The 105,442-nt window shown below is 39.4% G+C and overlaps 3 protein-coding genes and 1 long non-coding RNA gene across 8 annotated transcripts; 1 reads left to right on the top strand and 3 right to left on the bottom strand.

Annotated features, from left to right (window-relative positions):
- Nucleotides 1-4,548: 4,548 nt before the first annotated feature.
- On the bottom strand, nt 4,549-9,776 carry HHEX (hematopoietically expressed homeobox). The gene is made up of 4 exons (XM_059851648.1): nt 9,383-9,776; nt 7,610-7,788; nt 7,349-7,399; nt 4,549-5,770 (listed from the first exon to the last, which is right to left on the bottom strand). The coding sequence occupies exons 1-4, from the start codon at nt 9,759-9,761 to the stop codon at nt 5,540-5,542; spliced, it is 840 nt and encodes a 279-aa protein (XP_059707631.1). The 5' UTR covers nt 9,762-9,776; the 3' UTR covers nt 4,549-5,539.
- A 15,506-nt stretch (nt 9,777-25,282) lies between these two features.
- KIF11 (kinesin family member 11) lies at nt 25,283-44,961 on the bottom strand. Its single transcript, XM_059851649.1, has 22 exons — nt 44,774-44,961; nt 41,881-42,013; nt 41,682-41,779; nt 41,522-41,600; nt 41,006-41,191; nt 40,800-40,924; nt 39,360-39,450; nt 38,860-39,102; nt 38,651-38,746; nt 37,942-38,030; nt 37,354-37,441; nt 36,384-36,572; nt 35,022-35,229; nt 34,603-34,775; nt 34,204-34,326; nt 33,046-33,204; nt 32,506-32,645; nt 31,568-31,847; nt 30,208-30,430; nt 29,833-29,987; nt 29,395-29,511; nt 25,283-28,715 (listed from the first exon to the last, which is right to left on the bottom strand). Exons 1-22 carry the CDS (start codon nt 44,851-44,853, stop codon nt 28,593-28,595), a joined length of 3,198 nt encoding a protein of 1,065 aa, XP_059707632.1. The 5' UTR covers nt 44,854-44,961; the 3' UTR covers nt 25,283-28,592.
- A 2,058-nt stretch (nt 44,962-47,019) lies between these two features.
- On the bottom strand, nt 47,020-51,643 carry LOC132329955 (uncharacterized). The gene is made up of 4 exons (XR_009487209.1): nt 51,493-51,643; nt 50,708-50,873; nt 50,096-50,241; nt 47,020-49,175 (listed from the first exon to the last, which is right to left on the bottom strand). It is a non-coding gene; the product is annotated as an uncharacterized LOC132329955 (long non-coding RNA).
- Nucleotides 51,644-51,657: 14 nt separating this feature from the next.
- On the top strand, nt 51,658-104,450 carry IDE (insulin degrading enzyme). 5 transcript variants are annotated; one of them, XM_059851652.1, is made up of 26 exons: nt 51,698-51,788; nt 58,244-58,399; nt 60,149-60,333; nt 61,727-61,934; nt 62,762-62,931; nt 65,112-65,234; nt 66,099-66,211; nt 66,624-66,786; nt 67,405-67,497; nt 68,044-68,135; nt 69,783-69,863; nt 71,849-71,952; nt 77,220-77,322; nt 78,159-78,281; nt 78,889-78,971; nt 83,037-83,181; nt 85,805-85,915; nt 87,212-87,332; nt 88,820-88,911; nt 91,142-91,253; nt 92,303-92,470; nt 95,171-95,443; nt 97,357-97,418; nt 98,798-98,870; nt 100,564-100,631; nt 101,790-104,450. In XM_059851652.1, the coding sequence occupies exons 3-26, from the start codon at nt 60,174-60,176 to the stop codon at nt 101,883-101,885; spliced, it is 2,937 nt and encodes a 978-aa protein (XP_059707635.1). In that variant the 5' UTR covers nt 51,698-51,788; nt 58,244-58,399; nt 60,149-60,173; the 3' UTR covers nt 101,886-104,450. The 5 variants fall into 5 exon arrangements, with proteins under 5 accessions (XP_059707637.1, XP_059707635.1, XP_059707634.1 ...); XM_059851654.1 differs by lacking the exon at nt 58,244-58,399 and having other exon boundaries at nt 51,658-51,788; XM_059851651.1 differs by lacking the exons at nt 51,698-51,788; nt 58,244-58,399; nt 83,037-83,181 and adding exons at nt 51,873-52,069; nt 83,702-83,846.
- Nucleotides 104,451-105,442: the final 992 nt, after the last annotated feature.

The raw sequence follows: 105,442 nt of genomic DNA on the forward strand, positions 1-105,442 counted from the left end.
AGCAGTGGCACAGATTGAAGTGCAGGGAAACCCAGAAGGGTCTGTCTAGACAACAAGGGAAAAAGGATCCTTTTTTTTCAGTAGATTTAGCTCAGTCAGGAATTCTTTTTTTCAAAGGCAGGATCTACTAAGAGTCTACTGATATAATCTGCCAAGTTTTAGCAGGTCATATTCTGGGCTCCTTGCTGACTGCAACTCAGCCTGCTAAAATCATGTTAAAAGTTTTGAGGTCTATGTGTCTGTCAGATGGGATTTTTAGTCCTTAAATAAGCTTGATTGAATTAGGCCTCCTGGAAATGGCTCCTTCCCTAAGGCTGATGAGATGGCAGCTCATTTCTCATGCCCATTCAATCTTTTTACTCAAATCATTTGCCTACACTGTATAACAAATGCAAAGTTCAGTTTGTCTTTAGTGTCAGTATTTCCAGCTCACTGTGAGCACCAATTAATTTCCTACAGGCAGCCACAGCAATTCGTTTTGACTTTGATTTTGTTTTCACCAAAATGTACTCAGACAAAACCCTTGAAAAATCTGCTGCTTTGAGCAGCTACTTGAAAATGTCTAGCCCACATGCTCGCACACATACCCACTCTAACAACTGTCTTGTAAAAAGTCAGCAGATAGATTCTTAGTCATTTACACATATCCTTACACTGGTTTGCTCCTACCAGTGAAAAAATCAGAACATCTCTTTCCCAGATTTGTGCTAGTGTCCTTGACATCTTGAACAATACTTTCAGGAAAGAAAAAAAAAAAAAAAAGAAAAATGAAAAAGTCACTATGACAATTCTAAAACAAGCATAAGCACAGCCTCTCAGACTGTTTAATATCAGACCCTGTTTTGCTGTGTAAGAAAAACTCCACAATGACAACAAATCAAAACAAACAGAAACAAAACCAAATAAACAAAACAAAAAACCCACCAACAAACCCAAGCAAACCTATTGTTTATATTTATTATTAAGGCTTAATGACATAGGTAGGTATCAATTTGATACGACGAAAGATCTACCTCTCATTTAGTCCCATTAGAGATTATGTCTTTAAAACATGGGTGGGTATCTAACATTCAGGAGAAATTCACTAGTCACCAACTCAATTGAAAGACTCCATCAAACAATAATTTGCTGTTATAACTCGAAGTGACCAAAGTAACACAGTCTGGATGTGCTTGAGACTCCCGGGGTTTAGTAGTCATTTGTCAATAGCTCTCAGACAATGGAGTTGTGAAACGGAGCCACTTAAGTTAACATGATAAGGCTTTTACACGATCGTGTAAAGTTTTTTTGGCCTTGACATGCACCATCTGAAATATTTTAGAAATACACATTGATTTCCTGTTTTGGATAAACAGGAATAAGCAAACCTCCTGTGCTCAGGAGGCCTGGAGCCAGTCCATGATTCAAAATAAGACAGAGACTCAACTGTCAGCAAAGGCTTTTTGGTAAGCTGTTGTCACCTGGACAAAGTCCTTACTAAGCCCAAACTACTGCTAAACGTTAATGAGAAGTTGATCTGAATCAAATCAGCATGCTCTGGCCTGCTGTTCATGCTTCTTTCAGCTCTGTCTTGGTATCTGCTCATGTGCTAAAATAATGTCTTCAAAACCAACATTTTGTATAAACATATATATATATATATATATATATATATATACATGGCTAAAAGACAATAATATCCATGCACAGATTTTATTGTCTCTCTTTTTTTTTTTTTTTTTTGTCCTCTGAGGAGACGTTTAATAGCAGATGTCGTCCAGGCTTAATACCATTTCTTGTCATCCACTAAACTGAGTGGATGGATCAAACTCCTTTTATCCGATATGACCAGAGGAAGGTCCTTTTCAGCGAAAGCAAACAATTAGCAGCCTGAGCTATTATTTCCTATTATTGTGCAATAGAAGAGGCTCTGGACATTTCAGTGTGAAGGATTAAAGTGACCTGCTTTGCAAACATCGCTTATCCGCCTTTCTCCTCTCCCCGCCCCCGCGGCAGCACTGGCGGCGGGCGCGAACGCGCAGCCCCACGCGTGTCCCGGCCGCGGGACGGGCTCGGCCGCCCCGCCCGTGGGCCAACTGCGGGGCCGGGGCGGCTCCGGCCGTGCCACGGCTGCCCCGGCCGGGCCTGCGGGACGCGCCCCGCCGGCCGGCGCTGCCCGCCCCGCGCATCCCGCGCTGCGCCCGCCGCGGGCCCGGGGACCGCGCTGCGCACGGAGTCAAAGTACACAGCGGCCCGGTCGATAGCCTATTAGGCTAGAAACAGTTCTGCATATCAAAGGCCGACGAACCTAATGACTAAAAATATAAGTACCTGACCCGGAGGATTAATCACACACTGTCAGGCTGAAATTGGTGCAATTCTTCCAATCATTAACGTTTTGCTTACAAAAATGTGCTTTTCTGTTTGTTTTTCTGCTAAATGATAACCATTTTCAAGTTGAATCGGCTGATAAAAAAGTCGAAAACAAGACGGGAGTTGTGCTGGAAAGGTCATACGTGCCAGTTCGGCATGGAATAGCCAACGGGCAAACAAACAGGACAGAGCAGGGTGGCACGGAAGGGGCTCGAAGGTTTTCCCGAACGGTGTAAAGTGCTTTGGCTGTTTTTCTCCTGCCAAAGAGAAGAGACTGCCCGTGGAGAGACACTCGTCCGCCTCACCGTGGTCATCCCCACGTCGGCCTCCCCGACGTGGAAACGAGGTGGAGAAATTAGGGACAGCTGCTGGGGGATTACTTCTGAGCGGCAGCTCGGCCGGCCCCGCCGGTGTGTTTCACCACCCTAAGCCCCCTGCCGGGTGGGCGGGTGAGCAAGGACATGTCGACTGCCCAGCCTGGGTTACAGCGCTGTTTGTCACTTGTCGCGACACCCTGGAAATCCACATCCCTGGCCAGGCGGCCGCAGACGGCGCATCTGCGCTCCTCACCTGCAGAGAGCCGCCAAATCCCCGCCACGGTGGGGAAAGTGCCTGCGTTGGCGAGCCCTGCTTCCCTGGACCCCATTACATCTCCCGGGACGCGACCCCGCGCACTTTCTCGGGCAGAGCCTCCGCCCCTCCCATCGCACCGGGCCCGGTTGGCTCCCGGCTTGTCCCGGCCGGGGAACGCCGGCATCAGCCCTGGTGGAAATGGGGCTTGCCCGGCGTCCACTCCCACGGGCCGCCGCCGGCTGCCCACCCGTCACGGCCGCCCTGTTCCACGCGTGTTCCCATCCCCACGCGAAAGCACAGCCATAGCGCTAAGTCGCGTTGAAGAGGCGATGCCAGTTTCGTGTACCTTGATATCGGTCGGGACACATAAACAGATAAAGAAAAACAGACGCGGAAGGCGTCTTCCCGAGCACTCCCTGCTCTGCTCCGGCCCTCAAAACCTCACCACCCTCCCCCGCAGCTCCCGGGACTCACGGTGGGCTTTTCCCGTCCCCGTCGGGACCCGCGTTGAGGCCCGGGACGGCAACCCGAGAAAGCCGAGGGATGGAGAAGGGATCATCTCCTCAGCGCAGCCCCGCTGGGAGCTGTCTGCGCCCTCAGCGATTCCTTGCGTGGCGCTCACCGCGCTGGGGCTCGGTCCCGGCGCAAAGGCGGAGAGGAGCCCCAGGGACGCTCCGAAGCGCCCCGGAGCTCCTTCTGTCACGGGCGGTGTTAAAGCAGGGGCCGGTGCCCGAGGTCCCGGGGCCGGAGCAGCTCGGGGCCAGAGCCTGTGCACGGGGTGCACGGGCAGGGGGCACAGAACCTCCCGATCACCTCGTCTTTTCGGGCCCCGCTCATGAGCGCGGTTTTTGGACAAACCAAAGTTAAAGCCACTTATTCAGAAAACTCAGCTGATGTTTCTGAAAGAATTAACTCACGTAGAAGTAACAGCTTGTCTGGTCTAAGGGCCATCCTCCCTCGCCAGTCACAACAGTCACTTGTTGCTATCTAAAAGCATTTCTTGGCACTAAAAGCCTCTCTGACACTTGGCCGGGTGCAAATCCCCGTCCCCTGGGTGCTCACTGTGGCACCTGGAGGGGCTGAATATCCACGCGGGTTCCCACCCAGAATCGCTCCCGGGAGCAATTCTCGCAGCCCGGATTCCGTGCTCCTTCCCCGAGCCGACGTAGTCATTTCGGAGAAAGGCCGATGAATAACCACTGTTGACTCAGGTGGGTCAGCGTCTGCCCCGACTGGGGTCGATGCCCGGCCCCGAGCAAACCCTGCCGGCCCCGCTCCTCCTCCAGCCCGCACCCCCCTCCGGCCCCCCAAGGTCAGGGGGACTCGGGGGTAAACACCCATGCTTCCAGCCCAGGCTTGCCAGCCAGGTTTTCCTCCTCCCGCCACAGAGCCCATTCCCGTGTGGGCACAGCCAAGGGCAAAACTGAAACGCGGGGTGGGAGGCTGAAACACAGCAAACAAATACATCAGAGAGCCCACACGAGACTCCTGCAACCGAGGGTACCCAGAAAGCTGCGGGGTGGCCAATGGCTGGCACAGTACTGAGGGAAAAGCCGCTTACAACACACCTGGCAGAGGAGAAGTTTGGGTTTTCTCCTGCCAGTAACTGGACAGCCAAAGTAGTGAGTGTTGCAGAGTTTAGGTTTATTTCACAGATCTGTCCATCAAAAATTAAATACCAGCTTTTGCCTTTTTTTAAAACATGGAACAAATATGTACAAAATATGAACAATGTGAGGTATAAAACCACAAGACTTTTAAAGAAAACTAGTATGTACAGAAGTAGATACGTATACGATAGGCATCATCTTCCCATGGCCATGTGCTTCACTTATGTCCTGCAGCTGATGCCAGTTTCTGTCCTGCAGCAGGGCCCTATCACTCCCTGCATTTTCTTCTCAAATATGAAACCCATAAAAAACAGTGCTAGAGATTTTAAAGGAGAAAAAAATTTTTTTCCTGCAAATGGAACCATCCAAACTGTGAGGCAAAATTCTCAAAAATCTGAGAAGGCACATTTCATCTCACACAAGAAGGGAAAGGAATCTGTCTGATCACTCTACCTGACAAACAGAAAGATGTCTCTGTAGAGAGCATATAAAAGGGTGTGATTTAAGGCACTTCTCGGAATGGTCAAATCCTTCCCTATTTCACAGAACATGTTTCTCTGCTTACAAAGGGCGTTTAAATTAATCTATTTAAAGTACGTTTGTTTACACACATAAAGGGCTTAGTCCTGCAATCCATACTCACTTCCACACTAGTTAGAGTTCTGCCTGATCACCGACAGCAGCTGATTCAGACCCTCTCCACCACCATGAGTAAGGACAGGGAGCAGGATAATATTCCAGTTAAAACATTGATTATTGTACAAATATATCTTACAAACAATTAAATACAAACCATGGTCCTTTAACCAAATTAAAGATGCCAAAACTGAACTGTTTGCAGAAAATACATCTTTCTTTCTCTGCTTGTTATAAAATTAGTCTATTTGGTGATGCTTTTTTCTTTCAACGTAACGGTGAAAGTTTTCTCCTGTAGCACAATATTCTTTCAAACCAGCCCCTGGTAAAGTGCAAGCCGAGTTAGGTCCGCTCTCTGCAGGGGACTGTTAGTGGGCAGCAGTGTAATAGCCTTTATCGCCTTCAATGTCCACTTCTTGATCAGAGTCATCAGAGACATCTGACTCCAGGTCCTCCTGTGAGGCTGGTGAGGGGGTGTACTGTGAGCCATCCAGAGAGACCTCCTTACCCTTCTGCTCGGGGCTCTGGCAGCTCTCCGGCCTTTGGTCACTGTGACTGTCAGCACCTTCTACTTCTTTTTTGGTGGCCTGCGGGTTCTCCTGCAATGAAACAATCCTGCTTGGTACAGAACTAGAGGCCACAGAGACAGGAGGCCAGGGAATTCCAGCTGTGCCGTGTGGGAAAACCACTTTGCAGAAAAAGGCAGGTGTCCTGCTGCCTCCCTGGGCCTCCTGCCTATAAACCTGCTCGAGTGGGACAGGGCCGGGCAAGGGCTCTGATCCCACTCCCTCACAGCCACAGGGGCTGCTGCCGTGAATAGGGCTCCTTGGCGATGGTTATCGCAGCCACTTCAAAAGAGTCAGGAGCTGCTGGAGCCCAGGAACCTCTGAACTTTTGTCTTTAGCAAAGCAAATGTTTATTATGAGTCTACAAACACCGACACACAGCTTCCTCCTGCCCTGATCTTTCTTTAATTATACCCGACAGCAAGAGGAGGGAGGTTGAATCCATCAGTGGTCCAAAAGCAAATGGAAAAAAATTACTAATTAAGCTAAAACTCAACATTAAAACACTCACCACTAAAACCAAACCAAACCCCTTTTTGTGAAGGCAAGAGTAGCCCTATGTTGGCACCTGTCTGGAGAGCCCAGTCCCCTAAGGGGGCATGAAATGCTACATGAAAGAAAAGGCAGGCAGAGACACGTACCCATGATATAACCGTGCGGGCTTGGAGAAATGGATGTGACTGAATGAAAAGGAGGAAATGACTTAAAATGGCCGAGATCCCAAGTGAGCTCTCTGGACACTGTGGCATGGGTTGGGCCCTAGGCGGCCTCTTGCCAGAATAATAGGACTTTATTAAAAAATCAACTGACTATTGAGTTAAACTCAGGTGAAGGTCACAGAAGAGATTCATCTAGAGCATCGTACCATGATTAGTTTACTTTTCTTTTTACTTTTATATTAAAGGCAAATTTGCCAGTAAAATGTGTGCATCCATGTCACACTTGCTGAAGCAAGACTCAGGCCAAAATGTTGGAAGTTTTCAAAAATGTTTCAGCCAAGGGACCTCAGTTTTGCTGAGTCCCCATGTGCCATAAAAACCCCTAAATAATTATCTGCTTGAGCATGATTTGTAAGGGAAGGGAAACTATTTTAACTTCTTAGGCTCATGCATTGTAACTGCTTGTGAAAGGAAGGTAAAAACTACTCAATTTTCCACGTGGCTCCTCAAAACAAACAAGGTGTTTGTACCTGCTTTCTCCTGATGTTAGCAAAATACATCAAATTGTATTTATTAAGAGAGGGCATTTTAAAACACCAGTTAATATTCTCCAAAAAAACTGCCTAAGTAATTTACTGACAATTACTTATCTTCTCCACGTTAATTGGCTAAACAACATATGGGTTTACAAAACAATTACCGTGGAGTTTTAATAGGTGGTGTGTGAAACACGGGCATAATTGATATAGGAACTGCATTAGAAGCTTTTAACGTTAGTGCTGCCTGAACGAGCCCTCATGGATTCCAGCATGACTATTTGTCTTTTTAATCAAGGTGAAGAGGTTAAACAGCCTTTCAGATGACTTCTGCATACAACCTGGAATAGGCGAGCACGGTGTAAGATAAGACAATTAAAATACTTATTTCTATAGAAACAGAAACATCTACGTACCTGCTTTAGCCGCCTCCATTTGGCTCTGCGATTCTGAAACCAGGTTTTGACCTGAGCAACGACAATGAGAAAAGGCACGGGGTAGCCAGTTAGCGCCCAGAGCTTTACCCAAGCCACAAGCAAAAAGCAAGAACCTGCCAAAACCCCTTCCCTGCCGACCCTGAGCCAGCCCGGGAGCGATGCACCGACAGCAGCTGCACGGAGGGGCCTGGATCGAACGGGAAGGGGGTGCGGTTCCCCGGGGCGGGGGCACGGCCTCACCTGCCTCTCGCTGAGCTGCAGCATCTTGGCCAGACGCTTCCTCTCCGGCGGGGAGAGGTATTTCTGCGTCTCGAACTTCTTCTCCAACTCGATGGTCTGGTCGTTGGAGAAGCGGACCTGCCCCCCCTTCCTCTTGTGCAGAGGCCGCTGGATGAAGGGGCTCCACAGCAGCGGCTTCCCTACAAACAGAGGCACAGCGCCGAGGGTCACTGGCCGGTCGCAGACACGCGTGACTGGGGAGCCCCTGCCCAGGCCTGGTAGCGCGCCGGGTCCAGGGCTCGCTAATTTCCTTTGCCTGATTTTATTTCTCTCAGTTCCTACTCTGACTCTGATCTTTCCCCTCTCTGATTTTTTCCTCTCCGCCAAACGGAGAGACCAGTTAAAGTCACTTTACGGGCTTTGGCAACATTTCCGTCAATGTGTTTCCTGTTGGTCTATCTCGCAAAGAAAGACACAAAAAAAAAAAAAAAAAAAAAAGACCTTTGCTTCCTTCTGCTCTTTCACTGCGATGCCCTGAAGAAACCGTCTCCCCTTCCCTGAGCCAGTGCCCGAGTCTCTGAGGAGAGCGAGGACATCGCGGGGCTGGGCAGGGGTGATGCACCAACAGGAGGGAACTGGGCTTCTAGGAAGAAGAGCCCGCATTTCCCCCACCCTCGGCTGGGGGTTTGCCCGCCAGAGGCCGCGGGGTGCCCGACAGGCTCACCCGGGGCCAGGTGAGGGGCGAGGCGGGGCAGGCAGCGACACGCCGGGGAACCGGCCCCGCTGCGGAGCGGGGCAGGACGCTCCGGCCAGTGCTACTGAGTCACGCTGTTTGTCTTTCTGCCTGCACCCTTTGCAATTTGCTGCATTGTTTTTCGAGATTTTGCTTGCGTCAGGCTTTAGTAATTCTGGTGCAAAACAGACTCAAAAAATAGGAAGCAACTGGTTATTTTAGCTGTCATAAAGTCACATCCCACACAGAGGAAATGAACAATATCAGAAAAACGGATCCCGGCTATCAGAAGTCGAGTGTTTCCTGAATTTGTCTGTATTGAGGATGTCGATAAAGTAATCAGCAATGTGCACGACTCCCGGGGAAGAGCCTGCTTCAGGCGGCCAGGAAAACACTTAACAGCTTCTGAAACCAGATTTACTCCTATCGAGAGCTCAAGGTTTCCTGTATGAACGGAAAGGGTCAGCCTCTTTCACTGCACAAATGTGGTGAGTCAGGTCCAGTTTTGCAATCACTAAGAACAAGTGCTGCAGCCCGGGCACGGGGCTCAGCCCCCGCAGAGGGGTCGCTTCCCGGCCAAAGGCGCCAAGTAGCCACCAGGGCCCCCGACCCGGCCCGGCCCGGCCCGAGCCGACCCGTAGAAGAACCTTGGGGGCCCCAGCTAGTGGAGCCGGCCTCCCGACTGTTTTTCAAGTCATCCGCAGGAAAGACTGAGATCTGCCATGCGATCTCCAAGCATAATTAAAACTCCCCACCAAAACCACACGCGACATTACTAAGGACACTCTCAGAGTCACTTGGTTTGAAGGAAAACAAATCTGAGTCACGGCGGCCGCGCACTGTGGTCTCGCTGACAGACCCGGAGCACGGCACGTCCCTAATTTACTGTAAATCAGACAGGGGCCGGAGGGAGCCGGGGGAACACAGAGAAGCGGCGGGGCGGGCGGGAGAGGGGACCGCTTTCGGGCACTTCCCATTTACCCCTGCCCCGACGGCGGGATGGGGACGGGACGAGAAGTGCGCCGGAGCCGGGGAGGGCGGAGCGGGGGCGCATGGCTTACCCAGGGGGTCCTGCCGGATCAGGGCGTGCGCGTAGTCGCCGACGGCGCGAGGAAAGGAGTAGAGGGGCCCGGCATAGGCGCCGGTGCCATAGGTGGCGGCGAGGTGGTGGGAGAAGGCCGGGTGGACGGGGGTCGGCTCGTAGATGGGGGTCCGGTAGGGGGACACCAGGCTGGTGAAGGAGGAGTTGGGCGACGGCAGCGTCGGCGGCGGCGGGGCGGGCAGGGAGTGGGGGGCCGGGGCGGCGGCGGGGCCGCGGCCCAGGATGTCCTCGATGTAGAAGGGCGTGGGGTGCGCGGGCTGGAGCAGCGGCGTGGGCGCGTACAGCGGGACGCCGACGCCCAGGGCCGCCGGCGCCGCGCCCGGCGGCTGGTACTGCATGGCGCGGTCGCCGCCCGCGCACCCCCGCGCCCCCGGCCGCCCCTGCGGAAAGCCGGCCCCGACCGCGGCGGCTGGGTGCTGGCACCGCCGCCGCGGGTTTCTCTGGGCTCGGGTTACCCTTCGATAGGTTTCTATTGGCGCGGGGCGGAGCCCGCGTGGTCTCTGTCCCCTTCCTGCCACGGCGCCGTCTGGCCAATGAGCCCGGCCAGAGAAGGGGGAAACCACCCCCCGCCGGCAAACACTCCCCCGCCTCCTGGAGCGAGCTCCCCGCGGCGCTAATCAACCACCGCCGCAGCCCGGGGGAACCCGCGCCAGCGGGGCGCGATCCGTCGCCCGCCGGGCCCCGACGGCGCAGAGGCCCCGGCGCCTCCCGCAGAGGTTGTCCCTCCTCTGCTGGCGCACGGCGCAGCGTCAGCCAGTGCTCGGGCTTCCCCGTGGGGTGCGCGCTGACCACTGCAGCGTGGCCCTGGCGCGGACCGAGGCAGGAGGCATGTAGCGGACGGGCAGCCCCCATGCGGCCCGGGGACCTCTCTCTTGGAAAAGTCCGTGCTGGCGCTTCGCCTGACTGCCTGCACCCGGAACGAGTTGTGGGGAGTCCGTGGGCGGCGGGGCAGCACAGGCTCCTGCCCCGTGCCCGGGACAGGGCCGAGAGCCCGGCGTGGCGAAGCAGGAAGTGGCGCTGCGCTGCTCGCGTCCCGCCTGGCTCCGGCGGCCGGCACCGGGGGGCAAACTGCACTGGGGGGCGACGGGGCGGCCGGGGGCCGCGCGGGGCTGGGGACCAGTGCCCGGCAGCCCGGGCTGGGAAAGCGGCATGACGGCCCGAGCAGCGCCACCTGGGCTCCGTCGATTAGCTTTTTATGATCCCGCCGGGTGATTCCCCCTGCCCCGCAGCTCCCAGCGGGAGACACGCGCTCCGTCCGAGCGTCGCGACTCCCCTCCCAGGGCCGCCCCTCGCCAGCACCGCTATCGGCCAGATGTGGGCTAGGGATGGTGGGAGGTGTGAGGAAGGGGCAGTGACCCTCGCTCTTCCCGCGCCCCTCAAGCACCCGGGCCTGGCCTGACGGCGGCCGCTTCTCCCGTTCCGTGCGAGCGGAGGCGACAGGTGCGCCCTGCGTGTCCGCGGACCCCGCCGTGTCCCGTCTCCCTCACACGCTCCCGTGCTGACAGCGAGCACGGAAAGCTGTTCAGGAATAGCAGGTGCTGGTATACCTCTGGGTTGTTTTTTTTTCCTTAAAAAAAAAAAAAAAAGGAAAACAAAAAAAAAGAAAAAAAAAAGGTCTGCAGTTCAAACCCACGAAGATCTTAATAACAGGCTCAGAGCAAGACGAAAGGGTGTTGGTGAAATGAAAAACAAAAAAAAGTATATTTTTTAATAATACAGAGAGGTTAGGTTTTCTTTTTCTTTACATTGTTAACAAATGCCAAAACTCGCCTTTAAAGCGTGGTCTTGTGTCTTGTAAATATCAGGTACACGTAAAGCGAGCTGACAGTTTTGATTATTTTTTCTCTGTGTTCATTCTCACGGGCATTGCTCTTTCCAAGGGGCTTAGTTAATGTTTTCATCTGGAAGTGTTGGATTTGCAGCTTGATTTGCTTAATAAATGTACAGTAAACCGATGACCCGTTGCCCTCTGGAATAACGACATGCATGATATGAGGCAGCAGAATGGAGGGCCCCCACAATATTTTACAAGCTGTCGATTCAAAATCTTGAGAACAAGTTTATGCGAAAAGAAAAAAAAATGTTTTGCTGTATTATTGGAAAACAAATAAATAGAGGAAAAGATTATTCTTTTCTGACTTTTATACAAGCAATAGGCCTTGTTAAAAGGAAGTTTTAATGACACAGTTATTACATTCCACTACCACTGCATAATCCCTAACAAGAAAAATGAAGCACTTAATTTTGCAGTTCTACAGAACCGCCCCTTTAAAATTCAATTGTTAGACCTCAGCCTTCCTCTTTCCACGGGTTGGAGACTATTAAATCCGCATTCATGAAATGTCACATTTATTGAACTACATAATTTTTTAATATCACTAGTGCAGGTTTTATAGTTGATTTTATTGTTTTTATGGCCATTCGGGGCTCTAAAACCCGGATTTTTTCAATGTTGTCCTTATAATTTTTTTCACACAGTCAGAACTAATAAAATAGAACAGTTGTGACTTTTTAATGCAAGGGGTCTCGGAGTTTCAATATTTTCACTCTGCTGGATACTAAAACCAATAAAAATACATGAGATTTTAATTATTTTCTGGATTAAATAAAACCTTTTCCTTTTCGCTTAGAACATACATTTTGTTTGTAGTTTCTGTCGTGAGGGAGACAATGCAACATCAGACAAAATACTTTATTACCAATATTGTTGCAATGAATACAGTTTTGTCCGGATTTTACAGTCTAACGGGCATTTAAAGAAAGGTGCTGTAGATCGCGGCAACCAAGACAGTGCTTGAGTATTTCTTCTCCAGGTTCCCTCTGGAAAGCTCTCCAATTTATCTGGAAAACCCTGAGCGGGGGGGCGTGTAAGTAGGGGGGGGGATGGAGAGAGAAGCCTTGGGAGAGAGAGAAAATATACACGTTTCTCGATTGAAAGAGGAATGCTTTCACATTAATTTTCTTGGTATGCACTTGAAACACCACCAAGTTTTCCTGCTAATCTGGGGATTTCTGGAGGGCGGCGGGGCGGGATGCGTGCATCCCCGCACTGGCACGGTCTCAGCCCGGAGGAGTCGGCTGGAGAACTCATTATTTTGTGTAATAACTTCGGGGCCCTGTCTTCCCCTTCACTTTCCGTGAAATCACCCGCCTTCGAGGAGTCCTGAGCTCAAGGAAAAAACAATAATAAAAATCAAGGCCCCCACTTGCTGCAGGCGGCGCCGCTGCCAGCCCCGACGGTGGAGCCGGGCGGGACCCGGGCTGCGCTGCTGCCGCCCGGGCGCGCTCCTCGGGGGCGGACGGAAAGAGCGGCTCCGGCCGGAGGAAGCCGGCCAGAATGCGCCGCTCCGCGTGTCCCCTCAGGTCGGGAAGGGTCGGACGGGCTGCCCGGGGGAAGCAGCGGCGTGCCGGCCGTCCCACGAGTGATGCTGCCGCGCTGGTCTCGCAGGACGGTGCGCCCGGGGCTCCGCTGCAAGCCCGGCCCAGACTCGCCCATCGGCTGCTTTGAGTCGGTTTCCCTCCCCTTCCCGCCCTTGTCCTGCGTGGAGCCCCGGGCAGATTTCCCCGAGGCCGGCGTTCCACAGGTGCCTCGATGGGGGAAGCCTTTGCCGGAGGAAGCGGCACCCGCGGGCTCCGGTGGGGCTCTGGAGCCTCCCGCCGGCCGCCACCGCCCCCGTCCCGGTTCTGCGGGGAGCCGGCAGCTCCGCGGCGGGGGAGCCCGGTCCCGCTCGGCGGCCCGGCTGCGGGTGGTCGGATCTCCCTCTGCCCCAGCCCCGGGGCAAGGCCGCAGCACCGCTTTAATTTAGCGTTTATGTGTCACCGTGTTCGTGAGCGGCTTTTACGGGGCGGCGGTAACGCGAAACACCTGGACGGCGGCACCGCGGGCGCGCACGGCGGGGGCGGGCGCGGGCGGCTGCGGCGGAGGGCGCTGGGCTGCGCTGCGCTGGCCTGTCCTCAGACCGCTGCGTTAAAATAAAATAAGAATCATTTTTAAAATCAAAACCACGATCCTCCGTGTTAGAAAATCAGGAAATGAAAGCTTCCAAAACCAGCGACACACGCCAGGCGGTATTTCCACCGCACCCATGATTATCTGTGATAAACGCCTCAATAAACAGAATATTCCTGATTCCTGGGGTGATTATATCGGGCAATACATAAACCGGTCAGCAATTTATAGGTAAGTGTGCCTGGAATCACAGAACACTTTCCTTTGCCTCACGGATTGTTGTCACTAACACATGTACCTCGCCGGTTTCTGCTTTCCAAACTGGGATTTTCACCCACAATCACACCCTCTGTGACGCTACAGGCTTCGGCAGAGTTACATCAGAGATGGATCATTCCTAGCTGCAATGGCTGCGTTTGGCTCTACAGAATTAGTGAGCAAATCACCAAAACTCCATCTTTTTAACAGCTAGAGCAGGCTACCGGCAGGGTCATTCCCTAATGCTACAGGGTACTTTCCAAGAGAATCCAGCCCATAGCCATTCCACCCCTTCCCATTATTGAAAATATTTCAAGACTTTTCCAAGAGAGGTGAGGCCACAGCCTTGAACACCTTCCAGGGAGGAAATAGGAGGGAGTTCACCTCTCTGGTTTTCCTAGCATCATGGAAGCCAGACTGCTCCAGACAGAGGCACTGCACGTTGCAGGGTGATGTCAGTAGGTGCTGCCTCCTTCCAGATAACTCATCTGTTAGATATTCGCTTCTTACAACTTCCTCCTCACCATCGTGATTTGATTTAATAAATGAGTTACAACTGTAATAAACATTAAGGCAAGTTAGTCTTAAAGGCATTCATTAGATATAGCAGAACAAGACAAATCTTGGTCTAAAAAGGAGTGGATGACATATAAACTATTTTTCTAGGCAGAGCTAGCAGGAGCTTATTGGGTTTTGTTCTACATCGCTATGATTTCGCCAAATTTAAATTATCCAAGTGAAAAAAAATTCTGTTGTGAGGGAATCTCCATCATGCTGAGTACATTTAAGGTTTCAGCAAAATGGGTTCAGCTGTTTCTGAGCATCGAGTTAGAGGAAAGCAGATTTTTTTTTTTTCCCCCTGGCATTTAGACATCTTTGCTTTGCCCTGACAACTTGCAGAGCCCCGTCACAGGGAAAACTTCCAGAGATGAAAGCAACTGGCAAAATGTTGGCCAGGGGTTGTCTCTTCAGTTCCTCCTTTGCTCTTTTACTTGGGATTGTGGTTTAGAGTCAGGCAAAATAAAGATCCCAAATCTCTGCAGAGAGACATAGGCACCTCAGGAATGTTTAAGCAATTCATTAACGTTAAATGAATATTTGTGGCTATGAGATGTGCTGCCACCAGCAAGGGCGTTTTTCACCTATGCTGTCACAAGCTCTGATGGAAAAAAAAAAAGAAAAGCAAGCTACAGAAAAGCTTTAATGATGCTTTTGAGTCTTGTCAAGGATTTCCAAGGCAGCACATGCCAGACCCTCAGGGGAACATATTGTTAAGGTGCTTCCATTTCCTGTAGCCCCCAATATCATTAATATCTCTTCTGGGATACCTTGAGTTGGAAAGTGGAATATGCAACATTTATAGCTCTGTGGTAAAAGGAAGGAACACATGGCCCCACATTATAAACATAGTTAATACCACTTTCTTTCTGGACTGGGCTGTCTTAGTGATTATCATGACACAGTATCTCTAAACCAGTTTAATTCAGCTGAAATGTGATACAATTCACCAGGGTTTTTCTCTGAATTGCAAAGAGGCATCCTATTAAACTACATAAATTGTAATATTTTTTGAAATGCACTTTTCTAACCCTTCCTTGGTTTGAAAAGTTTCTTATCTGATCATTATGAGAATGTGGTGAACGATGCTATGAAAAACAAAGCAATATATTGTTCCTTATAGGCTCATATTTCCTATATATCTGCCACCAAAAACATGAGCTATTCTGGATCCTACCTATAAGTGCAACTGAAAGCTGCTTGTTTAATTATATTTATTTGGGGTGATAGCAACAGTAACATGTTAAAACTTCTCTATATTTTTATGTGTTGGCTACACACATAAAGATTACGCCCAAAACCATATATAATTCCCAGGGGCTAGATTGCCTCTCACATCTTGCACAATCATTTACGTAAGTGCAAACTGAATCTAAAATGCTGCTAACACAGACTGCTGGCTACTGTACACCCACTCTGTGTTGTTATAAATGACTATAACAAGACACCAGACAATGGAGAATCTGCCTAAACTACAGTGATGACAAAACTTTTTTTTTTTTTTTTTTTAACAGAGCAATCAGAACACAAATATTATATATTTCAAAGAGGACTTGTGCAGCAAGATTTTTCACGGTAACAGCTCCAATGAGTCCAAAGTACACACAGCTAAATTTGATGTCAGTAGGAATTAGGTATGAATAGGGAGTGTTACTTAGTTATTTTTGTTAATGTTTTCCAGAGCTTACACATTCACTCTACATTTTTTAGCAAACTTTATCATTCTGGCATCATAAAATCAATCCCTAGATAGGTTTGTTCTATATGGAGCAGACACACACATGCAGTTGCTCTTAATAGTCAAATACAGAAGCTTATAATAAGCATGTAGCTAACTATTAATTGTTGTTTAACAGTGGGGTTAGAAGGATGGATCTGAAATCTGTCCTCATCTGAAAAATGGATTGTTAGACTTTCAGGGGAACAAACTCTTCAAAAGGCTTCATTTTCACAGGTAGAAGCCAAAATACTTGGGTAGAATTGGCTCTAGAAAGCTGGAGGAATTGCCAAGAGACAAATTCAGAACCTGTGCAGTGGATTTGGAGCCCATTGGAGCTGATGATTTTCGTAGGCAAATCATTTATTTTTCATAACAGACTGAGAGAATCTGCCTCAATGGTTGCACATGGAAATATCTCATAAAGTACAATATTAAATAGCAGAAAGGAAAAATAATTTTTCCCTAAGGCAGATATTTCCCCTTCTTGCTCCTGCCCCTGAGCTGAGGTCTCCCTGTGAGGGAAACTGCTTAGCCCAGAATCAACTGACAAAACACAGCAGCATCAGTCACAGACAGTACCCAGCCTTGAGTCTCTGAGTCCAGAGACCTCATCCTTTCAACTACACTGTTAGTTCATGCCAGAGGTGTCAGGAGAGTTAGACGACACAGCTTCCACTTATTATACTACTTCTCATAAAAGCAAAGAAAAAATAAGTTATGCTTGACATGAAAATAGATCTGCCAATATAAAATCTGTATGTATCTATAATCTGTATTCAAAACATTACAGTACCTTCCAAATACTTTAAGCATTGGACTTGACTAAGTTTTTGGAAGAGCTGCTCTTTCTTAATCCTTGCTTAGTTTGTCCATCTCATAAATTTATCTCATCTCATTACTAGGGTTGGAAATTGTAAGTGTAGACATAGAAGGTTTTAGTGTTGAGTAGAATCTAAACCATAGCCCAGATGTTCTCTTGGAGTTAAACCATGACACCAGAGTCAAACCTGATACAGATGCTAATTGAAATCTTGGTCTCTAACCATACTCTGTTTATTTACTTTAAAACCTTACAGCAAAACTAATATGAAAAGATGTAAATAGGTGTCTGAAGAGTATCCTCAGCAGACACCCAGGTGACGCACAGCTGCTGGGAAGAGGCAGCTGGATTTCAACCCAGGGCTTAGTGCTACATCCTCAAAGAGGGACAGCTTGTACCTGTGAAGCTCAGCTGCTGCACAGTAATTCAGAGGCAGATCTACAGTCCACACTTCTGCACCTGGCTGCTGGAGCAGACACATGCAGGAAATGCCTGGAGAAGGATCCTGCACTGCACTGGGGATCCCCTTCTCCAGCACTGTCAGTGAATCCCCACCATTCCAAAGCATGTCTGCTTCCAAGGTCTCCAAGGCAGCCGCAGACAGTGCAGGTTGTGGGGGTCATTCACTCAAAGAGCAATGAGAAATGTTGTGCATATAGGTCACATGCCAATCCACACAGTTCTTCACATGTGAAGGTACAGCCAAAGATACAATCTGTACAAAAATGGGCTTTAAAAAATCTGTTCAGACTCACAGAACATTTGGAGAGGAGATGCAGAAAGCAGGCTGCTCACCAGGACAGACTTCAGAGATCCTGTAGATGGTGGGAGAGACCCACCAATTACAGCATCATAATTGACCAAGATGATTCCTTGTATAATATTACCATCATGTACTAGAAATTAACTGGAGGAATATCTTCATTTAGAAGAACAGATTCCACACTGCTCTCTGTGTAGCTGTGTGTTTTGATAATCTTTAGGAAACCTGTACATTTTTCAGTAATTTTCTTAAGGAGGTAGTGTAAATTAAAGTTTTAGGATTAATTTACATGATATAACCAATTAAAACTGAAGGCAGAGGTAGCTTACATTGGTCTTTGGAAGAACATCCTCCCACCAGTCTGGGAGGAACAGTGTGAACCCTTTCTGACTTTTGCCATTACATTACCTTCTAAGATTTGTTCTTGAAGAAAAGAGATCATCAGTCTCAGATGTATTGGCCATAAATAAAGGCAGGTTTAGTTGGAGTGTGATTACAGAATTGAGTCAGAGTACTCTACTTTTGAAGATAATTAAGAAATTTAATATTAAAATGTGTCTAAACTAAGTCCTCTGTATAATTTAATTTCTGTGGCTTGCCAAGCTGTTTTTCTATTGTTTTTGTCTCTTCCACATTATGCTACATTTCCCCTCAGGACTGAATCTGTTGGTAGACATGACATTGCTCTTATATAGCCTTCATAGCACCCATCTGACACCTGTAAAATATTAAACTGTAAGAATGTGTGTTGAAGTCAGTTAGCCAGGGTAAGTGTGTTCTGCAGATAAATGGGTTTGTTTGGGAGAGAGCAGTACAGCCTCTGTCTGTATCACTGAAGGGTAAATTCCTAAAGAGTCAGGATGCTGTAGATAACCATTAAATCTCAGAAAGCAGCAGAAGGAAGTCATGTCACCCACTGTGCACACTGCTCAAACCCTGCTGCAGTTGAAACTGTTGCAATACAACGCACTTTCAATATTTCCTGTTGCATTTTCTACAGTTTTCTTCCTATTTAGTTCACATATGGGCTTTGAATACTTGAGTCTCTCTGTCTGGGTGTTTCATGATGTGAATGGTTTCTTAGGGAGTATCAATAAAGCCCAAACAGGATCAGTCTTTCCATGTCTGCCCATACCCTAACTTAGACCCAGGGATCTGCTTTCTCCAGAGAGCACCTGAACAAAAGTTCTGCCAGCATTGCCAGGGACAGTAATGTGAAGGGGACATGAACTGTTCTTCTGTTGCTTTTGGGACATGCAAGCAACACTTGAGCCCCTCTTCACAGTGTGGGCAATGGCATTGCTGGGTTTGTGGCCACAGTTCTCTGTGCTGGGCAAGAGCATCCCAATGTGTGTGCTCCTGGCAAACATTGCATGCTGAGACCAGAACACCCAGGTCAAACCCACGCATGGGGCAAGGCCAGGGATCATAAAGCCTTGTTATTACATTTTCTTTCTGTTATGTTTGTCACTGTTTATGCTAGTCTCTTGTCCCACACTAACCTAGTTCCTCTCATTCCTGCAGATTTACACTTAAAACATTACTTGACAGTTATTATGTCATCTTACTCCCTAAGTGTTGGTTAGCAGCTATGCTGTCAGCTCTTTGTACTTTTTCTCATCAGGCAGCTCTTCCAAGCATATAGCTACAGTTGGCTCTTCTTCTCTGAACTTCCTGCAGCTTGGCTTCCCAGTAACGAGGTGCAGAGAACTGCTCTCACCTTTTCCAGATGCTATCGCACGTCAGTTCCAAGAAGAGAGACTCACTTGCTCTTTCCCTGTGGTGTGTCTCCACAGAGCCCCAAATCATGTTGACATTTTTAACTGTCGCATCACCTAGAAAGTTCAAATGCAAATTCAGAGGTCCCCAGCACAGCAGTCACCATATCTTGTCTTCTCTAGGAGAAAAGGAAGACCTTGGACCTCATCTTCCTAACAACATTTACTATTTCTGTAGAAACCTCAGACTGTTTTCTAACTTTTCGCACTAATCACGTGAATTGGCTTATTTATGACAGGGAGAGGAACAATAGGAAGTATTAACTAACCCTGTACTGGTGGTCAGAGTAAAGCAAAAACAAAGCTGGTTTCCAGTTCTCTGCGCTGAGACTGATTTTCCATTGTCGTTCCACATTATCTTCCCATTTAAGTCGGCTCATGCAATTCTGTTGTGCATCCTGTAATTCTCTTTTAGTAGGTTTAAAACAAACAAAAGGAAGTACTTTTTCACACAACACATAATTAAATTATGAAACTTGTTGCCATGGGAAGTGCTGGATGCCAAAAGTCTAAATGGGTTCAGAAAAAGAGAAGAGAAATTAATGGAGGATAGGTACATTGATGAGTATTAAACATAGTAGCTTGCTCACTGTTTGGCTCAGGAAGCCCTTTCAGAGCTGTTTGATGAAAGCAGGAAAGGATTTTTCTGCTGGTGCCTGTTTCTCCCACAGCTCTCCTCAGTAGCCTCTTCTGGTCACTGGCAGGAAGAAGACATTGGAGTTAATGGACTTAGTAAAGCAGCTCTGGTGCTCCTCTCCTAACGAGACACACAGATGTCAGCAGATGCCTGTAAGTTTAAAAATTACAATCTTTAAGCCAAAAATGTACTTCTCTTTGGATATTTTCATAGATCTGATTGAGCTGACTTTAATACATGCTGTTTACAGCAAAGTGTATGACTGAAATGGGGAATTTTAAGGTTTCAGAATGGCTAGATTTATTGGTCAAAAGTTTGATTTTGCAGATATTTCAGGTTGGATCAACTTCACTGGGGACTGATGTCAAATGGCAACCTGTTATCTGTGCTGTGAAAGTTGTACCTGCTCCTGGAGCTCTCTCTCCTCACTGAACAAATGCTCCCACTGCCCATTGTGGTGCCATCTCTCCTTGTTGACTTTGCTCTGTAATTGCTGCTTTATCAGTCCCTCCTGAGACTTCTCCCTTTGTCCTGACTGACAAGCAAAACGAGCAGCGTCCTATGTGCACACACAGGAGGGACAGGAAGGCAGGCTGCTGAGGAGGGAGAGCAGGGCAGGCTGCTGAGGTGGGGAGTGAGCCCTGGTCCTTTGGCTGCCACCCTGTCTGGGCAGAGCCTCACCCCACAGGCTGCACCTGTTGCACCAGTCCGCAGGGAGGGAGGGAAAACTGGCCCCTAATTTTGATAGCATCATGAGCCGCTTTAATTTCTTGTTCTGTGTTTGGCTGCAAAACATGTTGTCTGATTTAATCTGTATTGTTTTGTCATGGAGGTGTCTTTCTTTCATCATTTAGAATGATTATGTCTTATTTTGGTCGCAGCCTTGTTTCCAAATGTCTCCTGCATTAGCTCAGATGATGTGTAACTGCCTCAGTTACTGCAGAAAAATTCACTTAGGCACAGTAATGAATAGACTGAAGTGATTTATTTCTATTGTTGAGAAAACTGTAGATGTTTATCTACATCGTGTTGTCAAAATGCACATGGCTAAAAACCAGAAAACATTCTGTTGGCTGACGGCCTTCCTCACTTGGAAAATAATCACAATGCAAGAGAATGAAATTAAGAGGCTTAATTTTCTCTTTGTCACCAGAAGCCCCAAGGTACAAAACATTACCTTTGATTTTGAAAAATATTTCAGATCCTTTGTTTGCAGGAAGGAGGTCAGACTGCACAATCTGACTGAATTAGCCACCTGCTGCTCTAGCTCCATCCCATAGTACTTCAGCATCTCAAAGTTATTGACTCAAATTTCCTAAACTTTGCTATAGTTCATCATCTTGTATGGCTCCTGGAAATATGAACTTGTAGACTCTATGGACAGAAAGCTTACATTCAAGCAAAGTCTTAGGAGCAGCACTGATTCTCTTTTTTTGTCTGAGTGGTACTGGGACGGAGAGCATGAGTTCCCTGGAGGGATGCAGCAGTGACTCCAGCAGCACTGTGCTGCCAAATGCAAGGGACAGGACTGTGGTTCAGCAACTCTGGACTGGAAACTGGGGGCCTGGACACCTACCTTTGTCACATTATGATGCTGTTGGAGTTCATGTCACCACATCCACGCCTGTTTGTACATGTTCACCTGCTCCCCAGCTTTTAAACTAAATTCTTCTACAAGTATGATCACCATCCAGTGTATCTTGATGGGAAGCTCTTGGAATGTCCATAATTTAAGCATTAATTAAAACACAAAAGCAGTGATCCAAATGTTCAAGCCAAAGTCTTGAAAAAAGCTATTAAAGTATTTATCAACCCATCTTCTCTAACAAGCTAAGATGCCCCCATGAAAAATTATGACCAACCTTTATTTCTGTCAATCAGTTATTAAAATACCAATCCTTAGTTTTTCCAGTGTCAATTATTCTGGTATCTGAAGGCTGGGGTGCAGTGGTCATGCTGCAGAATATTCCTTAGGAATAATAAGTTAAAATTAACAGCCAACCCAAGCCCAAAGGCAAAGAGCTAGTCCTGGACAACAGGCAAGATAATCAGGGAATAACTAACACGGATAATCAGCAAATCATTCAAATGAATTGATTTGGCTCTGGCTGGCGTCCCTGTTTCTGCCTGAAAGCTTCAGTGAAATCTAAATAAGTGGCAGTTATCTTACTGTCTCTTCCTGTTATCTGACTCTAATGACAGCAGAGGAGAGAGGGGAAATCATGTCTTTGAATAGGAGCATGGCCTTTCATTTAAAGTAAATACTGCATCAAAATGGAAACTGCCTGAAGAGTAAGTCTGTCTTGGCTTAGTCCTGAGCAGATTAAGTAATGTATTAAAACCAGACAATATCAGTTCCTTTCCATGGCTTCAGCACCTTCACTGCAAATGTGCACACAGAGAATCAGAAAGTGCTATTTATAACAACCTGAAGGTGGCTAACAGGACAGTGTGAGGTAGCTGTGAAGAGTTAAAACTCAGCCAAGGCATCTGTATTTTATGTCTCAATAAATGCCTTTACCATTAAAAAAATCACAATAGGAAAATTTAAGGGGAGTGATGTTTATCCCAGGTTCAGCAATGCACTTGTAGCATCCAAGTTAAAATCACTGCCTCCTTAGGTTCCCATACAGCTGATGAGGAGAAGCACACAGGGCACCTTGCAATGAATCATCCCATGAGGTTCCTGTCTGCCTCCCCTGGTGCTGGAGAGATCAGGGTATTGAAGGTTCTGACTTGGGTACCTCCATACCAGTGCCTAAATGAACATAGGCTGAATTCAGGCCATACCTTGCTTTGGGAGGAGAACTGGGGACCAAGAGGTGGCTTGACCACAAGAGGACAATGTCCAACAAAGCTTCACCTGGACTGCTGAGCTCCATCAAAATGAACCACAGCTGTTGAAGGGGTGGTGAGGATTGAACTCCATCCTCTGTCACACCAAACTCCATATGGGTTTAAGATTGGGCGCCTCAGCACACCTAACACAAGTGGAAATGCTTGCAGCTCCACGAACACAAGACCAAGCTGTGCTGGCATGGGAAGAGGAACATGGGCTGTGCTTTGACAGCAGCTTTTGCTGGCAGGCCAGGGAGGCAGCTCTCAAAGCACGGCAGCATGAATTGCCAGCACTCCTGTGTCTCACCCTTCTCACTTTCACCAGGAGTGGGTACTCACTTGTCAGGGGCTGTTCACACAGCAGGAATGCCACAGAGGAGGAATTTCTCTGTAATACTTGGATCCTGGCTGTGCAAGATTTGTATTTTGTCTTAGAGCAATAAGCAAAGGTCCAAATTAACTTCCTTAGTAATACTCTTTTTAATTCTTAAAAGCCCCTAGGTGTATAATTTTATTGTAGATCCAACATCTTTTTCAACAGTCTGAATAATTTCATGACAAATATGAGAAATGACAGGATGACATCATACATTTCTACTTAAAGCTTTAATTTGTTTTATTTTACTTCTGTAAGTTTAAAAATGTTTTGACCCCATTTTATTGGAAAGAAAATAAACTAAAAGTGAGGCTTCAACCTAAACAGTGTTTCGCAGCAGTAGGCGTAAACCCCGGGAAATAAAATGAAGGCTAAAAATGTTCAGGGACTATTAAATGTAATGGAAAAAAAACACCTATCACTTCACTGAATTTTTGCTGCTAAGGCAGTTTAATGTTTGCTATTCTCAGGTACTAACATTTATTATAGTAACCTTTATAAAGTAAATTTAATTATCTTTATCTTTTTACAAATAATAAATTTAGTTGTCCTACAATGAAAATCAATTGTCAACATAAGCTATGGTTAACATCTAATAAAACAGCCCTCTGTAAATCCATGATTAATAAGATTGGCTTCTGTATTAACTAACAGACATCATAAAATTTTCTTCCTTGCAATAATTTGTATATTCAAGGTTCATCCTGCTGGACTGAGTTTCCTAAAATAAACTGTTAGAGTGAATGAACAAAATTTTGGCACCTATCATTATGGTATTATAACCGCTTAAATATATATCTGTAGCTGAATGGTTTCCAAATTAATGTCATATTTTAATTAAGTCAGAGAAGATGGTGGCTGTAGCAAATGATAAGTGATTCACTTACTTGTTTCCTTTACCTTCTGAACATAATGACAATGCTGCTTAGGTTTTACCTTGAGCGTTAGAGGAAGGTAATTGAAATGTGAAGAGACAATTTCACAAAACAATCTTTACGTATGACAGGGATTACTTAAGCTCTTCTATGTCACCAAAAATACCCCCAAACCAACAACAAAACAACCCATGTCCCCAAAACCAACAAAAAAAACCACCAAAGAAACCCCAGCCACCAAACTCAAAAACTTCCCAAACCCCCCCCATTTGGAATTTACTCCCTTAGAAACATGTTCACAAATGTCTGTTTCCAAAGTGGGAGCAGTGGTGCTCAGATTCAGCATGAAGTTATGTGCCATAAGCCAGAGCATATCTCTGCCCTCCCTGTGATACACACTCTGCCTAAGGACTGGTGGGATACAGTGGCCACTGCAGGCAGCGCTAAGCTTCAGTTGAATTTGAGTCTAGTTTTTAAGAGCAGAACAATAACTTCACACCAAATCCTGAAAGATCCCAAAGTCATTTTACAAAGGAGGAGAAGTAGGTATGCTTGAAGCACCTGTAAAAGAGCATACAGAACTAGGCATGAAAACTACTTCCCCCCCTTGCCCAGACAAACCCTTCCAAATACCATGGAATCTTTTGGCCATGGAGACCTAACTGGGCCTTTGATTGTTTTGTGGAATTTTAGGCATCATTTTCACTCTCAGTGTGTACTTTGGAAAATGGAGATTCTGATCCTTCATCTTACTACTTTACTGTAAGTCAAGTGATTGCAGCAGAATTAGCAAGACTGGACTTGTACAGTGGGAAATCAACCCCTGGAGAAGCACCAGTCATTATTATTACTTGAATGGAGGAAGAGAAGTATCTTACCATGTACTTAATCTGTTTTAAAAATGCTAAAAAAGCATATATTAGTTCCTGCTTATTGTTATATTTTGCTTCACAAAGCTTCCATGTTAATTATGGAAAAAAAAATCTTTAACCTCTGGCAATAAAAATACCTTATCACATAAAAAAAGTAGCTTTAGTACTCTGGAAATTCTCAGAATAAAATGTTATGTATATATATGTTGACAAGAACTGAGAAGCTCTGAAAAAATTGAGTGCACTTTTATGTGATATTTCTGTTTATTTAATTCCTTTATTTGATAATTTTTAATGAAGGAAATGCACTTATCAAGTTCAAAGTTTTGGTCACTGTGCTTCATTCTCTGAAGTACAATGATTAGATTATAAACAGGCCAAGACTAACAAAAGCATTTCAAGTATAACTAAGGAATTCAAGGGAATATTTATAAAGGTTTATTATTTTGGAAAAAAAAGAAAGCAATCCAGTTAACTTCCAGTATTTTACAAAATTTAACTTTGTGCCACCTGGAACCTGACAATCATCTCATAAAGCTGTAGAAAGCTGGCAAAACTGTACAATTTTCAGACCAAATATAAATGAAGCAGCTTATTTCTAACCTCTTCCCTGATGAGAGACTGCTAGACCAAGCATTTGCTCCTTTTTATCTGTCTGAATAGCACTTGTGCAGCTCTCTAACCATGCCCTCCTATTGGCAGCTAGACCCTTTTTCTAGGGAGCCAAAGAGTATAGTGGAAGCACAGAAATAGAACAGAAACACAGAAAGGTAAACATTCACTTCAGTGCATTCGCTGTGCTCCTACTTTTAATGATTTCAAGACTAAGCACAGCAATGCTGCTTGGATGGAGCTCATGCTCACCCTCCAAGGACAGCCTGCTTTGCTAGGTGGTCTGCACCTCACCTATAGAACCCTGTCACTGAAAGCCTGTGAATGCAAAGCACAGCATGATTTACTGGTGTTTCAATTTATACAGTAACTGCATGGGTGGGCGTGCAGTTTATAGAGCATTGCCCTCTACTATAAAAAGTAGTTTGTAACAGGGAATGAAAAAAAATAGTAGTCAAATGGTTGTAAACACTTGTTTAAAATGCATAAATTTTAAAATACATAGTTAGCGAATATACTTATTTTCCTGTTTTTAATGCTCTCAAACGTTAGAATTTTCTTTTTCCCCCTTAAATCTGTTTTTGATGAAAAAGGAATGTTAACTTTATTTTTCCAGTTCTTCCTCGTTTAATTTTTTTTCTTTTATCACTCTTAAGAGTTAAAGGCTTCCTCATGTTTCCTCTACCCTTTTAACAGCTAATTGCAATGCTGACTGACACCTAACAGAAAAAAGAAAAGCAGTCTAGCAACTCTGCACCTTCTCCTCACTCCCCTCTAGCCCCATGCAATTGTTTGATCCCCAAAATAAAGGCAGTCATTAATAGCAGCCAGTCAGCTCAGTCTTTTCTCTCTTCAAATAAACATTGCATCGCCCAACAAGTCTGATGCAGCAAGTGCTGCAGCTCCCTGATTTCCAGGAGGAAGCAGGAAATTTCCTTTCCCTTTCCTCCTGGCCGCTCATTTTTCACTTGAAAAGGAAGCTGGTGACTCTTAATTGTCTGCGCTTCTTGTGGCTCTCTTACTGTTGTCTGTATTTCATCCTTCACATGCATTTAAACTTATTTTTCCTTATTTCACTTCCCCACATTGTATCTAAGTTTGTTGTTAAATCAAGAGCTGTCTCATTTGAGCATTAATCTAGAATCCAAACAGTACTAATTAGATTAATTAGAACATGGCCATATACTGGAGCCCCAGTCACTACAGCTCTTCCTCATGCTCAGCTGGCTTGAGCCAGTGTGGGTGACCTGGCTAATAGTTCCATGGAAATGGCTTTGTACCATTCTTGTAAAGGATGCCTTACACAGAATAAAATCAAACCAGCAGTAAATTCATCTGGAAAGTGCCATTTCTTCCCTTTGGGTAAGATCTGTGATTACAATCAGTGCACACAAGAAACAACTATTGCTTTGTTTTTCTTACCCGTCTTTTCTCCTTGTCATACACCATACAATACACCAAAGCAAATTATTGCTGCTTTCTGCTTTGGGCAATGCCCATGTGGTGGGGAACAGAGAGCAGGTCAGGACAAGAATTTGGTCACCAGGACAGTCTAGTGGCCCTGCACTAATGCAGACATGCACTAGATCATCTTTTACAGAAATGTAGCTCCTCATAAAGCAAGCCCCTACTGAAGCTTGAGTGTAGAATTCTCCATATGGAAGCATAAATTCAATATTAGATTTTGAAACTTTTTTTAGATGCTTGAGGAAAAGCTTGGCAAAAGCCTTATTTCCAAGTTCTGCCTAGCAGCCAGCACCTGAGCTCAGACCAACCTTTAGTGTTGGGGCCATCTAGTGGGAGAGGAGGCACAGTCAGGGAGACCAGGACATGCTCTGCATCCAGATTTTTTCATCCTATTCAGCTTCGGTGTGGCCTCCAGCTACCTGGGCCAATGGAACAATGATCAGTAGCTCACTGCCAGTATTGCAAACAAAGGACAACACGACTTTGAGGGTTACTTTAGAAAAAGGTAAAGTGTGAAGCAGCCCCTGAAATTCATACAGCTGCTAAGGAAAGCAGGCTGTCCCCATGCAGCAGGAAACAAACAGGCAAGGCAGAGATTTTCAAAGAGGATAAAGACAGGGAACACAAAATATGCCATGATTTTGTGGATGTAAGCCTGATGTTACTGGCTATTCCAGTTGGTTTGTTCATATTAACCCTGTCAACTCCACAGGGAAAACGTAGTAGGGTGAAAGGCTTGTGCAAGCCTCTCCCACTTAGCTTAGGCTATTCAATACAGCTATGGGATCAACCTTTGGGGTTGATTTTTAGTTAATAAAGGATTTCTTAAACGACTGTGGAAGATTATGCTGATATCTAGTCAGTGTTAACAGGCATAGAGCGCAAGAAAATGGAACCTAGAGACTGGAGAATTAAGCCCATTAAGTTTTAGGCGCCAGAATTTGCATCTGCAAGTTAAGAGGAAGAACAGTGAGGTTTAAACAAAGAAAAAGCCCAAGACCCAGCAGTAAGACTTCACAGAATGAAGAGGCACTGAAATAAAGCTGTTGTCTTCTGTGAAACAAGGGAGAGAACCATCCTCTTCTGACAGCACAAGACTGATGATATAGCTGATAACATTTTAGCTAAATTAAACGTGGCACCATAAGAAAATTAGGTAAGTTTTACTCTGAGTGAGGTGCTTGTACATTTATTTTCGATGCATTAATTTATTTGAAGTATCACAATAAAACACAGAGGAATGGAATAAAAAGCAGGTATGAAACCAGAACACTTATTTACAGCTAATTAATACATAAAATGCTAACTCATAATGCTGGCAAGGCATATTTCCACATCCCTTTCTGGTATTTTAGATCTACTGAGAAACAGATAATTTCTTACTTGACCACATATATATATATATATATATATATATTTAACATAACAGCACCATAATCTGCAGGGTTTTTTTTTTCCTCAAAACTTCACAAGCTGCAACATATAAAAATGGAACCAAGGCATGAGATTGAGCAGGTAAATCTTTTGATTCAACTTTGCATCACTATATCACTACAAAGAGACACTGAGAATACCAAAAAAAGGTGTGGCTCAGTAAGACAGTAAAATAGAAAAATCTGAAAACAGGGATCTGCAGAGGATATATCTTAGTTCAGCAATCTTAAAGGATGCTTAGGTTTCTGAAGAAACGCTTCTGTCATATCCTCCATTTTGTTCTCTGCTGGAGCTGCAGATTTGTTCTCTTTACCCTTTTTGAGACTTCGTTTGTGCTGGGATTTAAAGAAAATACCCAATGTTAAGAGAATACAAAGAAATCAAAGACTTCTGCTCACGTGCAATGCAGTACATAGTGTTCTGAGAAAACAACCTGATGTAACTCTTGAAAAAGGTTCCTAATCTATCACATTTACTCAAGAGTTTGACTGTAGACATACAGAAGCTCAGCAGCTATTTTTAAAGGGTCCACAACAAGAAAATATGCTCTCCCCAGTAAGAAAACCCCTAGACTAGTACACTAAGAAGTTTACACTGATACATTGGTAGAGCAAAAGGGTCAGAAGCAAGTAAGTAAAAAACTCAACCCCGTGAAGACTTAAGAATGCCAGTATTGCCGTCAGGCCTCTAAGAAAATACTCCATGTGCTTTCAACTCTTCCATTAACACATGTCTAGCAAATTATGACAATTTTCTTTATGGAGGATTATTTGCTGAGGAGTTTTTCAGCTGTATGCCCAGCTCGTCAGAAATCTGCACTATTTTATGAACTATTAACTGCTATCAGAATCTGATACTTTAGCACAAGGTTAAACAAAGCATTATCTACAGGATTTGAACAAGTTGTGAGACTACTCTAAAATGTAAGAAAGTGACTTGAAACTACAGCACTGCCATGGAACAATAATGTTTCTTCTAAAATACACAGCTGCTTTGCTTATCTGGGGAAGTTACCTGGAAAAAAGGAATGCCACCATTTGTGTGGCAATACACATTTGTATCCATTAAGTATTTGTCACAAGCAAGGCTTTCATTGGGTTCTTGCAACTCTCCTTCCTCTTCCATCAGGTCCTAAAACAGAAGTTTTCCAGAAAGATGTATTTAATGTCTGAATTTCCTTAATGAATGTATTAAGAATGATCAGATCTATAAAAGACATGGAGCATCTATTTTTGAAAAACAAGAAAGAAATCTAAATTATTAATATCATTACTTATTTTTCGAGAGATGGTTTTTGTCAAAAGCTCAGCATGCTTGAGTCCAAGTACACTGTAAAACACAAAGGCTACAACAGCCCTGGGGTTCCAGTCAACTCTCCAAAAGGGCCTGGACAGACCTCAAAGATGTGAACTATTCATTCAAGAGAGCCTCATTTGCCATTTATATACATACCTCAGCTGCACTATCCTCCATCTCCTTTACCACACTGCTTAGCATAGCATCAAGATTTGGTTGCTTTTGCCTTAGTTGCTCCAGAAGTAGCTGCCGGGGCTCTGTTCTCACAAGTGTGACAGGATAGAAGTAGTCTTTTCTCTGTGGAGTTGTCCCTTTAATGAAGATGATACACTTTTCAGTGTTTGCTTTAATTTCAGATCATTTTTTCCACCAACTCATTACAAAAATCATGCCTTGTTCACACACCATTCTTTGCATACATCTTTAAAGGTGTAAGGATGCCAGGTTATGACTCCATTAACCTTCAATTAAGAATTCTGGAACTCAAGTTGTTTTCTTTAAGACCATTCTGCCCCTGACCTGATTAAATACCTGTTGGAACATCCACTTTGAGATCCTCTTGCAGGAAACCATTAACCTGCATCAGTCCATGCTGTACTTCTTCCTTAAGTGACAGCTTCTGCTCCACAAGTACCTCCTGATCCACCTTTATCTGATCCAGAAGGCCATTTAGCACCTTCTCCTCAGCAGCCTTTTGTTTGCCAATGTGGTCAGCAATTTCAGCTATTGCTTTATCACAATTTTCTTCATTTTTCTGAAAATGAAACAAAAAACCAACCCAGCTAAAAACACCAAGTTAACAGGAAAGGTAAGACTATGGCCTCTTTTCTAAGATGTGGTGCATGATTAGTGACATGACCTGAAACGAAACAACTGAGACCTCAAAATGAGAAGTTTCAGTGCCAGTTTTACACTCTTTTTGAGAGCTATCTTCAGAAGAGTCAGTTTCTTAGAAAGTATGATCACTTTAGAAAGCTAGTCACAAGAATAAAGATGATGCCATCTGGCTCAGAGCAGACTCCTCGTGCTTCTATGCACAAACCCTGCACAGAATTAGGATATTCACCTGAATATGAACATCCTACAAGTACTAGAACCTTTATGCATTTGTGTTTTCAGCCATTCCTGTTGAAATGAAACTCCTGAAATTTTCAGCAGGTGCAACAGACACAGAGAGGTCTTGAGGCAACAAATGCTTCTAGTTTAGAGGTGGACTCAATGCTTGGAGATCCCTTCCAACTCAGGATATTCTGTGTGAAGGAGTTTTTCCTTCTGAAAGTTTGAAAAATATTGGATTTGCCTGTTTTATTGCCTATTAGAACAATAAAACCAGGGTGGATGTGAAATTTGTGAAGGAAATGAAAAAAAAAAAAAAAAAAAACAAAAAAACAAAAAAACATGAGAGACAAACTCTTATCTAAGAGACCAGAATTGGTACACACTGAAAAGGAATACTTTCTCCCATATTGATTCAGCCTAACCAATAAAGTCATTTGCATCCTCCAGAAAATAGCCTGCATTTGATCACTGTGCATCTCCCAAGGACAGTAGTGTAGATAAAGCTTTAGAATTAAACACCACCAAGATGATGTAAAACACTCAGATTACATGTACAAGTCAGTTGTATGGCATTAGCCATGACACCATTTTTTGAGGTTATGGGCACTTGAAGTTCAAAGTCTTCCTCTTAATTTAGGCTTTTGATTTCCTCTAATTACATCTTCTCAAGCTCAGTAACACAAGTCTGCTATCAAAAAAAACCAAACAAACAAAAAAAAAAAAAAACCAAACCACAGTTTTGTTTTGACTAGAACTTTTTTCTGCCCTTTACAAATTCTGCAGTAAAGTTTGTCTCAGGATGTTGCATTAGACTACAAATGACAATAAGTACCTTTTGTAAATACTGAAATTGCTGTTTCTCATCCTTGAATGACAACAGGTGCTGATTAGTAAAGTTGACCATTTGAGCAGTTGTAAATTCACCCCATTTATTGGTATGCTGAGACACATTTTTGAGATTGGCGAGAAGATGTTGGCAGTGGTCATTGGATTCTTCCAGCATTGCCTTGCTTTCAGCATTTAAGCTCCTGAGCTCTTGAGAGAAATTATCCAGAGATGCAGTAAATTTGCTGTGATTGGAATTTGTACTGCTGACTAAGTCTGTAGTTTTCCTGCAACAACATATTTGTAAGACTTTATAGATTTTGAAAGGTAGATTTTAACACAGTATACTTTTAGAAATATGAAACCAGAGCCAGTGAAATAGCACAGTTCTATCAAACCAGTTAATTATAATATTGCTGTTCTACTTAGTAAATTTGCAGCACTTACAGCAGCAGGTTTGCTAAACAAACAAACAAAACCCCCACCAACCAAAAAAACCTAAAACAGAACAGAAAGACCCTAACCACAAACTAAAAACAACTGCAGCAAGACCTTAGTTACTCAGTCTGCAATTGAATGAAACATATTGCAACAGATACGTTATTATCTGTTGCAAGCATTATTATCTGTCTTCAAGCTAAACCTTTATAATATGTTCTGAAGTCCAGACACTGAGGGACACTCCTTAGCATATTGCTCCCAAAATGATACTTTCTTATCACAACATGCTCAGGAGACAAGTTCAAGGGCAAGCCTTTTAGAACTACTGTTTACTCTAGGGAAAGGCCTCTGATCTACACTCTGTGGCAGAACCCAGCTCTAACATACAGGCCATGCCCAGCAGGCTTTATAAGCACATAAATATGGAGAGCATCCAATTTTGAAGGTCTCTTCATATATAGTTTATCTTGCATAAGTGTACAGCAAAAAGAATGAGCCCCTTACAGGTGAACATTTTCTTGCATAGCAGTGATGGTGGTCTTCAGGCTTCCATTTCTTGTGAGTACATCAGTTAGGTTTTTCTGAGTCTCCTGAGCAAAAACGTTGAGCTGGCTTTGCAATAAAGACATCAATTCGGCTGTACTCTATCAAGAAAATTACCACAAGTTTCGCTGTTAATTCTGCACTTGTTAACAGTCTTAAAGAGTACTTGAATGCCTGAATTAAAAATGCAGAAAAGGCAGAGTTTTGCAATTCTAAAGCAGAAGGTACAATTTTTGTGTAGTGAAGATACAGACACTTTCTTTTGGAGACATATGTAAATGCACATATACTGGATATACAGCAAGGGAAAGGGAGTTTTTGCTACACTCCTTCATAAACTACTTAAAGCAGCCTAACAAAAGCTGAATAGAATTAGGATCAAGTCACTGTCCTCCTAACATTTTTTCTGAAACAAGTACAATGGTTTACTACCACACAAGAGTTTAAATCAAAGCAAGAAATCACACTTGGTGTTCGGATGTTTTCTTACTCTAAGGATACCTTTCTATGTGCCAACCTCGTCATTTCCACTTCTTCTTTTAAGCTGTCACAATTATGCTGCAGCTGAGCAAAGCCACTGGCTGTTTGTTCCTGTATTTTTTTCAGAGTGAGAAAAAGATCTCCAAAGAAGGTATCCATTTCCTTTTTATGGTCCTCCATCTTAAAAAAAAAAAGTTTCACTTATATTTTTATATCTTGATTTAAGAAACTGATATTTTTCCCTAGCATGACTGACACAGAAACAAACACTACCCCAAGGAAATTGTCAAAAGGCATTAATAAAGTATTGTGCATAAAAGGCAGAAAATCACACTTGGAACAATCTAAAGTTTGAGAATGGAACTTAGTGTGGGGGCTATTCCAAACACAGAATTTGACATGCAAGGTAAACAAAATAGGAAAGTAGATAAGGAACTGCAACAGCTCATAAGCCACGAACTATCTGCTGCCTAAGTCTGAAAACCAATAAAAAGCTTCCAGACAAGGGGAGTTGATTTCTCATGAGCTATAATTGACAGGAGGGGAAAATGTTACAGTAAAAGAAACAGGTCACCAGAAACCAAGACTTGTATTTGACAAAAAAAAGAGAGGGGGGAAAAAAAAAGTGCCACAGTTCTACACAAGTATCACAAGATAGACTAGAACTCTAACTTGAAGCAAAAGACTTCAATAAGTGCAGTATTGCTTGCACTTATGGTTGTTAACAAGATAAAGTATCCCATTCCCCAGGAAACAAATGGACTATAGAAAAAGTTTGGTATGAAGGCAGAAAATTTTTGGAGTGGTAGGACTTGCCTAAGTTGTTGTTTTTTTTTTTTTTTTCTTCAGATTTCTGAAATACATTTAATATACTCTCCCCCCTGTATTATCAAGTATTTGTTACATAAATATCTAGCATCTGTGTTTTCGCCATTCTACTGTGGCACTTAGGCAAGCAGTTGTGCCAATATAGAGAACAAGCAAATTTACCACACCCAGGAGAGGAAAAAAGTCTGAAAGAAAGTTAAAAGACAGAACTCATAGGACAAGATAAAGGGGAAAAGGCTAGACAAGAAGTGGAAACACTCTGACATACTGCAGAAAAACAAAGAACATATTATCTGTTAATTAAATTAGAAGAGAAGAGCACAAGTCAAAGAGGCAGGTTACATGCATTACCTGGTCAGACACAGCAGAATATTTCTTCATGTTACTCTGGAACTGACAATTTAACCCCAAGACAAATTCTACCATTGGGGTCAAGCTGTTTACTGCTCTTCCTAATCCAGTTTCATGCTCTTCCTAGGAAGAGGGAAAAAAAACCCCATTAAACCAGAACATGGCTGTTCCTTCATCTACATTTGTAAGTTACTATGTACATACCCATGTGCTCTATTAATGGCAGTATATGCTATTTTGTACATTACAGCTTGTGGGGCTGACATGGGAGAGAATCATGGTCAGGTGGTAAAGCAGATACAGGTAAAGAGCATCAGAAAAAATGCTATACATTTAGAGAACCCCTTTTGATCAAAATCAGTTTCAAATATTTAAGTAGGAGTATGCGAATGTACTAACAATTAATCTCAGCAGCTCTGCTTTACAATCAAGTGATAGATTCTCATGCTGTGTTATTTTTTCAGACATGTGAGAAACTTCAGTAGACACCAATTCTTTAAGAGAGGCAAAAGATGCTGATACAACTGATGCAAGAATATCTGCTGTAGAAGAACTGGTAGACAGGAGGCCACCTGCAAAAGAAATCCAGATTACAAACTTTTTAAAAACTCCCCTGCAAGATAGGAACTCTTTTTATTACTCATCACTTTATTGCCCTTACAGGAAGTCTGTGGATCATCCCAGACACATCACTACTAGTGCAACTGTAATCATTACGTCACTTAAATAAAGGCACCTCTTTCCTAAAACAGATACATTTTAGGAAGTGGTGTTTGAGATTACCACAGGATGACTACTAATACAGGTATTACACTTACCTATAAAATCTGTGTAATATGTCAACATCTGTTGCTGCTTCAAACTGTTTTCAGTAATTGAATCTTGTATTTTGCTGAATGAAGCATTCATTTGTCCTGCAAACGTATTTTGGACAACAGCATTGTGCTGATCAACAGCCCTCTTACGGTCCAGTTTCGCATGGAGCCCAGACACATCTCTTGTCGTTTCTTCAACTGTACTTAGTAACTAGAATTTTAAAAGTTATTTTAGTAAGTCTTTAAACAAGAAGTCAAGCATATATTATACAAGGAAAGGCAGTAACAGTTCTGAGTATAAGAAGTTCTCTTTAGGAAGACAGGTATTTCCCTTTACACCATCAAATTACAACTGTTCTGGACCCTGGGTTATGTCATTTATGCTTTTAGAACATGGGAAAAAGTTACCAACTAGAGACCATTTGTACTGCTTTAAAATCAAAGCATTAATAAATTACTTCCTCAGTATTTAAGGAATAAAGTTGCTTATATGAAAAATACCTGAGCACTTCAACTTTTTTCTGAACAATCTGACAGTAAATATATTCTTTAATATAGTACTAAAGCAAGAGGTTTTTAGTACTCGTCCTGTGATAAATAATTTAGAATTCATACAAATAGTGGAGTCCTGGTTTGTAGTGAGCATAAGTAATTTCTGTACCTATTTCTCTCAAACACTCCACAGCCCACATGTAAAAACCAGGCATTCCCTCCTAATCTTACAGAAGTCCAAACAGAAAGTAAGTCATGGTGCCTGAAGATACAGGTTTCGTCACTTTGCAGTTTAAACAGCAGGACACACACACTCTCTCTCTACCTCAAGTCTGTTTTGATAATTTTGACTAATCTACAAACACATCAAAGCCATACCCTAAAACACAGAGGTGACAGGACAACATTATTCAAAGCTTTTTGCTGTTTTCCTACCCTAGTTCATAGAATGGTTTGGGTTGGTAGGGACACTGAAGACCATTTAGTTCCAAACCTCCTACCACGGGCAGGGACATATTCCACTAGACCAAGTCCTTCAAGTACATATAACTTACTGTTTTGCAGGACCAGTCATAAGATTTTGAAAGAAAACTACTTATTCTGCAAAAAATCTCATGATAATTGATACTGCAAAGCACTGCAACTCCCATGACAAACTGGCCTGATGGAAAGTTAGTTCCAGACCAACCAGAGTGTTTAGCAGTCAACTGTCAATACTACCACAGAGAAAGTCCTGTAACCAACACTGGTTTTCCATCTTAAATTAGGTCTTATCTCACATCACACTTTCGCAACAACTGATTTCATTGAATAGCCCATGAAACTCCCAAAGATAGGAAGCTGTTTTACGTTAGGTACAAGAACTTTGACAACCTGGCTAGCTGTGCCATGAAGCTTTTGTTCAGTATTTTCCAAAACTGAAACCACATATTCTTCTTCAGCCAGCTGAACTTTGGTTTCTTGCAGATCTTTCTGTGTTTCTTCCAGTTCTTTCTCCTTGATCTGCAAATCTGTTTTACACTGTTCAAGTTCATTTTTACTGACTCTGAATAGTTCAGTGACCTAAATAGGAAGACAATCATCAAAAAGGCAACACCACTTTTTATAAATGTGACAGTCTCATTTCACATCTCTCAAATTACATTAGAATGACAGAAGGCAAATTGTCATCTAGCAATGTAACTTCAGCTGTAGGACTCGGGTCTTAAACCTAAACTACAGGTTTGTATAGTCTTTGTAATCACTGAAAATATCAAGCCAACACCATTCTCACAGCTTGCTTGCTTCCCCTCTCAAAACATAAGAGCAAACTACCATGACAGCACAAGGAAAAGAATCCCACTGAACAAACATAACCAGATAGACTGAGAGGAGCCAGTAAAACTGATTACATAGAGGAGTTATATATACCAACAAATTAATATCTACATTTCTCTTAAACAAGGAGCTCCAATTTTTGTGTAATTTGTTAAAAAGAAGCTCATGACCTCTCTCTCCTCATTCTTTGTTCCTAAGCAGATAGACACCTGTCAGCTGAGATGATATCATTTTACAAGCAGATTTTTTTGCTAAAAATTCAACAAAAAGTTATAGCAGCAGACATGAAAACAGCTTTAAAAATAAGTAGTGCAACCTGCAATTTCATATACCTTATTTCAAATTCCTAACTTCAAGGACTAGGAAGCTTCCATTCTTGACTAACTGGGGAACTTTAAGACCAACAACAACAAAAACAATCTTCCGACTGTTCTTTCTTCAAACTGTCTTTCCTCCTTTTGACAGGAGGAATGAATTTATTCCATTTTTTGGCAGATTTAGGCCACAGCTGAAAAACTTCACTTACCTTTTTCAATTCTTCCTCCATGACACTGATTTTGTCAATATACTCTGTAATTTGTTCTTCCTGGACTGTCAGCTTTCCATTAAGGGCTCTCAAACAAGGATTAAAATAAATGAACAAATTAGTCAGGTAAGCGATAGTTTCAAGATTTACACTACATTTTCAGTAATTCTGGAAAATTCTATATGAATAGCAAGTAATTTTCACTTAAGGCAGAGAAGATTTAGGGCAAATTTCCATTGTAAACTTTCTGTGCAAACTAGCCCTATTAAAAGTGAAGTTAAGTATGTCAGGTTTACTTTCCTGTACTAGCTTCCACTGGAAAAGAAAAGGCTGCATGTGTAAATCTGCATGCTGGCTAATGCTTATGGTAAGTTCCACACATACATAAATTCCTCAGTGCAAGCCTATTAGATTTTATATCTGTATAATCATTAATTTTGAAAGAACAAGTTGACCAAACAGTTAAGTTTTCCCAACTATCTTCAACTTCCTGGATTAAAAATATATCTGAAAGTATTTCTGTATAAGTATAGGTACCAGTATCTGAGATTTGTTGCTAATTATTTTATAGAAATTTTCCAGACATACTCATAATTTTCAACAGAAATATAGACTCCATTTTTCTCTCGAGCAGCAGCAAGGTCTCTCTTCAGACGCTCAATCTCTTCAGTGTATTCCTGCATAAAGAAACAACCACATGTAAACATGAACATTTCTATTCTGGTTTTGATATTCAGCTTAACAGATACTTCACAAAGGTAGTGCTCTACAGAAGTTTTGCATAAGCACAAGAGTAAAGTACTTCACCTCGGTTCTAAGTTCAGGATAGCACCATTAAAATTCATATCATTGGCTACATGTAGAGCATTGAAACCTTCCATTTGAAGGTCATACTTTGGCATTTAGCAGCTCACAATGGGAATCCCAGCTTCCTTAGGGACAGAGCTACTTTACACTGGTTCTTCACTTGTACTTACTGACAAATTCCCTTTAACTCAAGCACTTTCTAGGGAAAGTGCAAAATTGCAAACATGTAATACCCACAGTCATAGCTAGTAACAATAGCCCTCTGTTCAACTTCAGTCTTATTAACAGTGCCAGTATCTGCAGGGACCATGGCTATGTAAGTGCAGCTTTAGTTTAAAATCATCAGTTCATTAATTAAAATCACTTCAGAGAAGCACTGCTACTAGTTACAATTTCTGCCAGACTCATAACTCCTGCACAGCAAAGACTATATCAACAAGAAGTCATGCCTAACCTGTAACTTCATTTTTTAAGTTTTATGTCTAGTTACCTTAATAAGAGCTTTTTTTGTTAGCTTCTGATTAACTTCAGGCTTGTTCATGATGTTCTTTGCTCTATGGGCATATTCCAGGGTACTCAATGTTTCCTGTGAAAAACAGATGTAACACCAGGTCAAGCTGATGAATTAACTCATATTTTTGGATCATAAGCAAAATATATTACTTATTTTAGGAATAGGTTTTCAGACTTTAAATTTACCTCAAGATTTACAGATGCAGGCGAAATTGTGGCAATTATTGATGTTTTTGTTCGTCCTCCAAGAGAGTCTTGAAGGATTCTTGTGAGTTTAGATTCCCTGTATGGAATATGAGGGGCTCTCTCCACTAGAGCAGTAATAACTCTTCCAAGTGTCAGCAGAGATTGGTTGATATTTCCAGCTTCACGAGCTCTTTTGTCAACAGCCCCAGATCGACCAATATTTTCACTTCCTGCAAGATCAACCTGAAAGGCAGGTTATGCTTCTGTCTCAATCACCCTGAAGAATGCTTGCCCCAAAGTCTTGCAGAACACATAAAAGCGCTTACCAGTTTTTCAGGAGACACTGGGGTGACAAATGGGACTGATATTTTTCAGAGTGACAAACATACTTCACATCACTTTATGAGAGCAATAATTTTTCCCTTTATCAGGAAAAAACTCTAATCAACTCTAGTACATGGCTAAAAATTCTATCAATGACACTTAGTTCAAATACTTACCAAGTTTAGCTTTCCAATTTTAACAAGTTCTTCTCCATCTACCGTTGTTTCTTTCATATGGATGGTGATTGAAAACACAGAGTGGGAACGGCTGCAAAAGAGACCAGTTTCAGATGTTCCATTAAAGCCAAATATCTAGTTGTTATATGACTGCTGCAAGTTCTGTGCTCTTTATAGAGAATACATTTAGCCCATGAACTACAAATTACATTTTCAATACACAAAGTTATTCTGTTAAGTATAATTTTGTGTGTGTGTATATGAATATGTAAAACCAGTGATAAAGCAACTGGTTGACATTTGACTCATTCAATCCTATAGATTTTCTCTTATTTCAAGGAAAAGCAAGAGAAATGCCTTGGTTTTGCTGACATTTGAGTATTCTCAACTCACAAGCATCACATGAAAACTGACTTGCAGATTTTTTCAGACCTTATGCATGTGAGATTAAGGAACATAACTTTCTTTTTGCAGGCTAAGAAAATTTAGCAACTAGTTGAATCCAATATTAAAAATTTAGAAGTTCAATTAATTTTTCAATCAAAAATAGTAATACAGTTTAAGATCATAGAATCATGGAATGGCTGCATCTAGCTCCAATTCCCCTACCACGGGCAAGGACACCTTCCACTAGACTAGGCTGCTCAAAGCTCCATCCAACATGGCCTTGGACACTTCTAGGGATGGAGCACCCACAATTTCTCTGGTCAATATGCTCCAGTGTTTCACCATTCTCATAGTAATATTGATTTTAGGTTGAGTTTATTCCTTTAATAAGCTTTTACTACAGGCAGCTGATATATATAGAAAGCCATAGATGTCAAATTACACCAGTTTGACCATACATAAAACAACACCTCAGGCACATCAATTTCCAAAATTCCCTGAAATCTCAGACAAAATGAGTTCTGTGTTCCAATCAGTGGTAGAAAATACCCATTTCCTTCCACCAGTAGACAGACATGCTCAGTATATCCTGAAATTAAAAAACGATACAGACTGGGTACATTCCTTACTGTTGCAGCACCGGATCACTACTTGTTCAGTGATATAGATTTCACATCTGCAGCTCAAGAATGTGAAAGCAGTCATAAAAAGAACGCTGTTTCTGACCCAGATGCCCCTATTACATTCTATGACCTGCAACCATATGAAGCAGCCCTTATTGCCATAGAATCTTATCCCCAGCTTCCACAACCTAATTTGCAAATTTTACAGAAGCTGTCTGGGGCTAAACCATGACACCCCTTCATGCACCTATTGCAATCATCCCACAGCATGTGGTAAGGAAGATACTGTAACTCTGGCTTTCTAACCCACATTTGATGGCCTGCACTTCGATAGACATGATACCATGTTTGCACTAGCTGCTTATTTCTTCAGTAAGCTTCTGTTTAAGAAAGAACAAAACAAGGTTTCTGAAATGGAGAAGATTTTTACCTGGAATATGCATTCATGTAAGTAGCTGCAGTTGTTCTTTTGGCTGCACCCCTTTCCAGAATTTGGTAAACTTGATTTTTGTTGTGTACAGTTACTTCCTCCAAGCCTTTAATAATTACACCCCTCTGTCAGAAATTAATACATGCTTGTTATACATCTCTCAACAACCCTGAAAGCCTCAAAACAACAAATTTTGTAACACTAACCTTGTTTCGAGGGTCATCAAACATCTGCAGTCTTTCTCCAACATCAGGAGTAGGATTCAGAAGATCAAAAAGCTCCTCATTATAGATTTCCAAAAGAGAGACTTTCACTGAAAATTCAGTCCCATTCTCTGTGAGTTTTTCAAATATTTGATGCAATGTACGGGGTATGATACCTGCTAGTGGATCCTATAAATTAGAAAGAAATTTAATTTATAAATGTACTGAAAGAGATTTGGACCTAGGGGTAGGCTTTCAACTAAACAGTCTGACTGGATCTAAATAAGAATAAAGATGACCTTCCACATAAAAGTCACCAAGAGTTGAGTGCAATACATTAAAGATGTTAAGTTGTCCTTTTCATATAAATGAATGAGATTATTTGTTAATTTACAAACACTTAAGGAAAGTCAGCTTCGGAATTTGAAAGGCATCAACTTTTGATTTTCTTTAGCCTTCTGCAGTTTCCAACTCTGAACTACAGTACAGACAAGAGAAATCTCAGAAGTGATAATATACCTCTTCCCAAGTATATTCTTCATTGGGTGACCGCTCCCCTTCCATTGTGAAGGTCTTGCCAGTACCAGTTTGGCCATAACTGTGAGAATAAAAATAAAAATGTAAACAAGAAACTAAAATATAAATAAATTTTCCCAACAGTAATTATTGGCTTACTTACGCAAACACTGTACAGTTGTAGCCCATAATAACTTCATCCAAAATGGGACACACAACACTCCGGTATACATCAATCTGCTTTGCCTGAGCTCCAAAAACCTATTGGCACAAAGACAACACATCCCATTCAGCCATACAATAATGTATAACATCACACTAAGTACGAGCTTGTTTCTGGAAGTCCCCAAGTGGTTACTAACCATATCAAACGTGTAAGTCTTTCTTGATAACTTATCTGTCACTCCTCCAGTGCGGACACTGACTTCCTTTCTTGCTTGATCACAGTCTACAACAGCGTAGGAGCTCACTTTAAGTTCTGAGGCATTAAAAGGCCTAAAAGGACAGGAGTCAGAAATAATGGATTGAAATCATTGCTAACAAGAACACAAACAGATGAAGCAGTAATGTCACTCAGTTTAAGGATCTAGAATAGTAAAACTGGGCAAAAACCCCACTTTTTAACTTTATCTGTTGAATAATTGTTTAAGAAAAAATGCTGCAATTTGGCAGTTTACAGACCCTGTTTCTCCTTTTTTCCACTGTGAGACAACTCAGGCATCCATAGCTTTTTGTTTGTTACATAGATATTTTTAACCGGCCTATAACCACTTTCAAGATCATATAGATATGCACATAGCTAACAGGCATCAGAACATGTTCAGTTGCAGGGGGTAGAAGATTAAACATACCCAATAACTGTTTAGTAAGAGCCTTAAAAAAAAAAAAACCAAACCAAAACAAAAAACCCAACCACTTAGTACATGCAAGTTAACGCAATAGTGAATCAAATGCTGATAACACAATACTCTAAAGCACCAAAAATACCAAGAGATCCTACTAATTGCACGACAGTAAGCAGCAACACCAGAACCTTTCTAATACTGATGCACCTGCATAGTATTTAATAAGACAGACAAAACATCAGTTTTGGGGGGGGAATTACATTAATTTAAACTGGATTAGTAAAAAGTAATAGTAAAAGGTTTAATAAAGTGACAATAAAATTTTTGAACTTTACAGTGAGCATCTTGTTTCACCACTAAGTTAATTCAAACTTCATGCACACCATTTTCCTTAAAGGGACATTTCCCACTATGTCTCCTGAAATGCATGGAAATGCCCTAAAAAGCATTAAATCCTATTTTATTCTTCATTTACTAGTGCTACTGCTCTGAATGTCTATGCTAGCTATATAGGTGACCAGAGCAGTCAGCTTGAAAATATAACTCCTACAATCTTGTACTCTTTAAAATATCTTAACACTAGAGACACTTCAGATGCTCTTTCAATTATAATGTTAAAGAAGCAAAACAAAACGCAGGAAAGCCACAAGCACATGGCATCTCGAGTTTCCTGAACCTTGTGGCTAACATTTCTCCCTCTATACATCACTGAGGCTGAAGTGTCAGATTCTAAACAGACCACACTAAACAGACACTTGGGTGCAAGATTGACTGATGACAACACAAGATCACTACAATCTTGCGCAGAGAAGCAAGTCACAGCTTCAGGCTCCTGACTTTGAAAGTAACAGAACAATGAACACATTCTGCTGTGTAACTATGAAACACTGAACCAGTCCATGGCAGGAGGCACATGAGTCCACAGCTGCGATATTAGGGGAAACTGGACTGGACTGAAGCAGGAGTACAGACCATCAGCACTACACAAGCAGCTGCTTGGTGTGCCATGGAGACATTTGATCTCAAGTTCATCCCCACAGGTATGAAGCACGTTATACATATTAAGAATGCTAACGGATGCACTTTGAGTTTCCAAATTCATGTTTTACCAAAGCTCAGTAAACATGCTGCTTGAAAAGATTTGTTATATGCTCAGATCGATCAGGTTTTGGGAAAAAAATCAGGACACCAAAGAACACAGTTGCATCTACCTTCACATCTGTAAGATAAGGACAATCTGATTGGATGCAGAAGAAAAAAGAAAGGTGGAAGAAACATTTACTAGCTCAAATAAACTGAAGCTATTAAAAAAAAAACTCTACAAAGGCATGAGCAGGCAAGGAACTTTTAAGAGGTTAGAAACTAACTCTTGACATAGCAATTAATCTGTGAGCTACAACAAAAGCAGAACTCCAGCATGGACAATCCTAATGCTACTTTCATAGTGAGCATCATATTTAGTTAAAAGAGATATTAATACTTGATAAAGCTATTCCAGAACAATTAAGAGAGATTAAAAAATCCCAACTTCTAAAGGTAATTTAAACTATACATAATATATTACCAATACTACAGTTTTAACATACAATGCTTTATTATTTAAGACCTAGTATTGGTAAACAACCCTTTAAAACCACCTCAGAATTACAAAGAGAACCTAATTTTATAGTACATGAAATTTACCATTTCATACAAAAAAAAGTAAATTCATCTCATCAACCAAGACATTTGATCATTTTTAATTCAGCAGTAGACCCCCATCCCATTGTTTGTCCCCTGTAAAGTCTGCATCAATGAAGTTATGTTATGTGACAGATACACCACAGTGGGAGTAGCAACATTTCTAGCTGTCAAAGCTTAGCGACTTCCCACAGGAGCTCCCAGAAGGGCAAAACTCAGCCTGGGTTTTTGTGTGTCTCGAATATCATACTAATTCTGCGTAGCTCTTCTTGAGCTTCCAAGGCAGCTTCATACTGGTTGTGTACTGAATGAAGATCAAGAACTGCAGCTTTTTGCCTTTTTAATCTATAAAAAATCGCTCAAAACAGCCTTACTTCTGCGGAAGCGCCGCTTCCCCGGCAGGCCAGTGCCCGGGACAGGCAGCTCCCAGCGCGGTGCCGAGGCCGCTCAGGGGTACGGGGGGTGGCTCCCTCGCCGCGATTCCTCCGGCGGGACACAGAGATCCCCCGGAGCAGGTATCGGCAGCCGTACGCAGCGGCCCGGCAGAGCCACAGCTGCACAGTGCCTGTCGCACGGCGGCGGCCTCGGCCCGCCGGCCTCGCAGGCTGCCCGGTCCACTGAGCACAGAACGTCTGGGCCCGAGTCCCGGAGACACCAACGCGTGACCTCCCCGGGGCTTGCCCGCGGACCGGCCCCCAACGCTCGCCCAGAGAAGGGCCGCCGTGCTTACCTGCACCGCACCACCACCTGGATGTTCTTGCCCTTCTCCTCCTTCTTAGTGCCGCCTCCCTGTGAGCTGAAGGAAGCCATGGCGGGACGAAGCCGGCACCGAAGCGCTACCGCAGAGCCGGGACTCGGCGCGGCCGCGCGCGCCAACGCCACTTTGAACAGCGCACGGCCCGGCCCGGCCAATCAGCGGCGGCCCCGGGGCACCACGGGACGGGATTTCAAATCCCGGGGGTGGCGCGCGCCGCAACGCTGCCCTGTCCCGCCCCTCCCCTCCCCGCCCCGTGAGGGCGGCGGGTTAGGTCCGCGCTGCTCGAGCCCCTGTGCTGCCGCTCCCGCTGCACCGTGATGCGCTACCTGATGTCCACCCGTATCTACTATACGGCTCGTCTGCGCCGCCAGTACCGCGAGGGGCCAGCAGGACAATGTCTGGCCTTCTCTGCGGCTGCCGCTGACACCCACCGGTCTGGGGGCAGCCAAACTCCTCGCCTGCCGTCAATCTTCTACAGTCACGTAATCCATGTAGCCCTTTCTCACAGGTCAAGTCCTCCGGCCGTTCTTCACACACCTCGCCAATGCCGTATGGAATTGTAGTGTTACTTGGCCTGTTTAAAACAATGCCCAGGTTTCTATTTACCCAGGGGGGCACAGCGCTCACCATTCCCAGCAGGGCCCCGGCTGTCCCCTCGGCCGGAGGTGCCCCAGGGCAGGTTGCCAGGCAGACCCTACTCCCAGCTGTGTACTTCTGGCCACGCCTGCAGAGCTCTGCTCTGGTCCCTCTGTGCCTTGTGCGTGATTCAGCTCAGGCAGGTCTCCAGCACAACTCGTCTATGTCGGTCTAAATGCCACACTTAACTTTCCACATGTTTACAGGTCGGTATTGCCTCATCGAGTAGTGGGGAAATCGTAAGTAAGAATGAAAATGAAGTTACAGGTTCAGGACAAAGCACCACGGTGTGCCACATTCCTCCTTGTACTTGAAACTACATCATGTAAGCCACTTTGCCATTTATGTCACCCTGGCTTCCCTGTGACAGCTTCCTCTGAGGCACTATTAAATGCTGTGCTAGGTGGAGATCTATAACAGGATAAGAGGTCTTCTAGGTAGAGGGGAAGAAGCGGACGTTAGAGGAGATTAGACTTGTCTGATGTGCTTTTTTTGTTAAATCTGTACTGGCTCCTACAGACTGTCATCTACCTTTTACGGCCTGCAGTGCTACAGTGCTTTGCTCTTGTTCTAGAGCCTTCACAATTTCTGAAATTTAGATTGTCCATCTATATAATTTTGCAGGTATCCACACCCTTTCCCCCCCCTAAAGTTAGCTGCTTTTTTCTTTCCTCCATGAGTTCTTAAAGTTAATAACAAATGAATCCTAACCCATAAGGCTTGCAGTAATTTTCCTGACAGTGATATGAAGCAACATCCCATTATGCTCCTCTACCATTTATCTGAAGAGTTAGAACAGAGCCAATCAATCTTACATTAGGTGCAAAGAACAAACAATGAACACTAATAATCACAACAACACATTTTGCTTCAGCTAAGTAAAGATTTAACCAAACAGGAAAATAAATATAATCCACAGCAAACATATTGAGACTACCTTCATTATTTGCTTTTTTGTGTACCATCTATGCTAACAGCAAAAATCACTTATACTGACAGTTGTGTAGTAGCTACTGCTGGACTGAAAAGTCAAATGCAAGTATGCAAATAATCTAAATATATACCTTTTACTCTATACTCCTTCATATGGATCACACAAAAGAAGGCAGCACTGGAACACAAGAATTCCTCCAATTCCTCCTCTGTGTTTTTGTTCATTTCTAATATGAAAGTCATTATTTTTCCTGAAAATATAACATCTCTCACAGACACAGAAGAAATCAATCAAATCTGCATTAAAGCAATAAGAATTTGATTACTGAAAGTTAAAGTTGGCTGATAGCTATCTTTGCTATAGCTGTGGTAAGGTGGAAAACACGTATTTCTGGTAATCAAGTTAGCTTAAAAAAGGCATACAGATTATTGGCTGCAAGTCTGTTTTACAAGGTCAGTTCATAGCATAGGTTGTACATTTTCTTAGACTAGGTAGAGCCTAATGATACTAATACACTATAAACACAACCTGAGTAACAGGGAGTAACATTTCATAAGCAATAAAAATAAATATGACAAAAAGAAAACAAGAATATTTAGGCCACAGTCTTAACAGTCATTGGGAGAATGACCTTTAAGAAGACAGGTAGTTCATCTGTGACAAATGTTTTATTTTGTTTAAAGAGAGACAAAGACATTAAGAATCCTAAATTATATAACAATACACACAACCGCGAATGTAGCAATTTCAGAAGAGGTAATAATCTCCACATATGGATCAAGAAGGACAATATTGAACTAAGGCTTGCAAACAAAGTGTCATTGAATTACAGTGATATTCACAGACAAAACAAACACTGTTTTCCTAGGGCCTGTATCAGATCACCTGGGGAATGGTAGGTATGGAGGCCTGAAAAGTAGTAAAATTGTTTACATGGAACATGATTACCTACTAATGAAGAAAGGTTATATAAGGTATAATAATAGAGAGATATAATTAATACAAATTATAAGGTTGGGTGAGACTTCTTCAAGGCTTAGTAACACCTGATTTGATTGCCAACATGCTGCACAATGTATCACCTGTATTGAGCATGTGGAGAGTTTAATATTTAATAGTATCAGTGACATAGTAAAAAAATTGCTGATTAATTGCATATTCACATTAAAAGGGAAATCACCTGCACCTCAGATAAACATAAAGCAAATTCTAGCCTTTGAACAGCCTGACCAGTTGGCCAGTAATAATCTAAACTCTGCGTTGTCCACATACAGTACGTTAAACAAAAAGGACTTACTCTCTGAGAGTACTGGTATATTCTCAGCTGAGGACAGGATTTCCCTTCAGTCAAGGTAAAAGGATAACTATGTCAAAAGACATAGTTAAACTATGTTAAAAGAACAGAGAAAATGCAATAAAATAACTACCTTATTGTTAAAAATTAAGGACTCAATGCATATAACAGGATTAAAACCAGAATTGGTTTCAACTAACCAGGAAAATACACAGAATAAAACAGTTCTTTTTTTTAGGCACGTGTGCCAGATCACTGTCCAACACAACAGTAGCACTTTTATAGCTTTTTATGGTCACTGTAATAAAAAATTAGCAGTAACATAAGGGGACGTATTTGTGTGATTAGTTAAAGAGTTAAGCTGGTAATTTTCCATACAGTTACCTATTTCCAGTTAAGATGTGCAGCTGGATGACAAGCTTTACACAACAAGAAAAGAAACAATTAATGGGAAAATTATAAACACACAGACTTGACAGAACTGACTGAAGTCAACAGGAAACATATCTTTTGCCTCATACCTTCTAACTTCATCATTTTATTAATTTAATTTTATTCATTATTTTTATCCTGGGAACAGCCAATGGACATTCCTTTTTTCATATATGTCTCGTCATGAAATTGTCACTATTTATTTTGGAGTGGAAATAACAATCATGAGTTATGCCTTTTTTTCAACCTGAGGCCAGTTTGCGACAAAGCTCTATTATATACAATTACAATTCAAATTTAGTCCAGAATTTTATCTGTGTGGAAAAGACATGCTTCCATTAGAAGCCTCACAAGACTGTACTTAAAAGTTTCACACTTACTGTGTCTCAGCTTTCAGGCCATACATAAAATACTGTTTCATTCTAAATTATTTTTAACCTACCTACTTTGAAGATCACTTTCCCTCACTGTACATTTATGTCATATATCCTGAAGAGGGGTCTCTACACTGCTACTTTATAAGGTTTTTTCATGGGAGTATTTTAATAATTTCCACACTTACTCTAAATTATGCTTAGGCTCATTTGGTCTTAGGCAACACCTATTTTTCTACTAGGGCAGATAAAGAAGGCAGGACCAAAAGCACCAATTGTCTATGAGCAATTCAAGTTTCATGGGGAAGAAATCTTAGTTGCAGGACCAGCCTGAAAAAGGAATTTCACTGAAAGTCCTCTTTACTTTTGCTGAGGGTGTCCTATTAAAAACATCTTTAAAACATGGAAAAGATATCCAAAACAGTGTATGAGTGTAATATTGGCTAGTATAAATGGACATAGTGAGGAGTCAGAGTATAAGAACACAATATGATTTGAATAAACACCAGTGTGTCCTGGTTTTGGCTGGAATATAGTTAATTTCTTCTCAGTAGCTGGCACAGTAGTGTGTTGTGGATTGTCAACACAAGAATAATGTTGGTAACACACTCATGTCTTGATTGTTGCCAAGTCGTGTTTATCCTGCATCAGGGACTTTCTTGTGTCTCATTCTCTGCCAGTGAGGAGGTGCAGGGGGAAAAAAGGCTGGGAGGGAGCATAGCCAGGACAAGTGACTTGAATTGGCCAAAGGAATATTCCACACCCTAAAATGTCATTCCCAGAATTTAAACTGGGGATTTATATTACCAATTACCCAGAAGGGCTTGATCGGGCCTGGGGGCAGGGTCTGGCATTGGTTAGCAGGTGGTGAGCAATTGTACTGTGCATCACTTATCTTTTTCTTTTTATCATCATTACTATCATTATTTACTATTATTTTGATAATTTATTTTGTTTCAGTTACTAAATTGTTCATATTTCAACCATCAAGTTGTACTTTTGATTCTTCTCCCCATTATACCGGGATGGGCGGAGAGGAGGAAACGGCTGCCTGATCCTTAGTTGTCAGCTAGGGTAAACTAGGACACACCAGTGACTTTGAACAGCCGCTAAATAAGCTTACAATGGATAAAATAGGTGTAAAGTACAGTAGGCGTGACCTCTATTGCATACCAATGTTGCACTAGCTATGTTAGATGCATGAGGAGGTGTGATCTTTCATCACACCACACAAACAGAAGAGCTTGTTTTAGATTCACGTATTAGCAGACCACTAGAGTCCTGCTGGCACAGTCTACCTTGCTTCCCCAGGATTGCCCCTGTATATCCTAGGCAAGATTTACAGGAAAAGGCAGGATTTATTAGAGCAGCTAAATATAGATCAGGCCAGCATTGCCTAAATATATACTACATTAGGCTAACGAACTCGCTATCGGGACCCGAAAAGAGTAAACTGCCTGAAACTGTATAATTCTATAGCATTCACCCCTACATGACAACTGTATTAAAGCCAAAGGCAGAAGTATTTCTACTCTACATTCAATTTAAAAGAACGACTCCAATTCACCTCTTAATCCCCCAGCTGCTCCTGAAAGGGAAGAGACAGATTGTGAAGGGGCACTCACCCTGCAGTCCTTCTGTCAGGCACGATGGGATGAGCCTCTCTGACGCACTGGCAATAGCAACAGGGTGGAATTCAGATTTAACAGCTCACCATTTATCCTGTCCTTTTTCTGTCCAGCTTGGTCTTCACTTTTACATGCACTAGGGACTGGAAAAAACCCAGACTGCCTCAAACGAGAAGCCCATGAGGACATTTTCACAGGAGTTAACATACTGTGTTAAAATTAGGCACCCACACAGTTCTAAATCCAAACAGTTGATTGAGGTGAAAACTACCAAATGCCTTGCTCCAACCAGGATGAGTTAACTTGAGAGACAGTTCCATATCTAAACTGAGGCCAGAAGTGTGGGTGTACTCGATGTAGGCACAAATGTTTTAAACTGGGTAGCTCAGGTAGGGGTAAGAGCATCTCTATAGCAGCACAGACCTCCCTGGAAACCAGCAGATGAATGTCTACCCAAATTCCCTGACAGATTTTTTTGATTCCCAGTTGATTCTGCTGACCATATGAAACAGTGTGCTGTCAGTTCTTAACAGCAATTTTAACCAAAGCTGACTAGTTTAAAATTACTTTTGAAACCTCTTAAATTCTATCTTTGGATACAGAAATTACCTTAGGTAACTCATCTGGCCATGTCTTCCTACATTTTTATGATAGGAGGATTCTGTGAATTTCCAGCTGTGAGATACCACCTTTTATAGAAGGCAAGCAGTGGGGAGCTAAAATCAGGCATTAAATGTAGCACATTTTGTCTTACTTCTTCTGTCCCCTCATAACTCTGAAAAATAAGACACAGAAAAATAAACACATTTGAGGAAAACATATTACCAGAACTTTAACCAGTGGGTTGCTTTTTTTTTGTTTGGTTTTTTTTTGTTGTTTTTTTTTTTTTTTTTGTGCGGGGGGGGAGGGGAGGGCAGAAGACTTGTTGGTTGTTTGGTTTTGTGGGGTTTTTTTGGGGGGGAGATTTTTTTGTTTATTTGTTTTGGATTTTTGTTTTACTTTTTCTTATTTTTTTATTTGGGGGTTTGTTTTTCCTAGAAAGGAATTAAAGCAACCAGCCACATCCACGACTTTCCCATAAGGAATCTACCACGGAAAGAAAAGTCGCCTTAGAAACCCAAATCTACGGGTTTATAACAGAAGTTCATCCTGATCCAGCATTTACACCTCGTAAACCCATCCTGCGAGGCGAGTCCTGTGTCCGGCGCGGCGGGGCCGCAGAGCTCCACGGCACGTGAGCGGCGGCCAGCGGGCTCCAAGGGGAGCGCCCGAAGGAGGGAGAGCTGCCGGAGGGCGACCTCTTTCTGGGGGACGGAGGATTTTGACACCCGAAATCTCTGCCTCTCAGGACGGCACTGCACCCACTGTGCTCAAATTACGAGGCGTCTAATTACCTTTTGTCTTGGCGGACGCCGCCAGGGACGCGGAGCGCGGCCACCAGGAAGCGGGCGGGCCGCGACACGGTCCCTCCGCGGGTGCAGCCCGGGGCCGCCCCGCCGCCCTTCGCGCCGCAGCCCCGTCCACCTCCGCCGGGCGCGGCCCCCCCGCCGCGGCGAGTGTCGCCCCGGCTCCCCGCCCAGCCACCCACCCCCTCCACCGCCTCCGCCTCCTCCCAGAGGCCCCCGGCCCCCTCCTCAGCCGCAGCCCCGGCCCTCCCGGCGGCAGAGGCGGCAGCTCCCGGCACCCCCAGGTACGGGTCCCGCCAGGCCCGGGCGCGGAGGGCGGACGGGACCCCGCGGGCGCCGGGAGGGATTGGCCGGGCGGCGGGGGGAGGCGGGCGGAGAACATGGCGCCGGGGAGCGGCGCGTGCTGAGGCGAGCGGAGCCGGGCCGGGCGGCGGCGGCAGGGAAAGGCCGGTGCTGGCGGCGGGGCCGCCAGGGATATGCGGCAGCGCCTGTTCCCTGTGCTGAGCCGGGCTCTGCCGGGCTGGACGCGCTCCTTCCCTCAGGGCTGGCGGCGGAGCTCTCTCGGGTACGGTGCGAGTGCGGCGGCGCCGGGGCAGGGCCGCGGGTCCCGGGGCCGTGTGACCCGGGGCCGTGAGGCCGTAGAGCCCCCGCGGTGTTGTGTAAGAGGCGGCGGCGAGGCTGGGCGGGGGCACCTTGTGAGTCCAGGGGAGCGCCCGCGCTGCCCCGAGTGCGGCGGGGAGCCGGGGGAGCTCGGGCCGCGGAGCGGGGCTGGCGCCGGAGCTTTCCGGGCAGGCGGTGGGCGAGATGGGGGCGGCGGGGCCGTGTATGCCGAGGAGGCCTGAGCCCTGCCTTGTGTCCTGCTCTGCTGCCCGGGAGAGCCCGCACTGACGTGCTCCGGTGTTTGTAGCTGCACCTCCTTTGACAAAGGAGGCTTGGTCATCAGCCGTGTGGCTTTCGTTGCCCGGGGGCTTGCTTTGTTCTCTTTCCTTCTCAAAAAACCTCCGTGAATTGTCGTGTTACTTAACTTGCCATGTCTTCCTAAGGCATAATTATGTGGAAAAAAAAAAGAAAAAAGTTTAAAATCTTTAAGAAGAGACTGCTCTCAGTTACCAAAACTTGATGGGAGCGGCCTCTTCAGTTTCTCACGAGTTGTCTGGCAGTGGCATTGTGCGGGGCTTGTTATTGCGTGTTTGTGTTACCAGAGTCACCAGCTCCGGTGGAGAGAGCGCGGCTAACCTCGACCGAAGGAGGAGCGGGCGGGAGGCTTGGCACCGCTCACTTTTAGGGGCAATTTAAACTGCGTAACAACTCGGCAAAGTTTGTCCGGGAAGGGAGCTAGGGTCAGGGACAAAGGCTGAGTTGTTTTCTTTCTTTAATTAACACTGTATCTGTTACCTTAGTAGCCAAACCTATATTTAATGCTGCACGAGTTAGAGACGTCAAAAGTAGCATCTTTTCGGGGAAAAAAGTGTGTTGTGATGACTCATACTGTCGGCGCTCGAGTGTCAAAATTCGGATGCACTGTTACTGTTCGTTATTGCTATTTATGCTTCAGAATTGTAAAAGTAATCCACAGTGTAGAGAAAAGCCAATGCTTTTCTCAGGCTGTAGTTTGTCTTGCTAGATTACTCCTTTTTATGCATGTGAATATATGCAGTACTTGGATTTAACTTAATGTGTGTGAGTAGGCCTGTTGTGTTTTCATACTGCCTACAACCATGATTTAATCATCCATTTAATTTTAATTGTGAATTAGGATTTACATAAATGATAATGAAATGAGAGCAGGCATAGTTTTTTCATGCGATAATTTTTTTGAGATGTGAAAATTAAGAATCTTTTTCTTCAGTTACATGTTCTCTGTTTCTATCTCTATTTTGTTCATGCTTGAACTTTTTCTTTTCGTAACATTTTCAACTTTCATCTTTATGTCAAGTAGCAGATAATTTCTCATTTACAATTTACCTTATTTTCATTTGATATACAGAATTAAAATTATCTATTCTATTTGGGAAGTCCCTAGAAGGATTCTTATGTTTGCTTGCTATTTTTTCCCGCTTTCTGCTTCAGTCAGTGTTAGGCTGTGGTCTAATCCCTTGGATGAAATGGCACCTTTGGGAATTGGTTGAAGTGTCAAGTATGTAACTTATTTTGCACATGAATACAGAAGCACTCCCCTCCCCTGTAAGATCCAGAAGAAAGAGGGAAGGGACAAGAAGTTCATTACCTCCAGTGTTTCACTTTACTGGAAGGTCTTAGGCTCCTAGCTGTAAGGGTCATTGCTGGTTGTTGTTGAAGTCGTTTACTAAAAGTACCATCAGATCACTTCAGAAATGGCATGAGGGGTTGATGGCAATAGGGTATACCGTTTTTAGTATATTAATTCTGTTGTATTTGATGCTTTTGTAGTAACTTTGGTGTCCAGTCTTCTAACAGCATAGAGATCAAAAAGTTCATAATAAAAATCTAGAGAAATTGCTTTTGATCAGTTTTGTGTCTGGTTGTGTATTTGTATATGCATGATCTGTCAGTGAGTATCTTAGCTTTCACCTTTTATGATGCCTGTAAGTTGCTAAAATGTTCTTATCGCATAGTAATGTATGTATATAATAAGGTGATTTTTGATGGATCCTGCTTGGAAGTTGCTTGACTACAGCTTTCTATTAAAATCTTACCTTCTGCACCTTGTTTTTGGAATGAGTAAGAACTGTAGCTTGCCTGAACAATTGATATGGAAAAGAATGCAGTAGAGCTCAGAGTTTATTTATAATTTTAACAGTAGAACCAGAATTGTCCAAAATAGTAAAAACTAAACTACAAAATAGGTGAACAGCCAGGACTTCATTTGTTGAAACACACCGCTGACTCTTGTAAACTGCTCATTGTTATGGGTTTGTTTCTCATGTCAAAGCTCTAGTGTTAGATAAACAGTTGTTTTTAATGTGGGATTACAGTGCTTTAAATGATTCAGAATTCTGAGTTCTCTCTGTTTTTGTTGCTAGATCAGATTTTCTTGCCAGTTCTCTCATCCTTCTGTGAATTTCTTGTTGTTATGCAGTACAACTGAAGTTTTAAATCTCATCTTGTTTTTTGTTTTTTTTTTTGTTTTTTTAATTCAAACCTCGCAAGTTTTTCTTTTTGAGGGTATAAGACAGATGGTAGCATAAAGCATTAAGTGAACTGGCTTTACGGAGAGTTTTGGGCAATCTGATGTGCTACTTGCACATAAAATCTATGAAATACACATCAGAACACAGTTAGAATAAAGCACAGAGATTTCTCCTGTAGCATCCACTTTAACATTTCCTGCTGTGTGTGCAGGGCCACGCGCTAGACACCAACACTGTCCTGGAGTTGTGAAGCAAGCCCTGCAACTGTAGGGTGATGGAAGAAAAATGTGACAGGGAGGAAGAGAGAATGAGAATCCCTGGTCTGCAAGTATTCAATGAATAAAGCAATTAATTGAATTAATGAGTACATTTCTTAGGAAAATCTGTAAAATACGCTTTGAAGCAGTTGGTCACGTAGCACAGAAACTAGTCTGATCAGTCATGTTCTTAACATGCAATTTGGAAATACTGGTGTAAGCCAAATTACTATGCCAGATCTGTGAAAATTTTATTGATACTATATTTTAATGATATCTAACAATTAAGACCAGATAATTTTACTTACTCCCCCCCCCCCCCCCGTCCCCCAGGTCTTCCAAATAATCAAATGCTTCAAAACCCTTTTGGAATTTTGTAAAATATTGAAGCAAAGAATTGTTGGGGAAAGATTAATTGTTCTATTTCTGGTGAATGTGGTTAGAGATTGTTTACTTTGGAGGTTTGGATGAATTGTTTGGGGAAATTTTTGAGGACATAGGAAAAGTAAACTCAAGTAATTAAGAGATAAAAAAAACCTTATTATCCTTTATTGCTCTGTGTAGTATCAAATTGTATAAGGTCCTGCCTTTTTGTTTGACTTTTTTTACCCAGTGCTTTGGAAACTGTGGAGTGGTCAAGTTAAGGACTGTAGATGTAGGGCAGTAAACTAGCTTTATGGTGTCTGTATATCCCATGTCCTTTGGCCAGCGCATCATTGTAATTATCAGGCCAGTTACTCAGCTGGGGCCTGATCTCACATGTGAAACTACCAGGGAGGGCCCTTGTTTTAGCCAAGGTCACACGTGGTGTGGTCTCATTAATGCTACTGGTAATTCCTGTACACCGGTGTTACACACCAGTGTTTCTGCTGTCACGTTGCCAGTGCAGCCTGTGGCAGACCAAGTTTTACTGCTGTGATCTAGAAGCTGGACTCTGGGAAACCAGAGCATGGCAGGCATCTGCCCTGACCACCATCATTAGGAGGGAATTTTCTGAGTCAATTACAGACTTGGCAAAAAGCTGCAGACTGAGGTTCTGAAAATGCTTTAATTGTAGTGAGACTTTAGAATTTCTTCAAAATGAACTACATAACAAAACCTTATAAATATTCATCATCTTCAGACTTGCCTGATTTGGCGTGATTAGTTGTTCTTAATAACTTGGGAACACTGATTAAATCATTGTGGGGCTTTGTAGTTGGACCTTTTGTGTATGAAGTAGTAGGCTGAATTCCTGATGAGTTTAAAAGTGATAAAACATGTTAGCGTTTTGAGCACGTTACCTACTTACGCAGTCTGTCTGCCTGTGCATGCAATCAGAATTATTTAGATCAGTATCAGGAATGTGCTGGGATTTTATACATTCTCTAGCTTCATGGCAAGCAAATTCACACAAGACTGATGCTTTATGGATGTTGAATCGTGAGGTGTTTTAATCTCTAAGTGTCTAAAGGAATGACTGATGAACATGTAACCTGAAAAATTATGGATAGTCTCCTGGAGAATCCCTTTTGGTAATGTTCAACCTGAATTGATTTAACTTTCCTGCCTACAGTTTAGTCTAAAAAAAAAATATAACATACAAGTGAATGGAAATGTTAAGAGAGTAGGTAGATTCTTGATTGTTTTACTGATAACATAATTCTACTGCTGTCATGATCAGGAGTAGGTGCAAGAGACAAAAAAGAGGGGTGCAGACCTGTGCAAGAATGCAGATTTACTTGGTTGTTGCAAAGCCATGAGCTTGCGGCTGAAGAAGTTCATGGATTCCTCCAGAGTGCTCAGTTTGGTGCTGTCATCCTTGTAAGAGGTGAGAAAACAGCAGCACCGGGCCTCCTGCCAAAGCACACAGCACTTCTTTCACTCCATACATTGGCAGCTGGAGAAGTCTTCATGTAAACCAAGATTAGTAAACAGCACAGAGAACATGTTACCAATGGTAACTCCCTTGCAGGACAGAACAGAGGTTCTCACTCAATGAAGGTTTCACTTCACTCTGGTAAATGGTAAGCAATTAGTTGCATAAAAACTTGAAGCAAATGTGAATTTTAAGACAACTGATAGAAAGCAAGAATCAAAACCTGCTGAGATGGTAACTTGCCTTTCATCTGGAGCAGACCTGTGTACTAGTACTTGACTTCAGTGTGTGCGTACTGTCATGACAAAAAAATAGCTTGAGAAGCACTTTGGAGTTTGTGCCTTGGGGGTCATATTTTTATTAGCTAGTCACATTCTTGCATTGAAGCAACCCTCAGGAGTTTCTGTTAATTGGTTTTCAAATATGGTCCTTTAATTGTTCAAACATTGGACTTAGATTTGACTACACAGGCTAATTTTTAATTAAAGTAACTTTGCTAAAATAACTCTGAAAGATTAAAATAGTGAAGGAGAATCATATATCACTTAATCCCACTCTGTAATACTCTGTTTGCAGGTGAAACCTGGCATCCCCAGAGAGCCTTGCTGCTTCCAAGGGACTGCCTGCCTGGAAATGATTACAAAAATGGAACCTCAAAGAATAGAATATAATTTCACTAGAAGTGCTGTAATTGAAAATTCAGTGTTGGTTTTAAATTATACTTTTCTTGTACAAGTGAAATAGTTTTGATGAGGAGGAAGAATATTTCCTATTCGTTGAATAGGGACAGTGTTCTCAGCTCAGACATCCCTATTCTTTTTTTCTTTCTACCTTTGTAATCTTTCCACCTGTAATTTTTGAGCCAGTGGAAAAATTTCCACTGCCACAGTAATGCTTCGTATTGTTCATGCTATTTTGGCTTTATCGGATCTTTCTCAGTTCCTTCTGCTTTATGAAAGTAGTAAGGCAATATTTCTTTTAATGTTTTTGTTAGGCTATTAGCTCTGCAATAAACATAGCACCTTCTTTCTGGAAGAATTGTTTTGCTACTGATCAGCAGCATCCAGTGCTCTCTGTAATGACAGTACACAAAGTAGCTGTAGCACATGGACTTTAGGACAGCTTCTGAACATGTTCCTAGAAATAAAGCTACTTCTCAATAAGTACAGGATTTCTTTTTTTTTTTTGGGTTTTTTTTTTGGAGGGGGGGAGGTTCTGTTGCTTTTTGGGTATTTTTTGTTTTGTTTTGGGGGTTTTTTTTGGTTTTTTTTTTGTTGGTGGTTAAAAGGAGTTCTATTGTCAAAAAATGATTTATAGAGTTTTAGGATTCTGGTGGGGAAAAAATGGAATGTGGTATTTTATAAAGCAATTGCACTTACTTAAAAGCTGCACAGGAAAACAGTCATATGAGGGAATGTTTAGTATTGAGTCTTACAGTTTACTCCTTAAGAAAACATAATGGTATAGAAGTTCTCTCTAAAGTGAAAATTTTTCTTCTCACTTTTGTATTGTAGTAACATATCAGGAGGAGGAACAGCACGTAAGCAGGAAGGTGTTGGTCTTATCCTCGTGATGTATTTGCCCTCCAGGAGTACTGCATAGTTGATCAGGCCTTGCTTTTATTCAAGTTGTCTGGTACTATGATTCACTTTGCAGCAAAATAATCGTAGGTAATCATGCAAACCCATTTGAAGTTAGAGACTGTTGTGTTCACAATGCCCACTGAAATAACTGTGAAGGTGGAGATACAAATTTCAGTCCTTGGTTTGAAGGCTTAATTACTGATGTCGTCCTTTTGAAAATTGTAGCTTTTTCCTGTACTGGAATTTCACTACCAATCTGGAAGTAGCCTATGAAGGAGGCAGAAGTGGGGAATAATAATAAAATGAAGTGGAGGTGTACAGCTTCATGAGACACCAGTTGAAATCTCATAAGGTTTCATAGCTGCGTAATTTGATGATTCACATTGGAAAGATGAGTCATCTGAACAAACAGTAAAGTTCTGTGACTTAGTGATGTGATATAGAAATAACAAGCAGATATCAGATGTTAAGGAAATTGTATAACATTTTAAAAAACTCCACAACTCGAATAGTTTACAGTACATATGTGTCTTCTGACAGGCAACTAGTATCTTATTGAGATAGAATATTCTAGCTGAAAACCAAGGTATAGGTACTCATCAGACATGGAATCAGGAGCTTAAGGGATGTCTTTGTTCTCCTGCATACTTAGATTTGTCAATCCAGCCTGTGTGCAAGTGAAAAACAATTAAGAAAAGTTTAGTTACTGATTTCAATATATGAAAAGTATCCACACTCACTTAAAAAAATTTACACAGTAGCTCAAGTTTAGTAGAGTATTTCTTAAAACTCTGAACATGGAGGCATCTTTTAATGACTTCTATCAGTGGTGTTGATGCAGAGAAACAGAGATATGGTACTTAGAATAATCTTTGTATTTCAATGGTATATGCATTTTTTCAGTGGAAGAAGGCCCATAGACATTCCATGCAGGATTAGCCTGGGGGGGGGGCGGTTAGGGGTTAAACTAGTGGATAAATGACCAGTTTAAATGAGAGTGCACACAATATTAAAATTTAGCATTTCAGCTACTGTTTAGTGCTTAAATTTTTTTTTTTTAAAGTATTTCATAGTGAGAGAATGATGTTTTACTAGTTTATATGTTTCCTTCTAAAATGCATTGAACTGCGCATTTTAAAAAGTTATTTGATACTGTTTATAGCTTTTGCTTGGAGTCATTCAGATTCTGGATCAGTCACACTTAGTTTCTTAGCATTTCAGAATTATGCCTTTAAAGAAGGGTATCTTGTAGCATCTGTTAAACTAATGGTAGGAGTTTAAATAAGTGAGACAGTCTATTCCTGTTTGTCATGGCAGTTCTATAGTCTTTGTACTTTTGTGGCACTATTGTAAACAATGTTACTGTTTCTTGCTTGAGTGTACAAATCCAGTGGTCTGTTAGTAAAATTTTGTTTATTTGACCATCAGAGTTACAACACTCATTATATAATCAACAATTCAGATACATGAAATACTTTATTGAAGTTTGAAAGTATACTTGAGATAGCAGTATATGCTTCATTTGATTTAATTTTTATCATAATCGAATAAGGGATTGACATTTATTAAGTTTGGGTTGTTTCAATTACAGTTAATGTGATACTTGAAGCACTCAATTATGTGATCTACATCTTTATCGTGTTTCTTGGTCTTCAAGGTTTCTTTTTTGTTTTAGCAGCAATATCTTTCAGGATCTGAATTTTAGGCAAGTTCAGTGAATTTTGCATGTAATAGAACTTCCAGCTGTTGGTATTGCCCTGTATTGTCTAACATAATATTAAAAAATTAGCAAGGCTTAAGTGAAAATAATAAGAAATTTCTTCTTTTTTCTTTAAGGTTTCAGAAGGAGTCAAACAACAAAATGAACAATCCAGCTATTAAGAGAATAACAAACGAAATTATCAAATCACCCGAGGATAAACGAGAATATCGTGGACTGGAATTGGCAAATGGCATTAAAGCTCTTCTCATTAGTGACCCTACCACAGATAAGTCCTCAGCAGCACTTGATGTCCACATAGGTATTCAATTCATATTGTGTTAATTATGTCATTAATAAAAATGCTTCAGGTTCTAGTATCTTGATGCAGATAAACTGACAGGAGTGGTACGCAGTTGGCAGCATAGCCTTTTATTGTAATTTATAGTTTATTTAATTCTTTGACACATCAAGTTCAAAATTATTGGAGCTAAATGCTTTTACTGTACTCTGTGTTTACTCAAGTGTAGCTCAGTCAGTTGAAAGACTGCTTTTAACCATTAAGTTTCATGTTATGAAAGATCTTTTGTAAGCAGAAAAGGGGTGGGTGCAAGTGCTATTATTTCAGACAGCTCCATCTGTCATCTCAGACTTTTTTTTCCATGCTAAGTTGTTGATGTGTAGAGGTGAGAAAATGCTGTAGTTCTAGAGAAGTTGGAGAGGCACTCCCTAACTTCAGTGGTGCCTATGTGTGCAAACAGAAATAGGAGAAATAGAAGGGGGAGGCAATTGCTTTGACTCTTTGGAATAATGGAAGCCTTTTCTTATATCTGAGGTATATCTCAAGCTTCTGTAGTTTTTCAGTTGATTGGAAGGTAAGATGCAATGTGTGCATAAACTAATTGCCATGTCTGTAGTTGGGGGCTCTTGGTGCTCTTTGTGTTAGGGCAGAAGTAATAGATGGACTTGCAAAACTTCTGGCCTTTTTAGTTGCAGGGATGGATGTCCCAGATCATTATCTAGTTCAAAGCATCCTGAATGTGGTTTTTGTTTAGGTCCTGTGACAGTGATAGCAAACTGCAGCATCCAGTTCCTGCACGTGTGCTGAAGGAGATGGATCTGCTGCCTTCATCTCCACTGTCCTACTGCACATTGCTGCACACTCAGGGATGGGACTGCCATTCTCCAACTTCTGCCTTTCTTTTTCCATTCTTCCAAATCACTGTTGTCTTTTAATCTGTTTGCCTTCACACCTACTAGCTGGTCATCCATAGCTGCTTGTGTTCAGGCAATTACAGGTTATCATCATCCTATAAACCACAGGATTATTACCTCTTTAATTATGGTTGGCAATTGCTGCCTCTTAACACAATGCATTTATTGAAGTCAAGGTATAGATTTCAGAACAGTGTGATTTGCCAGGTCTTTACAGATTATGAGTCACGGACTTCAATTGAAAATCATCTGTATAAGGAAATGCAAGCTGATCTGGAGAGGCAATTTGAGACACTAATTGGTTCAGTTAATAATTCTAAATTTTAAAATATTTTTTGAGGATTAATTTTAGTTGACTGTAGTTGCACAAGTGTCTTCTTACAGCCACAGAATTTATATAATTGCCTGAAGCAACATATTATAATATAGAGTACTTTAAAAGACTTAATGTTTTAGTATTACTTTTTATGAATGGCTTCATGAAGTTTTTCCTCTTGCAGGATCCTTGTCTGATCCCCCCAACATTGCTGGGCTTAGTCATTTTTGTGAGCATATGTTGTTCCTGGGAACCAAGAAATATCCAAAAGAGAATGAGTACAGTCAGTTTCTCAGTGAGCATGCTGGGAGTTCAAATGCTTTCACAAGTGGTGAACATACCAACTATTACTTTGATGTGTCACATGAACATCTAGAAGGTGCATTGGACAGGTAAACAACATTTTTTAGTATTTAAATTTTTGTTATGATGTTCTACTTGAATTTATTACTGTAAAAGTTTTCTGATAGTTCTATCATTATTATATTAAAAAAAGGTAAAAACCATCTTTTGTTAAAATTGATAACCAGGTATTTTTCAGTTTGAAAGTCTTACTGAAATTTTTTTCATCTAGGAGAGTTCTTCATCGAAACAGAATTTCTGAAGTCTAAATGTTGTGTTTACACTGAATATTTTTGGAAATGCGAGACACAGAATATGATCATGATCATGAATTTACACATTGTGCAAACACTGGGATTTTGCAATCAAATTCTGTGCTTCCCATGGGATCCTTATTGACAGCAAAACTAGGGTGAAGTCTAGAAATATTTAAGGATGCTCTTAGTAGAGGGAACTTGCTGAGATCTCAGTGTTTTGTGGGAGGGGACAGAAATTGAAAGATGTGCAGCCAGTGAGGTAGAGTGAGTTTTCTCTTTGGCTTCTCCCTGAATGTCTGGCAAGACTTATTTGATTGGTGAAATTAAGAGCCTCTTGCCACTAAAACTCAGAATAGGAGAAATTTTCACAGTGGGAATTGTGATGTAAGGCCCTTGATTCTTGCACTACCTTATATGATGAACATGTTGTTGTCTGCATTTATAAACAAAGAAATTGAGAAATAAGGATATCAAATCAGTGTCAAAACTGTTAAAGAATTTGTAAGTTCTGCATTAAAAAATAATGTATTCAGCTGTTTTCAGGAGGAACCAAGTTTTATACTTTTCTGTTACAATTTATATACGGTACTCTTAGCTTGAACTAAATTTTTTCTCTTTAGATTTGCCCAGTTTTTCCTGTGCCCCCTGTTTGATGAAAGTTGCAAAGACAGGGAAGTGAATGCTGTTGATTCTGAGCATGAGAAGAATCTGATGAATGATGCCTGGAGGTTATTTCAATTGGAGAAGGCTACTGGAAACCCCAACCATCCCTTCAGTAAATTTGGAACAGGTTTGTCAGAATATAATTATCCAGTGGCATTCTGTGTAACATACATAGCATTATTGTTTATATAAAATTGCTAAAGACAGACTGTAACAGTTCTCTTATTTTCCTCTCCATACATGTCTATTATGGTGCTTTATCACATTTTTCACATTGTAGACCAAACAGAGCTAGACAGTAGCATAGGAAAAAGTCATCCAAGTTCTTTGACTACGGTAATGAAGAAACCTTTGTGATTCTCATAATTACTGCAGTGAGTGCTGTTTTCCAGTTACTGGATTTGGTCATCATTTGGTACTGTTAAGTCTTTGTGTATAACAATGTGAACAAATTATGTTTAAATTGTTAGCTACATGCTTTTTGTTTTTTCAATATTGCATTTAGACTAGATGACAGTGACTAGGTTAAATCAGCAAAATACTGTGAAAATTACTGAGTACGAATATAGAAACAAAAATTAGAACCATAGAACCCTACAGTAGGAGACTGACAGACAAAATGATCTTGGACAAATCCCAAATCCCAATCCTACTGCTGTTTTTTTGGTTTTTTTTTTTTTTTTTTTGGTGGTTGCTGTTATTTTGGTGGTTTGTTTTTTTTTTTTTTTGGTTTGGTTTGGTTTTTTGTTCAGACTTAATTATTCTCTGAATGCTTAGTAACAATTTAAAATAAACACTGCTAAACCTCAGTTCAAAAAGCATTAAAGTTAAGATACCATGGTTCTGGACAAAGGTACAAATGTTTGATGCTTTGGTAGAAGTTTAAATGTTGGGTGGTTTTGTTGACAGCAATTATTTTCTACATGAATTTATTTTTGAAACCTTAGAAGTAATAGGACTGCACTGTTTGATCATTTGGTATAATGTGTGCAAAAAAATGCGTTTTTTGGATGGGTCAGTTTGCTTTATGAATAATTGATTCAAATATTGGGTATGGTAGGAGGATAGGAGAGCAGATAATGGGCTTTAAGGCAGTGGTTTCTTCTGCTGTCTCTAAAAAGACAAGATACACCTTTACATCTGTTGATGGAGAGCATATTTATGGGTCTGGTAGCCACCTGCCACAAGAGCAGCTATTGCTTTGTTGACCAGTAAAGAGGGGCTCTGTATAAAACTGTTACTCCATTTTCCAAACAGGTAAATTTTGAAAAAAAGCCTTGGGAGCTGTGCATTAGTAGGCAGGTGTTCAAAGTACCTTCTGTAACCTCTGCTACTGAAGGCATTATTTAATTTCTATATAGCACACAGAAGACATAAGTGGAAATTGCAGAAATAATTTTGTACCGTTTAAGAAGGTTGTCTAGCTCACAAAAGTGAAATGTTTTCTTGGGGAGAATACCCAAAATGTGCTCAAATTCAACAGTGATAGTCATATTCCTTTCTCCTTAGATCAGGTTCTGATTCTGAAATTAAACTGTAGCACATAGCTTTCCAGTAGGTATGACTTGACAGAAGTAGAGCTCAGCTTTGATGGTTTTTATTACCCAAAGAGATGACAACTGTGATGCATTTGGCAGCCTTATTGTTTCCCTTTGATCAGCTGAGATGTTGTTAATCTAGCAGAATATGGGAATTATTCCATTTGGTGCTTCAGTTACTCCTCATTGCTGTGCCCCCTGTTTGGTTAGCAGACCTTCTATTATTCCTTCTCTGTCCATAGAAACAAATGAACCTTCCTGTTTTCTTTTTAAGAGTGTGCATTTTTCTTCAGATATCCCTCACTGGTCTCCCTGAATTAATGCTTGTGATGGTGATTCTTCTCTATCATTACCCTCAGTGTCAAGTAATTTTCCAGGCATTTCTGCACTGCCTAGCGTCCATTTTCCTACAGCTGCAAGGTGTCTTCTGACTGTTGCTTCCTAATGTCCTCCAGTACTCTAACAGCACAGTTACCAACTGAAACTTTGTTATTTTATTTGATCTTGTGTATTGATGCTGTGGGAGTAAAGAGTTGGGTGTCTAGAACTTCATTTAATTTGTCTGCATATGGTGAGGAATATAGACAAGATATTTAAAACATAAGACAGTATTGAGCCAGTTTTCTTATTATGCATATTGATTATTTTTAAAATTAATATCCATCCAAAGGAAAGCAGACTGATTAATTTATATATTTCTTTTTGATCTGTAGGTTCATAACATTAAATATTGTTAAACATCACATTGATAATTATTTTCATGTTACAGGGAATAAATTCACTCTGGAAACTAGACCAACCCAAGAAGGAATAGATGTAAGGCAAGAGCTACTGAAGTTCCATTCTACTTATTATTCATCAAATTTAATGGCTATTTGTGTCTTAGGAAGAGGTGAGTTTGTTCTCTTGATTGAGTAAGGCTTTATGTATATACTTGAAAAAAAAAAATGGAGGTTCTAACTGCTTAGAACCTTCCACAACTGAGATGACATTTTACATAAGTTTGCCAAAAGCTTAATAATAGTGTGTTGAAAACTGTTTGCTTTTTGAAAATGTGCTGGCAGGCTAGTATTTGTATGGTGTTTCACAGTAATGCTTAGATGGTGAGTACTAGTGGAAGAAAGTGAGCTTTTCAGCTAATCAAGAGCAAGTTCACTGAGGAATTTACATGGAAACTTTCACAGTAAGAATCACATTGGCAATTGTAAATCTGTACTAAAGAAAGAAGATTAAATGAATGTTTATTTTGCTGCTATGCATAAAAATTGGTGGTTTTTAATAGAATAATGTGCATAATATTCTATTTTAATAGAATAATATGCACTATATACTAAAATGTTGCAGTTCACAACATTTTAGTATATAGTGAACCCTCTACTTTCACTCTAGAAAATTTGCAGGTGTAATTCTATGTCCCTTAAACTTTTGTGAAATGTTTATTTTTGTAGGTGTTCAATATCTGATGTATCTTTCAGTTCTAGCTTAGTTTAATCTGTAAAATGTAAAGATATATTTTCAGTTACAGGATTTATTTTATTCATGATTGAACCCTTTGTTTAATAAGAATGGTGCTTCTAGGATGTTACAGTTCAAAATTTAAATATGATTATTTGTTTTCTTCCTGAAATTAAAAATCATAACACCATTAAAACTACTTTCCTGTATAATTCATTACTTTCCCAAAGAATGTTTTAAAAAAAACTTTGTTGGAATCCTTATATAATGACTGTGTTTTTCCTAATGTCTCTTTCTCTAGAATCCTTGGATGAGCTGACTTGCTTAGTGGTAAAGTTATTTTCAGAAGTAGAGAATAAAAATGTCCCTATACCAGAGTTTCCTGAGCATCCTTTCCAAGAAGAGCATCTCCGGGTACGTATAGGGATGCATCTTCCATCCAGAGTGTATATTTTAAATGTAGTTTTTTATGTTTCAGTAATACACTGTGCACTTCACTACTCTTTTATCAGTGTCCCTGTTAAATTCCATATTTCTTTATTGATTTCCCACTTACTTTTCCATGCTGAGTATACTTTTGTATAGTTTATAGTAAAAGGTTGCACGTTTGGTTGCATTTGTAAGCAACTGTGAGATAATTAATTTTTTTTGTTTTTATCATGAATGGCTGAAGTGTTGCCCTAAGTTTTAGATACTTTTGAGATTTGGGAGATATGTTTGTAATGTGTGTGTATATGTGAAGGGAACTTGATACATGCTCCTGAGATGAATACACTCAATGAGTTTCCCTTTGCTTATGGGTCTCCTTGCTTGTTTCTCTCCTCAGCAACTGTATAAAGTGGTACCCATTAAGGACATTAGAAATCTTTATGTCACATTTCCTATACCAGACCTTCAGAAATACTATAAATCAAACCCTGGCCATTACCTTGGCCATCTCATTGGGCATGAAGGCCCGGGGAGTCTTCTGTCAGAGCTTAAAGCCAAAGGTAAGTCCTTCAAGGGTGGAGAATTGAAAAAAATATTTGATCACACAGTTTTTTTAAACTTTACCTATGTCTCACTTAAAATAGACTTTTATATGTTAAAGCCTTTATCTATAAGTCATTTTGTGCTTCATTTTTGTTTCTGCAGCAGGGAGGAATAAATAGGTAACAGTCACTTAGGCTGCTGAGGCTATTATTTCTTTGACTCCCCTTTATGTGCCTTGTTTGAGAGTTATTTGAACTTCAGCATAATGATCTTGTCTCTATTCTGTCACTAACTTTGAGGTTACTGTCAGGTCCCTTAATGTCTGGAACATTATAATGGTGTATCTTTTGCTATTTTACTTTATATATTTTTTTTTCCAAACAGAATCCAGTAATCAAATGATCCTGAGTTTGTCATATCACTCTGAGTACAAAATCAGATGGAGCTGACTTGGGTTTTGTTTAACTTGCACTGTTGCTGTAGGCATTCATGAAGTAAAGGAAAACATGTAAATGAATCAAAATGGGTTTTAATGTTGCTGAAGCACGCAAAAAGTTGCATAAATAGATTTGTTTATGTATATTATGTTTATTATAGATTTGTTTATGTAATAAAGTTTCTTTTTAATGACATAGGGTGGGTAAATACTCTTGTTGGAGGCCAGAAGGAAGGTGCTAGAGGTTTCATGTTTTTCATCATTAATGTGGACTTGACAGAAGAAGGACTTTGTAAGTGAAGCTCTTTGTCTGTATACCATGTTATTGCTGATATGATGATTTTGTGTTTGTATCTGAAGAGACTAATTGTTATTATAGCTTGAAAGCCAGTTAATTAAAATAAATTTGTTATTATTCTGTGTTTAGTTCCTCTAAGTATGCTAACACACTTCACCTAACATAAGAAATCAACTTATTTAAGATTATATTTAATTAGTTGATTAAATACTTTAAATAAAGTTCTTTAAAGAAGAAGAGCTGTTAATACCTTTGTGTGCTACCTATTCATACTATTTAGACCCGAGTTAAGTTACATTGTAAATCAATATTTTCACATAATAAGACATGTTCAGTGCACTTCTTGGAATTAGCTGGGGACATAAACACTTAACTTAAATTCATGTCTGGAAAAAGCAAGTTTAACTTTTTTGGTGGGATTACAGATGTACTTAAAGATCTTGATGTATCAAAGAGTAATTAAAATAAAACCATATTTGTGTTCATTAAATTTCTTCTCTGTGCAGAACTGAGTGAATTATTAAGTATTTTTCTTTTCAGTGCATGTTGAAGATATTATTTTGCACATGTTTCAATATATTCAAAAACTTCGTACAGAAGGACCTCAAGAATGGGTTTTCCAAGAGTGCAAGGTAAGTAATTGGGGCTATACCATATGTACCATATGTGATGATTGTCTTTTTACAAACTTTATTTATTATTAGATTATTTAACTTATGTAACTAGCGTTTAATAATCGCATTGTAATTAAGTTTGTTAATTTATAAGATGCAACATGTCACAAATGTCAAGTACACTCAGAATACATTGTCTTAACATAGGTGTGGAATGCCCTTATAGTGATGGGATTAGGATGGCATAATGGAGGTGGAGGAAGAAGGGTCTTGCTCTGTCCCCAAGGATTTTACATAACTTTGCTTAGTCTTCACTGAAGAAGGGGGGGAAACATTTACTGTGGGGAGTAACATTGAACTGGAAATTTAAATGGCTGCTATTCTACCCCTCCCTTCTTTCGTGTGTGAAATTGTATAGTTGAGATGGTAAAGGCAATAGGACATTGAATCTGCTGTTTGTTCCCCTCATCTTTTTGAAAAGTCAACTAAAGGCTTTTCATGAGGTACTTCAGCAGTACATGTCAGTCTTTTTTGAAGTGTTCATGCTTCTTACAAGACTGGATAGTTCTTTGTGCACTGAACAGAGATGTAGAAATGTAGCATCCTATTAGATAGCACTGCTCTTCTCTGTGTCAGTGAAAACAAACCCAGTTTTATACATATATATATATATATATATATATATATATATATATATGGTCTCATTGGTTCAGTACCTATGCTTGGGTAAAGATTCCTTTTCCCATCTCAGCTTTGTTTGATCCAAACTATTGAGCCTCTCTGAAAATAGAAATTCTGCATCCAGGTTATTTTCATACACTTGGGCGCTATATACCTGTGAAAGTAGTCTCAGGTCTTGTTATTCTCTGCTAAAAGTCCCAGTGGATTTGTTTCACTGGCAGAGTAAGAAAATACAAGATTTGGAAAAGGTAGTTCCATCCTTCTGTCTCATTCCTGTGACTTTCCCTTGCTCCTTTTCTTGCAGTCCCAGAGCTCCTGAGACTGTGAGGTGAGTCAGAGAGCTGGCAAAATAGTATGAAAAGAATCTTTTGAGTTTACTTTCAGCTGAATTGTTGAGTTAATTATTCTCTCTGCATGCTTTCATGGAAGGATGGACTGTCCTTTTTACTGGCTTTTAAGTCTTAGCTTTTTTTTAATTCACCCTTGCCATTGTATCCTAAGAATGATGTGTTCTATTTCTCTGGCTGAGACAGCAAAAGGAAACACACTTTTTCTGTCTCCAGACTTACTCTTGGCTGACTGAACAAAAGGAAGAGAAAAGGGAGAGAGAGAGAGAGAGAGAGGCTTCAGTTCATTAATACATGACAAACATTGCACTGGAACACTGTGTACCGTGGGATCAGAGTTGGTGTGTTTTCAGATTATCAGGAAATTTAAATATATGAGAGATGGGGTAGATCTCAGTATGAAAGGACTTACAAGACTTGTGTAATGCTTCACATTACGAGACTATCACAAATTGCTTGTGAGTTTGATGCAATTTAAATAATCCTGAAAATTTATTTTAGGTGCTTGTCTGCTATAACATGGATACAGCAAAAGTACTTCCTTTTCTTTCATTATAAAAGGAATTATGTAGCCAGTAATTATTCTTAAAATAGGCTTTAATTTATGATCTTTAATCATTCATGCATTGTTTTCTAGGATCTAAATGCTGTGGCATTCAGATTTAAAGATAAGGAACGACCACGAGGTTACACATCAAAGCTTGGAGGAATGTTGCATGTAAGTGGAGGGGGTAGTTTTTGTTTGGTTGTTGTTTTTTCTAATAATAATTTACCACTTAATAAATACAGGCATCTGTGAGGTCCTTTACACTTCTTGTATGCTGCATAGGCCTTAGTTTTGGCAGTCAGTAAGTCACATTCTGCTCACTCTACCATTTTATACTTCTGTACTTGGTAGAACTGATTATACAGTAACTGGAGGTGCTATTTGATCTGTTTCAGTGTTTCTAAAGAAAGACATATGTACCTTGCCATTGCATTTGGTAGCTAAGTGTTCTCTAGGGAAATATTAGACAAAGAATATTTTATCATAAACACTGTGTTCCTTAGTTCAGTGTTGAAATACTGCAGTAAGCAGAAATGTTTGTATTAAGATTGCAAATTACAAATGCTTGACTTCATGGATATGATTGCATATTGGTACTGAAAGAATCATGTAGCATTTACTTGGTCTTTCATGCTTCTTGCAAAATTCCCTCATTTTGTGCTAATTGCAGATTTAGAGGGGTTGCTGAGTTTTTTTTGTTCTAGTGAAATTACACAACTTTTATACATTGCGGCCATTTGTCATTTTATACCTAATGTCTCCATCTGTTCAGAGAAATTCTTGGTTTCTTTTCAGGAATTACTGGTTTTGATTGTAGACCTTTAATCTGTAAAGTCTAAAATAATGATGTTTAATTTTCAGATTTTCTATCTGTATGCTGAAAAGTGTTAGACTTGGCTGAAAACATATAAATGGACATTTAAAGAGCTCCTGTGTGGCATGCTGTCTCTTGCTTTTGTTCTGTCCAATGCCTAAAATCTCTAACAAATGGACTTTTGGCTTCTGAAACAGTCTTTCAGTATTTGTTGGATTATTTCTGATGACAATTGCTGTTTCCAAAAATCAGGCCAGGAAGTTGCCAGCAGTGTTCCAAAGAGCAGGGTATTGAATCAGGACTTTTTTTTTAAACTGCCTTTCTTTTGCTTTGCAGTGTGAATGGTAATTTTCGTTCTGCTTTAGTAGTTAAATGACCATCAAATTCTGAATCTTTAGCATTCACACTTGAATTTTTAATAACACAGGTTTGGTTCATTGTCCTTGATCTCCACCCCCCCACCACCCTTTCTCTTTTCCAGAATCCTTTTTGTGACTTACTCTCTGTTCTGGAAGTTATTCCACTGTAATTTTTTGTATAATGTATATAATTCAGAAAGCCATTTTGTAATAATTCTGGTTGAGAAAAGTACATTGGTATGGCAAAGTGCAAGTACTCAGTACTTATGTCACATGGTAATTTTCCCTTGGTAAACAGGTGTTTATCAAGAAAGTTTTCCTGTCAACCACATTAATCCTTTTCAGATGAGTTTTAGTTGTTTTTTTTCTTCTTAAGTTGCCATGTACCTTAAGAGATTTTCAGTTTGACCCTAAATAAAAAATGTTAGAATTAAGTGTTTAAATTTTTATTATACTTTAAGGTACTGAAATATAATTTGCTTTAAATTATTGTAAATAAGAATTGAACTGCTTGAGAGTCCTAAAAATGCCTAGGGTTTTTGTTTCTTTGTTTTATTTTGCTTATTTATGTTTTGTTTTCCCTAAATGCACTCTTGTGAGTACTTGGTCTTCTTCTATCTTCAGAAATATCCTGCAGGGGTCAGCATTTACCATGTTATTTTTACTTTATTCAAAATACCATTTAAAGGTGGGTGACTTTTATAGTGAGACATTAAATATTCTAAGAGAGAAGAATGGTAACTATAAATTATGTAAAATTGCCTAATACTTGAGAAATATGATTACATAGTTAGAATGCTACTCCCTTTTGTTTAGTTTTGAGGGAGATTTTAAAACATCCTACACATCCCTAATTTGAAATTAGCAAGATAATACAGCTTTAGTGACCAGGAGTGTTTGCTTTTGTTTCCTCTACTGAACCATGGTTTTTTCATGCTTACTTTTGTTTAATTCACCACATATTCCTTGGCTTTGTTTTTTAGTATTATCCTATAGAAGAAGTATTGGCTGCTGAGTATTTGCTTGAAGAATTCAGGCCTGATTTAATAGAGATGGTACTGGATAAATTGAGACCAGAAAATGTTCGGTGAGTTAAACTGTATTTTAACATAAAAATCTTAAGAAAGCAGATGAACTAATGGAAACACAAAATCTTAGGTGTCTCTTGCAGCTCCAAAGTAAATGTGATTGAAAAACATTCACTGTGTTTCTTTGTATGAGAAGGCCTTAGATGTATGTTAATTTACTTTCAAAGGTTGATGTATTTAAAATAATTATTGAATACAGTCAAATAAACTTGAATTATGAACTATATTTGCAAATGTGATGGGGTTCTGGTGTTTCTGGGGATATGCAGGTAATGATAGAATAAATGGAGTTGCCTATATCAGCAACAGTAGTTGCCATAGTAATTAATGCCCTTTAAAGAAGGGCCTTTATCTTTGTGTGTGGGTGTGCATCTGTGTGTAATGTGTGTGGGATACTTCAGATGAAGCTTGACTATGTCAAAAGATCATCTTTTGAACAAACAATACTTTAATTAAAATCTCCAGTTCTCTTTTCCAAAGTATTTAATACTTCTCTATTTTGAATGTATTTTCATGTCACTCTACCATCCAAGTTCTTGAAAATTTGATACCTCTAACATATAAGCACTGTTTTTAGTAGTTAACATAGAAAACATGTAATTACTTGTTCTCTGTGGGAAGCTTAACCAAATTCCATATGAATGTGAATTTATAACTAGTTTTAGAATTGCTTGCAAGCCATAGGTAAACCTGAGCTGATGCTGATTTAGTAAAGAAGCTGCAGGTGTTAATGAGAGCTGATGTTTATTATAGCTTCACATAGCTTTGAAGTGTAGCTCTTAACATTGCAAGAAAATAGTTAATATTATCTGATTCATAATGTAAAATTGGGTCTTTGTTACTGCCCAGAGAACTTCCAAAGCATCTTCTTACTTAAACACTGAAAAATTGCTGGAAGAAATTAGTACAGGTACATACATTCATAGATTCTTCAGTTTGTCAGATGCTGTTGCATGCTACAGACCACTCACCATTTTTCTGTGTTACTCCTGTTGCTGGCTTCCAGCCTTTTGACATTCTTTCCTGATTTAAGAAATAGATGTCATTTAATAGGTGAAAAAATGTGTAATTTTAAACTTTTGTATAAAAAGGGTGCTAAACATCAGGAGAAAAAAAGGACTTTCAGAACTGGAATAAAGCTGGTTTTATGGCTTTTTCAGTTAACTGTTAAATAAATTATATATTGTCTTATCAAACTTTCCTACTTTCATTTGACTGAAAGAAAATACTAACTTGTATGTGCTACTATATTCCTTTTAGATATATTTTAAGCACTTATCCTGTGAAATTAGAAGTAGAATGAAATGAACTGCAATTTTTAAAAATCTTTTACTTAACTAAGATCCTTCAAAGTATAGTGAAATATAACAGGGGCTATAATTTTATAATATCTTTTATTTTAAATTGCTGGCAAGATAACATTATCTTGGGAAGGGGAAATTTACTTAAGTATTACTAAAAGTGATTTCATGGTACCTTATGAAGATTCAAAAAAGCCACTGTGGATTTTGTTTTTAGTGGGCTCTCTTAAAAGAATGAGTTGAGATTACAGATGTTAATAAAAGGGTCCCTTTGTGATACACTTTTTAAAAAATTACATCTGTAGCTATGTGAATATAATAAATTACCAATTCGGCAGCCTGCTCCCTTCTTTTGTCTTTTTTGAGCAATTTTATATGCTTGTAAGAAAACTTGTGCACATCTGCTTTCAATATCTATATTGTTTGGTTATCTACCATTTACTGATGTGTATAACTCATGTTTACCTTTCTGTTCTCCCTTTTTATGAAAGAATTATTATGTGCCACATCCTAACTTTGCCTGTTGTTTGGCATTGTTTTCCCATTTTTATTGGTTTTTTTTTCTTTTTATGTCTTGCATACGTTCTGTCTTGATGTGCTTTACTTGGCACTGATTTGAATTTTTTCTTTGTATTGTGGTTTTATTTATCATTTCTTTTCCATTCACCTCTATTAAGGACCTCTTGGCATAGCTATATTGTAGTAACTGCATTCAGTATCTTTTCCAAAACTATAGTTCTTCAACTATTATTTTCTTAACAAACTTTGAGTTTAAAAAGTATGAAAAAAAAAATCATACTCACAGATGGTATGCATATAAGCATGCGTGTGCTTCCATTTGACTGACCCATAATAGAAAGTGTTCATATTCTCCTCCCACTTCCACACTACTTGTTGCATTTAGTGCCTTAATTTCCCTAAGAGAGAAACTTTAAAATGTAAGTATTATTTTTACTTGTTCAAACTGTATTGGGTTTTACCAACCATCTGTGAAGATAAGGGAATAGACTTGGCCTGTGTAGCAATCATAGCTGAAAAATATAGTTTTCCTATCATTTCCAAGGCAATTTTCCCCTCAACATCTGCAGAATAAATGCTGTTATTAAAATTTAAGAGGCTAGTGACTCACCAGATTAAGCAGCTAAAGAACATTTTCCCCTGGATAGTAAGTGGGTTTTTTTTCCTCTATTGATAGCAGAAGTGCAGCACTAGTACTGTCCTAGAGGGAAGAAAAATGAAATGAAAGCCAAAAGTGTTGATAGAGAAATTTCTTACTACTGGAATTTCACAGACTCTCAGCAGAGTTATCTCAGTGCACTTGGTGATGCTCACCCTGCAGGTAAACATGCTAGAAATGTATCTGTTTGTTTTTAATTGCATTGGATCCGAGCATCCATTTTGAAAATGACAATTTGTTCACTTATTTCCCTCCGCAAATCCTTGGTAGCAACCTAGTTTTACTGAACACTAAGAAATAACTTGTGCTTCTGCACTGATCAGAGTGCTGTACCCCAGCCAGCAGCAGCTCTGTGTGTAGTTTCCCCTTACTCTGGTTTCTGAGGGGATTGATATGCGAGGGCCTTTGAGTAGCATGTGTTGTCTCACATCAGTTTTACTGATGGTTGTGAGGGAACTTATGGACAAATAAGTTGTTATGGACGCTTTTGTTATTTTTGTCTCAGTCATGTTGTGTTATGTATTTGAGAGAAAAATAATGTCTTCCACTGTTTGATAGTATCACAATTTGGAAGACAAAGTTTAAATGAGGTTCAGAAAAAATCAGTCCTTTATAAGAATAGATTTGCTTGTGACATTAGTAACAAATGTGTCAAAATACTAAGTATTCTAAGTCTACTACTTTTCCACCTTTAGAACCTTGAGTTTCATTACATAAATCTGGAGTATAATAGTTGATAATCTTTTGTGGAAGTACATTCATTTTAAAGCACACATCCTCTTCCCAAGTAACACTGTCCTGAGGATTTCTCACCCGTAGCTTCAATTTAGATTTCAGGAGGGTGAAAAACAGGATAGTATTTAGGAAATATGCATCACATTATAGAAACTGGGGTTGTTTCTGAAATTGGGTACTACAGCAGTTTGCATGTATGGGAATGTACATAGAGAAGTAAATAGCATTTATAGTTTGTTGTGTTCCATATCCATGAATGGCTCAAGCCTAAATATACTTAAACAGGTCCTATTGAAGATTGCCTGATTGCCTGTCTTGATTTCCCAGTGCATTTCCACACTGTCCTAAAACATATGGATGTTCATTGTGCTGTACAGAGCACATGAAATGAAAAGCAAAAGTAATGTTGGTGACTTTAGAGATGGATTACAATATATTGAAATGCCTGCATGGCATAGCATTTCTACCTGCTGTGCTTCTCTTCTCTTCTTTTTGTGTCCTCGTCTTCTTTCCTGTTGGTCTTAAGTTGCAATTCTTGGGCAGACAAAATGCCTTTTGATTTGTTTCTGTTGTTGTGGGTATGTTTTTGAGAGCTCAAAATGTCATAATCATTCCAGTAGTGATTTGGGATAAATCACTGTTCTGTTGAAGCAGAACTGCTTGAAGAATTACAGTGTTGGTTTCCACAATTTTGTTTTCTATACAGTGAGTAGACAATTCTTTTTAGCTCTTGAATTTTAGTATGCTCCTGTAGGAAATGCTTGGGTACTTGGATTGTCACTACTTCTTGAGCGTCAGTATGTTGGAGAAGGGTAGGAGGAAGAAATGTTGAATAATAGACATATTTTAACAGTATATTCTAGCATTAAACATCTTTGTCTTGCTGCTCTAGCCATATGATTATTGGAATTTTATTTGGATAATTTTTTCACTTTGGACTCTAACTTATTATTATTATTATTATTTACTTTGCAAAAAGATCTTGTAGGTAGGTTGCTCTGAAATTCTGAGGCTTTATAGTTTTTGTAGTCTCTTAGCAACTTTGTACCTGTGTTGTGGTTTAACCCCAGCCAGCAGCCAAGCCCCACACAGCCACATGCTCACCCATGTACCAGTGGGATCAGGGAGAGAATCTCAAGGGTAAAAGCTGGAAAACTCATGGTTTGAGATACGGACAGTTCGATAGGGAGAGCAAAAGCAAAAAAAAAAAAAGAAAAAAAAGAAGAGCAAAGCAAGGAATCAGTGTGCTGCTTCCCAAAGGCAGGCAGGTATTCAGCATGTCCAGGAGAGCAGGTAGTTGTGCTACCTTTTTTGACCATTTCAAGTTTCTTAGAAACATCTATTTACTCCTGAAGCTAGCCACTTCCATTGAATAGTCTTTTGTGTTGTTCATTGTTCAATAGAATTAAAGGGATTTTCTTCATACCTATCATGCAGGCTACTAACAAAATACTAAGTTTGTAATTTTCTTTATTCTGGATTTCTTCTTTTTTAGGTGCGTTCTTCAGTTCAGGCAGCACCTTGATGATTGGAGCTCTTAGGCACATGGTTTAGTTTTAGGTAGTCTTGCAAGAAGCAGGGAGTTGAACATGAGATGATACTTAAAAGTCCTTTTCAGTGTGAGGTTATCTACAATTCTATGACACTAGGAATGGAATAAAATTTCTATAATCAGTATTTTCACACATTTGGATGTTCATACAGGTGGTATAGAAAATGTAATCACTACATCAATTTTCTAGAAGACTGCAAGAGCTGCTTTGTTTTCTGGAACAACAAGAGTCTTAAAAATTGCATGCCACACTACTGTTGTGTAACCCCAGGTTGTAACACTTCAGAAAAACAGTGGCATTAAATGACTGTGGTAACCTGATTTCATGGTTAACTTTAGCATGTAGTTCAGGATACTTATACTTGCTCTCCTGCCCTGTAATTGTCTATGGACTGTTTGCAGAAATAAAGATGTTTTGGTGATGGAGCAGAAGCAGTGCTTGAAATAATGTCTCAGTCTTTTCTCAGACCCATTCATGCCAAAGTGTCTCTTTGTTTTCAGAGTTGCAATAGTTTCCAAGTCTTTTGAAGGAAAAACTGATCGAACGGAAGAGTGGTATGGAACACAGTACAAGCAAGAAGCAATTTCTGATGAAGTTATTAAGGCATGTTAAAATTTGTAACGTTCTAATATCTGCAAGTGAAAGTCAGTAGTAAATTCTTTGTCCAATTTTCCATATAGTTGAAGGGGAAATTAAATCCACTGCTTTTTGTAGCATGAAAATCATACGAGTCTGTTTAATGTTAAAGGAAGTAAGAATGTTACATTAGTCTTTAGATTTCAAATATTTATTACATAGGAGGGATATATTTTAATGGTTATAAACCATGTTAAGTGCAGGGAATGTTCTGTGTAACTGTTTCTGAAGTTGATTTTTGAAACATAGAAATCAGGTGTGTTTTGCCAGTTAAATGAGGTTGTAAAAATCAAAACTCAAAAAAAGGAGGTGGGCAAATCCTTGTTGAAACTTGTTATTGTTCTGATTTTCTAAGAAGAGATGGCTGTAAAATTTACCTTAGGGCTGAATTGAACCTTCTGAGTGTGCTCTGAACAGACATTGCATAGGAGCACTTCCTTGAGCTTGACCTTACCTATGTTCTTAATTAGAATTCTTGGTTAAGTGTTTAGTTTAATATCTTCATTTATGGCTCATGGTAGCAAAAAATACAAGATATAAACCCACCCTCCTCTCTGCTATAAACTTTTCAAAATTATTTGTCTGTCATACTCCTTCTGAGAGCAATTCATCCTGCTGATAGCCTACTCCAACTTTTTTTTTCCCAGCTATTTCTCTCTTTCCCTATTATCTTAATAATATTTACACAGAAGGTACTGGAATAAATTTTTAAATCTTTTGTTTTAGCGTAAAATAAATAAGCCCATATATGCTTTAATTAAGCAAAAATTGGCATAGCTTCCTTGTTTCTCCTATTGATCTAGAAATGGCAAAATGCTGACCTGAATGGGAAATTCAAGCTTCCAATGAAGAATGAGTTTATTCCTACAAACTTTGAGATTTTGCCATTGGAAAAAGATGCAACACAGTACCCCGCCCTTGTCAAGGTAAACTGTCTGTATTTGTCCTGTTTACTGCCTAACCTGGGAAGTTAGAGTTGAATTCCTCTGTTTTATAAAATACAGGTGATCTCATATTCCTAAGTATAGAAAACAAAAAAGTACAAAACTTGAATATTTTGCTGTGAAGACATTCTTGCTGAACTTTGGACTGTAAAATTTGTGTTCCTAGGAAAGTGAATCTAGATACAGCTTGAACTCTCTCTGCCCTTTTGAAAGTGTGTCAACAATTGATAAAAATAGCAATAGAGCTGTTTATTCAGCAGAAGGATGACTGCCACTCTTACATTTTTTTTGACCACTGTTGAGTAAGTCAAGGGTGTAGGGAAGACTTTTGTTTTGTAACTGTGTACAGAAAACGCCTGTGATTGCATGGAAAAATGAGAGAAGTGTCATTTAGTGATCTCAAAATATATTGAATATATATTCAATATACTGAATAAATCTATATTCATTATATATATTGAATATAGCAATTCAAACAATATGAAATTAAGGGGGTAGCGATTTGAAGTGGTGAAGAGACTTTTAAAGCTGTGGCATATATTGCAGTTAAAAGTCAGATGACTTAACAAAACCTCTTTTCTTGTCACAGGACACTGCTATGAGCAAACTGTGGTTCAAGCAAGATGACAAATTTTTTTTGCCAAAAGCTTGTCTCAACTTTGAATTTTTCAGGTATGCAACGCTAAGTATATCACATAAAGTTGTCTTCAAAAGTTTCTTATTTATTGGGAATCTGCATTTGTGTGGCAAACTTTCTTGCACTTAAGAATCCTTGTCCTTACTTTGAATGTATAATAAAGCTTAGATGCAGGAAGGCATATCTAAGAAATGCAGTAATTAAGTAGCAAGAAATTTGATGTGCTCCTTCTATATTGAAAGGAAAAGTTTACCTAAAAATCATTTTAAACTAAATATTATTTTATATTATATTTGCTATACCTGAAATACACCTGCCAATAGAACCCACTACATACTGTAATATCCCTCTTTAAAAAGAATTATGTATTTTTAAATTAATTACTAAATCACAGCTATTGTAACATGTATTTTCTTTATGAAATTCTACTCTGATAATAGTTTTAGGCTCAAATTCTATTTTCATTTGCATACTGCAAATCAGTTTAAAAAGTGCTTAAAATTTTGGGATTTTTCTTAGCTGACACCCATAACTAATTGTACTTTTTTTTTTGAAGAGCATTGTCTATATTATCAATGAGTGTTTGATTCTGACCTCAAGATGTATGATGAAATGATGTAGTGTTAATTCTGGTCTTGCATGACTTTCATCATAGGAAGATAATCTTTTTTGAGTGAGCATGACAATGATGGAACTTCTTAATGTTCCTTTCAAGTAATAAATTTCTAACTTTTGAATTAAAAAAAATACCGCTATTTTTAGAGTGTAGCTGATTCTGTGTTGAACTACTGAAAGACAGAAAAAATTCAGGGATTCTCCTTTTGCCTAATTAAATTATTTGGTGATATTGATGGAAGGGCCATTGTGGGGGCTCCCACAGATGCACTGTTGAATTCTTGTTTTGAGAGAGCACTTGAAATTTTTCTTGCGGGATATTTTACAGAGGTTTTTTTCAGTGTGTGTCATGTCTTGGTACTGGTTTTGATACTAGTTGGGGAAAATAGGTTGCTTGGGCATTTTCTCTTTTTTGCTTTTTGAAACCACAGGCCGGATGTTAGAACTGTTTCAATGTGTGTTAGAACTTCAGTGTGTCAGGAAATGGAGGATCAAAATGGGAACTCCCCATATCTCATTCAGAGAACAGCAATTGCAATGCTTTGCCTTCTTTTTCATTCTTGGTGGCTTTCCCTTGTGCTATGTTTGGCCTAAATCCAAAATAGGATTTTACTGATGGACACTGAGTTTACAGTTGTGGTGTTTTTTTAAATCAGTTCAGGTGTACTATAGTGACCTGTAATATCTAACAGTCTGTGAATGAATAAAAGATAATAATTGGGTTTATGTAGAGCACACAAAGGTATAAGTGTATGCAATATACACAATATCTTAGAATTGTTTGTGTTGGAAGTGACCTTTAAAGGTCTATTTCAGCCCTCCTGCACCAAGTAGGGAGGGATATCTTATCTAGACCTGTGGAGATGGTATTTCCCAGTTAGATGTGTGCTTTCATCTCAGTGTGCCCTTATAAAAAGCCAAAAGTACTTGAGCTTTGCTGACCATTGTAATGGAATGATTTGATTCTTTCCTCCTAGAAGCAGTTCCAGGTGAGAGCTGGCTTTTTTCCTTAGGGTTGGGAGCAAGGGTTCTTTCCTTTTCCTTAAAAATGAGATGGTAATTGTACATGAGCAGGAGCGAGGAGATTTTGACAATACTGGGTACATCAACTCTGAAAGATGTTGTAAGCAGGTTTGTCTAGTTTGGATACTTAGAAAAGGTTCTTGGAGAATCTGTCTCTATTTGGTCATGGTGATGGTCACTGAAGGAAATGGTGAAATGTAGAGTGTTTATTAATGAGACTTGATGGAATCACTCATATCTCATGGGACCAAGTGAACTGGTGAATAAAGCCGCCTTTATGACATAGGTTTTCATAAAAAGTCTAAGCCTCAGTTCTAGATCAGAATATGAAGGCTGTGCTGCCTTGTAGTGGATTACGAGAGTTTGTTCACACTGCAGACTGCTTCAGTATGATAAAAAAACCTAGGGGGATTTCTTCTGCCTGCAGACTTGATCAACATGAAGCATAAAAGGAATCCTGGTCCAGATGTTGTAGTAGCAATTGCTCTGTAGATAAATTAAGAGGAATTTGATGAGGTTGGTTTCTCCCTTAAATATACAGATTGCGCAGGAACAGTATGTGTATGAACCTCTTGAAATCACCTTGTTCCAAAACTGAAAATCTTTACAGGCGTCCTTGTGTTAAAGAAACATCACAGTAAAAACATCTGACTTACTGCCCAGCCTAAAAGAGGATGATAAGCTTTTGCATTTGTATGCAAAATTGCACCTTAAGAACTCAAAAAGTATCCTTTTTTAAAAGGAAGTAAAACAACCACGTAATTTGGTGATGCTTTGAAACTCAGTACTTCAGTGTTGATTCCAGCTGTGTCACTTAAAGCTATTTGAAAGGGGAAAGGACTAGACTTTGTGGGGTTTTTTCCAACAACTCAGTCATTATTGATTGAGTTATTCTACTTCTTCGAGTCTAGTGAAAAAAAGATAAACGACAAATAAGCATTTGTTTACAAAACTGTAAATAATAGGAAGCAACTCCCAGAACAGTGCTGTAATAATTGTTTTCTGTTATTTTTCACTCGAGGATTAATGATCTAGTTGTTGTGATTTTGTTCAAAATTCCCAGTTGGCCTTTGCCAGCTCAGCGAGAATACAGAATTTAGAACTGATACAGACATAGTAATCACTCAAACTGTTTAAGTCTGTGTTCTAGAGTCAGAATGGGAAAGAATTTAATGAGTCTGGAGGAAGGTTTATAGGATTGACCTACATCTCACTTTAAATTTGTTCTTAATTAAAAAATTCAATAGTAATTGGATTTATATCATTTGGCATATTAAAATTGCTCATTTTTGGGAAATTCTCATTGTAGGGAAAAATGCAAAGACCAATTCTTTTGTCTTTTTTACTGACCTGTTTGTTTAATCTGGACTAAGATTTCAGACTATAGCAGGCTCTGCTTCTCAAATATATATATTTGAAATAATTAATTTAGTTTGTTAAAATATCTTCCTGTGCTTCTCTTCCTGTTCTTAATCTAAAAGGAAGGCAAAGTTAAAAGCTACGAGGAACCTTCTTAAAAATATCTTTGCCATGTGTTTTAGTTATCAGTTTGTGTTGTGGTCTTGTTTTACTACATTAGTGTTGATACACACAGTGAAATACCCTGCTGTATAGATGTAAACATATGTAATAGCCTGAATATCTGACTACCAAGAAAAAGTCAAGTTTGAATTGTAAGCCATATCCTGACAGCAAGTGCTTCAGATACTGGCGATCATATCTGTGACATTGATAATGAATTTACATGCACTTCAGAGATTTTACCAATACATGTAGTACAAATAACTTATCTTCTCAAATCTTTAAAACAGACAGGTATTTAACAATTAGCATAGTTGAAGCATGACTTGAGTCTTTGAGTTGCATTTCTCTATTTCAGAAATTCACAAGAATGTTATATATGATCATGTGCTCCTAATGCAACTGTAGGTTTTGGAGAGTTGTTGCCATTAAAAAAAATAACACAAAACATTACAGTAAGAAAATGCATACACAGACTCAGTTCCTGAGCTGACTTTGGCATGTATTGCGTATTGTCATACCAAAAATTGTTCATCTCCTAATTTTTGTAATATAAACTGATAGCATATGAGTATTAATTAATTAATGTTCGGTACATGGACTTTCATTTTGGTCTGTTAAATTATGTTGGTATGTTTTGTTTCTTTTACTCCTGGTGAATTCTGACTGTGCAGCCAAGTAAATAAAACATGTCTTGATTTATGAGCATAAATAGAATATCTCTGGGATCTTGAGTGTATTTAGTCATCAAACCATATGCAAGCTAAGTAACACTTTTCAGATGTGTTCATATTTGGCTTCGAAATAGGAGTCCTTCAGAATGGGATCCATCAGCATAAAAACACAGAAAATATTGTTTCCTTCAGATCAAACTTAAAAGGCCAAAAGAAACAGAGAAATAATTTTAAACTGCATATTTTACTTTCAACATTTTCTTCCAGCCCATTTGCTTACGTGGATCCCTTGCATTGTAACATGGCCTATTTGTACCTTGAACTACTCAAAGACTCCCTCAACGAGTATGCATATGCAGCAGAACTAGCTGGCTTGAACTATGATCTCCAAAATACCATCTATGGGATGTATGTAAGTACTCAAGTCAAGGAAGAGCTCAGAGCCTTAAAACTACTTCCACTCATCAACATTTTTATATTGATTTGATGGAAGGACTTTCAAATTAAAAAATGAAGGCTGTTAGTCCTTTTGATCTTGGTTATTAGCCATCCTTTCTTTGATTTGAATTTTAAGTTGAATTTCGTTAAAAGTCTTCAACAGTCTTTTAGTTCACATTAAGCAAATTTCTTCTTTATTTCTGTATCATTCGTGAAATTGATTAGTTTGTAAGATTTCTTCCTCCATTAAAAAAACCACAACCCTAATCCAAGCTTACGTATTCGTTGGTCAGATATCTACTAAAAGCTTTCTGACTGATGGGGTAAAAGACCCCCTTTTCGTGCTATTAAATAAATAGTATACTTCTGCTTTCCTGTTCAAGAACTACTGATCATGAGGCTGCATATACATACTCTTCAGTCATGTTTCTTCATCCATTACCTTGTCACTGCCTGAGGTATCAAAGCATTTCTTTTGTTTTTCTTTTTGTTAGTCGCTACATTTATGCTGATCCTCTCCATTGCAACATGACATACCTGTTTATCAGGTTATTGAAGGATGATTTAAAAGAGTATACATATGCAGCACGCCTCTCAGGTTTGGTCTATGGCATTGCATCAGGAATGAATGCAATACTTGTAAGTAAGAAAAGAACGCAGGAGGAAATGAAACAGCTTGGGAGTTGTTGAGCTTGGAGAAAACATTGGACTTCTGCATTTCTAAATGAGATGGTTAATGGTTTTTTTCCTTGCATATATCTCATGAATTAAAGGCAATGCAAGACTGTATTTTAATCAGTCCTGAGTGACCTGTTTAAGATTGCAGTGTCTTGTGAACATGTGTAGTGCAATCGTTGCATTCTGGTTCACATTTTTACTTGCTTGCATGATAATCTAGAAGGCAGTATTGCTGGCTTTGTATAAAAATATTAACTTTTCTGTTGAATGAATCCTCAGCTTTACAGATTTTGTTATAATTCTCTAATTCCACTGTAGTGAGCTGTGGAGATGGATTGTGCATGTGTTCATTAGAGTGCAATGCTGGATATTTATGGCTTTTTCTTTTGTTTTTATCACGTTTTATAACCTCTTATAAAGCATTGACAATACTTGATAAATACTGGTATTATGATAAATTCTTATTTCTTATTCAGCTTCTCCTATGAGATTTGTGATAGGAGATTTTAGTAGTCTGTCTTGAAGTTTGGTTAAAAGCTTTTGTTAACCACCCTTATATGCCAGAATGTGTTTTGAAATTTCCTGTAGAAGTGTTACTTTCCAAAGTATTTTAGTAGAAGAATGTACTGTGTATTGTCTTTACATTTTCTATATGAGAGAGTGCTGCATTTTTAAAAATCAAATGCAAATATAATTTCCTGGTTGCATTCACCTGACTTACTGCAAACATTAGGTTATCCTCAGTTTCAGAGCTTGCTGATGTTTGTATGATCAGGGTTAATTCCTTTAAAAAAAAATCGTGTAATGTTCTTAATTTTTACTCACAGTTATTTTAAATATTATTTGAGAACTTGTAATATTATTTTCCATATTGTAAGAAGTTTTATAATAATAAGTGTAACTTATTAATGACTATACTGATGCTTCGAGCAAGGGCAGATACTACTCTGAGAAGTCACCCATGGTGATTGTTGAACTCTCTGGGTTCCTATGCTAATTTAGGATACCAGCCTTTGTCATAAATCTATTTATGATAATGTTGTCTTCAGATTCATTGTTCAGCTATGTTTCAGCAACTACAGAACAATATATTCTTCCTACTGAAAAGCAGGAATTCTGTATGTTGGTTTGTGTTCTAAAGTGTAGTTTTACCCCTAATTAAACTGCACAAATCCAATCCAATTCCTGGTTAGAGATACCAAATTTTGAAGTTTTTCCCCTGCAAAAAAAGACCTTTTAATGCCTTTTTGCCAGAGAAATTTTCTGTAGCTTGATGAAATCATACAGTAATTTTTAAGTTTTACGCTATTTTTTTAAATGAGTACGTCTATTTCATTTATACTTTCAAAAATATGTATTATCAGATCAATGTGTCATTACAATTCCAGGATGACTACCTTGATGTTTTAGCTCAGCAGCATCCTGCTTATAAGGTGTGCTGCTGTTTATAGCACCCCTTTTTTGTAGTATTGCTTACTTCCCCTTAAATATTCTTTGATTGACCACGTAGATATGAATCAAGGATTAAAGTAAATTGGAGAAGTAAATTTTAGAAAGTTGTGAATCCAGTCTTCACTACTAAAGTGATGAAACCTAGATTAAAACCATTTTAGTATTCCAAGACTCAACACTGTAATCATTAAAAATCTGTATTCTGAGTACAGTTTACTTACACCAACATGAAATTACATTAATTCTATGCATTTAGAACTCCTGTGTAAATATGCAATAATGTATTTGTCAGTTAGTTACCTTTTGATGGGTAAAGGGATTTAACTTAAGAATGATTCAGTGTTCCCTAATGGTGAATTTAGCGTAAGTATTGAAAAGTGCCTTGCTTCTGGCATTGTGCAAGACTTGGTAATGGGTTTATTCTTTTATCTTCCACATTTAAAGCAACTTATGCACTTTTTCCATAGCTCTCTGTAAAAGGTTATAACGACAAGCAACACATCTTGCTCAAGAAAATCATTGAGAAAATGGCTACTTTTGAGATCGATGAAAAGCGATTTGAAATTATCAAGGAAGCGGTAAGCTGCATGAGAAATTCACATTTTGGAGCAATTGTAAATTAAATGCATTGACCTGATAGGAGATCTGAGGGCTGGCAATCTGTGGAAATAGAGAGTGAAATGCTGTGTTAGTGGGACTTCAGATGGCTTTTTTTTTTTTTTTATTTGTGGCTGTGAGCTTCTCAGAGTTGTGTATGTAACATTCTTTGGTTAAAAATAACTGGTCCTGGAATCTTTTTTTAGTCAGTCTTTCTTATGATGTATCAAGGAAGCACAGCTTGCTTTGGTAGGAGTAGAAATCTAAGTAGGGGGATGGAGGGGAAAATCTTAGCTTTAAATACTTTTTGCAGTTTGGAATGGCTGCACTAGGAATTAGGCATGAAAGAAGTGGGAAACAGATGAATGGGGAAAGGAAGTGTTGAAAAAGTTTGCAACATTTCTTTTCCCTGGATTTGTCTTGGCTCCTGGGCCTTGATCCTTTGGTGCAAAGGTAACAACCTGGTTTAGTACATGCTGATTTCTAGGAGTTACATCAGCTGGGGAGATTGCTGTTTTCTCCTCATGTCTATGCCAAACAGATGAGGCAGATACCAAGTTCGGGCTTCTGTTTGGAGCAGACAGAAGGATACATCCTCAGCAGCCTGACACATGCTTCTTGGTCACTCGTGCCCTGTAATGAGTTACTTTTTTCCTACTCTGGAAATACTTGCAGCTTGCCAAAACTATTAGTTTGCACTTTCCAGTTTCTCTGGTAGAGGAAAAAGGTTTTACTTATTTTGTAAAAGTGCAGCTGGACTAGAAAGGAGGTTTTTTGCAGAAGCTCTCTGGTTCTTCTCTCATATGTCCTTTATCCACGCAAAGCATGCAGAGAATTTTCCAGGTGCTCCAGATTTTGTCTAAACAAGTCAGCCAAAATAGGTGACAGGGAGAAAAATACATTTTCTATTAGCAGTGTTCCCCCACCCCTGGTCAGTCATCATAGAAGGTGAATTTCCTGGATAGGACAACTACCCAGGAAATTTGATCTAAACTCTTGTTTACTGCAGTAATTTAATTTCTAGGCATTAATTTTATGGACAAGTTTGATTTCATGTACATTTCAACCATCTTAATGGTTTCTGCCTAATTCAAAGGCTCAGAAGATTGCATTATTACTAAGGTGATATAACACAATCTTTTTAAGACTTCTAACAAGCAAGGGAGTGTTCTCAACACCTGAACTGTATCTTTTTGATACAAAATGAGAGTACAATGTTAATATGTTTAGAACTCTATTTCTGAGTTTCTAACTTGCACCTGATTTTTTTGGTTTAGTACATGAGATCACTTAACAACTTCAGGGCTGAACAACCTCACCAGCATGCAATGTATTATCTCCGACTCCTGATGACTGAAGTTGCTTGGACCAAAGATGAATTAAAAGAAGCTCTAGATGGTAATGCTCTGCCACTTTATTATTTTTTCCCCTATGTTACTTAACTATTGAGGATATCTGTTTTGAACTCTGCTCACTATTCAAGGGAAGCCCCTGCAGTGCCAGGCCTGAGCTGATGCTGGCTGTGCTGCTCTTGCCCTTTAGTTTCAAGAAAGTAGTTCATGGAAAAGGTCTCAAATGGTAAAACTTGCAGATAAAAGTTCAGGCAGAACTTTGCTAATTTTGGGGGTACATGAACCTGGATATGGTGAATCTAGTACGTTATCAACATTGGTAAAATCATTTGGCTCTAGCTGCCATCTTACAGGCACACTGGAGTGTATCTGCATTGTCCTTCCCAATATGCAAACTATTTTGTTTTTTTCCATGATTGGAGAATCCTAGCTTATGTTTCTCTAGATAATAAAAAACTGTAGCTAATAAAGAAAAAATAGGTACTTTCTGTAGATGATGACAATAATAAAGAACATTGTGGTTCTTAATATTTGAAGGAAGAAGAAATTTTTAATTGAGAGATTTAAGTGATTTTTCAAGTCCACATGGAATGGGGTTCTGAGCAATGAGCCTAGTAGATGGTGCTCCTGCCCATGGCAGGGTGTCAGAACTAGATGACCTTTATGGTCCCTTTCAACCTACGCCATTCTGTGGTAGTTCTATATTTGCAGTAATAGCTGAAGAACTTTTCCCTACCTGTATTTTACTATGTTGTATTAAAAAGCTGTTCCTGGGACAGTTTACAAAATGTCTTGTAATATGTTCTTGGAATACACTGGCATTCTTTTCAAGAATACCTGGCTTTTGTATTTATTTGAGGGGTTTGATTCAGAACACATATCCGTGAATACCCCATCCAGCCATCCTTCCTCTTACTCCATTGATTTTATATGTTAAACTATATTTTGCACTATGCATGAAAGCTGCTTTGAAAGGGCAGGCTGGATAGAATGTGTGTGTATGTGTTGTGCATGTGTCCTCTAGGATATATTGCCAAAATATTTTTCTTGTGTACCCTTTGTTCCAAAGTTAATATCAAAACACTATATTTGAGTTGAGATTCTTTTTTTTAGCCTGAATAGTAAATGCATGGAGTCTTTCTTGAGCATTATAAACTACGTGCTGCTTGTTTAGTAAATAACTAAGGCTTTTCCTTGGAACACCACCTGAATGATTGCAAGTGTGTTCTCTGGAGAACGAGTGTTTGTTCAGCATGATTGGAAAGGCAGCTTTTTTTAACTTTTTTTTTTTTTTTCTGAATCTGGGTCAAGACAGCATGTGAATTCTAAGTGAAATAAACTATATGATGAGTGCTGCTTTTTAGACCTGGAAGCATTCCAATGCTGCATTTTTAAGGAGAGATTTCACTCCTTTCTAATGACAGATTTGTCCTCCTCTGAGAAATGCACTGTATCTAATGATGATTTAGGCCTAGGTCCTTCATAATTTAAAAATGCATTTGAGTGATTTAACTGTCTAAATATGTATTGTAGATGTCACCCTTCCCCGTCTCAAGGCCTTCATAGCACAGCTGTTGTCACGGTTACACATTGAAGCTCTTCTCCATGGCAATATAACAAAACAGGTTGGTTTGATATTTTCTTAATAAAACATTTTTTATTTAAAAGCAGCATAAAAATGAGGCACTAGTTTAATCTCTGCAGAACTTGAAGCAGTTATGCCAAATGTGATTTCATAATTTAACTTTGTACTTTTTTATCTTTATCAGAGTATGAGAGTGTAATTTTTTCCACTTTATCTTTAGTAGGCTAAGTGCTGCCTCTATATTGCTCTTGGAAATTTAATAAAAACAACTTAGGATTTATGTATTTGAAAGTCTATGTTCCATGCTGTTACTGTGATCAAGCTGCAAATCTTGCTTTCTTCTACTGAAAACCTTCAGAATAACTAGCAAAGATTTAAGAATCCAGTATCCTTCCAAATTAAGTCGTTTGCACATAGCTAAACAGGAGTGGCGGACTATGAAAAAGCCAAGTGTCATCTCTCAGGGGAGTAAAACTAAGAAAACATTTGTTTTGTCTTCCTTTAAAATAGTAACACTTTGTATTTGCATATAAAGTCATAAGAAATACTTTAGTATATGTACCAATACAAATTTTAATACTTTTTTTGTATGTTTCTGTGTTCTTTTTTCATAAGGCTTATTGACAATAATTTGTGTTAGAACAGCTCGAGAATAGTTTACTAGCAAGGGCTGTTATAGGTGCTGCTTGTGACTGCTGAGTGTATGGAGGAGAAAGTTTCTAAAGTGGGAAAAAATAAGATAGGAAAGAGCTAACAGCTTGGAGAGACAAACTTTGTCTAGAATGTCTCTAAAGTATTTGTTAAAAATTTTTATAGAGTGTTCTTCTTGCAGAGAAATTCAAAAATAGTCTCTTTTTCCTTCCTTATTCCTTACATGTTTGTATACAAAAGTCAATTGCTTCTGGAGATAGAACTGAATGCCCAGAATTTTTTAGATTTCCACAATGATGCAGTTATGTCAGAGAAGTGTATTCTTTACTTGACATAATGGGTGGCTGTTGAAAGTCCTACAGCTAAAGAATTGCAAAGGATGTCCTGGTGTACCCATAGCTGTGTAATGTTTAGAAATTATCTGCAAGCCTCCCTGAATAGAAAGTAGAAAAAGTTGTCTGTCCTTCACTACCCATGACATGATGTGATAATCACTGATAAAACTTAGCAATTTTAACCTGGACCCAAGAAATTTTTTCAACTAAAATAAATCAAAATTTACATTGTCTCGTGACACCTCGCAATCATGAAAAAATTTTTCAGTGAATCTGGACTTGAAAAATTAGATTTATATAGCTGCTTGAAATTCCTATTTTGTTTTCTTTAAATTCATTCTGATACTTGGGTTTTTTTGACAAATTCTTTTATTTATTTTCTGTAAGTGGATGAAATGTAAAGTAATCCTGTTCAGAACATCTGTCTGAGCAGACTTGTCAGTATTTTAATATGATGACTTGACTGAAAGAATAAATAGTCTTTTTCTCTAACTTTTTAAACTGTGTTTTTTAAACCTCAGTCTTTTTGTCTTTGATACTGCATGGGGGTTTTGGAGGGATTGGTAGGGTGTATGTTTATTAAGTTTTCAAACATTTTGCATGGCTTTTATAAAAGCACATGTGTTGTGAGTTTATGGCAATGCAAAATGAGAGATTTTAGCTTTCAGCCAAAACTACTTTAGCAAGTTCCTCTAATTTCCAGTGTGCAGGCTACAAGAACACATAACCCTTAAGAGATGAAGCTGTTGAGGTTAAATCCTTGAATGAAAGTAATGACTTTGGATTTTTTTCACTCCTTGTATATTTTTTTTTAAATTCTTACTGTAATCCATCAAATAAAAGAAAGTATTGGCACAATGAGCACCACCAACACATCAGTGAAATGCATCCTTTACCTTAACCATTTGTTTTCTTAAAATTTTCATGAGCCATTTGCTCTTAGACATACATTTGAGATATCTCATTTTCACTTTGAAAGATGAGCACATCAAGTGGTGGAGGGAAAGTGGGAAAAAAAAAGCCATTGAGCTTTAATTTCAGAAGCACTGGGGAGAAGTAGGAGTAATTAAATGTGTAGACAATTTAAACATAAAGAAGACATAAAAAAAACTCTTCCCCTGCACACTCCCACTTCCTCTCATCTACTTAACTTCTACTGTATTTGTATTGAATTACAGTATCCCTACTTTATACAGCACGATCAGTAATTGGAAAGTCTTACGCTGCTGTTAAATACAGAATAACTAATGATCATTAAAAATCCTCTTATGTTTTCTTTTCCAGGCTGCATTAGGAATCATGCAGATGGTTGAGGACACTCTCATTGAGCATGCTCATACAAAGCCACTCCTTCCCAGTCAGCTAGTGAGGTACAGAGAAGTGCAGCTTCCTGACAGTAAGTTAAATGATTGATTTATGACATTTAAGGCACATTAAATTGAGATTCTCCTTGCTCACAATTTAAAATGCGTATTACTGTGTTGCCAGGAGTGTGTTTTGAAGTCAAACTTACTTCAAGTTATTCTAAACTTAAAATTCAAAATACAGTTAGGGTGTGGCTTTACTGATAAATTTATGTAGTAATACATGACCTTTCTAGCATACTTGATGATTACTTTGATGTCATTTTTAATTTGTGTATATAAATTGGACTTCTGGGGATGACATGGATGATCTTTTAGTGACTGCCAGCACAAAGCCCTTCTGATCATACAATTCTGCTCTTCAGTTCCAAGTCACTTGTTATAATTTATAGATGTAAGAGCCCTGTCCCAGTCTCTGCTACACAGAGTATATACATTTGAGTAGACACCTTTCTTTGAGCATTTCTGAATATCAATTGACCATTAAGATTTGCATGTAATGACTCTTTGCAAAAACAAAAAGCTCTTACACAAATAATTTTTTTTTCCTTACACAAATTCTTTTGGTCTTGTATGTTTTTACTTCCATGGTGAAAAAAGTGTTTTTTATAAAAAGGAGGTTCAAGGTATTGCTGGGAGTGGTGACATATGTAGCTGTACAGACAAGATAAATTACCCCTAGCTGATCATCTGTGGAAGCTACTGTATACTAAAGAAGTTTTTGGTAATAAATGCTGAATTGTTTTTAATGTTCATAATTTCTGGCAGCTTGTCTTTAGAAGCTGTTTACACAGTAGAGCCAATGCAGAATTTCACTGCAGTTCCAAAAATACTTGCTTGAAGAGAAGCAGCCAGTTTCAATTTACTTGCTAATATTTCCAAGCAGTAACATTTTGATGGTAAAATGATGCATTCTTTTCTTGTCTTATGAAAAGTATGCTCTTAGTGGAAATTCTGCTTTAACAGTCCTAAACCACTTATTATAAATCCATTCCACAAACCTTAGACCATTATGTTTTCAATTGTCAACAGTAAGAATGTACACTTGTGTGAACTTCCATGTTTTAACTTTGTCTTTTAGGAGGATGGTTTGTATATCAACAGAGAAATGAAGTTCATAACAACTGTGGCATTGAAATATATTACCAGACAGACATGCAGAGTACTTCTGAGAATATGTTTTTGGAGCTCTTTTGCCAGATTATCTCCGAGCCGTGCTTCAACACCCTGCGCACCCAGGAGCAGTTAGGTGAGCTCTCAGCAGTGCTGGGTGTGTACACACGAGTGCCACAGTCACGCGCTCGCACGAGACCTGAGGGGTGCTCTCTCCCTGCTTAGTGAATGCCATCTGAAGGGCACTTGGTAAATGCAAATCATCTTAACTGCTGATGACTCAAAGAAATTCTGCTGTGCACAGAGTCTAAAATAAGAACAAGCAGGCATGATTTTTAAGATGTCTGAAATATCTGAAATCAGCTCCAACTCAAAAAAGTGCGATCGCTGTACAGAAAACTTCATGTTAGAATTTGCCAAAAGGAGATTGGATCAGTCCCCTAAATTTATAGATCTTTTTAAAGAATCAATAGTAGTTTGATGTTTCCTTCTTGTGACCCTACTTCTAGGTGCACTTCATGATTCACAGAATCACAAAATCATTTAGGTTGGAAAAGATGTCTAAGATCACTGAGTCCAACTGTTAAATTGTAAGCCTATCTTAGAAATACTGCTGTGTGGGTAATGGTAAGCTACTGTACTGGTGAAAGCCTAAATACAATTCAGGCTTTTTAAGACTACAGCTGTTCACCAATGAGTACAAATAATTGTTACCTGAACCGGTGAGGCTGAGAACTGGTGAGGTTATTCCAGACAGAGTAAGAAGGAGAGACAGAGACTTTGCATGACAGCTCACATGATTGTAGTACTGGTGAGGAGGAGTACAGGTTTTCCAAAGGTGAGAAGCAGACAAATATTTCAGTGTGATGACTGCCAGGGATGTCAGGCAAGATTAGGCTTTTCTTAAGCAACTGGCAGAACCAGGCATACAATATTCATCACAGGAGTTTCTGAAAATAGGATAGAACCAGGTTATTTAACAGGTTTTTGAAATGTGCTGGTGGCAGGTTTTGTATTGAAGTTGGAAGTAACAGCTAAAGAGAGAGGGGGGGAACTGAGGAAGAACCAGTTTAGTCCAGCACTTCAAAATTGCCAAATAATAGAGCTCATGGCACTTAGAAGAGGAGACAGTAGAAATGCCATCAAAATCCAGTACATTTCATGGAATTGTTAGTAAGATTTCTGAGAAAGCTTAGGAAAAAAGAAGTTAAAGAGTTAGAAGTTTGCTTAACATTAGAAATAGTAACAAGAATTCTTTCAATAAATGGTTAAGCAGTATGAGAAAGTGGGGGAGAAAAGTTGGCAATGATGGGAAAAAAATCAGTGTTCAAATAATTAAAATTAAAATGTTCAAATTATCAGAAAATTCAGGATGGCTTACTTAGTTTTCACTTAATAAATACTGGAGATCAAAGTTCATGTCTTACTTTTGACCAGGAAAATAACAGATTAATCAGATTAAATTCGAAGATTTTAAAAAGTTCAAAGTCTGATGAACTCTGCATTCTATTCCAAAGAATGAAATTAGGAAGTCCTGGAATTAAAAGTCTTACAATGGAAAATTTGTGGATGATAAGGCATTGGAAAGATAGACACAGCTTAATGCTACATGTTTCTTTATAATAAAGAGAAGAGAAAAAGCAGGGAAATTCTAGATCAGTCTGTTTAATTCAAATTCCAGGAAAACATGGAATAAATTTTCAAGCTAGTTCTAAATTCATAGAAGGTAACTGAGAGACTGTTACTGAATTACCTAGCTGGAGGAACTACACATTTGGGTACAGGAGTTTGGAAAGTCATGACTGAAGAATAAAGAGTAGTTCATTTGGAAAGTGGTGTTCTACAGAGCTCTGCTGTGATCCAGTGTTCCATGCTGTATTCATCAAAATTCTGGATGATAGAAGAGTGAGGGTATTCACTGAATCTTCAGATAATACTAATTTGGGAGAGGCTGCTAGTGTGTGGGAAGGTAGAGTTAGAATTTAAAATTAGTTTGACATTTTGGAAACATGACTTGAATGAAGACAAGATGCAATTTGTTAGGAACAGTTTGGCAGGAACAACCAATGGCACAGATACAAGCCAGGAAGCAACTGGCTAGGTAGCAATTTTGTAGAAAACTCTGCAGGGTACAGTGGATCAGAAGTAGGACATAAATCAGCAGTGTCATGCTGCTGTGTAAAATGCTGGGATATATAAATGGAAGCATTCAAGATGCACTCACAGTAATACTCCTAAATGGTTTAGATGAAAACTCTGAAATACTGTAACCAGTTTTGCCCATGAGCATCAGGAAACTATAAGAAAACTATAAAACAGCATTTAAAGGACTGAAATGCGATAGATTTGTTATTAAAAGGGTAGAGGAAGACTGAAGAAAGGATAAGTTGTTCAGATTAGAAAATCATGCAACAAAAAGGAAGGGAATAATACTTTTTATCTAGTTGTTAATATGGGAAGTAGTGCTCTTATGTTACAGCAAAGAGAATTGGATTGGATGTTATGAAAAATAGTAAGTTTCTAATATTGAGTCTAATGAAGAACTAGAGTACAGCTTCATTTCTGGTAACCCAATCCTGATGACAGAATTGCTTTTGTTTTGTCTTAGTGTGCCTCATCTCCTCCTTGCCCCTCCCTTAAATTGATATTGACCTCAATGAAATAAAGATGTTCTAAAAAAATACAGTGTCACATTTTGAAAACCTACATTATTTTATTTATAACACAGAATTAAGTTAGCATAGAATTGCCTTCTTGTCAAACATGCTGCATTTGGCAAATTCAATGCTGTGACAAAGGATTTCTTTTCATTTGTGGCTGTTCTTGTTTTGCCAAGGTTACATTGTGTTCAGTGGCCCACGTCGGGCAAATGGCATCCAAGGACTGCGATTTATTATCCAATCTGAAAAGCCACCACACTATTTAGAGAGCAGAGTTGAAGCATTCTTAAAAACTATGGAGAAATGCATAGAAGACATGACAGAAGAGGCCTTCCAAAAACACATCCAAGCTTTAGCAATTCGTCGTCTAGACAAACCAAAGAAGCTGTCTGCAGAATGTGCTAAATACTGGGGAGAAATCATTTCCCAGCAGTATAACTTTGACAGAGGTAAGACAAATGATAATTCCTTTAAAACGGAATGCTCTAGTTTGGCTGCATTTGTGACTGTTGAGTGTCGTATTCATTTTGGAACAACTTAAACTTTTACACAGCCTATACATTATTTACTGTCTGTTTCCCTGTGATACAGTCAGATAGACACTGACATTCCTGACAGTACACACATTTGTATGAACCCTATTGCTCTTTGCATTGTGCAGTTGTTTTGAGGGAGTGCTGACAGAGGCAACAGCAAGTATCTTAACTAACATGCAGTCTGTCTCAGCTTAGAGTGGATTTGAAGAAACACTAATTTTTTGGTTTTTTTCATCTGTGGTGCTTTGAAGGTTATAGGTTTGTAGGAGACCAAATGAGATACAGCTTCTAGTATTCCTGCTGAAAATGGACTGACATTTCTTTACTGTGTGGTCCTGCACAATATTTAAGTTGTATTTGTTTAAATACTTTAAAAATGTATTTTAAATTTTAAAAAAACCAAACTGAAATACATTACTAATACAGTTAGACACATGAGTAATACAGTTTCTAACATTAAAAAAAAAAACATTTTAGGTACAGATTAGTTTTTCCTGACAGTTTCATGTCTCGACTCTTATTCACAGCTCTAATTTTCTGTCTTCATGCATAATATGCTTCCTCCATAAAACTCATTCTGTATTCTGTGACTTCTCTTCTGCTTTATGTGTACCATATTGGCTTTCCATGATAGCAAATACAGTCTTTTTGCTTCACGATGACTCACTGAGCTGATTAATAATGAAGAGTTTTGACTTGTCATCTAGCTTGGTGTAGAGAGAGTAAGAGCTACTGAGAAGTTTCATGCCTGAGCATAAGAAGTGGAATGGAAACTTATCACTTCAAGTACTTTTTTTTTGTGTCTGGTGAAACTGTGTTTTTTCTCAGCCTTAAGTGTTTCTGTTTATACCATAATTGGATCAATAGTATCTCTTTGGAATTTCTTACTGCTAAATGTAGCCATATTTTTAATACCTAAATTCTACTTATTATTTCCCTTGACTTTTATATCTTTAATTCCCCTCTGCCCACTAGTAATTTTATGTCATTAATTATTTTAATATGACTAGAATTGTCAAAATCAGAAATTCATATTCCAGCCTTAAGCAGTGAAAGGATTTTTTTCTTTGTACATTTTTAATATTACTACTTTTACTGTTTTCTCCCAAATCTCACCTAGTTTTCCAAACTGTATTGTTGATTTTTTTATTTCCTCCATATAGAACTTCATATTACTTTAGCCTGCATTACAGGCTTGTTCACTCTCTCGTCTCTTGCACGTGTTTCTTCCTTGATCTTCTTGCTAATCCTAAGAAAAGCAAGCACGCCTACAGGAGACCTTTCTGCTTAAGCAGCAGTGATATTAGGTGATTAGTCCATGACAGTCTAATTAATATGAAGGAATGTAGCAACTGAAACACATTGTCCCAGATATCTTAAAGGTGTGACTACTTCTTAAGGGGTATGTAGGTACCATTCCTTAACATTTCTGTAAAAGTATGTCCTACCATCCTGTTTCCTAACTGTGAATAAAAGCCATCTATTACCAGTTTGCATTAGAAATGTATAACTGATTTGAAGATAACGTACAAAAGTAGGCATGTCTATTTTAGCTACTGAATATCCCACAGTGCAATCAGTATTCTTCAAATGTGCATTTTTTAGTAAGTCAAATCAAGTAGACTTACTGAAGTGTAATTTTCTGCCAAGGTTCTACTGACACTTTTAGTGAAGCAAGTATTAACTTGAAAGATAACAATGAAAAGCTTTTCATTTGCAGTCAATTACAGCGTTTGAATTTCAAAGAAGTATACTTTGTGTAAGCAGTGTGCTAATAACAAGCTGTGATCTGCAGACTTACTCCAATTTGTACTGTTGTTGTGCAGATAACATTGAAGTGGCTTATCTAAAGACCCTGACCAAGGATGACATTATACAGTTCTACAAGGTAAGTTAGTCATGCAGCTAAACTGTTACTTAGAATGAGATGGAGATACAACTGAATCTTATTTGTGCGTGCTCTGAAGGGATGTACTGACACCTGTTTTAGGTAGGTGGTAAAATGAATGCTGGTATCTTTTATTTCCTGAATATTGCTTAGTTTAATAGCAACTGTAAAAATTGCACCGAATGATAGGATTTTGTTGTGGTTTTTTTTCCTTGCTGGCTCTTATTCTTGTTTCATTTATCTTTTCTTTATGGATATAAAATGTGCTGCTCTATGACCAAGCCTGGCCAAAATTGCCCATTTGTTCTTTTATCTTTTTCTTCAGCCAATCAGTGATTCAGCTTATTTTATGGGAATGAATTGTGAATGAAACAGATATTTTTAAAGCTTTGTTCACTGTAAATCAGTAGGGGGTTTTGTTCCTCTAATGGTTAGGCAGAGCAAAGGAACAGCATAATGGTACAGTAAATGTACATGTTAACTCGGATGGATATCCAATGTAAGTGATTCAAATGTGTCCCTGTCCTGTCCCTGTCACCCCCCACCAGTATAAAAAAAAAATTAGGCATCATTCTGTCTGGTTTTTAATGTGTAATAGACTTTGGTATTTCACTATATTGCAAAGTGCTCATGGAATTCTATTACTTACGGAGTAGCTGGTAGCACAGGGAGTTCTTTGGAAAATAAGATCAACTTAATGTCTTCAGAATTTATTATTGGATGGACAAATTTCTGCCCGTGAAGAAGCATGGGCTTGTGTGTGTCTGCCTTCTTTTTGCCTCTGTTGGGCAGAGGGGGTTTTTTACTTTTAATTTTTTTAATTTTACGATAGCCTACATGAAGTTATGCAGCAAATGCCAGGTTAGTAAATGGAGTTTCAGTACCTGTTGTTTAATAAATGAGAATTTTTGAATGAGTATACATATTCTGGGTTTGTGGGAATATCTTATGTTTTGCTTACACCAGTGCTCAGTACACGGTTATCCAGCATTCCAGAGCAGAAATAACAGGCTAGATTGGATAGTCTAGCTGAATTTAATGATTGTGTTCAGGGTGATGTGCTTCCAGGAGGCTGCTAGAGATTGAAAGTTCTGTAGAGATTTTAGGTTGCATTCCTGATACTCTGATAGTTAATGGCCAAATTTCTATTACTTACAGTTTTTCTGAGTTCCAAGCAGTACATGAATTGCTTAACTTGATGGTAAAATAATTCAGGGTAGTGTATGGATGACTTTTAATAATAGTTGAAGGCACATCCCAAAATTCATCCCCCATTTTAAGGTCTAAATTAAAATTTAAATGCTCTCACTCTTTTTACTATTTTATAATGTCTAAGGAATGCTTCCTACACCTGAAGGACTTGATATTTTTTACTGTAGGTGCTGTTGGCAATAGATGCTCCCAGAAGACACAAGGTATCAGTACATGTCCTTGCAAGGGAAATGGATTCCTGTAAGTATTGTGCTGAATATAATATTTTATCCTGTCTAATTTAATTCCTGTTCCAGCAAGTCATAGTTACAGATAGCCATGTTATATCATACAAATCCACTGTAAGAAGAACTCAGCTTTGGAGATTATATACCTTTCAGAGGAAGGAGCTGCGTTTTATGCTAGGTGTACTTCACATGGGTGTTTCAGATTTTTTGTTGTTTTTTTAGACAAATTTTTCAGCTTATCAATATTTTGAAGTGTATTGATAATAAAACAATATATCCTAAAATAGCACTTCTGTTTTCAACAAGATATTTTCAAACAAACATAAAACTTTGTAATAGTCCTATAGGGAAGAAAACCTCCCAACCAGCCCAAAATTAGAATGTGCAGTTATCAATCCAGTGTGAGCATTTTTTTTGCCAAACCAGCAATGAATGTCCAGAATAGTATTCAACCACCCTCAAAGGGGAAAACAAAAACCAAAACCTCTGGGAATGTCAAACATTTTATTTAAACTTAAGAAGGTCAACTTTTGTTTCGGTTGTATTTTGAAGTAATATAGATGGGTTGTGCATTCTAAACTGTATTGTTCCATTTTAGAATTCAAGAAGGAAAAGGCTATAGAAGTGTTTCTGGTTAATAGGAATAAACTGAGAGGAAAAACTTCTAAGGTTTTGTTTGCAAATCTTTCACCATTTTATACTGGACTTAAATTCCAACATGCATTTGTTTGCAAAGTCAAAAATATTAAAAGCTGGTGTGTAGTACAGAGAGAAGCTCATACTGTGTGCATGTCATGAAAACTCCCTTCTGCCTCAGGACTGATTTTTATGGTAGTGTAGAAATTGTGGCTTTGCAGCTGAGTAAGGAAGACTTGCTTCAAAGCACCTTTCCAGTTTTCATGACTGGTAATTGCTAAATAGAAATAGTTCAAAAACTTTTCCTATCTAGAGAAGACTACTTAAAGTATAGTAATTGTATTGCCAGATTGGTTATTACTTGCTTGGAATGGTATCTTCCCAAGACAAGGGTGAGCTTGCAAGACAACCTGACAAGTGATTGCTTACAGAAATTATAACAAGTCCTAAAACAGCTCCCCAGTCCTAAATCTTTTAATCTGCCATTTTCCCCCTCTTATGCCATGAAAAAAAAAAGGGATTAGAAATGCAAAAATAAGTTTTGGGGTAATTGGAGTAGGATGTGCATGGTTATAGGCAGGGAATACTTGGGGTTGCTGTCCAGATTATTGGTACCTGGAGAAACCTCTACACTTCTGTAGGCATGTTCTTATCAAATGATTCTTGCACTGCTCTTGTATGTACCACTGGCATTTGCTACTGTTCTCATAATTTGTACTGAGAAGCAGTTTTAAGTGTTGATTGATCAACAGATTAGAAATTTTTATTTCTGCGTTTTCTTTATGTGTAAGTAAAATGAATAAAAGCCCCTGCCTCAGCTCATGTTTTCAGATAAAATAATGGATCAATATCTGTATTTCTAAAGACAGACTTGTAATATAAAAGCAAAATGTTATAAAACCTTATTTAGTGATACTTCAAAATTTAAATATCTAACATTTTTAACTTTAAATATTTAAATAAAGGTGCTTTATTTAGAGACCTGTCTTATAAGAGAAAGCAGTTAATCGTTTATGTAAAAGATAGTCATTAAATTATGGTCCCAAATTAATTTTTCTGATGTTAAATAGGCCCTGTTGTTGGAGAATTTCCATGCCAAAATGATGTGAACCTGGCACCAGCACCACCACTACCACAGGTAAAAAGAAACAACAATCAAAAAAAAATCCTAGCCTGCATTCTTAATCTAGAAGTTTTGTATCATTAAACATAAATTTATAGGGAGAAACAGACCTCTGGAAATTGCTGCTGTCATGGGGCTGATGTTTTAGCTCTTTTCTACCTGCATTTTTGTCCTCACTAACAACAGGGATTTTGCTGATTTTTCTTTTTATCAATTTGTCCATTTTCCTCAATTCTTTTTAGTCCTCTGAAACAAAAGCTAATAGCAGTAGTAAACTGCACTGGGTATTTGCACTGTGGATAAAATACAGATGATTGTCTGAAAATACTGATTGTATATGATCAGATTAATCAGGTGTCAAGATAGAGATGCATATGCATCAACAAATTTATCATCTTTGTTTAAAAAAACCCAAACAACCCACCAACCTCAAAGCAACAGCAAAACCAACTGCTTGATCATTTTCTTAAAGCCTGAAATATTAATGCACATTCTTGTCAATGTGTTTAATTGTGGAGGAAACAACTTGGCAAATTCTGTTCATACAAGTATTACAGATTTCTCTGTGGTTGGATAGGACAGCACTGGGCCCTTATTAGACCTCCGGTGACTTTTCTTGAAGGATGGCAGTGTTTGTCCCAACAGGTGGTTAACTTTTCACAGTGTAATATGTCTGTGTTCTTCATCAGAAGAACATTATTTCACCTGTAAGGTGCCATGAGCAGAAATTTCTGTATAAGGATATATTAGCCATTATGACTGAAATATTAGAAGCTTACTTTGTTACTACATCTAAAAATAATAGTGCATAGAATAGCTATTGTGGTTATGATCTTAGTCTGATGTTTAAAGGACAGGTGGGGTGCTCTGAATTAGAATGAAAATGAAAAGATCAGCTCTGCATTTATTGGAGATTCTGATGTTGTTAGCAATGCAGTTACTGCATTATAGCTGTTTGAATGATATAAATATCTAACTGGTTGTTTAACAAGAAATAACATTGTATTTTGGAGGTTCCTGTAATAATGGAGTATGACTCACTAATATTGTAGAAAAGAGCAAGACAGGTATATTTATATGTAGCTGTAGCAACAGTTGAAATGAAAAGCCACAAAGGAATTTGCCACTTTGAAGATACTGAGCAGACTTTTTCTTGCATGCACTTTTTTGCAGCCAAGTGTGATTGAAAATATGACAGAATTCAAGCGCAGTCTGCCGCTCTTCCCGCTGGTGAAACCACATATCAATTTCATGGCTGCAAAACTGTGAAGAACCCCAATGGATGGAGAAATGCAAATGATCAGTACTGACATGGTTTCAGGGGACTTTGTGATGAACAAAATTATTAAAGATCATTGGGATAAATGGTTCTGTTCATTATGAAAGTCCCAAAATCCTTCTTGGTTAATTTGACATTAGCTGTGTGTTAGGGATAGAGGGTATATAAAAATCAGTTGTGGTCATGTGTCATTTATATTACAGACAACCTGTTAAAAACCAAAATCAACTGAAACAATAATAATAAAAAACTTGTAGATGCAGTATATTTTTAAAATAACATATCCCTTCAGAATTTCATTTTGATGAAATAACCCTCCAGAGCAAATGAAGTTGCTTGAAATGTGCTTGTTACTCCTGAAAAACACCGTTTAGTATCCCAATAATTATCTTATTGGGATTTGGAGGGGGTGAGATAAGTAAGTCCTTTTTGGGATGGGGTCAACAATTTTTCTTAAAAATAGAGACTTTCACATTTTTTTGAAGTGATGTGTTGAATGATACTTTTTTAATTGATCCTTAATGCAACCAACATATTTTCTATTTAAGTTTTATGAAGACCAGTGGGGCAGAAAAAAAGAAAATTTGACAACACAGTAATAGGTGAGAGAATTGTCTTAATGAGAATAATTGAAGATAAGGGCATGATTTTAATCTTTCTATACAGATTTGGGGACATTTTATATTAAAACTAGTAAAATGCTGGAAACACTTTATTAGTGCATCTTATTTTTGTTACCAAAAGTGTTGTCCCAGTCTCTTGATACTGTCAACATCCTGTTCAGTTTTATAGCATTACTGTGAACTGTCCATTTGGTATATCAAATACTTTCTTTGGTGTCATCTTTTGTTTTCAGTTGCATATGTCCTGATGGAGAACTCAGTCTGTTTTGCCTCACCTGTTGTGTTGGGTCTCAGTCCAGCAAAGCACTCATTAGTGCAAATAACTTTAAACACACACAAGTTCTTTACTCAAGAACAGGTGCATGTCAAATAGGGGCTCTCTGATGAGTCAGATACATCATTATTTTGATACTTGTATGGGTCCTTCTTGTCCTTCAGGAAGGTGTTTGGGACAGTGCAGTGCTGGGGTAGCAGTGCTACAGCACAGCCTGTGCTTCAGGTTACATCACAAAGGGTTTGCTCCTGCTTTTGGGAAGAAGGCAGAACTCAGAAGGATCAAGAACTAGGCTGAAATAATGTTTATATATATAGATTGATAGATAGATTCCATAATGTAGTAAAATGATAAAACAATATAAGGTGTCTCACCAACTTTAATGACTTCTGCAGAGTGGTCTTGTTCTTGGACAGCACCCAGATAGGAAAAGGCAAGGAGCATGAAGTTCTCCTACCTCTGTAATACATAAAAGAGATGGCACTTACTCAGATAGGACAGAGTATGTAAAGCAGTGAAGGTATAAAATCTGCTCATCAGAGGTGTTACTGAGAACTTGCTTCTTACTAAAAGAGCCTGCAAGTAATCCCCTGATGTGACAGGCACATGTGTCAAACATCAGAATCCTGGTGTAGTCAGTAGGGCTGTTCTGTGATTGAATCAATGTTGGTTCTTACATCGGCTCTGAGGCCAAATTAAATGAATGCCTGACAGGGAAAGGGCCTTAAGTTGGGCTTGGGAGTCTCTTCTAACTGAATAAATAAGGTCCATTTAAAAGTTTTTTCAAAGGTTAATGGTACACGTTTCAGTGTCTTTTTAATAAATTTGGTGGGAGTTTGTGATGTAACCTGTTGCCAAGGAAGGCCACTAGCATCTTTTTTAGCCTAATGAAGAGAAAAAAAAATAAATACAGTCTAAAGAAAACCAGTAAAGATGTCTCTGCTCACATTTTTCATGGATCCTTCTCATGAGGCTTTTTGCCCCCTTGCATTTCTCTTTTGTTCATAGTTTTCCTTTAGTAAAAGTATTTGTATTATATATATTACAAGTTTTGACAACATATTACAAAAATATATATTTTGGGATTTAGTATTTAAATATACCACCCATATGGTGAATATAATGAAATGGCTCCTATTGTGTGTAAAAATAAATATATATATATATATTCATGGAAGTACTCTCAACTCTTAACAGATTATATAAATAAATTGGAATTGTAATGTATCTAACACAAGCTCACCAATCATGTTTTCCAGAGGAAAAAAACATACACTGTCAAAGTTCTGTGACTGGATGTGGAAACCCATGTAGTTTTCCAACAACTCTTAATTGCTTTTAAGTGTTCTCCAGCATTTTACAGTTTCTGAGTTTGATATAGCAGTAAATTTTGATAAACTCAGGCATACTAATGGGTTCATTTTAATGAATCCAAAGCTGCAGTGTCTACAAGCAATAAAGAACTACCTAGAATACACTGTAATTCAATTTTAGTGCTTGTCAATTAGTTTATGTAAGAAACCATAAATTATTATTACATAACTGTAATTTTTGCAAGTGCTATTTTAAGCAGTTGATGTGGAATTGGGTGCATGTGACACAGCCAGTATGACAGAGTGCTAGAGTTATTCTGTTTACAATAAACAATCTGAATTTAATATTTGGAGTTCTTAATTTGTTTCATTTTAATTTTTCCATACTGGTAATGTTACATCTATCAGTCTGTGCATGTTTTTTATTAGACATTAACTGGGATTTTCTGCTATCCGGCTGGACTAGTTTGGGCCAAATAGCATTGCTGCAGAAGTGCTCCCATGCATTTCTTGGGGAGTTTCAGAGGACTTCCCCACGTGGCATCCCACACCTCTTAGGTAGATCCACCTCTATTGCCCTCTAAGTGTATGAAAAACGTAGTAATATAAAGTAGAAATATTTGCACAAGACAGAATTTTAATTATCAAATATGAAACTAAATTTATGGCATGGCTGCAGCCAGACTGAATCTTGCCTAGTGCAGCTTTACAGTGTTGCTTTGGAGAAATTACTTTGCCTGGTCATTTTCTTTCTTCTATGCACACCAAAAGACTACATTTCAGAAGGTGAGGAGTGTGTGATTGTTAAAGTAGTAAATAATGTCAGTTCTGACAGCATAAAGGTACAAGTCTGTGGAGACTCCTTGAAGTAATACATGACAGTGAGCAGCATTAAGAGAGACAGGTTTTGTCCTTGGCATTGGGAAGAGTGGTTGGTACTCTTAGGGGAGAAATAAATTCCAACAGCCCGCCTAGAAAATTACTTTTCCCCAACACCAGGGCTTTGTCCACTCCCAGTTGTTAGGGGTTGGTGTAAATCTTGACTTACTGACTTAACTGTCTCATAAAAAATCAAGTTATCCAAATCTATTTTAACTAATACCATTTAGCCATAAAAGGAATGCTTGAGCTTGTTCAGATTATTTAAGTGCTTGGATGTGAGCAGCCCTTATTGATAATGTGTTCCACACTGTAATCACAGCATCTGGAAAAGTGTTACACACCTTTTTAACTTCATTTATTATTATCTAGCTCTTGTTTTAAAACAGGATCAGCAGAATTTTACCTTTCCCTGCCTACTTAACTGGCTAGTGTGCTTTTACTGTAGGTCTGCTGTA

Source organism: Haemorhous mexicanus, chromosome 7 (genome assembly GCF_027477595.1).
Source record: "Haemorhous mexicanus isolate bHaeMex1 chromosome 7, bHaeMex1.pri, whole genome shotgun sequence".
Taxonomy (NCBI): Eukaryota; Metazoa; Chordata; class Aves; order Passeriformes; family Fringillidae; genus Haemorhous; species Haemorhous mexicanus.

Coding starts and splice junctions, on each gene's coding strand:
- KIF11 (XM_059851649.1), bottom strand. CDS start 44,853: ATGGCTTCCTTCAGCTCACAGGGAGGCGGCACTAAGAAGGAGGAGAAG. Junction 37,442..37,941: donor ATTTCTGTTGAAAATTATGA/GTATGTCTGGAA, acceptor TCCTTGTTTGAG/AGCCCTTAATGGAAAGCTGA. Junction 32,646..33,045: donor CGAGGTTGGCACATAGAAAG/GTATCCTTAGAG, acceptor TTTTCTTGATAG/AGTACAGCCGAATTGATGTC.
- IDE (XM_059851651.1), top strand. CDS start 51,981: ATGCGGCAGCGCCTGTTCCCTGTGCTGAGCCGGGCTCTGCCGGGCTGG. Junction 66,787..67,404: donor GTCAGAGCTTAAAGCCAAAG/GTAAGTCCTTCA, acceptor TTAATGACATAG/GGTGGGTAAATACTCTTGTT. Junction 97,419..98,797: donor ACATTATACAGTTCTACAAG/GTAAGTTAGTCA, acceptor TTTTTACTGTAG/GTGCTGTTGGCAATAGATGC.
- HHEX (XM_059851648.1), bottom strand. CDS start 9,761: ATGCAGTACCAGCCGCCGGGCGCGGCGCCGGCGGCCCTGGGCGTCGGC. Junction 7,400..7,609: donor TGCAGCTCAGCGAGAGGCAG/GTGAGGCCGTGC, acceptor GTCGTTGCTCAG/GTCAAAACCTGGTTTCAGAA. Junction 5,771..7,348: donor AATGGAGGCGGCTAAAGCAG/GTACGTAGATGT, acceptor GTTTCATTGCAG/GAGAACCCGCAGGCCACCAA.